The sequence below is a fragment of the Eublepharis macularius genome, chromosome 16, assembly GCF_028583425.1.
Source record: "Eublepharis macularius isolate TG4126 chromosome 16, MPM_Emac_v1.0, whole genome shotgun sequence".
Taxonomy (NCBI): Eukaryota; Metazoa; Chordata; class Lepidosauria; order Squamata; family Eublepharidae; genus Eublepharis; species Eublepharis macularius.
This window is the reverse complement of record NC_072805.1, coordinates 17547045-17691223: the sequence shown is the minus strand read 5'-3', so window position 1 is coordinate 17691223 and position 144179 is coordinate 17547045. Positions and strand designations below refer to the sequence as shown.

Genomic DNA, 144179 nt, shown 5'->3' with positions numbered 1-144179 from the left:
GTGAAAACATTCTGCCAGAGATCAGTGAAGGTGTACATATCATAAGCTATCAGGGCTTTTTTTCAGCTGGAACGTGGTGGAACGGAGTTCCGGAACCTCTTGAAAATGGTCAAGAGCGGAGGGCAATCTGAACTCCCCTCTGTCTGGAGATCGGGGGCAGGGCCACCAGCCATGTGACCATTTTCTCCGAGGGCAACCCACTGAGTTCCACCACCTCTTTTCCCAGAAAAAGAGCCCTGTAAGCTATCAGTTGTGCACCCAGAAATAATGAATAATACATGCCAGATTTCATTGTTTTAGTGAATCAACTAAAGCTTGAATGGAACAGCTGGAGAGAGCAAACTTTAAACGGCAGTATGAGAGTTAATTTCTGTTTCCTTAAATGATTTTTCCCCCTTTGAAGCTCTTTTGTACCTGTTGTGTTACTGTCAGGGAGAATAAAAGAGAGGCTTTGATGAGGGGTTTTCTTTTGATACATGGATTTTAATTTGATTAAACTGTGAGATCGTGTGCTTCTTTCGATATCTTAACAGGGCTCGTATCTTGCATTATTTTTTGTAGTATGCACATTTATTTAGATTGTATCCATCGATTAATTCATTGATTGGTTTAACAGTGGGCACGTATTACTCATCTCAAATTCTGTAAGCATTAGACAGAGCTAATGACCTTTAATTATGTTTTGTGACGTGTTGTTCATGTTTGTTTTTCTCTAAATATATTTTGTGCCCCCTCCCTTAAACTTACTCCATCCAAGGGCATAAAGCAAGATACATATTTGCAATTTAATGAATTCTAGAAGGCTGTGCTCTTTTTTAAAAAAATGAACACCACCGCCTACTTGTAATCCTCAAGATAGGTTATTAACTTGCCCTTTTTGTGTTTACGTTTTCAAAAGGTCAGGATAGGGAAAAGCGCTTTTCTTCTCTCTGCTGTACCTGCTATTAGGTTAACTGCGGCTCCACATTTTCCTTCCAATATTGAGTTGCTTTCATTACTCAGACCTTAATTACATTGATCTCGTTTTCACATACTTGTCATTCAAAGTGCTTAGCAATTAGACGAAGGGTGACTAAGGCGGGTAATCATTGCTGTACAGCCGTTAGGAGGGAACGAAGGTAGAAACTGTCTGTCTCCGAGAAGGAATGTAGAATTTTATGGATGGGATGCCAATAAGAATATTAGAAGAGCTTTACTGGGTCAGACCAGAGTCTGTCCAATTCTGTGGCCTTCAGCCCATGGTTAAGGACTCCCACATGTGTTGCAGAATCCCACCTGCTGGACTCACAACCCCCCACATTTTTGGTTGCCTTTTGGAAAGACCTGTTGCTAGTGCACCACGCGTGCCATTCCTCCTGTTTCAATTGTATGCATGGGATGTTATGGCAAGGTCACTCAATGGTGGAGAGGATTCCTTTGGAATACAGGCAGCTTTGGAGGCTTGGGCTCCTCCTCTTTCTGTCATGTGACTGAGGTCATGTGACTGTGTGATGTGCTGAGTGGCACATGTGCTGCAGCCTGAAGATTAAAGTTAGGTGGAAAGGTTGAAGATAGGGCTGCAAGACCCTCCTGTTGTCCATTGCTGCTCTAAACTGCAGCTGGAGAAATTTTTTTGAAAGCTAGCAGCATCGCAAGCATGATAATGTCATTTCCGGGGGAAACCTGGAACTGTAGGAATCACTGGTTTTACCATAGAGTTTCCAGCAATTCCTAGAACTACCCACCATTATTTCTAGGTTCCCCCAGAAGTGACATCTTCATGCTCACAATTACGCCCCCTCACCATGTCCCTGCTCCCCTTCCTCCATTTGCTAGGCTTGGTCTCACAATGCTAGTTGAACTCTGTCCTGTCCAATATCCTGTTTTCATCTATGGCCAAAATGAAGTGTTTAACATGTCCACACACACTCGGTTTAAGCTGGTCAATTTTGGAGGGTTTTATGCTCTGGCTTGGTTTTCCATGCTGACTTTTAATCAATATCTTATCATGTTTCACATTTTTATCATGGCTTATTTTGTAAGGCACCTCAGGCAAGTTCCCTGGAGAGGCGGCACAGAAATTTCCTAAATGAATAAAAGCAACAGGCATCCTGCACTGTTTGCCTGCAGACAACTGGAATCTATCAACCCACTGCTTCTCTGATTGTCAGCTGTAGCATGACCCGACTAGCTGGTATTTGACAAGCTGCTCTCTCTCAGTCGCAGACCGGACCCCCCAGCATAGGGTTTCCAGTCCCGCTGGGGTGGCGAATCCCTCATCCCCAGCGGCCATCCCCGCCACTGCTCACTTGGTCTGCCTGGGAGGGTGAAGAATCAGCCCCGCTCTGCTGTTTCTGGTTTGAACTGGAAGTGATGTCATTGGAAGTCCCATGGAGTGTATGTGCGCCATTTTGCCATGTGTTCTAGCCAGCCTCCCCTGACCTCTCTCCTCTGCCAGAATTGTACCAAAACATAAAATTTGGTCCAGTTCCTAAAGAAGGCAATAAAGTTCTCCTAAACAAGGAAAACCAGTGCCCCCCCCCACCTGCCTGGCACCCACTACCCACCCAGTACCCCGCCCAACTCCCCTATTAAAAAGTAAGGGGACCTGGAAAGTCTGCTCCAGCAATACACAGATATACTATCATATCTAACGGTATTGTGTAACTCTACAGCAGCCACACTTTTAACAACCTCTGAAACCACAATGACAACTTGTGTAGTTTAGATTACTCAGTCCAGTTGCCTGACAGTGCATGCATGAGCTGTCTGCAGCGCATGGCTGTCTGGTTTTCAGATTGCCCCATGGAGCAATCATATTTGAGCTTAAACAGCAGATTTTTTATTATCTCATCTGCACTAGGGATTATAGGAATTTTGCAGCGAACACATTTGACTGTCGAACACACAAAGATGGCACAAGTAGATGCAAAATGATCACTTGGTCTGTTGGGATCACGCGCCGCAGCCACAAAGTCTGCTAAACAGATTTGCATCTGGTCTTCTCAAAACTGTGCAAAGACACTGCTGATTCAAAGTGATCAGTGGCCATTCACGTCTCTAAGGACTACTTAGGCGAACACAGACGGGGAGGATTTTATTGAAATACATCATTTATGGATGATGGATTTATATGATTTGTGAATGATATGATTTGTGAATGATTTGTTTATTTAAACAATTGCCTGTTGAGCAGAGTAGTTATGTGGCAAGGATGGGAAGCAGAAGAACACAAATGTGCAATGTTTATGTGCAAAAAGACAATTGCACTGTCAGTCTGTACTGCATGGTTACTAAAGAATACAGTGAAACAACCTGCTGAACGTCCACAAATGGATTAATAAACTATCAAACCAATAATTGAAAAATCAGATCTGTGTTCACAACTAGTGGATAGGACATGAGCTGCAACCACAGGTGTTCGAGCATTTCTAGTCTGCTCAACCACAGGAAAAACACACTTCTGACTAGTAACTAAAGATAGGCACAAACTGAAATATGAACCAAAATTTGTGATGAACCATGCCGGTTTGTGGTTCATAAACCAGTGGTTCGTCAGATCCCATTTCTGATGAACCGCCACGAACTTTAGGCTGGTTCGTTTGGTTTGTTTTTCAGTTCATCACTGCAGACAGCCTGGCACTGATCAATCAGATTCCTAGGCAACAGAGGATGGACTTCCTGCAGACCTTCTGCTGACCTGGAAGTGACCTTCATGCTCACAATTACGCCCCCTCACCATGTCCCTGCTCCCCTCCCTCACAATGTTAGTTGAACTCTGTCTCGTCCAATATCCTGGAAGTGGTGATTTGCTGGCCCAGAAGTAACATTTTCACGAACCAAAATGAACCAATTTGTGAACTGGGGCAGGTTCGTGAAAGTTCATGGTTTGTGGTTCGTGAAACATGACGAACCATGAACCTCGTGTATTGTCGAAGGCTTTCACGGCCGGAGAACGATGGTTATTGTGGGTTTTCCGGGCTGTATTGCCGTGGTCTTGGCATTGTAGTTCCTGACGTTTCGCCAGCAGCTGTGGCTGGACACTGAGAGATCTCTGTCTTTTGGTGCTACACCTCTGAAGATGCCAGCCACAGCTGCTGGCGAAACGTCAGGAACTACAATGCCAAGACCACGGCAATACAGCCCGGAAAACCCACAACAACCATCATGAACCTCGTGGTTCGTTTTTTCCTGGTTTGTGCCCATCTCTATTAGTAACTCTACTTTAGTTTTGTTTGAATTGTTGTCCAGTCTCCTGCTTATGGTGTGCCTGGAAGAACCTCTTGTATAGCTCTCCTTACCTATCCTCCAAATGCTCCCAATCCTCCCCAAGCATTCGACTGCAAACGAACACTGTGCAATTAAATGTACCTGATCCTGGAGCACACGGTAGAGAATCAGATGACTTGCTTTAAAAAAAAAAAAGGAAAGCCAGCCATTCACAGAGCCAGCTGTTACCATGCCAACGCTGTTCCCTGGGGTACCGTCAGGGAGAGACAAATGCCCTGAAATTAAAACTAAGCAAGCTTAAGATGGAAAGGCTTTTCAGAAAGGGGGTGTGTACTCTATGCACCGCCCCATGTTATTTATTTATTTTTATTTATTACTTTCTATTTTTATTCCGCCATCCCCGCACAAGCAGGCCCAGGATGGATTACATAAAAAAAAACATTTATAATAATTTACATCTTAAAAACAGTTAAAATCAACGAGCAGCACAAAAAAACAATATGTCATTAAAATATACAGCAGCATTCAGCTAATTTGAGGGAGTCAATCTGCTACTTTAAAACTGGATGGTGGACGGCTCTAATAGGGAGGGATTGATTTTTTTAACCCTGGGATTTGCATACGAGCATTCAAAAGTAACTGAGCTCTTGGCATTTCCACCTTCACCACCCCATAATCCTTCAGATATCTTTTTTGGTAGGATATGTTAGTGTGCAATGACTATCAAGCAGCAGGGAAAATAATCCTTTTTTCATGCCAAGATATTAAAGGGCAGCTGCCCAAAATGGCCTAGCTCTCACTGTCTGGACTGTATCATTTCTGATTGCTGACTCCAGCTTGGAAAATTCCTGGAGATTTGGGGGTGGTGTCTGGGAAGGCAGGAATCTGAGAACGGGAAAGAACTTAGAGCCAAGTTACAAGTGACGAATGACACTTGCCTGTTAAGTGAACAGACTCACGTGTATTCCTCCCTGTTCATTTGCCATTCACTTGCGCTCCACTTGATCAAGTGGAGCGCAAGTGAATGGCAAGTGAACAGGGAGGAATACACGTGAGTCTGTTCGCTTGCCAGGCAAGTGTCATTCGTCACTTGTAGCTTGGCTCTTAGTGAAGCTGTGATGCTATTGCCTCTGCCCTCCAAAGCTGCCATTTCCGAAAGATCTTTGAGGATCAGTTGTAATTTGGGCACAACTGCACTCAGAGGTTGATAACCCTAATTGCATTTGAGAGTTCACATATGTGACACTGAGTGATTCCGCACACGTTGGATAATGCACTTCCAATTCTCTTTATAGATCATTTGGAATGGATTTTTTTGTGTGCGGAACAAAAAATCCACCTCAAATGATTGATAAAGTGCATTGAAAGTGTATTATCCAACATGTGCGGAATCAGCCTAAATGCCATCCTATTAGGGTTGCTGGTCCCCCAGCGGATGTAGGTGATCCTCCACTCTCAGCCTTCACCTCCCCCACCATTCACCTGGCCACTGGGGGAAAAGACACAGGAATGGACCTCCCAGGATGCACTCCCAGCATGGCACAATATCACTCCTGGGACTAACATCATCACACAAGCCCTGGGAGTGCTCCTGTACTTTGTGCTGGGCCGATTCTTAAAGAATGAGCCCAGTGCGAAGCCCGAGAGCACTCCCAGGGCCTGCATGATGACATCACTCTCGCAAGTGACACCACTGCACTGCGCCGGGAGTGCGTGTACAAGGAGCTCTGAGAGGTAAGTGTGAGGTCCCCAACCCCTGCTAGGAGGGTAAGGGGCAACCCTAACTCCCATGCAAAAACAATTCTTTTTACTTAAAAAACGATGTGATATCAGGGACAAGCCATAATAGATCCTTCCTAGCTTTCTGAGTGCAGGGATTGTTGGAGGGGGATTTTTTTGGAGAAACATCATATGAGATTATCCACAGTCTGCAGAAGTACTGCCTGGTCACAAGTTTAGCGCCTGAGTGAGAATTAGGCCAAAAGGAGAGAGTAAATCTGTTCTTCTTACAAGTACACAGATGAACCGAAAGGGAGAGGAGGAGGGAAGTTTATGTGTTACTTATCAGAACATGCAAATTTCTTCAAAGAAGGAAATAACTCCACAGGGCCATTTCTGGTTGGGTCATGATCTGAACAGGTTCCTAAGTCTGATCTCTGTTTGATAGATCCAAGGAATTAGGGTCGCCAGCACTGCCTTGGCAAATGCAGTGAGTTTCGGAGGGCAGTGCCTGGGGAGGATGGAGTGGAGGTTGGGAAACATGAGATGTCACTTCCATGTGACGCTTTAGGAATTTCCCCTAATCTCTATGGTAAAGAATATAGAGACATGAGGAAATTCCTAGAATGACAGTATAGAGGCCATTTCCCAGTCATTTTTTCCCCTGCTCCTCAGATTCTCAAGGGAAGGGGATTGAGGCCATGGGTTACCTGCCATGGGTGTGCATAGGACAAGACTACAGGAAACACGATGTGTAGTGTTGTTAGTGGGCACACGATGTGTAGTGTTCTAGTGTGCATGTCAGAAACATAAAAAATAAATAAGAATAGTGATTTTTTAAAAAGTTAATTACCTTTATATTGACTTAACAATGAATTTTTCTATACAAACAATATACCCCACTTTCTAGCTGACTCTATTTACTTGATATTATAGAAATGTTCCTGTTAAAATATTATCTCTAGGTAGTCTCCATGTTGCCTTCTAGAAAGATGTTGGGTTCTTAATAGGAACTGATGTTCTGAGTTCCAAACTACTTTGCTTTTTGGGTGAGTTGGGTTGGGGTACCTTGGAACCAACTTGCTTTCTCCATAATCACACCGAAGGTGCATGGATGCCATTTCCAAAGATCCAAAAGTATACAAATAACTCCCCACAGCGGCCATTTGGGTTGAGGAAAACAGCTTGGAGGAGATGACAGAAGCCCCTCATCTCACTACTCTGAAGTTCCGAACAGAATCATACTTCTGGGGACTTTAAAAACACCTTTACTTGCTGTTGCTGTGTGACTGTGGGAAAGTGAGTTGGGTCTGAGGAACGTGTAGTTTGGCCTTGAGTGGAGTGGTGGGGAGATGCGGGTTGATTCTAGTGCACACCACCGTACAGTGGTTCAACGATGCTTGTGTTCTGTCTCCAGCCAACTGCTAATCCCGTTAAATACGTCATTGAGTATGAAGTTCCCAAGACCCAACATCACATCCCCTGTGAGATTTCATTTGCTTTGTGCTGGAGTGCGGTCCTCTATCATGAAGATAACATTACATCTTAGTTTTCACCTTTTAGATGTTAAAATGTTCCATTTCCAGAGCCAGTTCCACTTTTCAAGAGCCAGCTTGGTGTAGTGGTTAAGAGCTTGGGATTCTAATCTGGAGAGCCGGGTTTGATTCCCCACTCCTCCGCTTGAAGCCAGTTGGATGACCTTGGATCAGTCACAGCTTCTAGAAGCTCTCTTAGCCCCACCCACCTCACAGGATGTTTGTTGTGGGGATAATAATAACATACTTTGTAAACAGCTCTGAGTGGATGTTAAGTTGTCCTGAAGGGCAGTATATAAATCAAATGTTGTTGTTGTTGTTAGAGTGTTTTGCATTATATGCATTTCAAATTTTAGTTCTCTAGCTAGCATGGGAGTAACTTAACTATTTGGAGAACCCTTTCTAATGTACAAATTTCCCCCTTTCAGAGTTTTCTCATAATCAAGAAATCTTGGGTGGATTACAAATTTCAGTTTTCTGGGTTATGTGGAGATGTCCTAACAATGGCCGTTTTCACACGTGCCCCGGGAGATTGCGCAAACTCACGGCATGAAGTGTCTTCCTAGCACGATCTCCCAGCATGATCCCCTTTAATAACCTGATGATGTTAGGAAAAGCTCCATTAAACGGTATCGTGCCGGGAAATCACACTAGGAAGACGCTTTTATGCCGTGAGTTTCACGCGATCTTCTGGGTGTGTGGCCGTGTGAAAATGGCCAAAGTTTGGGAATGGATATCCATTGAGCTCCCTCCCTTGAGGGAAAGATTAACAAAATGTCCAATTGCTAAGATTTCCCCCCCTAGTAATTAACGTGTTTTACACAATGCATGTACTAAATTTCATCTGTATAGGTAAAGTGGAAATATCTACAGTGAGGCTTAAATTTCCTTCCCTCAACTCCTTTTCTTTTATATGAATAAAATACATAAAAATAAATTATACAGATATTCACTAACAATAGAGGAATCATTCCAATTGTGATATAGAAGAAAAAAAGATTAGCAAATTATCTCATTTTGAAACTGAAGTCCAGTTTCTGTAAAGTTACATTGCATTTGCATTTATTTCACTGACATCTAAATGAAAATGTAACTGTCAAGTGAGCTTTCATTAGATGCCCAAGGTTTTGGCCACATGGACATTAATAAAATACCTCCTCAGCCAATCTAACATAGTTATCAAGTTTACACTGTGTAATCTTTCTTTTAGATATTCGCTATGGAAATAGCACAATTGACACAGCTGGTTTATCTGAACTTGGAGATTGTAACAGAGATTCCTGTGACATCAGGGCAAACTTTCTAAGAGCCAAGCTGCAAGTGACTCCTTACACAGGTTGGACACTTGTCAGTTTACCTCAGGTTTTGATGGGAAATGTAGACGTTCTCGTCTTGCAGCTTGGCTCTCCATTACAGCTGCAAGACCAGGATGCCTACATTTCCCATCAAAACTTGAGGGAAGCTGACAAGTGTCCAACCTGTGTCAGGTGTCACTTGTAGCTTGGCTCTAAGATTCCTAATGCTTCCCCCCCCCCCACACACACACAGCATAAAAATGAATTTGAGGTGTCCACCAAGTCTGAAAGCTTCATAAAGCCTGTGAAGATAGAAAACTTAACAGTCATTTTCTATTTAATTTAATTTATTTAATTATATTTATAGTCCGCTCTCCCCGCAAACAGGCTCAGAGCGGATCACATCAATAAACACAATATAAAAGGTAAAAACAAGTAACATAACAATAAAACAATGTTGGCCATTGAACTAAATTAAAATGGGGTTCCCTTGTGAACACCTAGGGTCGCCAACTCTGAACTGGGAAATTCCTGGAAATCTGGGGGTGGAGTTTGGGGAATGTGGGGTTTGAGGAGGGGAGGAGAGTCTACCCTCCAAAACAGCTATTTTCTTCAGGGGAACTGATCTAGACATCCATTGCAATTCCAGATCTCCAGGTCCCACCTGGAGGTTGACAAACATACTTAACAGCTTGTGTACAGTTTCTGCATCACAGCGTAACTCAATTTAGACATCCCTTGAAACAATTTTTAGCTATGGTTAGTTTGTGAAAGATAAGAACAAAAGGACATAAGAGTCCCACTAGACCAACGTTCCATTTCATTCAGTAGCCAACAACAGGACAGAGGCTAGGACCTTCCACTGATGTTCCTTCCTAGCTGTGGTATTGAGAGGTTTGCTGCCTCTGTATATGGAAGTTCTCTTTAGTCACCGTCAGGGGTCATTTCGTAGAAAAGGAGCTGGAGGAATTCATTAGCACAACTCATTAGCATATGCCACGCCCCTTGATGGCACCAGAAGTGTGTCATTAGCATAACTGATTTGCATATGCCACACCCCCTGACATCACCTATCCTGGCTGTTTTGGACCCAATCCTGGCCATTTAGGGCCAAAATTGGGCCGAAAATAGCAAAAAAGGGGCCCAAAATGGTAAGGATCAGGCCGCTGCTGAGTGGGAGAGTGATCCAGCAACCGTCAGAGGCCTGATCTGGGCTGTTTTGGCCCCAATCCAGGCTGAAACACGGACCCAAAATGGCCGAGAGTCAGGTGGGTGGGGCCACCTGACATGTGACCTCTTTGGGGAACCGCCGGAACTGAGTTCCTGCACGTTCCCCCTCAAAATGAGCCCTGGTCACCATTGTAAATAGCCACTGATAGGCCTCTCTTCCATGAATCTAATTCCCTTTAAAAACCATTCCTGCTTTGTGGCCACCACTGTAGTGAACTTCACCATTTTATTATTTCTTCAGAAAATATTTTCTTTTGTCTCTCTTGAACCTATTGTCCATCATCTTCCTCATGTACCCTGAAGTTTTAGTATTATGGGAAAGGGAGAAGTTCCCACTCCCCATTTTCTCCATCCCATGGACATAGTCTTAATATCTTCTATCGCGTCCCTCCCTTAGTTGCCAGCATTCACCTCACAGTCACTGGAATCCAGTTTACCTCAACAAGGATTTTGCCATATGCTTTGCGAATAAAACCTCTGAAGTCTGCTCCGGCAGCCAAGCTGCAGTGAGGAATTGGGTGTAGGGCCTGATGTGCTGACATTGCTTCTCGTTTTTGCCCTATGGTAAAATCTAGCATAGAGGATTTGCAGAATGATAGAGCTGCCACTATGTCACTTCTGTTTCTTTCCAGAAGTGATGTAAGCGTGTTGGCACAATGCCGGCAAGCCTTCATTTCCCCCTGTCAAAGAAGACCCTTTCTCAGTTTCTCTGACCACTCAGTAATTTATCAAGCCCAGTGCTGAGAAAAGCATACAGTCAGTTCTGTAGAGGCCTCTCTAACATACATTAGCACGCAGGACTATTTAAGCTGTAAGACCACAATAATTCATTCACCCAAAGAATGCTCTTATCTCTGTTTCCTGGAGCATATAGACCGAAGATTGAGCGTCTTTTTCTTCATATCCCCTTACTGTATCCTCCTCAAAATTTCTACTACTATAGTTCCTCATTTGTTAGTAACAAAGCAAAACTGACAGAAGCAGCGTCTTAGCTAGGTCAAAAGATGGCTTTGATTTAGTTCACTCTCCCACTTGCTTTGTTTTGCTGCTAGTTCAGTAGTTTCCATTAGAACATATCCTCTGAGCACACTCTATTTAATGATTAACCTATTGGCAAGACTAACAGCATCCCCTTTTTATCTTCTACAAGAGATTGCAAGATGGTAGTACATTAGCTAAAGCAGACTTGGTCACACACACACACACCCATTTCCTCCCACTAGTGCCCAGGACACTGGTGGGCAATGAGAGAGAATGCCAGGAGGCCTCTTGCTATATCCAGCTGCAGTGCCAGTTTGGAATTATGTCAAGAAATAGTAGGGATCCCATTCTCCCAGTGGGAGTGGGGGATCCCCCGCTTTCACTGCCCGCCCCCTGCCTCCACTTACTTGGCCACTGGGGGAGGAAGGCATGGGAACAAACCTTCCGGGCATGCTCCCGGGGTGGCACAATGACATCAATGACATCATCGCACTGCTCTGGAAGCACTTCCATGCTTCTCTATGGGCCGGTTTGGGTCCCAAAGAGGCCAAATTGGGCCTGTTTGAAGCTTGAATTGGCCTGTTGTGAAGCAGGCACACCCGCTATGCCTGCGCAATGATGTCACCAGAAGTACACACGAGTAAAGAAAAAAGAGGAGAAGAAAGAAGGTAAGAGCCACCAAGAGAGGAAGGGGACCTGGCAACCCTAGGAAACAGAGATCTCTGAGGCACCTTCTGGTCCTTTTTCTATGTTTCAGCACGGTGTCCATGATCAATGTTAGCCAGATCTTAGGAGTTTGTGAAGGCTACCATCTGTAGTTTTGATCTGTGCCTTTCTTGGTTTTCAAAATCATGCACGATCTACCCCATTTCATGTTGCAATCTTTGAGTAATGAATATGTGAACGTATATGGATGTTTCCAAACAGAACGAAGGCTATTCTGTGGGCCTCTCATATCCTAAGTACATCTGGGTTTGCAAAGAATGTAAATGGAATATATTGGCATGTGTTCACTTTTTTTAGTTGATGAGGGGCACATTCAGTGGTTAAATTCTCAGCCTTAAAATACAAAATCTTCCTTCTCCAACTAGTAATAAGCAAGCTCGCAGATCATAGAAAGCTTTTAATCCTGATCTGAATCAAACCACCCCAACAGTAAAACTTTAATCTCCCACCACCCATTGTGAAGGCAGGCTGATGGACAAAGGGAAACAGGAGCAGAAAAGCCTTTCGCAGGACTGCTTCTTGCTAAATAGAAAATGAACTTTATATCACCGGTGCGCAAGGAGGACTGTGCTACTGAATTAACACCATCAAATTCCCTGAAAGCGGAAATTAACCACCTGATTGAAAATGAACCTTATAAATATTAAATCGGACTGCTTTCTAAATATAGAAAGCACATTAAAACATCGAGCTAATAAGCAGATGGCCTCTCCTTTTCCCTACTTGCCATCCATCTCCACTCCAGTTCTCTACTGAGACTTTAGGAGAGGAACTGAACACTTGACCTTCCTCCTCCACATCTCAAAATGGATTATACATAGCAGGAGAAGGCACAACGTTTCACATTTACAGTTGGCACCGACAGCCAGGCGTGTTGGTGGCTTAATCCAACTGCAGCGAACTATTTTGAAGTCTGTGAAGTTTCAAAGATGTGCTCAGATGGAGACTGAAGATTACTTTAAAATGTTGGATCTGTAGAAAGGGGTAGGGAGGTCAAATGGGCTTGCTGAAATCCCAAGGGAGCTTGTGTGTCTGAGTTGGAAGCACTGCAAACTGTGTAGAGACAAGTCACTGGAACAGACAAAATGAGAATGCCAGAAAATAAGGTTATCATCATCAGAGGCCTTATCAATTATTCAGCATGAATCATAGATAAAAGATTTAGCCATGAATATATATTCTGCCGGAATGCTCCAGAACGGTGTTCTGGCACCTCTCCGTGGGTGGTAGCCCCGCCCCCTGATCTCCAGGCGGAGATCAGTTCCCCTGGAGCAAATGGCCATTAAGGTAAGCCTGATCCTGAGAAGGAGGGGAGCATATATGGTGGGAGGGTGAGGGAATGGCCTGGAACCAGCTGCTGCTGAGCGGGGGAGCACTCCCCTGCTTGGTAGTGGCCTGATTCAGGCCAAATCAGGCCTGAAATGGCCCAGATTGGGCCCACATGGCCCAGATCGGGCCCAAAATGGCCTGGTACAGGCTGCTGCTGGGCGAGGGAGTGCTCTCCCACACAGCAGTGGCCATTCCAGGCTGAATTGGGTCCGATCTGGGCCATTTTGGACCCGATTCAGCCCACTTTGGGCCCAAAATGGCCTGGATCAAGCCGCTGCCGGGTGAGGGAGCGCTCCTCCGCACTGCAGCAGCCTGTTCCAGGCTGATTCAGGCCCAGTCCAGGCCAAATTTGGCCTGATCTGGTCCAAATCAGGCCCTCCCGTGGAGCACAGGAGCACTCCTGGGGTGGCCATGGCCTGTGTGATGACATCACTTCTTGGAAGTGTTGGCAGCGTGCAGTCCCGGGAGTACATGCTCACTGTGCATGTGCACATGTAGTGATGGGGTGCCACCTCCTTCTGGGAGTTGCCCTGGGTGAGAGTTCATATATACATGTGTCAAAAAGGCATTCCCAACCGCTGGAAAATATGGTATATTTATAAACCTTGCTTCATACATCATTTCAATTCAGAATCCTCAGAATATTTATTTTGTTTAAGACATGTACGTATCACCACCCAGCTCCAAAATGCTCTCAAGGCAGCTTACATGCAAGAGTTAAAATCTGTTTCCACACAGTCCTTCGTTCTCGCTCTTTTTCTACTTTAGGTGTGTGTTTTGCTGAGTCGCTCCAAAAACTCATCCTCCATACACATTCCTCACAAGGGCTTATCTTGCACTGTGAGATTGTAGAACAGCCTCCAAACAGTCCCTAACAAAAATGGTTTGGAAGGGAAGGTCGGGCACTTTCATCACCAAAGCCTGAAATCGCCCGCCTCCTTTTCAGTTTTTTTTTTAACTTGGCACTTGCACCATTGCATTCAGCTCATTTTGCAAGGAAGCTTCTGCAGCTGAACTGAAAGGGAAAGAGCTTTGCGGGGAGGGGGGACTGGGGAGAGACAGGAGGATTCTTCAGAGCACTTTAACTGTTCGGATGCCAAAGAATGCAAAAGAACCACACCATCAACCCACAGCAAAAGAAAACGGCAGTGAAAGTGCAGTCCCAGAAAAAACGCCCCCCAAAATGATAACAGAACAATATGCAAACATTTTGCAAATGTAGATGTGAGGAAGCCTGGGGAAAGCTGCCAGAGTTCTGAGGGTGGACCATACCTATAAGGACATGTGGAAACGTAATATCAACTATATAACAGACCCACACTAAAACCAGCAAACCCAGAGGTTTATAAAGGTTGCTAAAAGCAATTATTTAAAACCCCATCATGGATCAATTAAAAAAAAAATCACAGAAGCCAATTAATTACAGCAGGGAATAACATGGATGGACCAAACAGTATAAACAGAGAGGGAGAAAGAAGAGACCAATGCTAAGTGAACCACAAGCTGTAGAGAAAGGCAGTCTTTTTGTCCAAGCACCTTTACCTCTGAAGGCTATACCTGATGTGCAGAAGGAACTCCATAATCTATCCCAATGGTCTTCAACCCTTCTAGATCAAGGAGGTGACAATAAGCAGGGCTTTTTTTCAGCGGGAACGGAGTTCCGGAACCTCTTGAAAATGGTCACATGGCCGGTGGCCCCGCCCCCTGATCTCCAGACAGAGGGGAGTTGAGATTGCTCTCCGCGCCGAGGGCAATCTCAACTCCCCTCTGTCTGGAGATCAGGGGGCGGGGCCACCGGCCATGTGACCATTTTCTCCGAGGGCCACCCACTGAGTTCCACCACCTCTTTTCCCAGAAAAAAGCCCTGACAATAAGTAACATAACATCACAGTCACATGACAGCAAGAACAGGCCTAAATATGCTAAAAAGAACTCCTTTCCCTCACTGAATAACCTGACTTCACTCTTCTCCAGACGGAGCCTGGGGTTCTCCTGGAATTACAACTGACCTGCAAACTAAAGTGTTTACATCGTGGTAATTTCGGATGACATATAAGCCTTCTTGGCGTTTTGTTTTTGTATTGTTGTTCGTTGCAATTTACTAGCTTGCGTTGTGAATGTTACATAAGTGAACTGTTTTCAGTATAGTAACATCAGTCATGCATAGCAGAAGTTGTGTTATTTATTCAATTACAACAGATTCTTTATAAATATTTGAGGAAACCCTTAAAGGTTATTTGGGGACTAGTATTAAAGTCTAAACATGGTGTTTTTGGTTTATTTGGACTAAAGTGAAAATGGCAACTATGAAAGGTAGAAATTGAAGTCCTTCCCCAGGCACCACCCCTAAATCTCCAGGAATTTTCCAAGCTGGAGTTGACAACCCTATTCTCTACGCAGGCATACTTGCAGCAGGGCTTTTGAAAAACAGCCCCAAATCATGGTTGACTTGAAAAATTGATGGCTGCCAGGCACATGACAACTGCTTGTTTTATTATTGTCCTAGGCAGCAGAAATAGGAAGTGAGTCACAAGTTGTGCAGGTGTATGATTTAAGGAGAATTAAGAACTGTTCTTCTACACTATAAATGATGATAGTTCTTCCCCTCTGCTGCCTCTTTCCCAAAGCGAGCTTGCTTTCCAATCATGAGCTGATTGTGTTGTACTTGACTCTCTCTCCCATCTCTCTGTTGGATGCTGAAAGCTTTTGATCAATATAGCAGAAAGATCTTCCAACTGACTCTCTGCCAAAAACGACTCACGGTGGGCACCGGTGACTGAAATATTCAACAGCTGAATCTTATCTATAAATCACTTAGAAAAGGTGGTGAAGAGATATATAAATGTTTAACGATTGCTGGTGAGCTGAGGAGCTGGAATTCAAGCTAGAGTCACAGAACATTTGCTACGGCCAAAGCTTCATCAGAACATGTGACAATGACGTGCTTTCCTTTGCATTAGTTGGCAGCTAGAAAGCTGAATGGCAGCTGGTAACAAAACAACAACAACTGTGCATATATACCGCTCTTTTAGACAGTTAAGTGCCCTACTCAGAGCAGTGAACAAGATCAGTGTTGTTATTATACTAGGAAAGATTTTCCTCTGCCTGTGATCCTCAAGAGCTGTTGCTAGCCATAGGAGTCATATAACAGTTGCCAGTTCCAGGTTGGGAAATTCCTGGAGTTTTGAGGGGTGGAGCCTGGTGGAGAAAGGGTTTGGGGAGGGACCTCAGTGGGGTATAATGCCATACAGTCCACCATCCAAAGCAGCCATTTTCTCCAGGGGAACTGATCCCTGTAGCCTGGAGATCAGTGGTAATTCCAGGAAATCTCCAGGCCTCACCTATAGGTTGTCAACCCTAGATGGTGAGTAACTCTAGGATTTGCCAGAAACTCTATGATAAAACCATCAAACTGTCATTGTCACATTGGCCCTCACCTCAGACTCTCTTACTGGCTGCCAGGCTTGGCTTTTTTATATATATATAATTTTTTATTGGATGGGTTCACATACATTTCACAAACATTTTACAACAAATATACCCCTTTTCTTAATATATGTTATCCCTCCCACCCCCTCCCCTTTTCCCTTATTGACTCCCAACAGCACTCTGACCCCTTATCCCCTAATAACTATCTCTAGTCTAAGCTGCCAGGCTTGGCTTGACAACCCTACTTACCATACTGGATGTGTATTTATAAAAATAAAAAATGATCAGCAGTGGGGGCTTATAGAAATTTCTCACCTTGGGGTGATATTTCCCAGTAAAATGTTATTGCTCAAATGCACTGGCTTTCTCTTATTTACACAGTGAGTGTTTAAAGCACAACAGTTGCAAAGGACACATCTAGCAATAACTTGGCCCTTTTTTTTGGTTAGAAACTCTGGCCGTCGTCACACGGGCTTTTATTTAGCGCTAAAATGGCGCTATTTCCCGGCAAACACCCACCTTATTCCAACACTGTAGCGATTTTCTCTCTTCTGCTTTGTGCTTGATAGTCGCGCTATTTTGTGCCTCAGTGTGAATGCCTCACATCGATGTATTTCACCTCGCAACGTCCTATGCCCTCCCTTCAATCCCAGAATCCATTTCTTCCTGCGACTCCCCCTTTTTTTATTTTATTATGTCCTTATAACGCCATAACGACATAACACAATGCAAACTTTCTGCTGAAGTAAAAATGACTCAATCGCTATGGCAGAGTCTTCAGCGATGGGGATCACGTCAGACAGGGAGTTTTCTGCGGGCAAAGGGCTATTTATATAATTTCAAAGCTGGTAAAACAAAAGGGTCGTAATGTTTTGCTCTAACGGAATGTTTATATGCTGTTATTCCGTTATAGCGGAATTAAACGCCAGAATAATAAAAAAAGGGGGGGGGGAGCTGCTTCTGCGCGGTTAGAGAGAACAGAACAGAGCGCTTCGGTGTGGACAGCTGGTGGCGCGAAGAGCTGTTAGGTGACCCAAAGAAACGTTACTGTGCCGATAACAGGTAGGACGCTATATGCTGTAAATTTAACGGAAGAGATGCCCGTGTGACGACGGCCTCTGTATAATTAAGCTTTCGTCAACAGCTTGCTCGTGTAAAGGAGCCAAAGAACTCGAAGTTGCTCCGGCTTGAGGTTCGCTTTGCTGAGACAGAATGTTGTTTGTTAGTTTAAAGGGATGTGTATGTACTGAGAAGCAGTGTTCCCATAGCCCTAAAGAACCAAAGAGGGAGGATTCTATTTTGAATCCTATACATACCTCAGCGCCACAAATGCCTTAACACCTGTGGCTCCAAATACCAGCAGGGTTGTTTTTTTTTTAAATAGAACTTCCAAACTGCTTGCCAATGCGGCCTAAGTATTATTAATTGGTGTGTAGGGCTTGGCACGCTTAATCTTTGCAATAATAAAGACATTTAAGAAGAAGAAGAAGAAGAAATATGCATGTGTGGCTAATATTAAATAGGCAGGGGAATGTTGATCTTAAATTTATCTCAGTAAGTAAATATGGCTACATGGGACAGGGACATTTGCAAGAAACAAACAAACAAAAACCACCAATAAAAAGTGAGGACAGACTTCTCTTTTTTAAAAAACCGACAAGGCAAAAGTAGGTGAAATTTACCTTGATGCGTTTAGGCCTCCCATTTACATGCCTGCCCTCGGCCCTGTTTTCCTGTCCCCAAGGACTTGAGGAGCAGGAGAAGAAATGGATGCCACATTTGTGATGCCCTATGAATTTCTCCTAGTATCTGTGGTAAACGCCATAGAGGAGGCAGCCTAGAGCATCACCCTGAAAGTAGCATCTCATCTAACCCGAACTCTGCCCTCCCCAGGCTCTGCCCTGCCCCCAAATCTCCCAGAATTTGCCAAGGCACAGTTGGGAACTCTAGTAGCATAATCAGGCATGGAGGCAGAAGCTATCCCCTAATGATGCCTCCTAGCACTGGTCCTCAAAGGATAACTGCCTTTGAATATGGAGGCTCTCTTTAGTCACTATGGCTAGTAGCCACGGATGGACTGGCCTTTCCTCCATTAATAGGGTAATACTGGGTCAGACTGTTGGTTTGTCCGTGTCAGCCTCTCTTCAGGATCCTAGGAGGAAGTCTTTCTCACCATCTTCTACCTGATCCATTAAATTAGAGATATTGGAGATTGACTAGGACCTTCTACATGCCAAGCAGCTGCTCTGCCATTGAGCCCTGGCCTTACCCCCAAAGCATTTGAACTCAGAAAGCTTCTCAGTAGACAGCCAATTGACCCTTCAGGGGCAGCTCTATCTAATCTGATGGGCAGTGACTCTCTAGGGTCTCAGGTGGAGGTCTTCCACGTCACACACTACCTGGTCTTTTTTATCTGGGGATGTTGTGGTCTGAACCTGGGATAGGGATCCCAGACCCCCGGTGGGGGCGGGGAATCTCCCACTCCCCACACCCCGCCCCACTTACCTGAGCAGCAGGGGGGGCGCACCTTCCTTGCACACTCCCCTGCCACGCGGCGCGCTCCCGTGCGCTGCAGCCTCCAGGATTGGGCCCGCTTTGGCCCGGATTAGGGCTGCTGTGGCGCGCAGGAGCATTCCTGCACTCCGCAGTGCTCAAAACAGGCCCAATCCACAGCAAACCGGGCCCATTTTCAGCAGCTGTGGAGCGCAGGAGCGCTCCTGTGCTCCACAGTGCCCCAAAACGGGCCCATTTTGGTGCAGATCGGGCCCATTTTTAAGGCGCTGTGGAGCACAGGAACACTCCTGCGCTCCGCAGTGCCCAACACTGGGCCCGATCCGTGGCAGAACAGCCCCTTTCGGGCACATTCTGCAGGGCCCTCCACATGATGACATCACCCCCGAAGTGACGTCATCACGCCTGCGGGGGTTGCGCGCGCTCTGCACACGTGCACCCCCCTCTCCACAAAGGTAAGTGCCAGGCGCCCTTCCCCCACCAGGAGATTGAGGGGGCTTGGCAACCCTAACCTGGGACCTTCTGCATGCAAAACAGACCCTAAACCCTAAAAGAAGGATCCTTATACAGAGTCAAGTGGTTAGTACTTTCAAGATAGAAGGATTGTATATCCTGATCTGCAATGACTCTCTCCAGGGTCTCAGGGGGAAGTCTTTCAGATTACCCACACCCCAATCCTTTTAGCTGGGGGTTGAAGCTGGGACCCTCTGCATGTAAAACATATGCTCTGCCACTGAGCTGTGCCCCCTCTTCTGTGTGCATACGGCCAAGCCTCGGCTCACGAGCTTCTCATTTCAAAGCGTAGGGCCCCCGACACATGTTCTAAGCTAACACTCTGGGCACTGGGGAGAAGCAGATAATTTCTACAAGTAGTTATGCTTGGGCAGCCACGGTCTCAGACCTGTTGTGTTAGCACACTGGACTGGAACATCTATTAGACAGATGGCAGATGTATCTTGGACAGCGTCCAAGAGCATTTTTTTCCAGGCACATCCAGTTCTGCTCTCCCTTCCACAGGGGATAGGAATCCGTGCTACAAGAGGACGTAACAGCAAGAGGCATTGATGCTCTCGAACGGCCCCACTGTAAACTTTGCCTCCAGTGACCCTGCTGGAGCCTAACAAAGCCAAACCAAATGCTTCCTTGGTAATCGAAGAGAATTTTTACAGGGTTCCTTTTCAGGCTGGGTAAAGATAATTGTCAGGGGTGATCAGCAGCCACTGATGAAGTCCAAGACACGCTTCTCCCTGCCCATACCTCCATGCACACACTCACACATAAGAGTTGTATTAAGGCCTGCCCGGGTCAATTTCATTTTAAAGAATTAGACAAATTCACAGGCAGTGGGTCAATCAGCTGCTATTAGCCATAGTAGCTGAATAATTCGATTTATATACCTCCCTTCCGGACAACTTAACACCCACTCAGAGCGGTTTACAAAGTATGTCATTATTATCCCCACAACAATCACCCTGTGAGGTGGGTGGGGCTGAGAGAGCTCTAAAAGAGCTGTGACTGACCCATCGTCACCCAGCTGGCTCCAAGCAGAGGAGTGGGGAATCAAACCCAGTTCTTCAGATTAGAGTCCCGCCGCTCTTAACCACTACCGCTACACCAAACTGGAATAGGTGGACCAGTAGTCTGATTCAGGAAGGCAGTCCTTCTGTTCATAAACCAAAGCTCGGGAATACTTTAAGTCCCCTTCGACGGCATCGTCAGCATGCCGTATGTATAAGTTCCCACCGTAGACCAATCAAGGGAACGGAGGAACATGAGAAAGAATGGGGACGACATGCCAGGAGTCTTGACCCCTGATTGATTTTGCTGTAACAAATGAACGTAGCTGCCCCTCTGGGATGACTGGCAGACGCTGTCTCGGGTCTCAGGTGGAGGGAGGTCTGTCCCTGTGTTTGCTGCCTGAGACCTTTGGCATGCCAATCTTATGTTTTACCATCCAGCTTCATTCCCTCCCCTTCCCTACCTATGTTCTCCCCCCTCCCCTCATGGTAATCAGTTTCTTAAACCATCATCAATACACCCTTAGAGCAGCCCGACCCTGTTTCTTTGCCCAGCTAAAATCCACAGCTTGGTTCTTTCAGCCTAGTGAGTGGAAAAGTCTTGATTGCACAACCTCAAACGACCCTGTGTGAGTCCTGAGAAGAATCCTGCTAGCAGCAGGCCAGCGTTCAGGTCAAACAGTCTAGGCTTGCCAAGGTGCAAACAAGAGGGCCTGTCCACGGCCGATCTTTGCCCCTCCGATGGGCTGTTGACAGAAGGCAGGCCTCTGGGTTGCTTCCTCGCTTGTGAATTGGTTCAGCAGTGTCAGCTTGTGGGCGATAATTGTCCGTGTGCTTTCTATATCTGACTGTGGTATATTCTGAGGGAGTTTGCTCAAAACCAGTTCTCTGTTCGGAGCAGGAGTTTACGGTTGAAGAGGTAAAGTCAAAGAAAAATCTGGTTCTTGTTTGTGTTTTAAATGTGTGATTTGCAAACTTCCTAAACTGAGAGGCAGCTCATGCATATTCTCCTATATTTTTCTGCTTTTAACCAAGTCTGGATTGAATTTTTGCCTACGATAACATTGCTGCCTGGACACAGCGATTTCTTTCCTTGATCAGCTGCTCTGCCACCATTCTTTCAAACAGGGCCTCTTCCTGAGGCAATCTTAACCAATCAGGGATCATATAAGCAATGTGTTGCCATCACGTTATCAGGCAGTCACTCAGATCTGGTTGCTTAAGGACATCCTGAATCGCAATCAGGGCAGAAAATATTGCTCACAGTTAGGGTTGCCAGCTCTGCCATGAGAAATTCCTGGAGATTTGGGGGTGGAGCTTGGGGGGGTAGTCTGGGGAGGAGAGGGTTGTTGCTAACCATTATGTGCTCAAGAATACATCACACACGTACCCAAACTGACTTTGCTGTGCTTATTTAGATAACAAATAATCCGATGTGGATCCAGAGTGGCTTACAACATTTTCCCCTTCTCCATTTTATCTTCACGACAACTGTGGCTGATTCCGCTCACGTTGGATAATGCAGTTTCAATGCACTTTATCAATAGTTTGAGGTGGATTTTTTGTTCCGCACACAAAAAAAATCCGTTCTAAATGATCTATAAAGAGGATTGGAAGTGCATTATCCAACGTGTGCGGAATCGCTGCCTGTGAACAGGTGAGCTAAGCTGAGAGGGTGTGACTGGCCCACCCACTTAGCATCCATGGCAGAATGGGGATTTTAGCCTGGATCTCCCAGATTCTAGTTTTAGATGACTCCATGTGAAACAATCTTTCTTTTCATTAAAGCTTTAAAATATATTCTCCAAAAGTTCACAAAGTAGGGTCATTCTTAAAATGCCCTTGTATTCATATAACCTTCAGGCCAAAGCCTCTCCACTGTTCCACATTGCAGAATTTCCATTCCTGCCCAATATCTATTGTATTCTCGTCTTCTTCGATTGTCTGTCCTCCATTAATTTAAAAGCCAAGGGTATTTTTTCTTTGAATTTGGGAGAAAAACTCACAAATGTCCTACACTCAACAGTCTAAAACACACTTCAGCAAGCTCAATGTGTGAAATGACAGGCTGTGCACTACATGGCACCTTAGTTGTCATAGTTGTCATATGCATGACTTGTCATGCATGTGTGTGTTAGAGACAAGATGTGTCCATGCAATCAAGGATTCACGGATGTCCAGGGCCGGATTAAGGGGGGGCAGGGGGTAGTCCGCCCCCGGCGCCACCAGGGAGGGGGCGCCGGGAGCAGCTGCCAGCAGCCAGAGGGCGCAGGCAGCAGCGCGGGCAGCCTTGCAGCCCCCCGCAATGCCTTTCGCCTGCCCCACAGGACAGGGGGCGGCCGGCTTGCTGCACACCCCCTGCCCTGCAGGGCAGGCAAAAGGCAGCGCAGGAGGCTGCAGGGACACCCGCGCCATTCACCTGCCCCGCAGGACAGGGGGCGGGCAGCTGCCCCCTGTCCTGCGGGGCAAGCAAATGGCGCAGGTGGCCACGCTGCCTTTTGCCTGCCCTGCAGGGCAGGGGGTGCGCAGCAAGCTTTGCCTGCAGGGCAGGCAAAAGCAGCGCAGGGGGCTGTGAGGCCACCCGCGCCATTCGCCTCCGAGGAGGCGAACAGCGCGGGCGGCTTCCCAGCCCCGCATGCTGCCTCCGGCGTTCCGCCCTGCGCGATGATGTCACTGAAGTGACGTCATCATGCAGCGCGAGGAGCTCGCGTGCTGCACGCGCACATGAGGTGGTCAGCCTAGGGTTGCCCTGGGCGCAGGCAACCCTAGATCCAGCGCTGCAGATGTCATATCTGGTGCAAAATTGCAAGTGACATCATAGCATCAGGATGATGCACTAGGGTTCACCCAAACCATAGAGTTTTGTGTGGATTCCAGAGCATCATTCAAATGGCAATGACATGTATGCATTGTGTGTTGGAGCAATGCCAAAGAGACCCTTCCCCTTTTCCCCCATCAGCCTATCCGATAGCAGTGGGGAAAAGGGACCCTGGGCCGCAAGGTCTCTTGCTATAGCAGAAGACCTGGCCTCCCTCTCATACATAACCAGGTTTTGTTCAATTATTTATGTCAATAAAATATTGAGATCCTGCCTCTCCACAAACAACCCTGCACACATGAGTCCAAACAGAAGGAGAGATATATGGATGAATATTTGCCCCAAAGAGGTCCATCTTTACCTGCCTCTGAAAAGAGGGCAGAGAAAGGGGGTCTTGTAGAATTCCAACAGGAAAACATTACAGAGATGGGGGGACAGTGGTAGAGAATGCTCTCTCTGATGTGGGTCACCCTCCTCAGAGGGTGGGACACGGAAGAGAGCCGACGGTGATGATCTCAGTATCCAGGCAAGATGACATTTCCCCGTGCTACAAAGAAGCCAATGAACTCTATAGATGGGAAGGCAGCAGTCTGATTGGCTGTGTTTGGAATTATTCTGTAACGTCAGTAGGCTGGTAACTGAACAAGAAGAGCTGATGCCCAATAATATAAGAATTATAAATAATAATACTAACATTTGATTTATATACCGCCCTTCAGGGCAACTTAACATCCACTCAGAGCAGTTTACAAAGTATGCCATTATTATCCCCACAACAATAAACACCCTGTGGGGTGGGTGAGGCTGAGAGAGCTCCGAGAAGCTGTGACTGACCCAAGGGCACCCAGCTGGCTTCAAGTGGAGGAGTCAGGAATCAAACCTGGCTCTCCAGATTAGCGTCCTGCTGCTCTTAGCCACTACACCAAACTGGCTGTCAAGCATGGGTTGCTTAATCCCTAAGATATTGTGGGGAGTGGGGGAAGGATCATGACGGCAGGTTACACCTTCAGAACCAGAGCATAGCCTCCAGTGTTTCACAAATGAAAACAGAGACACAATTGTAATACCCTCTTCTCATATAGGGCTGCCAGCCAGCAAATCACTGCTGTTGGCTTATTGCTGAAATCTGTATGCTAAAATGAGGACAGTTTGCCTTTCAAACCTAGGAGAACAGGGACAATTGTTTGTATTCAAGGCAAAAACCTGGATATGAAGATGAATTGGGAGTTCGTGTGGATCCCAGAGTTAAGCAAATGAGAGCCCAGCATGCTATGAGACTCCGAGAGAGGGGATGATTTATGTTGATAAGTGTTCCTTGCCTACACACACATACCCCAAAGAAAAACCGAGCGAGAGCGTCTTGCTTTTACCCGATGCATCTCAAAAAAGCAGATAAAATGTACTGTTTTTCCATTGGCTTTTCTGTGCACTGCCCCCCATGTGCAGAAGTTCTTCATATTTAAAAGGAAAAGGCTGCAGCAGCTTAATAATGGACTTGTGGAATTCACTGCCACAGCGTGTGGCGGCGGCTGGTCTCTTACAAGGCTTTTGAAAAATACTAGACAAACTGTGTAATCCTAAGAAGAGTTACTCTAGTCTAAGCCCATTAATTTCAATGCGTTTAGACTGCAATAACTCTTTTTAGGATTGCACTGAAAGTCATAGAGGATCTGTCTAGCCACAGCTAGACTAGGCAAATGGGACCTCCGTTGCAGAGGCCTTGGGATCTCCAATGCTGGGACAGACATCAGAGCGAGGCCTCCGTGTCTTGCATGTGAACGTCCCAGGACCCAGGCTGTTGCTTGGAAGCAGATCAGTGGACCTGGATGAGCTTCTGATGTGACTTAGCGAGGCAGTTCTTACTACAGATCCTCCTGCAGATCTGTGTGTCCTGCTGTTCGGCGTGGTGTGCAAGAGCGTAAAGCTTCCGAATGAACGGCCAGCGGCATCAGCTTCGACAGCATCAAGAGGGATGGTGGCCTGGATTCGGTCCCGTCATAAAAACAATTGATCAAGGCTTCAAGACTGACTTCGCTGGCCATCTGTTAGGGAACACACACAGCAAGGATTTCACATCATTTCACAAGGATTATGATGCACATCGCTCCAATTAGTCAAAGTGAGTGTTTTAAAAATGTTTGCACATAGATGACAGCCAGCAAGGTGACCTATGCCCAGAAACTGTATGTGGGTTGCCTGGTTGCATCAGGCGGACCCATGCCTATGCAGTAAAATATGCAGTCAAATACACATACACGTCTTTAAAATAGCTCGAGACTCATGGAAGGCTGCCGGCTTCCTCCTGTGATTTTTGACACCTTCTGTTTACAAAACGGAGGCAGGCAGTGTTGATGGCGCTTTCGTGACTGCCTGCCTCCGTTTTGTAAACAGATGGTGTCAAAAATCACGCGAGGCAGGGGGCAGCCTTCCGTGAGTATCACGCTATTTTAAAGACATGTGGAATCGGCCATAGACTGTAATAATCATAAGAACACTTTCTTGTAAAATGGGACTTACTTCTGACTAGACCTGTTTAGGTTCACCGGCTTTACTAATAGTTTTAGGTGGGTTCAAACCCCACTTGCCCATAGCTCATAGAATAACCTCGAACCAGGTGCGCTCTCTTTCTCTTCTTGAGAGATGAGGTCTCTTGCTGTGTGTGTTCTCTCTTTCTCTCGCAGTCTTCCCTACTGCATAAGGTTGTGGTCAGGGCTTTTTTTCTGGGAAAAGACGTGGTAGAACTCTTGGTAGGAGGTAGTGCCCTCGGTACCACATGCGCGTGCGCAAAGTACGTGCACACTCCCAGGACCGCACAATGATGTCACTTTGGGTCAGCTGGAACAAGGGGGGAGTTTTTAAAAGTTTAAATAGCCATTTGGTGAAAATGGTCACATGGCCTGTGGCCCCGCCCCCTTATCTCCAGACAGAGGAGAGTTTAGATTGCCCTCTGCACTGCTCCAACACGGAGGGCAATCTAAACTCCCCCCTGTCTGGAGATCAGGGGGCGGGGCCACCAGCCATGTGACCATTTTCAAGGGGTGCTGGAACTCCGTTCCACCACATTCCAGCTGAAAAAAAGCCCTGGTTGTGGTGAAGATGAAATGAGGGAAAGAAAAGCCAGAAGGCTGCCCTGAACTTCTTGTAGAAAGGATGACATAAAAACATGATAGATACGTTAGAATGGTTCCTATCCTTTAAACCATTGCCGTGGTCAGTCTCTGTATTCTTTCATTCTTCTGGTCATTGTAAGTGGCACGGATGAGGCTTGTGGAATGGATTTCCCCATCTCCTCATTTCAGCCCACTGAGCCCCCCCCCCCCGCCCCCCATTCTGCTGCTGGGATCTTCATGAACAAGGTTGGGGGGGGAGTTGGGCCTGCAGTAAGGGGAATCAGACAAAGTTGTCCCACTCTGCTGATAGACAGACTGCATTTCCATTGCTGGAAAACTTTGGTGAGATACAAGACAGAGCTTGTAGATACACAGAGCGTATCTGAGGGCCAAGCTACAAGTGACGAATGACACTTGAATGGCAAGTGAACAGACTCACATGTATTCCTCCCTGTTCACTACGTGATCGAGTGGAGCGCAAGTGGAGCGCAAGTGAACAGGGAGGAATACACGTGAGTCTGTTCACTTGCCATTCAAGTGTCATTCGTCACTTGTAGCTTGGCCCTAAATCACCTCATTTTCACCCTATTTTAACAGCCATGCTCCCCACCCCCAAATATATTTAGTTTGGGAAGGATGCTAATAAATCTTCCTATATCCTTAGTCCTGCTATGTACTAGACTTCCCTGAGAAAACAGAACAGCTATTAAACTAGTTTGTGGCTGTTAGAGGTTGGGGGTACCCCTGCCTTGATTCCCATTAGTTTGTAACCAGAGACTATCTTTGTTGCAAATTACTATTCCCAGTTATCCCTTGCATGTTTTCCTGCCAGAGCCGATGCGCTGTGTGTTTTTTTGTGGCCTTCCAGACTGAATAGAAAGCTCAAGAAAATAGCAATGCCCCCACAATCTCCACCAACCCAGTAAGTTCTGAACATACGTCAACAGTGGCTAGCTACAGGCAAATCATCAATGCGCCAAATGGATGTACTCGACTGGAGAGAAAACAAGATGGGTAGCCATGTTAGAGCCAAGCTACAAGTGACTTTTTTCACGTGGAGAACACTTGATTGTTTTCAAAAGTTTTCCTGGGAACTAAAGTACGAGTGTCCTTCCCCTCTCTGTTAGAATCACCGCCAGAAGAGCCAGAGAAAGCCAGTGGCAGCAGCAGCTTTTGCAAATCGTTCCTCCAGTCACAAGCCTGCTGGACAAGAGGGCTCTCAACAATCGTTTGGGGGTGGGCAGCTGCTACTTTCTCCCTGGGCGTCCTTCTCCCGCAGAGCTGCTCTGGAGATTCTTCTGCTGTCGCTGCGGCTGGAGCTTCACCGACATGGCGGCTTTCTCCCGGACTTCAGTTCCCAGAAAAACTTGCAAAAACAATCAAGTGTTCTCCACGTAGGGTATGAGCTTTCGCAAGTCCCAGTTCACTTCTTCAGATACAGCTAGAATGTGACTCATGAAAGCTTATACCCTATCACAAATTTTGTTAGTCTTATAGGTGCAACTGAACTCTTGCTCTTTTCTACTGGGGAGAAAACAGGCATTGTAAACTGAGAAGGTTTGGTTGTCAAGCTCCTTGTTTGCGAGGATTGTCACATCTCTAGTTTTATTGCATACTCTTCATCAAACTCTTAGCTGGGGTTTTGTACCTAAACGTCCCTTTTCAAACACTTGGTTTTCTCTTAGCCTTTGTTTACAATGATCAGGGGTTTAGATCGCAGCCGTAAATCTATTTTATAAAAGCTCTGTCCATCCAGCAGTCAGCAGACAAAGTACAAAGTTATGTTCTGATTGTCTTAGCCTTTTGTTCTTCTGTTGCGCATGGATTTAAAGCCACTTAATACAGAGCTTTTACATCAAGCAGACAGAGTAACATGACCCGTTTCCCAAATAACAGAAGCTCTTAAAATGTTTTAGTGATTGATTGGGGTTGTTTTCCCTACAAGCATAGATAAATCCAGGTACCCAGATTGTCCCTCTGATTCTACTATATAATTTATATAAAGTCAATAAAATAAGACTGTCATTTATTCAGAGTAAATATGTGAGCTGTGGGTAGCTCATTTGTTAGCTCAGTACATTTTATATAATTAAACCCCTTGATTTACCAGTGGTGTGTCTACAGAGTGTGTATTTCAAGAGGGTGAAGATCTTAAACTCAGAACAAATACGAGGAACGATCTTATAATGAGTCATAACTCTAGTTGGCCAGTTTTGTATTGTCTACTCTGAATGGCAGGTGGAGGTCTTTCACATCATTGGAGATGATGGGGATTGAACCTGGGAACTTCTGCATGCAAAGCAGATGTTCTGGCCCGGAGACCCAGCCTCTTTCCTTTGCCGTTGCCCCAAATTCATGACCCCAAACAGATGAGCCCTTTCTTCTCTTTGCAATAATAGCAATCAAATAGCAGGCTAAAGATGGCTCTTCCCACAGTACAGAGTACACAACTTGAGTCTTGGGTCCCACTACTGTGTCTGATGTAACACAATTATATGTGAGTTGCGGGTTTTTCTCCATTCCCATATGTGCAGTGCCCAGTTAGAACACTGTTAATACATCACTAAGGCCGTTTCCACACTACTCACCTTCATCTGGAACGCTGCGGAAAGTCGTGAAAAAAACACGGAAGATAGCGTCTTCTCGTGCGAGTTTTGCACGACATCACGCAAAACTCGCATGAGAAGATGCAATCTTCCACGGTTTTTTCGCGATGTTCCACAGCGTTCCGGATGAAGGTGAGTAGTGTGGAAACAGCCTAAGTTTTGTTGGGAAAGTATTTGTTCTCTCTCCAACTGAACGAAATTTGAACAGATGTTTCCAATCCCTGGAAAGAAGATGCAACAGAGCATCGATGCTGTCTGAAGGCTAGACTAGATGTGCTGGTTTTTAAAGAGTCAGGAGTCAGGACTCATTTTTGATGCTCTGCGTGGAGTATTTTGTGCATGTGGAACAGCAATAACAGGGAAATACCTCCCCCCATCACCATTTCGATACAGGCTCAAATGGGCTCTCCTTTATTTTTTTTAACAAACATTCCTGGAAGCTCCTATGTGGCTGTGGGGGAAAAAAGAGTTGTGACCAGAGACTCAACTCTTTAAGAAACAGCATGTCTAGTTTGACCCACATTACTTATTTATTTAAAAGATTTCTACCCCACTACTTACCACACTCGAAATGGCTTAGGGAATTAACTGGCATCTAGTAGCTGTGGCTGGGCTTGATAGCCATCTTGTATGTTCTACTAACCAGCTACAAAGTCCAATCTCACCACGATGTTAGCTGTAGCAGTAATTCCTATACTAATTGGATGCTATATTGACTATGTTAATAAAAGGAAAACAATTCCTTAAATTAGAATTAAATTAGAATTAACCTCTCTAATCTGCTGTGCTTGCTATCTTCAATCTTATCTAAATTGATGGATATATAAAATGGTTTTTGCTTGTAGGCTGTGATTGGCTTTGTAATTGGGTTGGCCTTTCAAAAAAAAATTATCAGCCAATACTTAATTTTAGCCAAGCTCGTTTACTACACATCATGCTCACTTGGCTGGTGACAGAAATTTCTTGCACAAAATGTGGTTTGTGCCACTCCATAATTACAGTTGCCAACCTCCAAGTGGCAATGGATCTCCAGACTACAGAGATCAGTTCCCTTGAAGGAAACAGCAGTTTTGAAGGGCAAACTCTGTGGTATACTATAGAGTCCGGGCAAAAGTCCTAGAGTGCTCATTCCTCCTTCCCTCTGCTGTATCTCACCTGTTTAAGAAGGGGACTGCATGAGGTCAGGAAGACAGGCCCCCACCACAACAGGATGAGGAGGGTGGGCAGCAGTGTCTTGCTGCAGCCCAGTGGAGGGGGGAAGGTGGGTTCCATCTTCCTACATCCCACAGTGTCATGGGAGAGCAACATAGATGCCCCAGCCTAGTGCTTCCCGAACCCTTGGGCTGACCCGGATCTCAGCGGCATGTCCTTGACAAATTAAAGTGATAAGAGCTCTGTTCTTGCATGTTTAGAAAAATCAAAAGACCAGAGAGCGAACAGAGCTGAGGAGAAGGAAAAAGCAGATTATTTTCCACCCCTCACTCCATTCCTTTATTATTCCATTGTTCCTTTTTGCATTGCATTTTTCTAAGACTCTTTAAAAAAATGAATTCTGGAATTCGAACATGTGCCCATTGGCCAAAGCTTCGCTTTCCTTCTGCCCTTGCACATCTGTTTCCCCCGTTCCCGATGTACACATGCGCATTGGTCCAAAAAAGCAGTGATGATGAAACTGTACAAATAGATGCTTCCCATGCCCAACCTCCTTTACCTTGCTCACAAGGAGGCTCTCAGTCTCCTGAAGCCCTGGTCTTACAAGCTGGCTATTGCTCACTATCACCACCTCTGCAGCATGGCTGCCGCTTTTCACTTGGCTTCCCTTCCACCTGTTCCTTCTGTCCTCCTCTTCCCCTCTGGGAACCTGGCAAAAGGAGAATACCCCTCGAAGTGTACGAAATGTATGGTTTAGTAATATGTATGGGCAGGGGTCATTTCGTAGAAAAAGAGCTGGAGGAACTCATTAGCATAACTCATTAGCATATGTCACACCCCTTGGCATCATCGGAAGTGTGTTATTAGCATACCTGATTTGCATATGCCCCACCCCCTGACATCACCTATTCTGGCTGTTTTGGACCCAATCTTGGCCATTCAGGGCCAAAATTGGGCCCAAAATGGCAAAAAGGGGCTGAAAATGGCTGAAAAGTTGTCCAAAATGGTCAGGATCGGGCCACTGCTGAGCAGGAGAGTGATCCACCACCCATCAGAGGCCTGATCTGGGCTGTTTCAGCTCCAATCCAGGCCACAACAGGCCCCAAATGGCTGAGAGTGAGGTGGGCGGGGCCACCTGACATGTGACCTCTTTGGGGAACTGCTGGAACTGCCTCAGAATGAGCCCTGTGTATGGGTAACGTGGGTTGTTACGAAGTTAGTTGCAAAAGGGATAAGCTATGCTGGCAGGGGCACTGCACTTGACCATGTCTTACTCATGTGCCAGTACATCACCCTGAAAAACTGGAGGCAGAGCTGGCCGAGAGTGCCAACTGAAGCAACGGTTGTGATTGAAAGCAGGCATTTTTTTTCTAGTAACTCCAGAGAGCCCGGGTTGTCATTATTTTTTAAAAAGGAAAAGAAAACTTCTAGGTTTGTCTGGCTGCTTAAAAGTATGACGGTAAATTATACCGCAAAGGCTTAACCACAGATGAGTAAACAAGGAAGGGGAAAAATACAATGGAAATATTTATTTCTAAAGAAAACACAGTTGGTATTTTTGGAAGCCCATCAGTTGCCATTGGAGGCTTGACTCAGAGAGCAAAGCCTTACTTTTACCTTCTTGGAAATACTTCCACGTCGAAGAATGTAAGCCGCACACTCACATTGTTGGCTATTGTGCTATTGTTGCCACGAAGCAATTCTTCACAACTGGGTTCTCCTATGTGGGCAAGACAATCCAGTGGCAAAGGCTGGCTTTGGTGCAACAATAGCCAAATATGTACAGATGCAGCTGTACCTTGGGGGGGGGGGGAGATACAGGGAGATGCACAGCCCGGATGCCACAGAAACAGATATCCACTTTGTCTTGGAGAGGCTGTCCTCTTCCAAGCAATGATCTCCTGGTCTGGACTGAACACCCCCGTGGCTTGGGTACCAACTTCCTCAAATCTCTTGCATGTCAAAACCACTTCTCCGTTATTTACTGGGGCCATTGCTGCTACTGCTGCTGTTGACATTGCAACCGGTATGAGACTTACGAGTCTCTCTACACAAGACATTTTACTTGAGGATGCTCAAGTGTAGGGAGACACAATGTTAGCCAGGAAGGGTAGTTTAAAAAGAAGAGCTGGAGGAGATTGCTCCTCAGATAGTCTGTTAATTTTACCTTTGCCTTCCCAAAGGCTCTGTCAATTTCACAGTTTTCGACTGGAGAGGTGAAATTGACAGAGCCTTGGAGGAGGCAAAGGTAAAATTAACTGACTGTCTGAGGAGCGATCTCCGCCGGCTCTTTCTTTTTAAACTTTGCATCTCCCTATAATAGAGCGTCCCCATGTAAGATATCTTGTGTAGAGAGACAGTTAGGAGGAGAACTATAAAGACAGGAGAAAAATCCTGCAGGATTCAACCATCTCTAGCCCAACATTCTGTTTCTCATAGCAGCCAAAAAAAATGTCCCTGAAAGGCCTATAACACAGGGCATGGAGGCTCAAGTGATCTCTGTAGTTGCACTCCCCAGCAGCCAACCAGTATTCAAAGATGTGCTGCCTCTGAACATGGAAGTTCCATTGATCCACCATAACTAATAGCAGCGTCTAATCCTCCATTAACGCCATTTAAGCCAGCGGCCATCGCTAAAGTCATCTGGCAATGAATTCCCTGAATTAGTTTTGCATTGTGTGAAGGACTACTTTTGTCGGTCAGACCCTCAGCTCTGGTATTATGGGAGAAAGTTGTCGCATCCACACTTTCTTGAATATTGTGTTAAGTTTTTGTACTTTTTTGCAAACTTGAGTGGGGGGGGGGGGGGTCCTCAGAAATCTTTCACTCTTCAGGGCCCTGAACCAGGGATTCAAGTATCCACAGATGGGGCCATTTTGAGAATTAGATATATTGATAGCAATAATTCGAACTGGAATTCTCTGTGCAAACAAGACAATCCTACTGTGAGTGATTGCTATAGCACAACGATAGTGTAATATCCCACAATGTGTGGATGCCGAGAGAGAAAGACAGAGACAGTTTTCTCCTCCTCATGAATGATTTTATAAACCAGATGGTTGCTTGCAATCACACGTATGTTCCCCTTGCAAAATGAGGCCTACAGCTCATACGTGGGTGTAACCCTAGCAACCATGTCCCATGATGCCCCTCTTTTCCGTCTTTCATGAACAGTAGTGCAATCCAAAGAGTTTTTCCAGCCTCCTAACATATAATGTGGAACACAGGGGTTTTTTTTAATTAGTAAAGTTGATGGCGAGGAAGGGACTCTCTTTCCTCTTCCAGTCCCAGAAGTCACCAGAAGGAATTCTGTGAAAATATCTCCCCAACTTTCACTTCAGGAACCTTCAAGGGATGGGACATGACACGGGGGGAGAACATGTGCTTTGCACGCAGAGGTCACCAGGTTTGATTTCTGGCGTCTCCAGTTTAAAAGCTCAGGTAGCAGATGATGTGAAAGACACTTGGGATTCCAGGGAGCCCCTGTCAGTCAGAATAGTCAATATCTGCATTAATAAACCAGTGCTTTAACTCCCAGAATTACAACTGATCTGCAGGTTACATAGATCAGTTCCCCTGGAGAAAATGGTCGCTTTGGAGGATGGACTCTATGACATTATACCATGCTGAGGTCTCTCCCCTCCCCACACCACACTCTGCCCTCTCCAGGCTCTACCCCCCAAATCTCCAGGAATTTCCCAACCTGGAGCTGGCAACCCTAAGAAGATAAGGAGAGCCCTGTTAGATCAGACCTAGGGTTGCCAGTCCCACCCCCTGCCCCTACTTATCTTGCTGGCGGGGGGGGGGGAAGGGGGGAACACACCTCCTGGGGTGCATTCCTTAGAAGTGCAGGGTGCTCCCACGCACCGCAGTGGGCCTATTTGGGCCTCAAACGGGCCGAATCGAGCGCTCCTGCGCTCCTCAACAGGCTGATTTTGGCCCTTGGGGCCTAAATTGGCCCACTGTGAAGCACAGGAGCCCTCCAAGGCCCTCCCGGCCGTGCTGTCACACTCCACAGCTGGCTGAATTGGGCCTGTTTAGGTCCAAAATAGGCCCGCTGTGAAGCACAGGAGCTAGGGTCTGTGTACCACCCCAGCGGCGCTCCTGCGGTTCGAAACTGGCCAATTTTGGCCCCAAATGGGCCCGATTTGGCTGGGAGGGCCCGGGAGGGCTCCTGTGCTTCACAGAGGGCCAATTTAGGCCCCAAGGGCCAAAATCACCCTGTTGAGGAGCGCAGGAGCGCTTCCAGGGGCATCACAAGGCCCTGTGCGATGATGTCACTTCCTGGAAGTGACATCATCGCACAGTCCTGGAGTGTGAGAAAGGTGAGTTCCAGGTCTCCTGCCTCCCACCTGGAGGGTGAGAGGACCTGGCAACCTTAATCAGACTACTGGTCCATCTAATACAGCATCCTGTCTCACACAGTGGCCAACCAGTTACTCTGAAGGGCCAACAACAGAGCTCAGAGGCTGTATTCTTCCCTGACAACGTCCCCTGGCACTGGTATGCAGAAGTTTTCTGCTTCCACATCTGCCAGTTCCCTTCATTCACCATGGCAAGTAGTCACTGACAGACCTATCAATCGGTCTATCCATAGAAGGCAGCTTCATGAAAGTTTCCTCTGAATCTCTGCATAAAATTCTCTCTCTTGTATTTTTACCCCATCCTTCCTCCAAAGAGCCCTGAGCAGCACATGATTCCCCCCTTCCTTATTTTATCCTCACAATGGCCCTGTTGATAAGAAAAAGTGACTACCGCAAGGTCTCATCCAGTGAGTGTCATGGCTGAGCAGGGACATGAACCCAGCTCTTCCAGATTCCAGCGCAGCACTCTACCTGCTACACCACGCTGCCTTTCATGGTGATATCTGTGGGGAAACAAGCCAACTGTTGAACTGAAGGCAGTTGCAGTGAGATAATTTGCAGCCATGTCACATCTTTGTGGCCTGACATCACAAAGCATCATCTGCAGTGGTTCTAGGTCCAGCGATATCTGTGGAAGGAACTTTCTCTATTGCTAACCTTCAGTAAATGCAGTTCAGGCTTCCCAGGCTGAGCGGATCAAGCTTGGATTGGAATCTGCTGTGGAGGTCAGACTTGTAATGAGATTCTCTCCAGATCAGCAGGCGTGAGATCAAACTGTCCAAATTCTGAGGCATTTGCTGCGACATCATCTGCATATTATTCAAATATCCGTTTTGCACTGATCTAGCAATGGGGGCAAGTCCATGCTGGGAGACCATTGAGGGATACAAATTTAAGTACATTTAAGGACATGTTCTCACCTTCACTTCGTCCTGGCCTTGGTCTCTTCCTCAAACATTATAGATTTGTCTCAGGCAGCAGATGAAACTGCCTTTTACTGACTCGGGCCACTGCTCTATCTAACTCAACACCACCTCCTCTGAGGATCGATTCACACATTGTAAAATCCTTGTGTCCTCCACGGGTTCACGACAGGTCCTGTTGCCCAGACATAATTTGGGGAGTTCTGAATTCAGAAGGCCCAAGTGGGCATGGGGTCCATTCAGATTGGGACTGCGGGGGGTGGGGGAGGTGGCTTAAACTCCCGCACCCCAAGCCATTTTCCCGATGTAAAGCAACTTGAGGAAGCTGCTCTTTGACCTGATCAGGAAACTTGCATGTAGCCTTATAAATACTCATATATCCTATCAGTAGACATATGTTTTCTCAACAGGGTAAATGGAGGCCCCTACACAGCAAATAACTTGAGAGTAGGTGACATCTCTGAGAAAAATACCAGCACAACATCAGGCAGCGTCAGAGGAAGACTTTGGCCTGTGTGCCCTGTTTATTATTCCTTCGGGCAATTGGTTGGTCCTGTGTTAAGCGGGATAACAACAACAACAACATTCGATTTATATACTGCCCACAATTTAACACCCACTCAGAGCGGCTTTCAAAGTGTGTTATTATCATCCTCATGACAATCACCCTGTGAGGCGGGTGGGGCTGAGAGAGCTCTAAAGGAGCTGTGATTGACCAAAGGTCACCCAGCTGGCTTCAAGCGGAGGAGTGGGGAATCAAACCCAGTTCTCCAGATTAGAGTCTCGCCACTCTTAACCACTACACCGACCTTGCCGTGATGGACCCTTGACTTGTTTCCAGCAAGGCTCTTTTTATGTTCTTATATTTATGTTCTTAAAAACAGCCATGTTAATCTGTTGCAGCAAGGGGTACGGGTAGGGATAGAGGAGTGTTTTAACACCTTAAGGACTTGGAAACTTATTGTGGCTACAAAATCTGTTGCTCTTAAAGGGGCCACAAGATTCTTTGTTATTTGGGACTTCTGAACTTCCTTTGGAAATAGTCAAGGTGTGACTTTGCATGCAAAAGAGGACAGTCTGTTAAATCTCTGTGTTGGATCTTTTTTGGTGCCTTAGGGCCAAGCTACACATGACAAATGACACTTGAATGGCAAGTGTATTTCTCCCTGTTCACTTGCCCTCCACTCAATCCACTTGCCGTTCAAGTGTCATTCGTCATGTGTAGCTTGGCCCATAGTTGCGGTGATTCTGAAAGGGCAGCAAATGTTTCTACTGAAGCGCCTGTAATCTTTAACTTAAAATTCAAGGTGAAGGTCATGTGGTTTTTAACCAGTTTCTTGGAAGCAATCATAGATAAAATGCATGTAGACCTCTCCTCCCTCACCCCACCCTCAATCATTTTCAGGCTTCTGAGTGCCACTTTTTGAGAATATTTTAACATGCAATTCAAGGTGGCGACTCTGCTGCAAAGTTACCTCATAAATCACAAATCATTGATAAAATCTCTCTCATTGCTCAAACAGGAATCCAGTTCTTGAGTTCTCATAATCGTCCTCTTGTCTGTTTTTGTATGGATAGATCTAGATTGATCTGATCAATAGATACTGACGGAATCCTTGGTGTCGTGAGAGCCACCTGCTGCTCCTTAGATCTCTGCTCTTCCTAGCTTGTAAACTCATTTCAGGGAAATGTGGTCGGACCCTGATGAGAGTAGCTAATTCCCTGCTGGAACAGAGGGTCCTTCCGAAACCTCTGAAAAAACCAATGATCAGGCTTAAAAATTGTCATTGGCAAGTTATAGGCTAGTTCTCAATTTGTTTTTATTCTGGAGGGTAATAGACAAGGGCCATTTCCACACTGTTTACCTTCATCCGGAACACCGCAGAACGTCATGAAAAAAACGCAGAAGATAATGTTTTCTCACGTGAGTTTTGTGCGACATCGTGCAAAACTCACACAAGAAGATGCTATCTTCTGCGTTTTTTTCGTGGTGTTCCGCAGCATTCCAGATGAAGGTAAGCAATGTAGAAAAGGCCAAGGTTACTCTGACCTGGATGGCCCAGGCTAGACTAATCTTGTCAGATCTCAGAAGCTCAGCAGGGTTAGCTCTGGGCCGATTCCAGACAGCCCTCCCCGTCCCGAAACATTGCGCATCGTCGCGCGGAAAACGTGAAATACCGCGTTTTCTCGCGCGAGTTTTGCGCGACGTCGCGTTTTCGCGTTTTCCGCGCGACGACGCGCAACGTTTCAGGATGGGGAGGGCCATCCGGAATCGGCCCTGGTTAGTACCTGGATGAGAGGCCACTAAGGAAGTCCAGGGTCACTATGCAGGAGAACTACCTCTGAATGTTTCTTGTCTTGAAAACTTAATGGGATTGTTGTAAGTTGGCTGCAACTTGACAGCAATTTCCACACGCAGTTGACTGGGTTTCCAGGCCTGTATCTGGCAGCAGTAGGAGCTTGTTGGGGTGGGACACAAGGAGGGGAAGCATTGTGCAATGTGGTAATATCACTTTCAGCTGAAGACCTGAAAATGACATCACTGTGTCAAACAGTGTTCTGGGAATATCCCCAATCTTTATGGTAAAAACCATAGAGATTGGGAGTACTCCTAGAGAGTTGCTCAACACAGTGATGTCACTTCATCCAGAAGTGACATCTGCGGATTGCACAACATCATTTACTCCACCATTTTTTCCTGCCATTGAGTGTCAGCAGGGGACACTGAGGGGTTTGTCCACTTATAGCAGGCAAACGGTGACCCTAGTAATTCAGCATGTGATGTCAGTGCAGGGTTCTCTGACCGACACACCCATTTTTGTCCCCCTTGCAATCTGGTTTCCAGCCTGTTTTAGGGAACAAGGCAGCCACAGGACAATCTCCATTTACAGCTTGAAAAGGGAAGTTTATCCATGTTGGTTTTGTTAAACCTGTCAGTGGTCATTGACGTAGTATGTACACATCGATATTAATATGTATGAAGTTGCAGCCTTGGAGGGTGCTTTTCCTCTAAAAAAAACAATCAAAGGGAAAGAGCCAGTTTGGTGTAGTGGTTAAGAGCGCGGGACTCTAATCTGGAGGACAGGGTTTGATTCCCCACTCCTCCAGCTGGGTGACCTGGGGTCAGTCACAGCTCTCTCGGAGCGCTCTCAGCCCCACCCACCTCTCAGGGTGTTTGTTGTTGTGGGGATAATAATGACATACTTTGTAAACCGCTTTGGGTGGTTGTTAAGTCATCCTGAAGGGCGGTATATAAATCAAATGTTATTATTGCTATTATTATTGAAATGATTCCAATGGAGTATCACTATCAAGTCTAATTTGTCCTTTAAAAATAAAGCCCCCGACAGAGGAGGGAAGCATTGAGGAATGGCAGAAGTAGATGAGTTTGAGGGCCAGTCTTCACATTACAAAGTCCTCATATTTGTCAATGGGCAACACGAGGACTTTGTATTGATTGCACCAGGGCTTTTTTTCAGCTGGAACGCGGTGGAACGGAGTTCCGGAACCGCTTGAAAATGGTCACATGGCTGGTGGCTCCGCCCCCTGATCTCCAGACAGAGGGGAGTTTAGATTGCCCTCCACGCCGCTCCAGCCGAGGGCAATTTAAACTTTTAAAAACTTCCCCCTTGTTCCAGCTGACCCCAAGTGACATCATTGACCCTGGGAGCATGCGTGCACTTTATGCTCACACACGTGGTACCAGGGGCACCACTTCCTGCCAAGAGTTGCCCCCTGTGCTGGCAACCCACCACCTCTTTTCCCAGAAAAAAAGCCCTGGATTGCACAATAGGAATTCTGTGCTTCCCAGTTGCGTATGATGGTGACACACGGGGATAAGTGGCTTCAGCATCCTCCCCCTTCCCTGCCCTGTGTTGTTTTTGTGGCCTCAAAGTGCCCAGCTGAAGCCTTGTTAGCTCCCTTGTTAGCTCCCTTGTTAGCTCCCTTGTTAGCTCAGAGTCAATGGTGGCTCCCTGGAGCAACTTCAGGAATCAAAGGTATCATGGGGTTGGAGAGGTTAAATCTGCTTCACCCCACCCATTGCAATCACAAGCGTGAATGGGCCAGCATGCATCTTGGGGGCATAAAAACCCTTTCATTGCACATGAGACGAAGTCGTCATGTTATCTCCCAATCAACACGAGGATTTTTTAACGTGAAGTTTGGCCTTGAGGGTGCCAGAACAACAAGGTGATTTTTAAACAACCGTTTAAATCTATTTAGGGCCAAACTGTTCTGTTGCTAGAGGCCATCCCCATATCCAGTGGCAATGAATTTCATTCCCCCCAAATATGACCTATGGGGGGACCTTCATTCCCCCCAAATATACTGTATGGTAGTTCCATCCCAGAGAGAGATTCTTAGAGCCAAGTGTATTGAAAAAATAATTTATCCCTGGAGGGTTGTGTCTTGGATGAATAATGCTTGTCCCGAGATTCATGGTGAGATACAGACTAAGTACTGGTTTAATCACACACATTAATCTCACACCTAGCACACAGCCTCAGTGGCTCAGACAAATGTCTGCATGACTCATTGTAGATTATTCAAACTTGCAAATAAGCAAAAAGAGGAGAATGGATTCCCAAGGCTGTTCCCTGCCCCAAACCATCTCATACCCGTTTTTTAAAAAAATTCCCCTAAGCTTTTAGTGGGACCTAAAACTGTGGGAATTTAGCAAGTGTTTTCCTTTCAGTCATGAAAGAGTTAAACCGTTTGTGTTACCTACTTAATTAGTAAACATACTTTGAATGTAACCATTCGAGCTTCGAATAAGATTCCCACCGTAGAAAGGGGAGTCACTACGCATAATGAAGTAAGATTAGGATTTTCTATTGGGCAGTTAGTTTATTGGGGGCAATTAATTGATGCTATGTACTGAAGTTTTATTGCTCTTTGTTCACTTCCACTTCTTCTTCCTCCCACTTCTTCACTTCTTCTTGTCTCTACTCTAAGTCACTTATCTAGCAAGATGTAGTCAGCTTAGCAATTTGTTATTTTCTCCAAATGTAACCCTAATTTTTATCCTTTAGTAAAGTATTCTTACAGAGCTACACTGGAGTATGTGTGTAAATCTATTCTCATTACTTCCAATGTGCAATCTTTGCACAATCTCTGCTATATTTTCCTACAAAAACTTTCCTTCCTTCCTTCCTTCCTTCCTCTCTCTCTGCCTTTCTGCCATTCTTTCGTTATTTCTTTCTACCGTTTTCTTTTTCTTTCTTTCTTTCTTTCTTTCTTTCTTTCTTTCTTTCTTTCTTTCTTTCTTTCTTTCTTTCTTTCTTTCTTTCTTTCTTTCTTTCTTTCTTTCTTTCTTTGTATGACTGACTGTTTGTATAGACAGTCCAGTTTACACTGAAGGGCAGGGTCTTTTCCATCCATGGAGTGAATATCATTCCTTTGTGGGGGGTGGGGATGGGTTCAGTAGCAGAGTTTCTGCTTTGCATGCAGAAGGTCACAGGTTCAATCTCCAGCATCTCCAGTGAAAAGAATCAAATATAGGAGTGATATGATAGACACCTGAGACCTTGTAGAACGGCTGCCGGTCAGAGTAGACAATACATGCCTCAATAGACCAAAGATCAGGCTCAGCAGAAGGCAATTTCATACATTCACCCAGGGCTTTTTTCTGGGAAAAGAGGTGGTGGAACTCAGTAGGTTGCCCTTGGAGAAAATGGTCACATGGCCAGTGGCCCCGCCCCCTGATCTCCAGTCAGAGGGGAGTGTAGATTGCCCTCCGCACTGCTCAGCGGCGTGGAGGGCAATCTAAACTCCCCTCTGTCTGGAGATCAGGGGGCGGGGCCACCGGCCCATGTGACCATTTTCAAGAGGTTCCGGAACTCCATTCCACCACATTCCTGCTGAAAAAAATCCCTGCATTCACTCCACAGAAAGCCTGATGGATGCTTATGTAGGTGTCTTGGTCTAATGCAACTTTTGGGTTTACGTCTACGAGAACCAAACCAAAGATAAATTATAAGGTACATGATAAATAAATCGTTATGTAGTCTCCAGAAACCTAATTAAAAGATTCCATGTTTGAGCCGTTAGCAGAGTCTATCATATGGTATAGGAAGCGTGATTATAGGTGGTTGTTGTGAGCTGGTTCTGCTAGCTGGTATGTGTGCAGGAATGAAAATAATAAAAGCATACACTTGGTTTCTATTTGGAAAAGAAATAAGAGTTCTTTGTTGCAGGAACTCCATACTCTGATAGGAAAGGAGGAGAGACAGATCCTAACTACCTATCTAGTCTAAGGATGGACATGGATGGCAGGGCAAGGCCTGCATCCATGCTGCCAAGATGGAGGCAGGAGAAGGAGAAAGGTGTTGCCTGGAACAAAGCCAGGAAGAGAAGGAGTGAGAGGGAGGAAGTCAGGAGGAGGATATCCTGAGAATAGCAATCTACATATTAAAGGACAATCAGAGCAGTAAACAATAGTAAACAGAGTGCCCTGACCTCTCTATCTTTCTAACTCTTTGGTTTGTCCCCCTCTGAAATCTGAGGAGAGAGACAGTATGTCCCCAGAGAGTTCTTTATAAATAAAAACCAGAAAGGTTCCTGTGAAAGAAATGAGAATAAGAGTCCTGCTTCTTATTTAGTTTTCGCAGAAATGGTTCGCAGGAAGTTCAGGGCATCTCTCAAATCCCTGTGCTACATTCAAGTCCATCCTTTCTTTATGACAAGAGGTGGCTCTTTTGTTATAAAGCACATTCAGTGCTGTAGGTGTTTGGGTGGCCAACAGGGGAAATTGTTTCTGGTGCTCAATAATAAATGGAGGAGTGACTGTTGTGCAGCCGGCCTTATTAAAGCCTTGGAGTTACAACCTACAATAAAAGGCTGTTTGCCTGCATTTCCTTCTGTCTGTCTCTCGTTTTATGAAGTCAGGCTGTGTTATGAGCCCCGAGGGGGTGGTACGTAAGTATGGTGAGTGGGTAAGAAAACAACACACAATTGATTTGCCTTCCCCGCACCCCGTCAGCTTCTCTGTGGCTTCCACATTTAAAATTGGTGACCGAGAACAATTTGTCGAAGCAGGGCTTTATTCGGAATTCCACCGAGTGAACTAATCGGGACACAAAGAGCTCTGAAAGAGAGATATTACAGCTGATGTGTCCTCCTTACCCCATGCAAACATTTGCCTCCGGGTGTTTTAGTACACCCAGCTGATGCCAAACGAGGTTGGGGATAGAGGAGTGGATGGGGTTGCTATAGAGACTAGTCTTAAGTGGCAACTCCTCCATCCCCATCCCGCCCCCAGAATTCTTCAGTGGGCCGTGTGATTTAATTGAAGTTGTCTAACTAGGAAAAGAGTATTTAGGTCCCATTACATTGTTGGTTGCTAATCTTTTCTGGGCAAATGAGTCCCTGACTCCCCACTTCTCCCCAACTGTTGTGGCGTATTCAGACTAGAACTTTTGAATGAGTAGGCATCATTTTCCATAGCCACTTTGCAAGGGGCCAGGCCCGCCTTCTCTGACCCTGACATCACACAGTTTGCATGTCATTCCAGTCATCAGAATAGTTTGCTAGGCAAGTCTTTAAGAAATGACAAGCCTAAGGCCTGGTTCACCTGTCCTGGGGAATAAGGTAGTACAATGCTGAGGTAATCAAATGGACTAGACTCTTTTGAGCTGAAAGAGGTAGATCCCACTGAGTCTCTCTACATGAGACATCTGACACGTGAACCACACATGTCGGGATGGGAGATGCAATGTTAGCCGGGAAGAATAGTTTAAAAAGATAGAGCCGGTGGCAGAGCTACACACTGCTATACACTGCAGGTGTGTGAAGGGGCTGTGAAATGCTGGAAGGGAAACTTTAGCCCATTATAACATCTCTAGCTCTAAGCCCGGCTCTGGAAGGCAGCTCCAGCCCATTTCCATTCCCGCTGCCCTCTGGTTGTGATCCCACACAGCTTTAGCCTGGAGAGGTGAAACTGATAGAGCCTTTGGGGAGGTGAAGATGAAATTAACAAACCCTCTGAGGAGCAATCTGTGCGGGCTCTGTCTTTTTAAACTACACTTCCTGGCTAATATTACATCTTCCTACACCTGAACGAACATGCGCCAAGGTGTCTCATGTAAAGTGACTCACTATGTGGAGGCCTTTTTTCCCCTCCTTCTCAGTTCCTTGGGGGGCAGGAAGTAGGGGCTGGGGGTGGGCAAATCACTATTTCAGGTGGGTAAATGGGAGGCTTGTGAGGGAAGGAGACCTATACGTTTGTAGTCAGGGTTTTTTTCAGCGGGAACGTGGTGGAACGGAGTTCCAGCACCTCTTAAAAATGGTCACATGGCTGGTGGACCCGCCCCCCCTGATCTCCAGACAGAGGGGAGTTTAGATTGCCCTCCGCACCAGTGGCAATCTAAACTCCCCTCTGTCTGGAGATCAGGGGACGGGGCCACTGGCCATGTGACCATTTTTGCCAAGGGCAATTTAAACATTAAAAAACTCCCCCCTCGTTTCAGCTGACCAAAAGTAATGTCATTGTGTGGTCCTGAGTTCCACCACCTCTTTTCCCAGAAAAAAAAACCTGTGTGTAGTTAAGAGGGTTCTTTCAACATCTTACTAGCTACTTAGAGGTTGAGATGCTGTGAATTTTGCCAGCCACGTGTTCCACAGTCAAACTTGCTGTGATGATTCTACTTTGACAATCACACATGATCAGATTGCCTGCCTGTTCCGTTCACACCAAGTGTGAACAGAACCAATTTTGCTCAATTTGATGTTTTCCCCCAAAACTGATTTAACTGTTTAAGGAATTTCCTGCCAACTGGTATAACGCTACATTGATGGAGGAGAGTAGAACTCAACTCAGCTGTGTGAGGACACACATGCACAAAAAGCTGATTGTGCTGTACTGCACCGTTAGGAAAAAATAGGGTGAAGCAACGTGCCGAACAGCCACGTATAGGTCAACATATATTCCATCAAAAAACCCATCCCCCTGTTCGCAGCTGGCAAACATGACATAAACTGAACTGACACGTGTTCAAGCATCCCTGCTTAGAGGACCTTATGATTGAAAAGTGGGATATAAATTTAATAAAGAACAGGGACCATCCTTTTGCTTGAAAGTGATGGATGTCCTTAGCTCTAGATGTGGTAGGATATATACATAAGGGCAACTTTCACGAGAAAATTTTACCGTAAAAAGAATGATAGGGGAAAGTCATGTCCTTTGATGTACAGTGATGAATGACAAGATTCAATCTAAGTCTTCAAAATGCTTTGAGCATCACAACAATACATGATGCATGCCTTTGTCAACTGATGGCTGAATCAAATGACTGTCCTCAATTTGGCTCCAGGGTAAAAATCTCTTAGCTATATAGCAATCTTACAGTTTTCTGCTTTTTATTCCTCACAGTCCCATGGGTACGCTGGGTGCATGCAGGTAGAATTCTAGCTCGTTATCCCAGGTAGAAATCTCCGTTAGCTCTGGAACCTATTGATAACAAAGCTCATTAGACTTGCTCATTATCCTGATTACCTCCCCTCCGATAAATGTTTTCAAAGCTGGACATACAGGGATTGCCACATTCCGCTGATCAGGGTGGAATGATGTACGGCACTGCTAATGCCGCATTACTTCTGCTTTTCCTAAAAGTTTCCCCCTACTTGACTTGTATAACAAGCAGTGTTATAAACATGGCAAGGCATTTTGTGTTTCGAAGCTGGTTGCTCAGTGTGTATTAATTCAATTGGCTTTTGAGAACAGCTCCTATATGGTCTGTTGGGGTGGGGGAGACTCAACCGATATCCAGTCAGTTCTTCTTGAGTGGTGCATGAATACCCTTGCAACCCAGTGTAGTATTTAATACAAGCAGAGAGAACCCTCAGTTCCCTACCCACTAAAGATAGAATTTTGAATGTCTCGTCTGAATGTCTGAAAGGGGATGATGCGAACAGATGAAACTACCTTGGATTGAGTTAGGCCATTGGTCTATCTAGGGGAACAATAGGGGTTAAGTAACGACCTAAAAGTATATCTGTATATATTAAATATTAAAAAGTATTTATTATAGATGTGCACCTCTGTATCTGTACTGGAGATTGATGTAACACACCACTATACATTGGAAACCAAACCTCAGTTGGGTTTGTGATTGGATTAACCTAGGGGGTTAATTAAGAGCATGTTAGGGAATAATGTTATAATTTGATACATTTTTTCTTTAGAGTGCAACAATAAATGAAGAGCATTGTGTGAATGCAGTCCTGGGTCTACTGCAACATTGCAGTTTATCACACAATACTACAGGTAAATTTTGATCCAGTATTTTACCTAGAATAATTCTAGCACTTTAGAATGGACTATATTATATTAAAAAAAATTTCTCTCCCCTTCTTCTTTTGTTACAGCTCTAGATAAAACACCAGGAGCATTGCATGATTGGTTTCCATATGTGTGGGTGTGTTTGATCATAAATTGTTTACAATTGACCACTGAGAAAGGCCTTAGGGCCGAAACGCGCCTGGTCAGTTTTGCACTGTACCTTGGTCTATTTGTGTTGGTCATTGCACTGTACCATCATTTGTATCTTGAGATGTTTTAGCAAGTTTTAGTATCTCTCTTTATTCATCTCTCTTTATTCAAGTTTTAGTATATATATGTAGCCTGCCGTTCAGGCCTTATGTTTTAAACTTGTTTTTATTCACATTGGTGCACATCTATAATAAATACTTTTAAATATTTAATATATATAGATATACTTTTAGGCAGGGCTTTTTTTCAGCTGGAATGCGGTGGAACGGAGTTTCGGAACCTCTTGAAAATGGTCACATGGCTGGTGGCCCCGCCCCCTGATCTCCAGACAGAGGGGAGCTTAGATTGTCCTACACGCCGCTGGAGCAGAGCGAAGGGCAATCTAAACTCCTCTGTCTGGAGATCCGAGGGCAACCCACTGAGTTCCACCACCTCTTTTCCCAGAAAAAAAGCCCTGCTTTTAGGTCATTACTTAACCCCTTTTGTTCCCCTGCTTGTTTGGGTTGAGTTTGTGGGGTTTTCCACACACCCCTTTTTTCCTTCCTTGCCATTGGTCTATCTAACCTAGCTCTGTCGATTCCACTCTGATAGGCAGCCTGCTACCGTAGACCCTTTTGGTCGAGATTGCACCAAGCTCTTTCTGCATGCAGAGCTTGTGTTCCTCTTCTGAGCTATATGACCCCTCCCCTAAGCCCCCAGTGGTGGCACAGTGTTTCAGGGGCTTTAGGCTAAAGATTTAGGGAAACTAAATTGTGATGATTTTAATTGTGTGTGAGTCTTCAAATGCTTGGTGTGGTACAGATGAAGAGGGGGTGGAAGAGAGGGGCGAGTGAGTGAAATGATTGGTTGATGACTGAGAGTGGGGACAGAGCGAACGGCAGTTTAGTTACTGAGCAGAGAGAGAAATATTGAGTCTGGGCAAAGCAGGCAACCTGTGTGGAAGCCTGAGGGGGTTTGCATTCTAGTTCATTTAGGCAACCTGTGTGGAAGCCTGAGGGGGTTTGCATTCTAGTTCATTTAGGCAACCTGTGTGGAAGCCTGAACTGTGTGTGTCTGTGAGAGAATATTCTGTCTTAAGCAGGCAAACTGTGTGTGAGCCTGAGAGGGAAATCTTTGTGTATACCTGTGTGACTGAGTCTATGAAGAAAAACTTTAAGAACTGATAATTATCTTCGAAATTATCAAGCTTAATTAACAGTATGAAACTGATACACTTCTTGTAAAAAAGTTTATTTTGTTTGTTTGTTTTTCATCCCAAATATCTGTTATTCCCATATCCCATTCCTATCCTCAGGGCACATAGTCCCACAAAGAAGCACGTTATTAAAAGGGAAATGCAAATTACTTATTTTGGAATATAATTCCTGGTGGTAGAAATCTACCCAGTGGATGTAAGAAGAGGGTTAAAGGGAATATCTAAGAGAAAAAGAAAGGGGTTGTAACTTGTAACATAACTCTTTAAGTTAAGGTCTATGGGAAGGGTCAGTGGAATAACAGAACAGCCAGGGTGCGAAGGAAATGGTGGGCAAAGATTTGCATGGGACTCAAACAATTCTTAGAGATGATTTACAATGATAGAGGTGAACAATTGCCAGTAATCCAAGTAGGAAGCGTGAACAGATTTATGCCAGCGCACTAAACAGTCATATAGGGTGTCCCTGTGGATCTTTACTACTTATTGTGAGACCTCTCGTGTACCCCTTCCTAATAAAAGACTCTCAACCACAACCAGTTTGGGCTGTAGAAACTTGATGGATTATTCATCAACCTGTCAATGTTCAGTAAAGATAGACTGTATGTTTTGCGTTGTGCAAATGAGCTTATATTGACTCTTTTTTTGTGGATCTCTTGTTCTGAATTTTGAAGTTGTTTGGCTCTTTAATGATAAAAGGTTGCTTTAGCATTTCTTTCATTAACTTCATACATCAATTCATTGTAAGCATAAAGGACAGTTGCACTCCTATATATATATATATAGTTTTTATTTTATTACAGCAGATGACAAGCAAAAATTCACATAAAGAAACAAGAACATAAACATGAAAAACAAAACATGCTGAGGGATAAAACGACAGCCAACTTTGGGAAGACCTGGGCCATTTCCACACGGCTTACCTTGTTTCGAAAAACAGCGAAATCTCGCACGAAATTGCGCAAGAAGACGCTGTTATCGCGCGAGAAGACGCGATAACAGCATCTTCTTGTGTGATTTGGCACGTGATTTCGCTGTTTTCCGGAAAAAGGTAAGCCGTGTGGAAACGGCCCTGGAAACCTTTCATGGACTTTCTGTATGCAAATTCAGAGCTAATGATTTGCGGATTCGAAAATTAGATTTGTGAGGCAGGCAATAAATAATAGGCTGAAATATGGGAAAATGCGGATATCTTCACAGTACAGTCAAAGTTATATACTTAGTAAAGATATGGGTATTACAGGTTATTGATTATGCAATGAGTTTAAAGAAATTTTGTAAAATGTTTAAAATGGTATGCCTCCTTCGATGCATTCCTGTGCCCCAATATCAGTCAACTCTATGAATCATTGCTGTTCAAAATAATTGCCTAGGTTGGAGATGACTGTCATTTGACCTGCTGGCCACCCCTGACCTAAACCCCATGGCAAGAGGACAGCACAGAAACAAATTCCACTCGTCAATTTAACTCTCAATGTTTTCCTTTTATTGGTTCCTCTTGAATGCTCTTCGGTGATTACGTGCAGTCAAGTCACAATGCAAAAGACCAGGTGGGGCCACTTGGAATGATAACTGATCTCCAGATTGGGTTGCCAGGTCCCTTTACCCTCCCGGCTGAAGGGAGGGACCAGGCACTCACTTTCTCAATCTCGTCACGCCCATATAAAGCATCCTCATGCTCCTGGCGCAGCATGATGATGTCACTTTCAGGTCTGATGTCATCATGCAGGCCCCGGGAGTGCTCCCACGCTTCGCACCAGCCTGATTCTTTAAGAATCCACTCCCAAATCTCTAGGACTTTCCCAACCCAGACTTGGCAACTCCAGTTACAACTGACTTATGGCAGCCCCAGCTGGGGGCCTTCAAGGCAACTGAGAAGCTGAGAAGTGAGAAGTTTGCAATTGCCTGCCTCTGCAAAAACCCTGTTCCATGGTGGTCTCCCATCCAAATTCTGACCAGGACGAACCCTGCTTAGCTTCCAAGTTCTGACAAGATCAAGCTATACTATGCTGCTGTCCTTCCTGACTCAGTGATTAGCCACCTTATAAATAAGATTATGGCAATAAGCTCTAATTGTGGAAGTCTTAAGCTTCCTTTTAGAACAGGCTTTCGATGTTTAGAACATGCAGGTTTTTGTCAAGACCAGGAACCCGCTCAGCATTCATAGATTTAAGGGTGGCTTTAAGTCCGGTCAACAGGCGGCCTTTTTTCCTCACCCCCCATCCCCGCTTTTCTTTTCTTGCTGCCATTTGCAAAGGCAACCAAGATAAACATTACTCCACCTTAACAGAGCTCTGTTAAACAAGCTGCCTACAAAGACAAGATTTATTTAGATATAAACTGAGTTACGGCAGTTCCTATGAGACAGCAGGCTTAAGCTGTACCCAAAGGTGTTCTGCAGACACAGCCCTTTCCTTTTCTCCTGTGTAAACACAGCTTAGTGTTGAAGATTCACGGACTAGTGCTACTATTGCTTCGTACCAAATAAGGATTTGGAGCCAAGGCATCTTTCCTTTTAAAATTAATGAGGTCAGCTTAATGGGTGGGTGAAGATTATTTCTTCAGGGCTGGCCAATAGCCAGCCAGTATACGGTTATATAAACTTTGAGTTCTTGGTCATATGCAGTTGAACAGAACATACGTGTGAGCAAAAAGCAGCAGCCCACCCAAGACTTGCCACTGAATGGCCACGTTGCAAGGAGCTGTGAGCAGTGCTGAAGTCCCGATGAGAGTATGCTCTGAGAGCCAAGCTACAAGTGACACCTGACACAGGTTGGACACTTGTCCGCTTCCCTCAAGTTTTGATGGGAAATGTAGGCAGCTTGGAGGAATGTTGGACAAGTGACAGTTGAAAAGTCCGTTGGACAGCAGTCGGAGAGCCAAGCTGCAAGACTAGGATGCCTACATTTCCCATCAAAACTTGAGGGAAGCTGACAAGTGTCCAACCTGTGCCTTTTGTCACTTGTGGTTCTGCTCTGAGAGCGGGACCACACGTGACGCCTGACACAGGTTGGACACTTGTCAGCTTCCCTCAAGTTTTGATGGGAAATGTAGGCAGCTTGGCGGAATGTTGGACAAGTGACAGTTGAAAAGTCCATTGGACAGCAGTCGGAGAGCCAAGCTGCAAGACCAGGACGCCTACATTTCCCATCAAAACTTGAGGGAAGCTGACAAGTGTCCAACCTGTGCCTTTTGTCACTTGTGGTTCTGCTCTGAGAGCGGGACCACACGTGACGCCTGACACAGGTTGGACACTTGTCAGCTTCCCTCAAGTTTTGATGGGAAATGTAGGCAGCTTGGCGGAATGTTGGACAAGTGACAGTTGAAAAGTCCATTGGACAGCAGTCGGAGAGCCAAGCTGCAAGACCAGGACGCCTACATTTCCCATCAAAACTTGAGGGAAGCTGACAAGTGTCCAACCTGTGCCTTTTGTCACTTGTGGTTCTGCTCTGAGAGCGGGACCACACGTGACGCCTGACACAGGTTGGACACTTGTCAGCTTCCCTCAAGTTTTGATGGGAAATGTAGGCAGCTTGGCGGAATGTTGGACAAGTGACAGTTGAAAAGTCCATTGGACAGCAGTCGGAGAGCCAAGCTGCAAGACCAGGACACCTACATTTCCCATCAAAACTTGAGGGAAGCGGACAAGTGTCCCAACCTGTGTCAGGCATCACTTGTAGCTTGGCTCTGATTCTCACAGGCAGGAATTTGTCGCTCGTTGTCTACATCTGTATAAGGGGCCATCACAGATATAGTACCACCGGTAGAATTGTCCTGCCCTCACAGCCTCAATGCTGTAAAACTGTCATTTCACACATTCAGCTGCCAGCCCTTGGTGTGCAAATGGAGAAATACGGAGAGCATGAGTGAACTAGGCTCATCTGTACAATGTGCAGTTAGCAAAATCCCAAGTCTGCCTTAACTCGTTGGTGGTTTAATTTTGAAGTCCACACAGGGACCGGAAAGGCTGGATCTTTGTTAGCATCAGGGTCGCCAGCTCCAGGTTTGGAAATTCTTGGAGATTTGGGGGGGGGGTGGAGCCTGGAGAAGTTGGATTTTGGTGAGAGGAGATGCCTCAACAGAGTATAATGTCATTGAGTCCACCCTCCATAGCAGCTATTTTCTCCAGAGGAACTGTGGCCTGGACATCAGTTGTAATTGCAGGAGATCTCCAGCCACCACCTGTTAGGGTTGCCAGCTCCAGCTTGGAAATTTCCTGGAAATTTGGAGGAAGAACCTGGGGAGCTATGGAGTTTGGGGACAGCAGAGAGCTCAGTAGGGTTGTAATACATTGGAGTCCACCCTTTGAAGCTGCCATTTCCTCCAGGGGAACCAGCCTCTGTAGTCTGGAGATTAGAAGCAATTCTAGTTGATCTCCAGCCACCATCTGGAGGTTGGTTACCCTATTCACAATCTAACAAAGACCAAGCAAATACAGATGATTCAGTCAACCATTCATTACTACATCAACAGCCAGCAGCAGTGTCATAGTGTGGGGGGGCAAGAGGGGCAGTCGCCCCAGGCGCAAAATTTGTGGGGGGGTGCAAGAGACTGTGCTGCGCCCTTGGGGAGGGTGCCTGTGCTGCTCATGTGCTGATGGGGTGTCGAGTCAGCCTTCCTAAAGTGGGCCGTGCAGGACGTGGCTGCCCCCCTCCGCAGCAGTTGCCAGTGCCGCCGCAGTGAACTTGGCCCACTGCAGGAAGGCCGGCTCAGCACCCAGTGAGCTGGCCACCTCATCAGTGCATGGGCAGCGCGGGTGGCCTCCCCAAGGGCATTGCCACAGTCTCCATTCCGCCACAGATGCCCGTGCCGCCACGTCCTTTGGGAGGCCGCTTTCGCTTCTTGTGGCTGATGGGGCAGCCAGCTCGGTGCCCAGCGAGTGCCTAGCAAGCCAGCAGCCCTGTCAGCCACAAGCAGCGAAAGCGGCCTCCCAAAGGGTGCAGGCAGCTGCGGTGGACGGGGGCGGCATGTCCTGTGAGATGGGCCCGGGAGCATGCACACGCTTCCCTCGCCCCTGGCCCTCTAGAGGCACTCTATGCTTCTGGACAGCAGTAAATGTGCCCCACCCTCTACCAAAGCCTATCCGAAGAGTTTCATCTTTGGGCTGATTCACACATTACAGAGTACACAAGTAGTATCGGAGGTCCACACCCTGTGTAACAGGCAGTCATGAGCCGGGGGTCTTCCTCCTTTCCCGTGCACGTTGTGCCCCACGGAACACATGGATTTGTCCAGTGAGTCAAATTTCTCCTTTCAGGACTGTTTCAGGTTGGGAAACCAGCACCGGCAGAAGGCTGAATCCCTTCCTCCTCACTCACCACAGGGAACCACCTTGATTCTCATAATGATAGAAAGAGAGTTCCAGAACCTCTTGAAAATGGTCACATGGCTGGTGGCCCCGCCCCCTGATCTCCAGACAGAGGGGAGTTGAGATTGCCCTCCGCACCGACTGGCGTGGAGAGCAATCTCAACTCCCCTCTGTCTGGAGATCAGGGGGCGGGGCCACCAGCCACGTGACCATTTTCTCCGAGGGCCACCCACTGAGTTCCCCCACCTCTTTTCCTAGAAAAAAAGCCATGCTTAGCAGTACAACTAAAAAAAAAAAGTGTGTACATTAACCATATGTCTAACTGGCATCTGGATAAATATGTTGATTCCAACCACTGGCTTAATTTAACTCAAACCTTTCGTCACTCACTCGTGGCCACCTTCCTGCCTTCTCTTTTTGGATGGACCCACCAGAGACCAACCAGAGAACGATCCCCTTGCTACCTGAGATACTCTCCTGAGGAATTCCCTTCTAACCACATAGACAACTAGTCTTACACTTAATGCAAGCAACTCCTTGCAACCTGTGGCAGAGGGCTGTTCGTGGAAGCACTGAAGCATTTTGCAGAACGGAAGGGACTTTATTTTGCGGTGGTTTTAGAAGGAAATATGGAGTCCCTGGGAATGAGACTTCTGAAAAGGCCTTGCCACTGTTTCCCCGCTGCTTCCAAACTTCTTGCACATCATTGGCACTGGCAGTTTGTTTTATTTAAAAGTGGATGGGTTTCTTTCCATTGGGATAGTTTAATACACAAGAAAGGAGGAATGTAAATAGATAACACCAAATAAACCTTCTGTTTTTAATATATTACAAACAGTCCAAACCTGATGATGAAGCATAAAGCTTTACAAGCTCCCCATTATCATCACAGGCAAAGAAGGTCCAGAAGTTACAGGCTGCAATTTTGGCACCCTCTTTTCCCTTTCATGATTCCCAGAAGAACAGTTGATTCTGCAAGTAAGTGATCCTGTTCTGGTTTGACTAATTCCTGGAGCACTGTGCAATGCTGTGATGTCCTTTCTCATCTAAAAGTGACATCATGGCCTTGCATGGTGTCATTTTCCTCCCCTGTTTTGTTCTCAGAGTTACATTGGGTAGGGGTAGGGGCTGAAGCAGGAGGGGCAGAAGGTTGCCACGATGGGCAACCTGGTGAATCAGGTTTGTGGACCTTGAAAGATGATGTTCCGTAAGCCTTTTTCCTGCTCTTTACATTAGAGATGCTATGAACTTTTCATTGAATAGGTTCCCTGGGCAAATGTACCTTGTTCAACAGCCATGATCACTTGTGAGTAGACATGGACACGAACCAAAAAAAATTAATAAATCCGTGGTTCGTGGTTCGGTGCTAATAATAATAACAACAACAACAACAACAACAACATTCGATTTATATACCGCCCTTCAGGACAACTTAATGCCCACTCAGAGCGGTTTACAAAGTGTTATTATTACCCCACAACAATCACCCTGTGAGGTGGGTGGGGCTGAGAGAGCTCCAGAGAACTGTGACTCGCCCAAGGTCACCCAGCTGGCTTCAAGTGGAGGAGTGGGGAATCAAACCCAGCTCTCCAGATTAGAGTCCCGTGCTCTTAACCACTACACCAAACTGGCTCTCAGTTTGATGACGATCCCGAAGTTGCGAACCTCAACAGACATTTCCCATTGCCGAACCGGTTTGCGGTTCGCGGTGCTCAGAATGGCCCCCGTTGCACTCAGAGAGCCCATATTCACAGGGAGTGTGTAGCAGGCTCTCCTCCAGCCAGCACCCAAGTTTGGTCAAGATTGCAATAGGGATCTTGGAGTTATACCCTCTCCAATTTGAGCCCCCCAGGAAACTCCCACAAAAAATCCAAGCTCAATTATACTCTCTCTGTCTCTCCCCAAAGGCTAGCAAGTAGCAAGCAAGAGCTCCGTCCCACTCCCCTGCTCACTGAAAGTGAAAGCCAGCCTAGCAGTGCAGTGCTTTTTATAAGCTGAGGTCCCATAGAGCAACTCAGGAGGTCTGTGTTTGGCCGTCAGAGCTGCCTATCAGGGTTTGCAGGGATGAGATTGGAGTGCCCGTGGCTACAGAACACCCCCTCCCCCCTCCCTCCTTGTAACCACTTTGCAGCTCCATGGTTGGAAGGAAGACCGGCCGATCAAGGTAAGCTGGGCTTCGATTTGGGTTTCCAGGGTGACAGAAGGAGCGCAGACAGAGTTCAGGCATTCCCCTGGCTCCGTTTCCAGGGGAATTGATTGATGGCGCCTGACTGTCTGGCTTCCCAAACCGCGGCCAAACACACTGAACCAGGCTTCTTCCGAACACTGGTTTGTTTGCCGCGGACAATCACGAACTGCCGGATTGCAATCGCGCGATCGCCAATTTTGTGGGTTTTTAAAGTTTGTAATGCGGTTCGTGCCCATGTCTACTTGTGAGCCAAGTGTTAAATGTTCTCTAACCCTTGTACTATGCTTGTCAAACAGTGGTAACAACCTTTTGCACCTCCGCAGTAGGCAAAATCAATTCTCCTCCACGGTCATGGATGGTTGTGCTAGGACGCAGGGAGAGTGCTACAACTCCCATAGGCTGTGCAAAGATATGCATGTGCTAAATAATCTTAGCAATAATGTGGCTTATGAGATGTCTTTAAAAGGTAACTTTTTCTCTACGGTGGTCAAATCTTAAGGAATGGCCTGACTGAACAGATCAGGAAAGCTCTTGCTCTCCTGACTTTCTGCAAATTGTGCAAAACTGAATTAGTTAGGAGGGCTTTTTTACACTGATAATAGGACTGTGTTGTAAGAAAATGGTTCAGATAATTCCACTGGGAAAGAATAGGGACTGTAGACTATACTACTGTGTACTGTCTGTTGCTTTAAGTATGCTCCTACAGAATAGTTTCTGTATCTAGTAATAAGTCAATTTATATGTTTGTTTCAGCACAATTTCCAGCTCTGTATCCGATTTCTCCTTGTTTTTCCTGAAATCTTTACCCTACTGTACTGTCTATTGACTGTTCCAGCCATTGACTGTATTGACCTTCATGGCATAATCTGCCTTGAGTCTCAGAAAGAAAGGCAAACTATAAATAACAAATACATTTTTAAAAAATAAATTAAATATAACTTAAATGGCTTTTTAAAAAACGGATTAATTTGTTCACTGTTTGTTTATTCAACAACGAATGGTGAGGATAGGTTTCTTAGGGGACGGGGAAAACAGGACTGCCACACTTGTGTGGAAGACTGCCGATGGCAGCGCACCACTTGAATACATGAAAAAATAGTCCGATGAACAGTTCTGAACAGTGCACAAACAGCAGAACTGCCTGTCGAAAAATCGTCTCCCTGCTCGCCACCAGCGACCAGAACTAGCAGGTGTTTGAGCATCTGGTAGAGTGCAGTTGTCAATTGTATCTTCTATCAATCAGAGGAGGTGGGAAGGTAGAGGTAAAGGGAAACAACAGCCAGAACACAGGTTCTCTCAAGGGGAACACAGCAGCCATATGCCCTTGCTGTTTGGAACAGAAAGAGATGCTGGCTTGGAAGGTTTTGTATAGGGGCCAGGAAGTATCCTCTCCAAAGTCTGCTGACTCATGACCAGGGCTTTTTTCAGCTGGAACGCGGGGGAACGGAGTTCCGGAACCTCTTGAAAATGGTCACATGGCTGGTGGCCCCGCCCCCCTGATCTCCAGACAGAGGAGAGTCTAGATTGCCCTCCGCGCCAATCTAAACTCCCCTCTGTCTGGAGATCAGGGGGCGGGGCCACCAGCCTTGAGACCATTTTCTCCGAGGGCAACCCACTGAGTTCCACCACCTCTTTGCCCAGAAAAAAAGCTCTGCTCATGACTGAGTCAAAGAGGCACAGAATGAGCATCATAAAGTGGGTGTCAGTGAGTTGGCACTATACTGGCCACATGTGGAATGGGTGGTACCATACTGCAGGGTATGTGTTCCCCACATCTACTGATGTCAGTCAGTACATCCTCTGCAGTGCACCACTAACCAGTCTGGAGCTGTGTGCCTGTACCCTCTGCTGCTGTCTGGTGGCAGTGCTTGTCAAGACTGACACACACAGAGCCCATTGCTGTGAAGCTTACATGCAGTTCAGACTGGTTTCCTTTCCTGGTACCACTGCTATAGTCTTCAACATGCCACCAGTGGCTCTTCTCAGCACCACCGTTACCCAAAGTGTTTCAGGAAAGTGAACAGGGCTGTTGCCTGATGGGATTTCCGGTTGTTCCTTGAAACAGCTGCTGCTGGAGGAACAGGTAAGCTGTAAACTTCTACAGGCCTCACACCAAAGATTGTAAGAAAATGTGGCTCTTTTGCTTGATGATCATGGCAGACAGGGCTTTTTTTCAGTGGGAACGCAGTGGAATGGAGTTCCGGCACCTCTTGAAAATGGTCACATGGCCGGTGACCCCGCCCCCTGATCTCCAGACAGAGTGGAGTTTAGATTGCCCTCCATTCCAAGCAGTGTGGAGGGCAATCTGAACTCCCCTCTGTCTGGAGATCAGGGGACGGGGCCACCAGCCATGTGACCATTTTTGCCGACGGTGATTTAAACTTAAAAAATCTCCCCCCTTGTTCCAGCTGACCCAAAGTGACGTAATTGTGTGGTCCTGAGTTCCACCACTTCTTTTCCCAGTAAAAAAGCCCTGTTGGTGTTGGCAGATGTGGCTCTCTTTGAGCCACAGAGTGAGTGCCACTGGGTCTAAATTTGGTCTAAATTCCTCTCTGCAGATGTCTTCCAACTTCAGGGTTTGAGCTTTGACAGGAAATCTGCTGCATTTGAAGTCACCCTGAAAGAGATCTTCTTGCTCGAGGCTATCCAATGCTTTAAGCAGCCAAAATGGGATTAGACTATGAAGTCAAAATCAAATGCTCACACACCACCAGCCCAGAGAGCCGTCCGAGTCATTCTTTTGACATCCCTGTTGCTTGAGTAACAAACATTTGCTTTAAAATCCTCCTGGTGCGCATAGGAGAGGTCCAGGGCAAAGTGCTCTGAATTCATTGAATGCTTTACATGCCATGGTGTCTTTCTGGCTGTGTTTTGAGAAACAAAGAATGATCGGGCTACTTGAGGATTTTCTTGCAGAGATGAACCTGATGGCAGCTGCTGTCCCTGGCTAAGTGTCTTGCGTAACTTATGAATACATAGTGGCAATATATTTTTATAGCATAGGCCAGTTAAGTTGACAGCTGGTTTATAGCAGATGCTTACTTGCTAGCGGCTTGTGGGCAACTGGGTGGTATATTTGGAGAAAATGAAAAACCGCTGTTCAGGGATGAAAGTAAGGCAGCACGAATGAATTCAACATGTGAGGAAATGGTGTTTGGGAGTGGACAACATCAAACTTCTAGGGGCACTTCACTGTTTCAGAAAACGTCACAGCTATTTCAACATGGTGTGGATCCAGAAACCAAGGGCTGTTATTAGGGATGCCAGTCCCCCGCCGGGAGATCCCCCGCTTTCACCTTCCACCCCCCTGCCCCCGCTTTCCTGGCCAGTGGGGGGTGCACTTCCTGGGGCATGCTCCTGAGTGGTGCAGTGCACTCCCAGGTAGTGCAACATGCTCCCTTGCACCTCAGCGGCCTGACTAAGGTCAGATTCAGCCAGAATCGAGCTCCTACACTCTGCAGCAGCTAGATTTGGGCTGACTCAGGCCAAATTGGCCTGGATTTAGGCTGAATCGGATTGCTGCCGAGTGCAGCAGTGCTCCTGCACTCCGCAGCGGCCCGAATCAGGCCAAATCGGGCCCAAATCAGGACTGATTCGGCCCCCTGGGGAACGCGGGAGCACACCCACAGCAGCACATGCCCCACACAATGATGTCACTTCCCGGAAGTGAAATCATCACTAGAGATGGGCACGAACCTAAATGCTAACCAAAAAAACCCACGAACCAGCCCGGTTCGGGGTTCGCAAACCAGGGTTCGTGGAAGTTTATTTCCACGAACTTCCACGAACTGGACTACTGGTTCATTTGGTTCGTATTAAAGGACTAGTTTAAATGGCCATTTCCCTGGGGGTCCCTTTAAACTATCAGCTGGCAGGCGGTGGAGGGATCCCTCCTCGCCGACTGCCAGCTGATAGTTTAAAGGGATTTTTCAACTGTCACTTGTCCAACATTCCACCAAGCTGCCTACATTTCCCGTCAAAACTTGAGGGAAGCTGGCAAGTGTCCAGCCTGTGTCATTCCTCACTTGTAGTTTGGCCCTGAGGGTTCCTAGATTGCTGCTGTTACAACAACCATTACAATATTCTGGTTGGACAAGAAAGACTTGACAGGACAACTCAGTGGCAGTTGGTCAGCCAGGCAGAGGCATTTGTGGCCAGCCTTTCTGATTCCTAAGCCTGGAAGGGAATTCCCTGCCCTTAGTCCCAATCTACTTCAAGAAATAGAGGAGCAGGATTAAAAATGGCCTCCACAATGACTTTAGGAATTTCCCCACAGGGATTAAGGGAAACTTCTAGAGTGTCTCCTGGAAGTGACATCACATCCTCCCCAAACTCTACCCTCCCCAGGCACCCACCCCCCAAATCTCCCAGCATCTGCCTAGGCTAGGGTTGCCAGCCTCCAGGTAGTGGCTGGAGATCTCCCGGAATTACAACTGGTCTCCAGGCCACAAAGATCAGTTCACCTGGAGAAAATGGCTACTTTGGGTTGTGGACTCTGTGCCAGGATCCATTCCCTCCCCAAACCCCACTTTCTCCAGGTTTCACCCCCCAGATCTCCAGGAATTTCCCAACTTGGAGCTGGCAACCCTAGCCTAGGCAGTGTTGAATATCCTATTTGGATCTCATTGTTTTGATGCTGACTGAGTATAATGAGGTCATAATTTTGAACATGGCTCAAAAGAAAAAGAATTTTCTTGAGGGGGGGGGAATGATTTATTAGCCATGTTGATTCCTACTGAATTCGCTACCCCTAACCCTACTGAATTGTTTAAAAGACATCCGTGTTTGAGAGGAGCAGTTAAAAATTAGATTCTATTGTGTAACCCAGGATTGCACCAAGCCACCAGGATAAAAATGAAAACTGCTACCACAAAGCCCTGTGCAGTCAAAGTTTTCTGCTCTATAAGGTTTACCAAAGGTATATTTAAGGATCTTTTTAGGGAAGAAATTACTTGGGGATTTGATTACTTGGTTGATCTGATGTGGGTACCTCTAAAGAGATAAAAAGAGAGGAAAGAACTGTTAAATGCAAACTGACCCTCTTCATTCCCGCCAAAAATGCATGCTGTCTTTCCTCTAGCAGAACATATTGAGTTCCTTAGATACTTAGAGTTTCCACACCCTAAAGAATTGTATGTTATTTACCCCAGAGACAAGGTTAGATTAGAGCTTTCTGGTCTACTGGGTAATTACACAATTAGGCAGAGACTTTTTTATGAAGCATTCGAAGTACCCTGTGGCTTGCCCAGGCCCTTCATGGTTGTTCTATAGCCCTGGGTAATTACAGCAAAGGACAGAACTTCAGCTGGTATGTGCTTGCTGAACCAAGAAGGCTGTCTTTAGTGACATATAATTACTGTGTCATCTTAGACATTAAAGAAGAAAATGAAAGAGAACCAACTTTCCCAGATCCACTGGCAGTATCTTGTTAGCAGGATTTATGCATCTGTTTGTTATATTTTTTTTCCTGTAGAGTACGTGCATCTCTCATCCAATCTTCCCCTTTTCTCTCCACAACAATCTTGTGAAGTAGCTTAGGAATGGTTGCCACAGGATCCCCCTGGAAACCAGCGGAAGACTTACTCTGCTGGCAATATGATGACATCACTCCCTGTGCGTCCAGTAGGGATGTCAGTGAATTACCAGGGATAGTCTGCTATTTCTCATAAACTCTATGGTTTTACCATAGAGCCTTTGAGAAATTCCAGAGCATCCCTTGTCACTTCCAGTTTAAACCAGAAGCGACACTGATTTAAACCAGAAGTGAAAGAAGTGTGCCAGTGCAACTCTGGTACATCAGACATTCCCCCACTTTCCCTCTTCCCATTTTCTCCCGCCAGTGCCCAAGTCACCAGCAGGTATCAAAGTAAATTTCTGAAAGATTGCCGACTATAAAAGGATACCCGACAAACTAAGCTTAGGATAAGAGTGTGGTTTCTGATGTAGTATCAGTGGGCACCATAGTGCCTGCAGAAGCATTTCCTGGCACCTTGCTTCTTTCCTCTGGCATTGCTGGGTGATCTTGGGCCAGTCATGTGCCCCAGCCTAACCTACTTCACAAACTTGCTTTGTGAATAAAATGGAGAAGGAAGAATGATGTACGCTAGTTTGGGTCCTCATTAGAGAGAAAAGTGGGGTAAAAAGGAAGCCCACAAATAAATAAATACTTCTCTTTCCCGTAGCTTCTGTTCCCCAAAGCAAAGAGGCAATTGGGCTTGGCTTGCCTTCCTTGGAGAAGGAGGTGCTTCAGGAGATCCCAGGAGGTGTTTCCAGGGAGCAACCAGTTGGAAAAAGCTGCCCTTCGCTACAGGAGGATGCTCCTCTTAGTATTTTGTTGAGCTTCTCAAAATTTGTGATCGGACCCTCTCCCCTGAGACAGCCATTTTGTGATTGGCCTTACCCATCCTCCATGGCAGCCATTTTTGTTATGGAGCCTATTCCTTCTACTAAAAATCCCCAACATACTCACAGACTCAAGCAGGTTGGGGACCCCTTGGCTAAGAGGCAGTGACTGGTAGAATGTTACCCAGAGAGATTCATAACCAGACAGAGATCGGAAGGAAGGTCTTCCCTAGACTGAAGCTCATCATATACACTGACTTGCACTATGCCGGAGATAGGATGTGGCTTGGTAGCTAGAGTTCATGGCTTGCGTTTTGAAGGTCATACATGTTCAATACTTAAGCAACTTTGCTTAAGTATTGGGATACTTTTTGCTAGGGATGCTATGAGTAGACATGAGCACGAACAGCATTACGAACAGAAAAAACCCACAAACAGCCCAATCTGCTGTTCGTGAGCAAGCTGTTCGGGAGGCCCCATCCTAAACGAACAGGTAGTCATTAAAAGCCTTGTTCGGCAGCCGTTCAGCAAGCCAGACAGTCTGGCGCCTGCTGCAATCAATCCCTTTGGCAACCGGCGGGAGGGAGGGACTGAACTCTGTCTGAACTCCTTCTGGCTTTAACCCTTTAAAGTACTTCCAGCAGAGAGTCCCGTTTTTGCCACTGTGAAGAGAAAATGACAGCCAATGGGGAGACCCGTGGATCATGCCTTTCCCGGGGTGCAATCTCTCTGAAACTTGAGGGGGGGGTCTTCAGAGGACAGTGAGGACTATGTCCCCTGCAAATTTGGTGGGTATTGGACATTGGGAAGGTCAGTTTGTGGGATGTTTAAAGGGCCCTGCTCCTTGCATGTGGCAGGAAAGGGCCCTTTAAACTATCAGCTGGCAGGCGGCAGGGGGGATTCCCCCCTGCCGCCTGCCGGCTGATAGTTTAAAGGGATCTTTAAAGGGGCAGGTAAGTGGGTTTGAGTGGAGGAGGGCTAAGTGGGAAGGTTTGGGGGAGGGTTTCTGGCCCCCATGAACAACGAACAACAAACATGTCCGGGAACAGTCCATGTTCGTTGTTCATGGATGGCACTGAATGACGAAAAGGGTGTTTGGGTTTTTTTTCCCATTCGTGCCCATGTCTAGCTATGAGACGTCCCTACCGGAGACCCTGGAAAGCTGTGATCAAGCAGAATAGACTGTCCAATGCACTGACTTGGTATAAAGCAACTTCATGTACCTTTTTGGAACGTAGCATGGAAATGCCCTTGATATGTGTTCCTGGTGTACTATTTTTCTGTTTGCAGGAAAACACTTTGTTGTCATTATTTTCTACATTTTTTAACAGGTTAGCTTTTTCTCCCTCCACCAAACTGCTCTGGTTTATAAAAATCTGATGTTTGTTTAATTTTATGAGAATGGTGATAAATATTGTCTTACGCGTTCAAATTCTGTTGTGCCCAGCGTTGCTCTCAAATATCTTAAGGACTTAGTAGCTTTCAAAGGATAAACCGTGGGCCAGTGGTTCTCAGCCTCTGGGTCAAAACCCAAAAGGGGTCTTCCACAGGTGGGTCATGAGGTGAGGAGGAAGAGGAATGGGGTGAGCTGGGATGGGAAGCCCTAGAGAAGGCTTGGTGGCAAATTTGTTTTTACTGCCAAATTACATGTGAAATGGCCCAGAAATATAGCCCATGGCTCATAGTGTTATTAAAAAATATATATAAACTTGCTCAGTGTTAACTAATAGGAGATTTCTGCATTTTTGTTTTGCAGAGGAGAGTAGTGTGGATTTACTTTGCAAGTGGGTGCCAAGGGCAAATGGCATGCCTACCATCCAAGTGCTCGAGGTGGTTTCAACAATAAGCTTCAATAAGCAGGTCATATAAACATTAGAAAATATGATCTGCAAAACCTATTAACAATGTCAACAGTGTTAAACCCGTCTAAAACACTAGCAGCACCACCACAATCGTGCAGCCAGGGATGCAAATCCACAGACATTAAGCTATTGAGTAGATCTATCCCGTTTTTTCTGCTGGTGAAAAAGGAAATGGGGGGGGGGTTCCCCTCTTATCACCCAAAAATACTATGCTGAGGATTATGGTACCTGCATGTACAAAAACCATGTGGGAGGAGGAGGAGGAGGGAGGATGCAGTAGAAAGGAGAACTGGGCAAGATTGCGTAAAAAACCTGGCTGGATCCATCCATCCATAGAATAAGTATAAAAGAAGTCATGCACTTTTAAAGCATATATCAATAATTTAAATTGTCTAGCCAGTCTGAATCTTTAGTTGATTGATTGGAAGTGGGCAATTTTCATCCTCTCGATGATCCAACGCAATTTTCAATCTACAAGGCTTATTTATGCAGCTGATTTGGCCTTAAGCAGCTCTCCATATCCTACTCCGGGGCCTCTCAAGTGCGTGTTCCTAGCAGGAGATAGGTGCCTCACAGTCTGCAACAACTTGATGAGGGTAGGAAATGTTGCCCTTTGCTGCAACTTCCCAACTACAGAAGGTGCCAGATTAAGCTCTCAGTCCTGCTCCTTTCTTGGTGGGTAAAAGATGGATTGAATCACAGCTTCCAATCCCACATTAGCAGCTGGCAATTCTACGAGACAACTCGGCGCGTGTTCGTCAAGTGTAGGGAGACGCAATGTTACCCGGCAAGGGTAGTTTAAAAAGACAGAGCCGGTGGAGATCACTCCTCAGAGGGCTTGTTAATTTCATCTTGACCTCCCCGCAGGCTCTGTCAAATTCACCTCTCCAGTCTAAAACTGTATGGGATTGCAACCAGAGGGCAGCGAGGAATGGAAATGAGCTGGAGCTGCCTTTCAGAGCCGGGTTTGGACCTGGAGTGGTTATAATGGGCTGAAGTTCCCCTTCTGGCATTTCACAGCTTCTTCTCTCAGATCCAGTGTATAGCAAAGCCTTTGCCCTGCCACCAGGGCTGTTTTCACACTGCTTACCGACCACGGAACATCGCGCCAAGCTCCCGGAACGACAGCATCTTCCTGGCACGATTTCATCAGGAAGTTCTCGTGCGAAATCGCACCAGGAAGACGCTGTCGTTTCGGGAACTCTGTGCAATGTTCCATGTCTGGTAAGCAGTGTGAAGACGGCCCAGCTCTGTCTTTTTAACTATTCCTTCCCTGCTAACATTGCATCTCCTGACATGTGTTCTTCCCATGTCAGATGTCTCATGTAGAGAGACTCTCAGAAAGGGCCATCGTTCTTCTGCATCCATAGGTCGTTGATTTTGTGCATGTACAAAGCGTTCCGTGCCACTGCAGCTCAGTGCCGATCAATTTTATATTGCCATTCTTCTTTTACGTGTTCTAATGATCAGTTGTTTTAAAAGACATCATGCTTCTTTTTGGCGTCTGTTAGCAGAAATCACTTCTTTTTTTCTCCTAGGCCACAGCATACGTCTGCCTCTAATGGATATCTTTCAATTTTTTTTTTAATTTGTAGATTTCAGTATTATTTCAGGGCAAATTCATTTCAATGATAAGATGCCATGTGGAATACTGTCTAGGAATTACCTCCGGATAACTGGCAAGCAGCATTTACTAAGAGGTAGACAGCGCTGAGATCAGCGAGAGCGGAGTCTCAAGCAGCGAAAGATGATAAAATCCCTTCTGGAGTGTCACTGCAGTACTGCTGTCAAGCTTTTAAAATTGAAGTCAGGGTGTGCTTTTTAAGAACTCTCATTCCAATTCAGCACACAGCGAGGGCTCTAAGGCACACATTAATCCCTGGCTGCTTCCATGTAGAGGTGGGAAAAGGCTCCCGTCTGCTGAAGCAGCACCAAGCAGCCAGAAAGCTGGTGGGAATAGCAGCCACACACTCTGTCCCCATGCCAATCACTGCTGAGGCTGCCCCACTCTTCTCCCTTCCTCTTTCTGTCCACCAACAGTCACACTGTCCCCGCTCCGGTGCAGCAATCTACCCTTCCCTTCCCCTTCTCTCTTTCCTGCTCAGCTGGGGTATAATGTAATTAGCAGAGAGTATCACGACAAAGAACTAACAAAGGAAACCAAAATCGTGAAGACCAACTGCATGAACACAGATGTGCGGTTTCAGATGTATGTATTGTATATATGATATTGTGTCCATGTATTTAATAAGAAATAAACCGTATACAATACATTTCATAATTTAATTTATTTGGGAACCACAGGCTATTACATATATCTTTTTACTGGAGGTTCTTATTTGGGCTTCACGATTTTGCTTTCCTTTGTGGGCTGTGGAATAAAGCTACCCCTCGGCTTAGCTTTGAACAAAAAAAAAGGAGCCCATTAAAGACGGAAGGAAACGTGGAGCGGAGCTCTGCCATTTTGAAGGTGAAGCCTAGCCCGGGCCCATTCCCCATATTGGCTTCAGGTATAACATCCTCATGGATGCTCTGTCCACAACTACTACACAGCTCCTCCTTTCAGATCAAATGAAATTTTCATTTCATTCCCCTTCAGGGGAAAAGTCACAAGTGTCTTATGCGTTGGACTCACACAATGACCACGATATCATGTGGATCTCTGCTGAAATGTGAGGCCATCCCATTGTTCCCCCAGGAATGCCAATCACTTGAGAGCAGGGGTCATTTCGTAGAAAAAGAGCTGGTGGAACTCATTAGCATAACTCATTAGCATAACTCATTAGCATATGCCACACCCCTTGACAGCACCAGAAGTGTGTCATTGGCATAACTGATTTGCATATGCCACACACCCCTGACATCACCTGTCCTGGCTGTTTTGGACCCAGACCTGGCCATTCAGGGCTGAAATTGGGCCCAAAATGGCAAAAAGGGGCTGAAAATGGCCGAAAAGGGGCCCCAAATGCTCAGGATCAGGCCGCTGCTGAGCGGGAGAGTGATCCACCACCCATCAGAGGCCCAATCCGGGCCATTTCGGCCCCAATCCAGGCTGAAACGGACCCAAAATGGCCAGGAGTCAGGTGGGCGGGGCCACCTGACGTGACCTCTTTGGGGAACTGTCTTCCTGCGTGTTCCCCCTTGAAATGAGCCCTGCTTGAGAGGCACCGAACCCAGCAATATGACCTGCAGAATCATGAGGTGCACCCCCTCGCTGGGATTATTACTTGCACCTTCTCCCCCTTTTACTGCGGTCCCAATCCAAATTGGACCCCTGCAACCCTTGGGCAATTAGTTCCTCATGGGTGCTGTCTTGCTGTGGGGAAGTGAGTCGGGTCAGAGGAATCCAGTCTTGATTCATTAAATAATGTAACTGTTGCCCTCGAGCAGCAGGCTAAGCTGGAACCCTTCCCAGTGGCATGCGATCCTATTCTGAATGCTCATCTAGGCAAAATCTCTGATTGTATCTCATGTCTGTCTAAAATTCTAATAAATATCAGCCCCAGGAGGCCAAAATCAGATCAAGACCACAGTGCTGGGTTCTCCTTTGTCATTTTCCCATTGTATACCACCCACTTAAGTTGTTATTTGCCCAGATTTTTAAAAAAACACATATGAGTAATATATGGTTAATTATTGACCTGTGTCCAATCTCCCCTTTCTGGGCAAGGTCCATTTCAGTTTAACTTCAGGCTAGGTTTCAGGACCGAGACAGCCCTTTTGGTCTTGGGGGGGCTACCCTTGGTTAAGGGCAATGCTGCTTATATGGCTAGACCTAGCGTCAGCATATGATACAACCAACAAGTGTGTTTTTGTTGCAAAGTCCAGTTGATACTGCACATTCCAACAAAACAAAAAGGGGGGGTCTGTAGAATGTGGATTTAGTGAAAGAGATTTTATATACTTTTCTGTGCCTTTAAGTATTATCAGGGCTTTTTTCTGGGAAAAGAGGTGGTAGAACTCAGTGGGTTGCCCTTGGAGAAAATGGTCACATGGCTCGTGGCCCCGCCCCCTGATCTCCAGACAGAGGGGAGCTGAGATTGCCCTCCACGTTGCTTGGCGGCGTGGAGAGAAATCTAAACTCCCCTCTGGAGATCAGGGGGTGGGGCCACCAGCCATGTGACCATTTTCAAGAGGTTCCGGAACTCCGTTCCACTGCGTTCCTGCTGAAAAAAAGCCCTGAGTATTATGCACTCTTACTATTCTCAGCAGCTATTGTAGTATTTGTAACACAACTTGCAAGAGAATGAAACTTGAAACGAAAGGACCAAAGAAGAATGTATGGTAAACATGTTAATCACTGTGAGAACTGAGAAATATCAGTACAATGCTTGCTGTATGGTACAGATGCACCTATCACACGCACCTGCTGTAGGATTCTAATACAGAAAGCTCTTCGTAAGAACTGTCTATGCAAAACGTAGCGATAAAAGCAAGCTAGGATTAGAAACATCTCTCTCAAGGCTGAGACAGAGAAACTGCAAAACGGGGGCCAGGGGCTGTAACCACAAGTGCATTCCAATAGCTTTCCACCCACGGAACTCAGCTCCTTGAAAGACCCCAATGTTGCAAGAAGCGACTTTAGGGTGCCGCCGTTAAAAGTTACATTGGCCAAAGGAGTGGGCAGGAATAAGTCCTTAAGAAGAGACGGTTGAGAGAGGAAGGAAGATGTCCCTCTCAGAGATAACACCAAGGACAGATAAGAAATTGCTATCTTGCAATTTCTGCTGCTGACCTATGTTGCTTCTTCCAATCAGAATACCCCTGGACATTTGTGTCGTGATAGGTGGTCCCCTCTCCCCTGCCAATGCAGGACCCCTGTATCCTGCGAGCCAATAAGATAACAAATATCATAATTAACCAAAAGGTATGAATTGCTTTGCATTGCTATTGTAGCTCTGATGAGTGCTGAGCACGAGGAGACCTTTTCCTCTTCATGTAATCGTTCATCCATTGTTTAATAAACAATCATATATTGCGTCAATCTACAGGACTCCGTGGTGTCTCTTAATTGTGATTGGCTAGAGGGACACCCAGAGCACAAGTTTGTGCTCAACATTTTGGTGGATCAAAAGCAATCAATATTTAAGATAAAAGGAGCAGCTCTCAAATTGATTTCATTCACTTCTTGCTGGCAGGGGGAAAGATTTTCCATAGGAGAGGCAGAATCAGCTAGTTGGGATCTGGTACCTCATCTTCCGGTATACTCCCATGTGCCATTTATGCTCCTCAGACCGTGGTACCCTCACCTAGGGTTGTCTAGTTAGGTCATAGACTTTCTTCTGTGAGGTAGGCCCGTTCCTCTGGAATGACCTACCCAAGGGTGTGTAGAGGCCACTTCAACATGCTGCACTCAGGAAACTGTGTAAGAGAGATGGTTGTTGTGGGTTTTCCGGGCTGTATTGCCGTGGTCTTGGCATTGTAGTTCCTGACGTTTCGCCAGCAGCAATGACCTGCCAACATCTTTTCCACACTGTGACACTGAGAGATCTCTGTCTTTTGGTGCTACACCTCTGAAGATGCCAGCCACAGCTGCTGGCGAAACGTCAGGAACTACAATGCCAAGACCACGGCAATACAGCCCGGAAAACCCACAACAACCATCGTTCTCCGGCCGTGAAAGCCTTCGACAATACATGTGTAAGAGAGTTTTATTCCAGAGATCAGATGGAGAGTAAACTGTTCGGGTTGCATTTTAATGATGTGTATTGATTTTTAACTTGATGCTGGATCTTTATATTTTTTATGTTCTTGCAGCTTTATCTGCTTCATTAGCCTCCTAAAGTCTGAGGAGATAAGGCAGATTATAAATATTTTAAATGAAAAATAAACAACTTTGGGTTAGATCCATCCTCATCTGGACGAACATCCAGATGCGCGTCTGTTAAAAGCAAAAATAGAAAAGAGTCCAGTAGCACCTTTAAGACTAACCAACTTTATTTGTAGCATAACCTTTCGAGAACAACAGCTCTCTTCGTCAGATGCATCTGAAGAAGAGAACTGTGATTCTCGAAAGCTTATGCTACCGTAAAGTTGGTTAGTCTTAAAGGTGCTACTGGACTCTTTTCTATTTTTGCTACTACAGACTAACACGGCTAACTCCTCTGGATCTGTTAAAAGCAAAGCTCTCTGAAATGTTCCATTACATCTTCATGGATTTCTGAAAACATGGGCTAGGAGAATACACGATCCTGCAGAAATGAACAGATAGGTTTATGCACATTTCTATCTGCATTTGTGTGTGTGTGTATGTGTAGCAAACTAGTTCTCTGTCTGGGACACACTGCGTAAGGTTGGTTTTTAGCATGGTGGGAGAAGCTGGTGTCAGTCGTATGTTTGAGGAGAGAAGCATTGAACTAAGCAAATGGTGTTAACTTAGGGCTGTTGGATTCTGCTATCACCTTCCTGACTGAATATGGCAATTGTTGTTCTTTTGTCTTTGCAGGTGATCTTTCTCACTGGTCTAGAACGGCTTGTTGGGGTGAGCAATGAAACATTCTGAAGCACACAAATGCCAAGAGTCCAAAGGACCAGTTGCCTCCCTTCCTTCTTACTGTAACAAAATGAAATGGTGCGCCTAAGGTGATTATAGCTGGCCGCAACCTTATCAGGACTCCTCCCCACTTTTGTCCACAAACGAATGTCTTGATGGATGGCTGACAGAGGTGACACCATGTAGAAAGTCCTGAAAGGGAGTCCTAACGGAGTTGCAATGGTTTTATACACTTCCCCATTTCCCAACGGCTTTCTGTCAGCACTGCATTCTTTCTCCTGGGGTTTAATCTTCCCATGTTATTGGCTCGGAGACCGGCTCGTGGCTTCTTTTGTGCCTACCACGTACGAGAAGCGCCAAAGGGCGGACGACCCATGCTACTTCCACGCTCTCTGCGTCTTCATCACCACTCCCATCTACCTAGCACTGCTTGTGGTCTCCCTTCCATTTGCCCTGATTGGTTTCCTGTTATGGTCCCCACTCCAGTCTGCCCGACGGCCATATATCTATTCCAGGCTGCAGGACAAAGGCCACGTCAATGGGGGCACGTTGCTCACCGAGTGGAAAGCCGCCAGCAATGGGAAAAGCTTTTGCTTTGGCAGCGCCAATGTTTGCCTTCTCCCAGACTCTTTGGCGAGATTGAACAATGTGTTCAACACCCAGGCACGGGCTAAGGAAGTTGGCCGACGGATCCGGAATGGAGCAAGCAGACCTCAGATCAAGATCTACATAGATTCACCCACCAACACGTCCATCAGTGCAGCCAGCTTCAGCAGCCTAGTCTCTCCTCAAAGTGGCGATAGCAATAACCGCGTAGTCAGTGCGGGCATCAAAAGAACAACGTCCATGGAGTACAAAGGGGATAACTCGGGTTCCAACAACAGTGAAGAGAGCAAAGATGCCAAAGCTGGAGGGGAACCCAATGAGGGGGAGGATAATAACACATGCATCGTGCGGATAGGTGGAGAGGATAACGGCCACATTTCAGACCCAGAAGCTGATGGCACAGGAGGGCAGATGAACAGCAGGGGGCCAGCAGACCGTTCACCAGAATCCGAAGCCGAGAGCCTGAAAGGACAGACCCCCAATCATAAGCAGAAAGAAGGAGATTCTGGAAGTCTGGATAGTTACACTGCCTCGCGAGAGTCCCTGGTGAAGGCACGGGCTGGAGATGGCCCAGTGGACCAAAGCACTGTCAATAGCAAGCTCCTTTACAAGGCCTCGATCATGAAGAAGACCTCTGTGCGAAAAAAGAAGAACACGGACGAGGCCTTCGACCATGAGATCTCTGCTTTCTTCCCTGCCAACTTGGACTTCCTGTGCTTGCAGGAAGTGTTTGACAAAAGGGCAGCGGAAAAGTTGAAAGAACAGCTCCACCATTATTTTGAATATGTTCTATACGACGTTGGGGTCTACAGTTGCCACGGCTGCTGTACCTTTAAGTTTGTGAACAGTGGCCTGCTTTTTGCCAGTCGCTATCCAGTCATGGATGCTGCCTATCACTGTTATCCCAACGGAAAAGGAACAGACTCCTTAGCTTCAAAGGGGGCCCTGTTTCTCAAGGTAGGACTCTTCCCGTATGCTACTCTCCTTTAGGGAGCAACTGTGGCAGGTTCAACGTCCAGCATCTCTAGTTAAGTGGATCGGGTAGTAGGTGATGTGAAAGACCTCTGCCTTAGACCCTACAGATAGACCTTGATAGACCAATGGTCTGACTTAGAATAAGGTAGTTTCATGTGTTTGTGTGTTCTAATTAGCATCTGATAAGAAGGAATCTGGCTGTTTCCACACTACTTAACTTCATCCGGAACGCTGCGGAACGTCGCGAAAAAAACCACGGAAGATAGAGTCTTCTTGTGCAAGTTTTACGCAATGTCACGCAAAACTCGCACGAGAAGACACTATCTTCCGTGTTTTTTTCACGATGTTCTGCAGCATTCTGGATGAAGTTAAGTAGTGGGGAAACAGCCTCTGTGTCATCTATAGGTCTAAGGAGCTGGCACGGGAATGGAATGTATCATAGCTCAGCCAAAACTATCTTTCTTGTGTGTGTTGTCTATTTGCTTCTGTCGAAGTCCACTTGCAATTCTGGATGGGATTTTGAGTCCTCCAAAATCTCTGGGGCTTTCTTGTGCTCCACACAATAGCGCAGGGAGTTCACGGCTCCCTTGAGATTTGAAAACCTGGCTTCTCCACCACAGTGCTTATGCAGCTGTGCTTATTGTATAGAATTTGGATGGAAAAAAGATAAAGCACATAATTAGCAAAGCTGTTGTTTGACAATAACGTTCTTCATTGCTGACAATGCAAGTTGGTTCACAATTCAGAAGAACCTGTCTCAATGCTAAAACAAACCATCTAGAAATTCTGAGCTTTCATTTTCTTTACAAGGAAGTTTCTAGTCCTCATGGGATCAAACATGACCCTTGTGCCTTTTCTCTTTTCCTGTCCTGTTCTGTGATCCAAATCATTTGAAAACCTGAATCATAAAAATAAAATATGAACAATGATGAATGCTTATGTAACTCAGGCCCTACCTGATATAAAACCTGCAGGCTTGTATACCTGGACAAGAAGGGGTCACTCTACACAAGAAGCATTAATATACCACTATCTTCAAAGTAAACTAGCTCAGTGGAGTTTTAAGTCAAAAGTCTTAAAATAGGCAGTTGAAAAAAATTCCTGACAAGGTAGCTGAGAGTCTCTATACACAAAACGCCTCAGCACATGTTCGTCAAGTGTAAGGAGATTCAATGTTAGCTGGGAAGAGTAGTTTGAAAAGACAGAACCGATGGAGATCACTCCTCAGAGGGTCTGTTAATTTCATCTTTGCCTCCTCAAAGGCTCTGTCAATTTCACCTCTGCTGTCTAAAACTGTGGGGGATCCCAACCAGAAGACAGCAAGGAATGGAAATGGGCTAGAGCTGCCTTCCAGAGCCAGGCTTTGTAGAGGTTATAATGGGCTGAAGTTTTCCTTCCAGCATTTCACAACCCTTTCACACAGCTCCAGTGTATAGCAAAGATTTTGCCCTGCAGCTGGCTCTGTCTTTTAAAACTGCCCTTCCTGGCTACCACTGCATCTCCCAACATGTGTTCTTCACGTGTCAGATGTCTCGTGTAGAAATACTCTGAGTGGTATGGCTTTGTGAAATCTCTAGTGTCTATAGCTTGGCCAGCTGCAGAGAATACCTGCAGGTTCTTGGTCAGTACAAGATAATGGAAGTTGTGCTTTCCCTCACAGAGCTGACTTTGAGAACCCCTGCTTCTAGACTCCAGCTCCAAGCAAGCTGGTTTATCCTAGTTAACAATAATCACTTTCACACAGCTGTGATCCCCTATAGTGCATTTGTTGCTGCTGCAAACACTGCGGTATTCACAAGCAAAACAGAACATCTACATGTGGCTGTTCTGTTCTTTCCTTCCATTTCGCCTTGGGCTCATCATTTCACCCACCCCGGCACCACTGGTGGGCTTTTTGTCAGCGTTAAAAATATATCAGGAGTAGCTATAGTCAGGGCTTTTTTTCTGGGAAAAGAGGTGGTGGAATTCAGTGGGTGGCCCTCGGAGAAAATGGTCACATGGCTGGTGGCCCCGCCCCCTGATCGCCAGACAGAGGGGAGTTTAGATCGCCCTTTGCGCCACTCCGGTGTGGAGGGCGATCTAAACTCCCCTCTGTTTGGAGATCAGGGGGCGGGGCCACCAGCCATGTGACCATTTTCAAGAGGTTCCAGAACTCCGATCCACCACGTTCCAGCTGAAAAAAAGCCCTGGCTATATTCCTATAGTGTAATGACACCATAACAATGTAGCTTCTACTAAATGTATTAAATACATTCTACATTCTAAGGCAGAATGTCATTAGAATATTTTTTTAAGCAGTCTTTTTAGTGAATGGTGGCAGGGATTGAGGGGGTAACAAACGTTGTGCTGAGATGGTTGTTATTCCTCCAACAGTTTGTAGCTTTTAATTTTAAAGATTTATTTCAATATTTATGCCCTTTTCTCTTCAATGAGGACACAATTCTCCTTCCATCCATTTTATCTTCAAAAAAACCATGAAGTAATTTAAGCTAAGAAGGTGTCACTGAGCCAGTGTCACCCAGGAAATTTCCACGGCGGAGTGGGGATTCAAACCCACATCTTCTAATAATAATAATAATAATAATAACATTCAATTTATATACCGCCCTTCAGGACAACTTAATGCCCACTCAGAGCGGTTTACAAAGTGTTATTATTACCCCACAACAATCACCCTGTGAGGTGGGTGGGGCTAAGAGAGCTCCAGAGAACTGTGACTCGCCCAAGGTCACCCAGCTGGCTTTGTGGAGGAGTGGGGAATCAAACCCGGCTCTCCAGATTAGAGTCCCCTGCTCTTAACCACTACACCAAACTGGCTCTCTAGATCTTCTAGATCCTAGTCTGGCATTCTAAACCAATACACCACACTGGCTTTCCATCACTATGATACCGTCTCCAGCTGCCCCCATGAGCAGATGTTGCAAGAATACCCTTTAAATATGTTTTGAGATATATTGGGAGAGTGTGGTGGTGGGAAGCGCCCTCAAGTTATAGCTGACTTACGGCACCCCCTGGTGGGGTTTTCATAACAAGAGACTAACAGAGATGGTTTGCTATTGCCTGCCTCCGCAACGCTGGTCTTCCTTGGAGGTCTCCCATCCAATTACTAACCAAGGCTGACCCTGCTTAGCTTCTGCGATCTGGCGAGATCAGGATCATCTAGGCTATCCAGGTCAGGGCATGTTGGGAGAGTACATATACAAATCCACAAAGGAAGTGTTGGAGGGGAAAGCATCCCAGGCAGAAAACAAGAAAGCATCAAGAAATAAACAATCATCATATTTCTTAATGCGCCCATGTTTAGAAATAGACAGGAATTTGTGGCCTTAAAAAACCAACAACATTTTATTCCAGCAGCATCCTTCTTGCAGTGGAGCCCTCTTCTTTAAATGCAATGAGGGGATCCTCACATATTTTATACAGGGATATGAAAAAAAATATGCAGCCGGGTTACGGGGCTGTGAAATGCAGGAAGCCTAAGGTGAAATGTGATCCTATAAAATCCAAAACTAATCAAGAAAAACGCAAAGAACATTCGCCAGCTCTGCTAACAATTCAATCCAAAGAAGAGTCACTCCAGTCTAAGCCCACTGAAATCAATGGAGTTAGATTGGACTGACTCTGCTCCAGATTGCACTGTAAATTTCAGGTGATTAGCCCTGTTGGTCTGCTGTGGGGGAGTGGAATTCTAGTTCAGCAGCACCTTAAATAACAAGATTTCAAATGCTGAATATATAAGTGTATCCAATATAAGTATCATTGTATTTTATAGAGAGCGCCTTAAAAAATTTAATGGAGATGTTGGGGAGAAACAATTACTGTTTCTGTATTCCCTCTATTCTATAATTTTGTTTCTTAAAATCAGGGCTGGCACATCCATAGAGGCAGGTCCGGCAGCCACCTCAAGCGGAGCTGGTGGTGGCAGAGCTGGAGGGCGGGGAAGCCACCCACGTGCTGCCCTGGCCACCTGCCGCACCTGGCCCACAGTTGCTGCAGCCTCCCAGCCCTCCCATTCAGCTGCCCCATACTGCCGCCGCCACCGCTGCCACCAGCACGCGCTCCCGGCTGGGTGCAGCAGCTGCGGGCCAGTCGCAGCAGGAGGCTGGGGCGGCACACGGAGCAACTGAGCGGGACAGCTGGGAGGACGCACGCACGTCGTCCCAGCTGCCTGCCGTGTGACATCATCATGCAGCCCAGGTGTGCGCTTGCGCTTTGCGCGCGTGTGCACATGTGGGCAACAACAGCACTGAAGCTGCCCCCAGCCTCAGGTGACAGAAAACCTGGCACCGGGCCTGCTTAAAATAAATATATATATTTTAAAAAAGATTTCCAGGGTCTAACTTTCAATAATCAAGATGTCAACCAATTAAGGGAGCTATACCCTCAAAAACATATACCCTGGAAGTCTTGTTGGTCTTTAAGTGCTAATGTAGGCCCTTTCCATGTGTCCTTAAAGGGACAGTCCACTCACTGAACGATGGTGGCTTTCCCCCTTGGTTCCAGATGTCTCCTTTTTCAAAATGGTTGCAGGCTGTTTGGCTTCCGTTTTTTCAGCACCTGTTCTGGGAGTGCACTTTCCCACAGTCCCAGAAAAGGTGCTGAAAAACAGAAGCCAAATAGCTTGCAACCGTTTTGAAAACGGAGACGTCTGGCGTCAAGGGGGAAATCCACCAGTGCTCGGTGAGTGGGCTGTCACTTTAAGGACATTTGGAAAGGGCTGGACTCAAATCTAGCTCTGCTAAGCTAGTTAGCACATGTAAGGGATGGGGGGGCAGTTTTCTTTTTCTAAGGTTTGCATCCCAAATCTACCATAGAAGCTCGCTGAGTGACCTTGTGTCAGTCACAAACGATCAGCCTAACCTACCTCAGAGGGTTGTTATAAGGAAAAAGTAAAGGATAGGAGAAGGATGTAAGCGGCTTTGTGTCCCCATTGGGGAAAAAGGTGGGGTACGATTATGACGACAACAACAACAACAACAATACACTTACACTGGCAATAAAAATCCCAGCTCCCGGTTCAAGCCCAGGAAAAACCTCGTACACTATTTTCCTCCTAAGCCAACTGGAATAAAAACTTGCTTAGGGCCAATTAGATAAGACAGGCACTGCTATTTTCTAGAGTAAGTTCCAGTTGCAGAATTCCTTTAATAGCGCTGCGGGGCTCCAAAACTGGTCGGGCCATGGCAGTACGGAGGACGAAGGGATCCTGTCTTTTCCCTTTGCTACTTTTCTAACCTGAAAAGCACCCGGGGGGGGCGTATCAACAAATAATGCCCCCCGGCACCATTACAGGTTGGAAAGACGATGTGTGTGGGGGGGAGCAGCAGCCCCTCCTCCCCCTGGTGATGCTCCTGACCAGAACTGAGCCTCTACCATGCTGTTGAAAGGAGTTCCCCCTGGGGAGCTCAAGAAAATTGTGGAACATCCTTGGGGCTAACTGGGGAGTGCCATCTCATCAATTTTGGTGCTTAATCAATACAGGTGTTAACTCTCTTATAGAAACTTAGGATCCCCCACCCATTCCAGACATAACTAGGGGCCAAGCTACAAGTGACGAATGACACTTGAACGGCAAGTGGATTGAGTGGAGGGCAAGTGAACAGGGAGGAATACACTTGCCGTTCAAGTGTCATTCGTCACTTGTAGCTTGGCCCTAGATCAGCTTCACCTAATTAGTAAATGGTCTCTGTATTTTTCTTAGTTCTATTTGAATTTTACATCATCTTGGGAAAGGTAGCCCTCCCTCACCCCTGTCTTACCTCTCAGAAGGAAGGAATGTCTCTCTAAACATGACATTTACCAGCTGCCGTTTTAACAAGAGCTTGAATTTTTTTTAAAAAAAAAAATTTAATCTGTCGCCAGCATAATTAGGATCAGCTTATTAATTAATAAGAATGAGGCCTGGTATAGCACTAAGAGAACAAACAAGCTCTGATTTAGGAACAAGGGCAGATTGGCCGTTAAGGCCCCAGGGAAAGTCTAGGTGGGCCGCTGGCCTGGGGGTATGGTTGGCAAACTCCAGGTGGTGGCTGGAGGTCTCCTGGAATTACAATGGATCTCCAGGTGACACAGATCAGTTCCCCTGGAGAAAGCGGCTGCCTTGGAAGGTAGGCTGTATAGCATTATACCCCACAGAGGTCTCTCCCCTCCTTAAACCCTTCCCTCTCCAGGCTCCACCCCCCAAATCTCCAGGGTTTTCTCAACCCAAAGCTGGCAACCGTACCTTGGGGCCAGCAGTTCCAGAGGCTGCCCTGACCTGGGCAGCCTTGTGCTGAGTGGGCTGTAGCCACCATCACCACAAGTTGGTGGCCCCCACAAGAGGGGGGAGTAGTTTCTGCCACAACAAGACTCCAGCCCCGTCCTGCGCAAGGTGGACACTATAGCGCTGAGCTTCTGGCCCCACCCCACACAATGGGGGCAGGAGTGAGTTGGTTAGAAGCCATGGCAAGCCCGCTCCTTCGCTCCCCCTCTGTTAGGAAGGGGCAGAGGCTGGGCATTCAGCAGACAGGGCGATTTCTAGGGCTGTCTTTGCCTCCCAATCTGTGGCTATTTCCACTCATCCTTATAGGCACGGTTCACCCACAGAACTCTGGCAGCTTTTCCTCAGGCTTCCTCATGTCTACGTTTGCAAAGTGTATGCATACTTTAGTTGTATGCATACTATTTCATTACCGCCTTTTCTGCATGTTTACTGGGAACGTAAAATAGTGAAGAGTCCAGTAGCACCTTTAAGACTAACCAACTTTCCTGTAGCATAAGCTTTCGAGAACCACAGTTCTCTTTGTCAAGTGCATGGAGGGTATGAAGAAACTGGCCAGAGATATATAGGTGGTGAGGGGAGGGGGGAGTAGATGCAATCAGTTGCAAAAGTCATGAAAGAGGTGGAGTGCGCAATCCAGGCTGGGTGTGACCCCTCCCCTCCATAGCTGAATCTGAATAGAATGCCTGAAAGGCAAGTACTTCTGATAATGGGATAACCATCCAGTCTCACTCTCTATTCAATCCAAGTCTGACTGAGTCAAATTTACATATGAATTCCAATTCAGCACGCAGCTTCCCATTGGATTTTGTTTCTGAAAGGTTTCTGTTGAACTATGGTAACCTTTAAGTCCTTGATGGAATGTTCCTGGTAGATTCTACTGGGAACGCAGTTTCTCTAGTGTTTTCTTCTGCTGCGGGTTGACAGAGCAGCTTTTTTTGGGTTTTTGGCATTTGAACACGTAAAGCACTCTGAAGAATCCTCCTATCTCTACCCGGTTCCTCCCTTGAAACTCCCCCTTTCCATTCAGCTGTGGAAGCCTCCTTGCAAAACGAGCTGAATGCAATCGCACATATGCCAAGTTAAAAAAAAAATGAAAGGGAGGTGGGTGATTTCTGGCTGTGATGACTAAAGTGCCCGACCTCCCTTCCAAAACCACTTTTGTTAGGGACTGTTTGGAGGCTGTCCTGTGACCTCACAGCACAAGGTAAGCATTTGTGCGAAGTGTGTGTGGAGGATGAGTTGTCGGAGCGACTCAGCAAAACACACACCTAAGGCAGGAAAAGGGTAGGAACAGCGGGCTGTGTGGAAACGGACTGTGTTTAGGAAGTTTCCTATTGAAATCTCAGTTACAACCTCACTTGTCAGGTTTCTCTCTGGCTTGGGTCCCCGCTTCCTTTGGTGGCAGGGGGAGAATAAAGCTGGCTTGTAAGAGTGAACCTAAGCAAAGTGCGTTGAACACCAGAAGTACCACATATATGTTAGGCATTACTAACTGAACCAATTCAACATCGAGGCCCAACTTTTAATGGGTTCCGCATTGTTGCAATTTCTCTGCTTTCAAAAATAGTGATTTGGAGAATTAGAGGTCGCAGCTTAATTTACAAATGGGACCCGGTTGCTTGGAATCCACCAAGATTTATAGCGTTCCATTTCCAAAGACTTCTCTATATGTATGTGAACTGCTCACTGCAGTGATGATTAAGAACAAGGGACTGGAAGTACGGCCAAATGTTCAAGGGAAAATGTGGGATGGTGGGAATGCTGGCATTTCCCTCTTTTCTAGCTGATCTTTCCCCTACATCTGCAACCCTCATACTAAGAGCCAAAGGACAAGTGTCCTTTGGCCCTCTCAGACATCAGATTATCTGGGAACAAAGAGAAAGTATTGAATATATTATGACCAATGAAAGAAATCAGTTGTCTGTACCTCTCAGCTTTCATTTAAAAAGCCAAGTGTCTAGTCCTTATGGCTGGGAAGAGATGCTTGAAAGGTTCCAGGCCCTGCCTGATGAAATATCAGAAGCGAGAGAGAGGTGGACTCAGTAAGAGTTCCCAGGGCCAGCAGGCACAGCTCCTTGAGCCTCCTTCGGTAGGATCCCCATTGCAGTGCTTCCAAAAGTGCCATGTTACTTCTGTGTGTGTAAAGTGCCATCAAGTCATAGTAAACTTATAGTGACCCCTTCAAGGGTTTTCAAGGAAAGAGATGAAGAGAAGCGGTTTGTCATTGCCTTCTTCTGCGTAGCAACCCTAGACTTCCTTAGGGGTCTCCCATCCAAGTACTAACCATAGTTGACCCTGCTTAGCTTCCAAGATCTGACAAGATCAGACTAGCATGGGCCATCCATGTTCCTTCTGGAGGTGGTTGAAAGGGCCCTCAAGTCATAGCTGACTTATGGCGACCCTTGCTTGGGGTTTTGAAGGCAAGAAACTGAGGCGGTTTGCCATTGCTTGCCTCTGCAACCCTGGTCTTCTTTGGAGGTCTCCCATCCAATTACTATTCAAGGCTGACCCTGCTTAGCTTCTGAGATCTGACCAGATTGGGCTAGCCTGAGCCATCCAGGTAGGACCATGTTCCACTAGGGTTGCTGAAATGCCCATGGGTTCAGTTCACATCCTGTTCACCAGACACAAACATGGAGCTGATTTTTCAATGGCTTATTTGGCTTGTCAACGACCCATTCGGCAGGTTGCTTCACTGTGTTGCCCCCTAACAGTATGCTGAAATTGGCTTTTGGTGCATGCACATTCTCACACAGCCCAATTGAATTCTACTGCCCCTCCCCATTCCTGAGGCTCCACTCAGCAGGCAGTTGTTTAAATAGGCATTTACATTGGTCATATAAATCAGATAAATCAGTCTTAAATAAACACTACGGGCTTTTAAAAAAAACACCTACAATTTGGTGTTCATCTCAGTAGCCCTTAGCAATGTTAATTTCGGTTGATTGGTTTGGATTGGCAGTGTTTTCATACATGCCAAAACATTGTTTTGAAAAAAAAAACTTGTTCATCAGGCATTCGAGTCATTTGGCGCCAAACTGCACAGCTCAGCGATTGACTCACATCTGCCCATCATATTTGAACGAGGTAAGTTGGACTGCTGGACACATTTGCAAAACTCACAGCATCTCTGGTGGCTTCCATGCCGAGCATCTGACCAGGCGGATCAGTTTGGAAAACCTGCAAATGGCCTGCCGCAGAGTGTGTATTTCGACAGTACCCGGTAACATAATTGTCCTGTGCCTGCACTGCTCTGTGTTACCCGCTGATCCTCCTTCCGTCCTCATTCAGCCAATAAGAACAAGCACCTGGCCAGCCTCAGTCACCGGTTGCCATGTGTCAGGTCTTGCCAGGTACTTCCCAAAACACTTTACTGCATCATGGGAGTGAATGAGTTAAAGTTGGTTTTATTAAAGAAGAATACCAGTATCAAGATGCTATAACAGGAGCATTGGCTGAAGTGACTCAAGGTAGCAAAGCAAGGTTAATTATAGGTCAGAGTCCCCACCCCCCACCCCCAGTGGGAAAGAAAGTCCATTAGGATTTTGGTGTGCTGAGCCTGGGAAAAGAGGAGGAGGGAAAGGATAAGCTCTGCTCAGTCACTTAGGAGTTTGGTTCAGTCTCTGCTGAAACTTCAAGGCCACGTTCTCAGGCCTGCCGGGAAATTGTAACCAAAACACCTGCAAGATAAGCAACTAGCAACCATTCAGCAAAACAGGTTTCCCTCTGCATGTTCTCAGAGGTACACTACACACTGCAGCAAGAGATCCATAACACATAACAGATATGCTGGAGGTGTATCTGACACCATGGAGTGGTGGTTCTACCACCATCTTGGACAAGAATAATCACCTTGTTCCCCACTGGCCAAATAGAGGGTAGCCATGGTGGTACAAATGACTGTCTGCAGTGGCGCAGCTCATATCACTGACTATAGACCTCTAGCTTTTCAGTGTCCAGAACTTTCCTATAACATGGCAAATACCTCCAAAATTTAGGAATTGTTTGTGTCACACACACCTCATTCTGCAAGAGCATATATTAAGGATTAAGGGATTAGAAACCAGCCTATTTCCAGCAGCTCAGAGGGGAGTCATTGATTTATTACCCACCTAGCCAGCTGGCAGAAGTTTTTTCCATCACCACCACCCCTTGCAGGGAAACAAACCTCTTTCCCATGTACTAGGAGGATTGATAGACTTAATTACTGATTTGGTGTCTTCACTAAAATCTCCACCAAGATGGGAATGGGGAACCAATTTGCTGTTATGACTTTGGAGGAAGTACAAGCAGTCAATCTTGTCAGACTCCCAGCCCGCATGGGAAAACCTTGGAATAACATCGGTACAATTTATAAATTAAGCAGGACGAGTGCAAACTTGCACATGCTGAAAGCTTATTGATATCAGTAATGTACCTTGCTAGCCACATCGCGGATTGTGCCCGTTGCATATCCCAACCTATCTGTTTAATAGGCTCCTGTTGCTAGCTGACGTCTAAACAAGCATTGAATTAGTTTATAAGCCACAAAGGTTTTTGGCTTGTTTTATCTTGAACAATAGGGACCTGCACAGAAAGATTTTGTTGTTGTTCTTATTATATCTGCCATAGGTGACTGCAGAAGGGATAGCATTGCACCTGGCGAGTGCGAACGCCTGCGCATTTGTGGGGTATAAGAGGCAGATAGGTAAGGAGCCAGTCGGCCAATAATTAAAGGGATTTCAAAATTCATAGGGGAACAGGATTTTTTGGCAGAACTGACAAGCTTTTGCAATTCAGTGTCCAAAATCCTGCGCTTAATTGATTGATATGCATTTGAAAGAGGGAGCATAGATAATGAATCTAAAGATAAGCCCATTGTAGTTATTTTTCTCTCTATACAGGCAGTCCAGTTGGAGATGGTAAATTCTGACAGCATTTGATGTAAAAAGCTCCTGGTGTGTCAGCATTATAGCGTGCTTGTAACCGATATTTAACTGACATAAGCCACGCTCTTGTTTCTACCATGTTAAGGCCGGTTTCTAAACAAAGGACTGCATATGGATGGAACACAGCATGGGAGACCCATGATTTTCCACACGAATTTGGGTTGGACTCTTCCAATACCAGCCTCGAAGGCACTTATCCATGCTGGAATACCATACAGTAACTGCGGAATCACTTTGGCCTTCAAAACTTTTAGCACAGCTGGAACAAACTGATTACCTCTATTTTTGTTGTTGTTCATTCAATTTCATATTCAGTTTGTTTTAGTTTTTTAAAAAATGATTCAGAATCTTCTGATCAGGATTAAAAGTATGAATTTAGTGGCTCCAATCAAAAGCACAATTTCATGGGAGTAAGGTCCATTGAATAACATGGGACTTACTTCTGAGTAGGCAGGATTAGGCTTGCTCCCTATATTCTGTTTTAATTTTCAGTGGTTTCACTAAGAAACACTTCTCTATCAGCAACATGGTTTTTCACCCAAAAGAGATTTGGTTGACAAGATTTATACCCCTTACCCATGGATCTCGCCTACCACATTTTAGATAGACAGAAGAATTTCTAGCTTCTGGAAGGGGCACTTGGAGGTGTGATAACGTTGATATGCCTCTAGTTATTTCTTCTTTCTTGATATCAAGAAGAATAGCTGGGTGGGGGTTCTATTTTTAAATCTGAAAAGCTGGCCATGCAGAAGTTACAGTAGACATTTTCTAAGAGTTCTGGGCCGATTCCAGACGGCCCTCCCCATCCTGAAACGTCGCGCGTCAAACACAAAATATTGCGTTTTCTCATGCGAGTTTTGCGCGACGTCGCACAAAACTCACGCGAGAAAACGCAATATTTCGTGTTTTCCGCGCGACGACGCACGACGTTTCGGGATGGAGAGGGCCGTCTGGAATCGGCCCTGGTGATTACTGATGAAGTGATCAGATGCAGGATATATATTTTTTAAAAGAACATTCCGCCCGGATATTCTGCAGTTAATTCCCAAGCCTTCATGACAAGGAGCAAAATGCGTTTTAAATGAAGAGAGTCTCAAAAGCAGTTTGTGATATTCCACAAGGAAAGTATCTGTTCAAAGGAAAGAATTCCCAAATTACCCTGGACTTTTTCACGCCTCTGGCGCAGTACCAGACAGTTCGCTGGATACATCCAGCTATTAAACTGATTATTCACAAATTGCAGTGGGCCAAATCCTCTAAGGCTTTATAGCCCTTCTTGGATTTCCACTCCTTACCCCCGATCTCAGTCTGTGAATTTATCTTGGGAACACCCGTGCCAGTTTTTAAAAGCAACCACTTTAGAGGTAATCTAAATATTTCCTGCCCATACTGTTTCTTGTCTCTTATCGTTCTGATGTGAGACTTGGGTAGAAGCTGCATTGTGGAGATATCCCAGAATCTTAAGAGTGAAGAATCAGTCTGCATCTTTGCTCTCTTAAAAGAACATAAATATTCTTTTTTCTTAGCTTTCCACTTTTTTCCCTCCCTTAGTGTCAAAACAAAGAATAAAGTTGATGGCGACTTTAATATTGACCCTGCTACAGCAGCTGCAGCAAAAGCTGCACATGTAGAAAATAGACAGTCGGGTAAAGTTGTTCTGACATGGCTTAGTGATGGAAAATGCATTCCTGCTTAACTTTGTGTGTCTGGCTGCTGTGCAAGAGACCCAAATCAAGGTGAGATGATAGCCGTTGTTGGTTAGTAGTTAGGATGTTGGACTTGGAAGACCCAAGTTCAAATTCCCACCCAGTCATGAAGCCACTTTGGACAAGGTGTTCACATTCAGCCTAACCTACCTCCTAAGGCTGCAAGGAGGAGAAAACTGTGTGTGCTATTACAAGCACTTTAGATTAAAGGTATCTTAAAAATATGACAGCCCACGAAGATGTACTGGCTAATTCCACCCCACCCCCCACCCCACCCCGATCCCCTTATGCACTTTTTTTTAATCCCCAGATGCCTTGTTTTGGGGCAAAGGAAGGTGCCTTGTTAAAATTATGTTTCTGGGAATTACTCGAGTTATTGTACTTCAGTGCTCGAGCTGTTACTTCTTAGAATGGAAATGGGACATTCCATCTTGGAGCGGAACTACAAGTGACAAAAGGCACAGGTTGGACACTCGTCAGCTTCCCTCAAGTTTTGGCGGGAAATGTAGGCAGCTTGGCGGAATGTTGGACAAGTGACAGTTGAAAAGTCCATTGGACAGCAGTCGGAGAGCCAAGCTGCAAGACCAGGATGCCTACATTTCCCATCAAAACTTGAGGGAAGCTGACAAGTTTCCAACCTGTGCCTTTTGTCACTTGTAGTTCCACTCTTGACCCTGGTTGCGTGTACACATAAATGCATTGTGCACAGACACTAAGGAATTGAATTGCATTCCCCCACCACCCACTTTTTGTGGCCTGTAATATTTCCAGAGGTAGGGGTTCTTCAGGATTTGAAAAATTAATTTAGGAGTTCTTCCGTAGAAAAAAGTTGGGAAACACTGGGTCAGAGTATCAGAGCAACATCTGGCAGACGAAAGTTCATATTCTTACTCCACAATGGAACTGGCCGGGTAGCTTTGGTCCATTGCTCTCTTTCAGCCTAGCCTACCTCATAGGGTTTTTGTTGTGAGGATAAAATGGATGAATCACGGAAGGGCAAACTTTGGCAGACGAAGCAGACCATTCAGCCCATTCAGCTGGCTGGCTTGTACAAAGATCTATAGTCTGAAAATAGATGCGTTTCAGACGAGTATCTGTTTTCATTGTGAAATGTTGCCATGCACGCAAGGCTGTTTGACTGTGACGTTTGGTTGTTGATGAGTGAAGGCATTTGGCATTTGGCCCAGTGGTGCTGAGATATCATTGAGCCATCATGGCTTACACATTTTGTCAGAAAGCAATCTAAGCCAATAGCTAATACCCAGTGGGGCTAAACAGATCCCCCCCCCATGTTTGGAGGCAGGGGTCATTTCGTAGAAAAAGAGCTGGAAGAACTTATTAGCATAACTCATTAGCATATGCCACACCCCTTGACATCACCGGAAGTGTGTCATTGGCATAACTGATTTGCATATGCCACACCTCCGGACACCACCTATTCTGACTGTTTTGGACCCAATCCTGGCCATTCAGGGCCGAAATTGGGCCCAAAATGGCAAAAGGGGGCTGAAAATGGCCGAAAAGGGGCCCAAAATGGTCCAAATTGGGCCACTGTTGAGTGGGAGAGTGATCCACCACCTGTCAGAGGCCCGATCTGGGCCATTTCAGCCCCAATCCAGGCTGAAATGGGCCCAAAATGTCCGAGAGTCAGGTGGGTGGGGCCACCTGACATGTGACCTCTTTGAGGAACTGCCAGAACTGCGTTCCTGCGCGTTCCCCCTCAAAATGAGCCGTGTTTGGAGGTAATATACCTTTTAACACCAGTTGCTAGGGGACAGGTCTCCATTCTATACTCTCTCTGGTGGTAGAGATTGGCCTGATGAGCTATAGATATGATCCACTGGAGCTAGGGTTGCCAGCCAAGTACTAGCAACCCATAGGAGTTGTAGGAAGAGGGGTCATGCAATATAGGCATTGTGGCAATGCAATGGCACTCTCAGTGCAAATCTGGAAGTGACATCATTGGCATGACACTGTTAATACCACGGACATGCTGATGTCACTTCTGAGTTCACACCAGAAGTGATGGCATAACGATGTCATAGCAAAAAAAACCCATTTCCCCCCTGCTGCTTTACCATGTGGCAGCAAGCACCTGGGCACCCGCTATAGCTATGTAGTTATAGCAGATCTGGTCACTTTAAGCAAGACTCTTCCTCTGTTCTCATGCCACATCAAGTCATAGAGAATTCTACAAGATATGGTGTTGTACCACTGAACAATCCCAATGGAAAAAACCTGGGAGTCTAGAATTAGTTCCTGTTAACATTTTATACTTAATTTTGTATTAAGGTGTTTAAATAATATATTAAGTTTGCATAGCTAATAGAGCTGCTTTATGAAGTACAAGAAACCTCTGAAGGCAAGAATGCTAAGCTCATAAAAAACGGATTTATACAAATCTTGTACAGCCCCAGTCAGAAGCCAAATCTGTGGCATGCTTTCAGCACACTAGACCATAACACTCAAAAAACTTTCCAAAGCATCAGGGAGGATGTACTTTTCCTAGGGTTGTTAAGAGAAATTCTCTTAATTTCTCTTTACCCAGTTTCTCTCCCAAATCCCTTTCTTTTCTTCTTTTTAGGAGTTTGGAGTCAATTTCTAATCAATTCCTTTTTAATCAAAGAAAATTGGAAACAGAGAGGGGCAGGAAGGGAAGTTCTATAAAATTTTAGAATTTCACTTTGTAGATGCTCAGGAGGTAGGCAGCATCTTCCCAGGTTTTCCTGTCTTCCTGCTAGAGCACCACCCTGGATGGCAAGGACTGACGTTGCAAAAGGGCACCGTGATTTCTCTTCCAAGAGAAATGTAAGAGAAATCTTGCTCTTAAAAGAGAAAAAAGAGAATAAGAGGAACCGATGGCTATGTCTAAAAAAGTGGATTTTGGAAAAAGAAATTCCTTGCTCCATAACAATTCTAGGTTTTTCTTACGTCCTCAAGGCAATCACACACACTGGCTAGATTCCGCTCAAGAAAGGCTGTTATGCTCAGGATCACCTGTCATATTCAGTACCCCTTGCAGCTGAAGCTGATGCTATTGGGGTGATTCTGTTATTTGAACCCGGGGTGGGAAACTGAGAACGGGAGATGTTTGTTCCTGTTGTAATCTCTCCCAAGTCTGGGAGCTGGCCTGGCCTTGAGCAGTCCATGAGTCACACAGCCTGTTTTCCTGCTTGCAGAGTTAGAGGACTGTTAGGAGAAAAGGGGTGGGGAATTAGGAGTAGCCTTGGGGAACCTATATCTGCTTGATACTTGTCTGTAGCCACCAGTCCTAGCAAGGATGGCATAAGTGTATGATACTGGCATCTTATCAATAAGGAACTTTTAGTCAGCTAGGATGGCACACAGGTGGCCTCCCAGCTCTCCAGCTCGGATGCCCTGCACCGCCACAGACGCCTGCCTGCAGCTGCTGCGCCCGTCCGGGGCCATTTGTTGGCAGCGGCAGTGGCAGCACGGGGTGGGAGGGCTAGGAGGCTGCAGCTCCGTTGCGCACGCTCCTGCCCCCGCGCCCCTTCCGGCACCCCGCGCCCTGAGGCCACCGCCTACCTGGCCTCAATGGGTGTGCCAGCCCTGAATACACCCATGAAGTCATCCCACTGCCGAGTGGAGAGCAAGCAAGTAGAAGCCTCAGGGGTTGGGCACATGTCAGGCCACAGAAGTTCAAGGGATTCCTCCAACTAGGTTCTCTGGAAGGTTGAAGTCTCTTGTGTGCTTCTTCACTTTCCCAGGACCCAGCTCCAAAAATTAAAGAGCTTTAGACAAATTCAGGGAGGATGAGCTATTAAATAAAGCCTCCATGCTCAGAGGCAGTCTACCCTTGAAAGCCAATTGCTGTTGCCTTTATGTGGGCTTCCCTGGCCATGATGGGCAACAAGATGCTGGACTAGATTGACTTAGGATCTAGTAGGCTCCTTTTGACATTGGGCCACTGACTGTGCCCACCTTGTTTGTCCCTCACCCCCTCTTTTGATCGCTGCCCTCTTCAAAATGACCTCTTTTCTCTGAAGAACAACTGCCAACCTGATTCATCTCTCATCTGAACAAGTGAGCTGTGACTCACGAAAGTGCATACCCTACCACAAATTTTGTTAGCCTTTTTAGGTGCTTCTGAACTCTTGCTCTTTTCTGCATCTCTCCTCTAGGCAGGTAGCTCCCATTGTCCACTGCAGAATACTTGCCCATTAGCCAGCATTCCTTGTAAATGGCCAAACTGTGCCAGGCAGGAGAAGGGGAGAAGGGGCTCCCCTTCTATGCCCACGTTTTAGACCAGCCTTTCAGTCCTTTAGCCTTAACCTGCCTTCCGAGAGCCATTTCCCCATTTTGTCCATCTTCTCCCTGAGAATTAAGGTAACCAGATGCCAAGGAGTTCAGTATTCCTAACAGGCAGAAAATTGATCCATTTGAAATGTGGTGCTGGAGGAGGGTTTTGCAGGTACCACGGACAGCCAAAAAGATAAATAAGTGGGTTCTAGATCAAATCAAGCCTGAATTCTCCCTAGAAGCTAAAATGACAAAATTGAGGCTGTCGTACTTTGGTCACATCGTGAGAAGACAAGATTCTCTGGAAAAGTCAAGAATGCTAGGAAAAGTGGAAGGCAGTAGGAAAAGAGGCTTGATTCTATAAAAGAAGCCACGTCCTCCAATTTGCAGGATCTGAGCAAACCTGTTAATAGTAGGATATTTTGGAGGTCTTTCATTCAGAGGGTCGCCATGGGTCAGAGGCAGCTTGATGGCATATAACACAACTATTAGACCAAAGTGGGTATTTGGGGTGGTGCCATTTTTCATGCCAAGAGAGAAGAAAAAATGCAGCTGCTGAAATGGGCACACCTCTCTCAAAGGTGGAGGAGCATTTCCATTTTCACATTGTGGTGCTAAGACTAGCAAGGGTTTCCTAACGTTGGAATTTGACCTATTTGGGGCCTTGATTCACTTTGAAGGCCAACATTTTAGACAGTGTCTCAGTTCTGACATTGCATAAACATGTGGTTGTTTATTTCTTTATTTACTTCATTTGTACCTCATCTTTCTCCCCAAAGGGGACTCAACACGGCTTATATCATTCTCCTCTCATCCATTTTAGCTCACTACATTACTGTGAGGCAGGTGAGGCCGAGAAAGAGTGACTGGCCCAAGGTCACCCAGAAAGCTTCCATGACAGAGTAGAGATTTGAACCTGGGTCTCCCCAGTTTTGTTTAATATGCTAACCAGTACACCACAAAAAGCTCTCAGCGGGGCTTTTTTTCTGGGAAAGGAGGTGGTGGAACTCAGTGGTGGAACTCAAGACCGCACAATGTCATCACTTTGGGTCAGCTGGAACAAGGAGGGAGTTTTTTAAAGTTTAAATTGCCCTCGGTGAAAATGGTCACATGGCCCCACCCCCTGATTTCCAGACAGAGGGGAGTTTAGGTTGCCCTCCGTGCCACTCCAGCAGTGTGGAGGGCAATCTAAACTCCCCTCTGTCTGGAGATCAGGGGGCGGGGCCACTGGCCATGTGACCATTTTTAAGAGGTGCCAGAACTCCATTCCACCATGTTCCTGCTGAAAAAAAGCCCTGGCTCTCAGTGATTTTTGGGGGGAGGGGTAATTCTTGAATATAACTAAAACCCACCTGTCAAACCTTGTTGTAAATCTTTATCCCTACCTCCACCCTGGATACACATAAATTCTCTCTTACACATATACAAGTAGTGAAACCTGAAGTGGCCAACATAACATCAAGTACATTCTTTTTCCTAAACCTCCTTAGAGAAAAACTGTAATATTTTGCTTCCTTTCTGAGTTCATTGGCCCCCTAAGCAAATCTGTTCATGCATTCTATCTGTGACCTTGCTTTTTGGCAGTGGGATTCGAGAATGGAGAAACTCTCGCACTATCTAATCCGAGTGACACAGGGAAATCTTGAGCACAAAATTGCCTCAGCGGAACGGCATTATCAGACCGTGCCTATCGGCCAGTGTTAGTTTCAAGCAATTGCTCCTCTTGATGCCTTGCCAGAGTGCTGAGGGAAAAAAACAATCTAAGTGTATGTAAGGAAGAGAAGATAATATTTCTGAGCAGTCAGGTACGTAAGAAAACAGGCTCCTGTGGGAAATATCTGAGATGCTGCTGCTGAAAAGTACTCTCAAGATGTAGGCGTATGGAAAGAATTTGTGGTCTTTGTATAAACCAATAGAGGACAACTAGGTTTGCTAGAGGACTGCTGGAGAAGTAAGGAGGATTCTGAAATTCTCTTCCAATCTTTGCATGGAAATTTGGAATTCTGAGGCAGAACTAATGGTCTGCTGGAATACTGCTTTGTTCCCTTTTTGATTTCTGAATTTTCTTTGCGTGCTGTTTGCCACCATTAAATCTCTCCCCTTTCACATGACCAATGAGCAAATGCACATTGATAAAACACTGCAAAAAAGCAACCTTGATGTGATTCTACTTATGATTGCATCAAGATTTTTTTTTGTATGGAGTTTCTGTTGTGTGCATGTCAGCCTCTGCCATGAGCGCCACTATGCTGGGTGCCGGCACCCCTGACCTTGATTCTGGGAAGCCGTCAGGGGCAGTGCAGGCTCTTGCTCTGTGGAAGGAGGGGGGGTATACATCACCCTCGCTCCCTCTCAGTCCACTCACAGGCCTGCTCAACCTGACAGAGTCCTGGCTGCCTCCCCTTTCTCCTCACCTGTCAAAGCCCCTGCCCTCCTCGCCTCATATGGGCTTGCTCTTCCTCCTATTCTTCATTTCTCTCACTTCTACTTCTTCCAGCTGCTCTCTGCAAACTCCACCATGCCCTGTGGGTGGACTTCCCTTTTATCCCTTCATCTCTTCCCTGCACCACCTGTCAGCCACACCCCCATCCTGCACTCTATCCACCGCCCTGGCCGATTCAGGCAGTTGCACCTGGGCTTGCTCTGCTGTCTGATTGGGGCAGGTACACCTGTGCCTCCTTGGCTGGCTGCCCATCTTTTCTTGCAGATTGCCTCAGGTGGTTTCACCTGGGATTGTTCTGCTCCTGGCTTCTGCTGCCTTCTAGCTGGCCTGCAGGCTGGGGCGTGGCTCTGTGTTGCCTTGGCTGCATCTTCTCCCTACCTGGTAAGGATGCTGGCTGACTGCCTTTGCTTCCTGCGTTTCTTCCCTCGAGTCTACTCCCCTCTTGGGGGTCCTCACTCTCCCTGCTTGGCCCCCTGCCTTCCCACCAGAGGGTGGGGTTAGCTGGCTTCCACCTGCCTTGCCTGACTGTCTGAGGCTTGGGCACTTCTTTGCCCTCCTGTGGTGTGGATGCTTCCTTCCCCCCTTCTGCTGTTGGTCTGCTCTGATCCTGGGTGCCAGTTGGGATGGCTGTCGCCCAACTGCCTGCCCTCCCTTTCTCCCGGTAGGTCCAGGAGCTCAGCCTCAGACCCCGGACAGTGCAACAGAAAAACTCCTGCGCGCACACAAAAAAAGAATCTTAATGCAATCAAAGTATCTTTGCATTGATTGCATTTTTACAATGTTTTTTCAATGTGTCCTGTTCACATTGGGTTGGATTTTGTGTATCCATTCCACTTTCCTCCAGGACAAAGAACCTGATGCAAAAGGCCTCTTCCCTCTGGGGAAAGTTCCTTACACTGGAGGAAAGAGTTGTTATCATGTGCAGGATGGATCCATGGGACACAACCCATTGGTAACATGTGGGAGAAGATGCAAGAGAAGGAAAAGAATGGTGAAACCATCTCCTGTGCTCAAATTCCTGAATTAATTTAAAAATTCTCCCTATTGAACTGGAATTAGCAGAATTCCGAAGCAATGAAGGAACCGACATTTTGCCACCCCCATCCCCAAGAACCAAGTTCCCCGCCAAATTACACTTTAGGTAAAATTCAGCAACAATTCTATGCTACAGATTTGCCGGATATGGAGAAGAAAAGTAAAGTTTCTGCTTAGGCTGTTGCTGGTTAGAGGCTCTGCCAGCCTCGCTCTCTCTCCCAGTAGTCCCAAGAGAAAGAGCTGCCTAAAGCAGAACGCAAGCTGTGCCTTCTGACAGCCTTTGCCCAGAGATCCTTTTGAAAGCTCAATGGGATTGAGTTGCTCAAGAATGAGCCAGGAGGATGCTAAGAAGTCCGAAGCATTTCTCCCCGGCCCTTCAGTGACTCATCTGCAAGTGTGTCTGGAGCATCCTTTGCAGATGGAACTGGAAAGAGTCACAGGATAATCAAGAAAGATGTTGCAGGGCTATGGACTGTATTCTTCTCCTGCACAGCGGGTCAGGGGAGCAAGAGCTTCCCTCCCCATCTAACTCCATGCCTTTGGAGTTAGGCATGCTTGTCCTAACTCCAAAGCCACTCAGACATCCACCTGTAGGAGTAACCTTTTGATCCGTGCAGGCCCAAATTACGTAATTGATTCTTGGATTTTATTTGGAATAATGGCTGCACTGTTCAAGCCAATGTTTGTTGGATGTGACGCAGGGCTTTTTTTTCTGGGAAAAGAGGGGGTGGAACTCAGTGGGTTGCCTGCACAGGGCGGGAGGTGGTGCGCAAAGTGCACGCGTGCTCCCAGGGCCAATGACATCTCTTTGGGTCAGCTGGAACAAAGGGGGAGTTTTTAAAAGTTTAAATCACCCTCGGCGAAAATGGTCACGTGGCTGGTGGCCCTGCCCCCGATCTCCAGACAGAGGGGAGTTTAGATTGCCCTTTGCACCAAGTGGCGCAGAGGGCAATCTAAACTCCCCTCTGTCTGGAGATCAGGGGGCGGGGCCACCAGCCATGTGACCATTTACAAGAGGTTCCGGAACTCCATTCCACTGCGCTCCAGCTGAAAAAAAGCCCTGGTTTGATGTATATATAACCTATTGAAACATTATGCTCACACAAAATGGATGTGGGGCAGGTGCACCCGGTAGATGGAGAGAGATGGTACACTATTATCCCCATGCACACGAGGCTAGAGTAGCATCCAAACCAGGCCATAACACAGATGATGATAAATGAATTATTGAGCTGTGAGAACAGCTGACATCATTTTTCAATATTCTCAAAGATTCAGACTTGTACAAGCAAACTACATCGCATTTATTTTATTTTATTTAGTTTTTGAGCTTATCTCCTCCCCTCTGCATTGGGGGGGGGGGGCAGCAACAGCCACTGCCAAAAAGCAGTGGGGCTATAACTGAATTACATGCTGCAAATCTGCTGCAAAGCTACCATAAAGCACATTATTGAAAAATGCAGGAAGGCACAGAAGAATGTATATACAAGTCACCTTATTTTTTCTTTCTTCCTCCAACGTTATCATCCACAAATAGCCATAAAACCTCTGCTTCTACTACCTTTGCTGGCTTTTATTTCTGGAACTCCTTCCAAAACACCCATGTGTAGCCAAGCAAGCCTAAGTACATTGATCTAAATAGTACCAGTATCCCCAACATGGCACGCATGGGTTCCAAGGCATCCACTGATGGTTTTCCTGGTGCTTATTTGCTTTTTCAACAGAACATCTCTCCCCTAAAGCACATAGCCAACTCTAGCTTTTGGACAGTTCATTGGAGCAAGAGGGGCTTCAGAAAACCCTAGAAGCACCACCCATTCACAACCAGTTGCCTCCATTGCAGAAGGATACTCGACTTGCAACCTCACAACCTCTTGTTACTGGTTTCAGCATCCCATAGCAGCCATTTTATTATTGCATTCCAAGGCAGCCATTTTGTGGTGGTGCCTAGGCATACAGGGTTTTCTCTTTCTCCATTTTATCCTCACAACAACCCTGTAAAGTGGATTAGGCTGAGAGAGAGTGACTGGCCCAAGGTTACCCAGTGAGCTTCCATGGCAGAGCGGGGATTTGAACCTGGGTCTCTCATCCTGGCCTGGCACTTAACCACTACTCCACACACTGGCTTTCCTCTTGCTCATGTGACTGCTTTAACTCATATCCATCCCTCTTTTTCTTACCCCCACCCGAGTTTGTCTTCCTGGGCTTTAAATTTAGTATGCTTCTCAGAAGAAGGAACTTGTCCTTTTGGAAGAAATGGGTACATTACTGGGTAGGGAAGGCAAAATGGTATAGCCAGATCTCATCAGATCTTGGAAGCTGAGCAGGGCTGGTACTTCGCAGGGGAACCCCCAAGGATGACTCTGCAGAGAAAAGCAATGGTAAACAGCCTCTCCTTCTCACTTGCCTTGAAAGCCCCTTGCTGGTGGTTGGCATAAGTTGGATGTGACTTGACAGCACATTGCTGTTTACAAGCATCCAATATTAATAACTATAGAGAGCCAGTATGGTGTAGTAGTTAAGAGCAGCAGGACTCTAATCTGGAGAACCGGGTTTGATTCCCCACTCCTCCGCTTGAAACCAGCTGGGTGACTTTGGGTCAGTCACAGCTCTTCTAGAGCTCTCTCAGCCCCACCCACCTCACAGGGTGTTTGTTGTTGCGGGGATAATAATGACATACTTTGTAAACCCCTCTGAGTGGGCGTTAAGTCATCCTGAAGGGCGGTATATAAATCAAATGTTGTTATTGTTGTTATATTAATAATCAGGATGGGCATATGCCCATATTCCTCTTCTATTCATTGGAGTGGGGGGGGACAGTGCTGATTCCCTCCCTACCCACTAGGTCCTGTTGTCCTACCTCCAAGACCATTCAGACATGCATACCCAAACACAATACTTCAACCCAACACTTCAACCCAAGCAGGCCAGGGTGGACATATGTCACCTCATAACCCCCTGGGCTGGCCTGACATAAATTTTGCTTCTGGTAACTGAGGTCAGGCTAAGGGCATTTTGCAGTATGTTTGCAAAGAAAACATCGACAGGGTGATCTTGAGGGGGGGGGGAAGAGGTCTTAGTTCTGCAATGCCCACAACTAATTTTTCTTTTAAATGATATAATTTGGCTGGCGCCTCTGGCACGCATGAGGTAAATGTCAAAAGGAATGAATGTGTTTTCTCTGTGGGGTATAAAGCCTATTTGCAGCCGAGTTCATCAACGATCTGGAATGACGGATTGCCCGTTTGGCTCCTGCACGTAGATGGGCCTGCTCCTTTTAGATATAGATGTTCCTATCACTGCAAATGAAAGACCTTTTTTAAAATTGTATGTATATAACTCAGTGGGAGGTGGAGGGAACATATACCGTAGCAGTAACTCCAGGGCCATAGACGTATGTCTTCGTGATGAAGTCCATATTGCTTTTGGATAGTGTAAAAGGAATTGGTTTTATGCAACGTTTTCCAGGCATCCAGCCACGCTTTCCTGGAGCTGCGTGTGCCCCCAAAGACGTTGTGGAGAGTTTCTATGAAATGCTAACAAATATGCTGCATAAGGGTTTGAGAGGGAACAGCTAAATTGGAGAGCAAAGCGTTACTGTGATTTCAGCAGCTGCTCTGGAGACAGCCCTGCTGCAGTTGTGTGGCTGTGAGCAGACAGAAGTTGCTTCCATATGGAGGTTTTGTTCTGGTCTGGGATCTGAACAGGCAACCACACGACAGCGTCGCCTACTTGTCCACTGTCTCTGTTTCTGTTTGCTTGGTTGCAAACTGTCCCAAACCTGATTTGGTACAATCTTTCTGGAAAGATCCCAATCAAAGTGTGCTTGCTCACCATGTGGATGGGAAAATGCGTGTTTCTACAGGTCCTTGAAAAATCCTCAGAATAGGCTTGCCAACTCCAGTTTGTGAAATTCCTGGAGATTCGAGGGTGGATCCTGGAGAGGGCAGGAGAAGAAGGGAGGGACTCAGAGCCAAGCTACAAGGGACGCCTTACACAGGTTGGACACTTGTCAGCTTACCTCAAGTTTTGGTGGGAAATGTAGACGTCCTGGTTTTACAGCTTGCAAGACCAGGATGCCTACATTTCCCATCAAAACTTGAGGGAAGCTGACAAGTGCCCAACCTGTGTCAGGCGTCACTTGTAGCTTGGCTCTCAGTGGAGTATAATGCCATAGAGTTCACCCTTCAAAGCAGCTATTTTCTCCAGGGAACTGCTCTCTGTGGTTTGGATGTCAGTTATGACTCCAGGAGGTCTCCACGTCCCACCAAGAGATTGGCAGCCCTACCTCAGTACTATCGTAGGTATTCTGGGGGGCCTTTTTTAAAAAATGGGTCATGGGCATATCTCTACCATGGGGCAATACATAAATGACAGATCTTAAGGTATAGTGGCATGTCAACTACCAAGCGTAATTGACATAGTGCTGTGACTTAAAATCCGTAAATGTCACATCACTGTAGCTTAGTGCAGACATGTTGGTTGTGGGATGGCTAGGGCAAGGAGAATGTAAGGAAAACTGCAGTATGGAAGCTCCATTGCCAGCACAAATGGTTGTATATGCACAGCAGTAACAGAAGGAGCACAGGGAATCACCACTATGTAGATCCAACCAGATAATTTTCAACCTCCATCAATTTGCTAGAAAGATTTGAAAGGACGATGGGGTCAGTTGGCCCCCAAAAAGGGCATAGGAAAGTGTTTGTTTTCTGTATCCAATCTTTGGCCTAGAAGATCTTGTGGACTCAGGCATGTTTTGGTTCAATGCGGGTTTTATAGTTTAAGCACGTAACTGTCTAGTGTTCTGCTGGACCTACAATACAGCAATAAGTTTCTGGCAGTATTGTAGGTCAGTCTTCTATTCTCTCCCTGAATCCCAAGCTGTTGCTCCCAATGTTAGAAGGCCAAACAGTCACACACCTATAGCATGTCACTTATGAGTCACTTCTGACTCTCAGATCTTATGGCTGCACCCCAGTGGGACCAGTGAACTGCAAACTCCAGACACAGTTTGAAAGTCCGCAGGCTTGGCCGAGAGCTGGCTGCTTTTATTTCCAAGTCAAAGCATTCACAAGCCATGGCCTCTACATATGGGTCTTTGAACAAGTGCTGCAGAAATGGGTACTGGAGCTCACATCTGACCTTTTCATGCACGGAAAGCTTGCTTGATGGACAAGGTTTGATTTGGGCATGAATATGACGCAGAGTTCAGGGACAATGTTCAGCATTCGAGGCCATTAAGCCAAAATCTCTCTGCAAAACTCAACAGAAGTCCGTTCTGTTGTTGGTTCTCAGCTCCCTCCATTGTGTCCAGCAACCACCTATCGCTGCCGTCCTTCTGAACTTGTGATGAATTTTCTTAAATCCCTAGCTGAGTTTTCAGGCTGCTCCCAAATCTGGCACAAACCCCTTGCCCTCATTGTGAAACCCTTCCATGGCTTGCTGCCCCGCCCCACCTCATCTCTCTGCTCTCCTAGCCCAATGCATCTCCACTCCCCACTTTTGCAATTCTAGATCCACCATCTGATTGGCTTTCTCATGCTTTTTAATCCCACCCTTTCTCCAAGGATCTCAGGGTGGCATACATCCCCATTTTGTGCTCACACAACAGTCCTGTGAGGTGGGCGAGGCTGGGAGAGTATGACTGGACCAAGGTCATCCAGGGAGCTTTGTCAGAGTGGGGATTTTAGCCTCACTCTATCATCCTACACCACACCCAGTTTGTGGGTCAGCTGCTCCCTTGAATGATTCCAACCCTTCCTCTTTCGAGATCCCAAGTGCCTGGAACTGCCTCCTCAGGCACCTGCGTGCCACCTCTTTCACCTTTTGAAACTCACCTCTCAAACATGCCTTTGCTACGAAGCATTCAGCATTCCCTCCCACTTCTTTACTGATCAGGTGTCTCTGCACACATTACAACGTCCTTGTGTTTATTGGGGGACAACATGAAGATTGTGCACCAGACATGCAATGAATAAACTGTGCTTATATACTGTTCTTCTAGACATATTAGCGCTCCTGCTCAGAGCAGTGAACAAGTCAGGGCCAAACCACAAGAGACGAATTACACGCGTCTATGCGAGTGAATATAATCAAATCTGTTCCTATCCGCCTTTGTCCATCTTCCCCAAGGTAAGCACGTGTCCTGTAGCCCTAGTCTGTGCTCTTATGCCAGTTTGGTGTAGAGAGCCAGTTTGGTGTAGTGGTTAGGAGCACAGGACTCTAATCTGGAGAGCTGGGTTTGATTCCCCACTCCTCTGCTTGAAGCCAGCTGGGTGACCTTGGGTCAGTCACAGCTCTCTCAGAGCTCTCTCAGCCCCACCCACGTCACAGGGTGATTATTGTTGTAGGGCTAATAACGACATACTTTGTAAACCGCTCTGAGTGGGCATTAAGTTGTCCTGAAGGGTGGTATATAAATTGAATATTATTATTATGGGCTATACGTGTAATCACAGTGGCAAGTGTCTGTGGGAAGCATCAGCGATTCGCTGCTGTAGAGTGGCCACTTTTTTCTGCTTTTGCTTCCTGACCAGGAGAAAGGGTGGGGGCGGATGGGGATGAAGAGGGGGGGGAGAGAAAGAGGGAAAAGGGATACTTGGCAGGAGGTCTGAAGAGCAATGCAAAGGCAGAGGGCGGGGGGGAGAGGGTGTGCCTGGTGGAAGCGTCTCTCTTAAAATCATCAGTATACCCAGGGCTTTTTCCCTGGGAAAAGAAGTGGTGGAACTCAGTGGGTTGCCCTCAGAGAAAATGGTCACATGGCTGGTAGCCCCACCCCCTGATCTCCAGACAGAGGGGAGTTTAGATTGCCCTCCACTCAGCGGTGCAGAGAGCAATCTAAACTCCCCTCTGTCTGGAGGTCAGGGGGCGGGGCCACCAGCCATGTGACCATTTTCAAGAGGTTCCGGAACTCCGTCCCACCATGTTCCCGCTGAAAAAAAGCCCTGAGTATAGCCCATCTCCCAACTGGGAGAAAGGAGGGGGGAGAAAGAGGGGAAAGAGATGCTTGGCCAAGTGGAGGTGCATGATGGGATAGCATCCCACGTCATGGAGGAACGCTGAAGAAACCCATGCCAGCCTGAGCCAGAACGAACATGGGGATGCATGCAGTGTGGCTGTGCTGTGCGAGTGGACAGGAGAGCAACAGGGAAACATGTGCAAATGCATTCCCATGCCATTCCTGTGCCATTCATCTCGTGTAGTTCTGCTCTTAGTGTTATTATCCCTACAATACAACTGGGGAACTGGGGCTGAGAAGAGTGGCTTACTCAAGGCCACTTACCGAGCTCATGGCAGTAGTGGGATTTGAACCAGCAGCCCAACCACTTAAGTACTGTAGGAGTAGCAGCTTCAGCCTCCTCGCCCCACCCCTTGCTGCACCATTCTCTTTCACATCCTCAAACCAGTCCATGGAGCCCTCCTTGACTCCATTGCAAAAATTCCACATAGCCATGTCAGTAGCAAGATTTTGTAACATAGCCAATTGCAGCCCTGCAGGAAAGTTTGAGGGTGCAAAAACAGGGTTGGGGTGTGCCAAAGCTGCTTCTCCCCACATGATGTGGTAGAGAGACCTCCCTTATTTTTGTTTTAAAAAATTTAATGTCACCACACCAATGCATGACTTCCCTTCCAGTGAATACCTGAAAGTTATGGCACATCACTGGCATGATGTGAGAGTTTTGCACGAATCCTAGAGTACTGCCTTGACTTCACACTGGCAATGTGACATCACTTCTGGTATTTGCCGGAAGTAACATACCGCCGGTGCAGACAACCCTTCTGCTGGTTGTCATCCATCAGCTACCAACCCTGTGATATGGTCCTAAGCAGAAAAGGGCCAGTATGCATCTAGGGGCACAAATCACCCTTTGCATGCCCAGGTGTTAGCCACCAATAAACTCCAGGACTTCCTGATCTGTAGCAAAGCCCTCAGTTGACCCTAGAGTCATGCTATTAGGATGAACGCATGCCCTTCCCCTGTTTATCGCCACCTCCACCTGCCTCCCATCCTTTGTTCTCTCCCGGGGTATGTTTTAGGTCCTCTAGGCAGAGGGGCTCTCAAGCACCATCTTCTTGCTATCTCTGTAAAGTGCCATGTCTCTATAATACACCCACATGCTACTGTAACTCTTCATGGTATAAAACCTTTCTATCAGTTTTAAATCTCAATGCCAAACACATTTTTGTTTGCAGATCTGAACCTGGATACTGCTATAGTAATTTAAGCTCTGGTAGAACTGTCACTAGAGCCCCGTGGCACAGAGTGGTAAGCTGCAGTACTGCAGCCCAAGCTCTGCTCGCGACCTGAGTTCGATTCCGGTGGAAGCCAGGTTCAGGTAGCCGGCTCAAGGTTGACTCAGCCTTCCATCCTTCCAAGGTCAGTAAAATGAGTACCCAGTTTCCTGGGGGTAAAGTATAGATGGCTGGGGAAGGCAATGGCAAACCACCCCGTAACAAAAAGACTGCCAAGCAAACGTTGTGATGCGACGTCCCCGCCATGGGTCAGTAATGACTCGGTGCTTGCACAGGGGACTACCTTTACCTTTACCTAGAACTGTCACTAAAGATGCCTCCTCTGAGCTGCATTTGGGTAAGGGACGTCAGTGAGTAAGCCGCTGGAATTTGAGATCCATATTGCCTTTCTATGTAGAAATCACTTAGATTCAGTAAGAACGGCTGCATTAAAAAGCATTCGATGGGCTCTTTACTAGAGCTCTGTCTTTCGCGGGTGATTGCAACGCCACAGTAGCACATCTTCATAACATGAAGGAGGAGCGATAACTCTGCTGGCAAGATGAATAAGCGAACGGGGGAGGGAGCGAGCTTGCTTGGTAACTGAAAAATAATGAGAATGATCAAAGTGTCACCCAGCACAAACGATTCAAACCACACTTCCTGCAAAATCCAGTTTTCAGTCCCAAATTAAATGCAGGGAGAGGGAAGTATTGATTGAGGAATTTGACAATCAATATACAAAGTCTCGAGGAAGTTTGATTATCTCAGACAGGCACCAGCAAAGACAGATGACATGTTGTTTAGCAGGAAAACTGCTTTGTTCTGTGGCACCAACAGGCATCCCATGTACCTAAAACGGTATTACATTCAATGGTATTACTGAGCAGCACGAATACAGTGCCAAGAACAGCCTCTACTTAGATAGCAAGATAGTTGGAAGGATGGATTAAGACCGAGCAAAGCTCTTTGGAATCCTCACTCTGTCATGCAGATCCACAAAGATGCCTTATATTGAATGAGACCTTTGTTCCAACAAGGTCCATATTGTCTACTGCCCTCCCGGGGCTCAGGCAGAAGTCTTTCATATCACCTACTTCTTGATCCTTTTCACTGGAGATGCTGGGGATTGAACCTGGAACCTCCTGCATGCCAAGCAGATGCTTTAGCATTGAGCCACTGCCCCTCACTCCCACTTCCATTCACTTTCAGTTTAAATTGCCGCACAGGGCTGTTGCGATAATAAAATAAAAGAGAATCACATACGCTGCCCTGGAGGTTAAAAAAAGATCTCAGATATCACATGCTGAATTCATGCTGGTACCTCCTATGTTCTGAATGTTTCGGTGTATCCCAATTTCTGTTCTCTTTTCCTGCTTTTTTGCCCCCTTATTTCTGCCCTTTGGGGATGCCTTATTACAATGTTTAGCTTCCTGGAAGCATCTTTCTGGCCATTGTTGGAAACAGTTCGGGACTGGACTGATGTCATATTTGAACAAACACAGCAGCAACAGACCTGAGTAGATGGAGTAGTTAAAATAATGTCGGGGCAAATGTACCTGTTGAGGGGGAAGGCGGCATGGTAAAGCTAGGGTTGCCAGATGGCCTCCCCACCAGAACCAGAAAGGGGCCCCGTCACCTTTTTTCTTTGCTCATGCACAAAGTGTGCACACTCCCGACTTATACATGATGATGTCACTCAGTGATATCATCACTTGATGTCATCACTGCCTTGGTGGCTGGGCATGCCTGCCAATTGCTTCCCTGGCCAGGTGCTTCTCCGACACTTGGGGGCAAGCAGGCTTACCACTTCCCTGGCACAGAGGAGCCTGGGCAGCTGAGTGCTTCCCCCATGGGCAAAAATACCAGACTTTTTTTAACCGTGTTTCTCTGAACAGCTGATAAAAATTCAGACTGTCCAGGAGAAAACCGGACACCCGACAATCCTAGGTAAAGCCTAATCTCGTCAGATCTCTGAAGCTAAGCAGGGTTGGTACTTAGATGGGGGATCACCAAGGAAGACACTGTAGAGGAAGGCAATGGCAAACTACCTCTGCTTATCACTTGCCTTCAAAGCCACTTGCTGAAGTCACCATAAGTGGGTTGCAACTTGGTTGTACATACGTACGTAATGTACATATGACAGAGTCCTTGTGGTTACCATGAGAACTCTGTATCCCATATGCACTGAGAGTTCCATGCTTCTCAGGTGCACGCAGGCCTGCTTCAGATCAGGACCACCATGTATAAGGAGAAGGAGGCCCTCCGTACCCCATTTTTCCAACCTGAAAAGGCCCCAAGGAGCCACTGTTTGCTCCATTGGAAAACTTGTGTAACTACAGCCACCCAGTTCATACAATCTTTCTCCTTCCGCCTGAACTAAGCAGGGGGGAGAGGAAGGGTTAGTCTGATATTAGGTAGCATCTTGTACATCAGGAATCCTGTCCACTGGTGAGCAAGATTTGAGCCCAGGGACACCTTAAAGACCAACAATATTTCCACGGTATAAGCTTTCGAGAGTCAGAGCTCCCTTTGTCAGATACCACTGGATCACTGGTGACCATCCATATAATGAATGAATGAATTTATTTGCAGTCAGAGACCATAACAACGACAATACATCCTTATCCTTATCAATCAATCAATAATTAAATCCAGCATAAAAATGTAAAGGACATAAAAAAATACATATGACATTTAACATCTTATCTTAAAATGTATATAGTTCTCTGGGAACTGCAGGAATCATCCATATAATGGATACACACAGAATCTCCTTTTATTTGAACCCACTGTCTGCTTCAGGTGGAACCAAGGTAACCACAGTAGATCAAGGACGGAAAAAGCAATTAAGATTAATATTAAAACGAGATGCTTCTCTTTTCCAGTGGAGACAATGCAGGGACCAGCTAGGTCTCTTTGGCACTCATCCCCTGTCGCACTCAGCTTTCTGTCAGTATCATGAGAATAATGTTGGGAAATAGAAATAATAGAAGGTATTGATCTGAAAGGGTCTGGTCTGAAAGCACCAAATATTTCAGTAAGCGTCTGGGTCTGGTGCATGGATGCCACCCCACCATGTAAGCAGCCCTCGTGATGCAAGAAATCGCTCAAGAAATAGTCAAGCGAGCAGCTTCTCTATTTCACATGAACACATGTAGCTACCTTATACTAAATCAGTCTGTTGGTCCATCAAAGTTAGTATTATCTACTCGGACTGGCAGGGCCGGATCGAGGGGGGGCAGGGGGGGTAGTGTGCCCCTGGCGCCAGGAGCAGCTGCCAGCTGCCGGGAGTGTGTGAGCGGCAGCGTGGGCAGCCTCTCAGCCCCCTGCGCTGCCATTCGCCTGCCCTGCAGGACAGGGGGCAGCGGGCTTGCTGCGTGCCCCCTGTCCTGCAGGGTGGGCAAAAGGCAGGGGGGTCACCTGCCCCCTGTCCTGCGGGGAGGCGAACAGCGCGGGCGGCTTCCCAGCCCTGCACGCTGCCTCTGCCAGCACACCGCGTGGGCAACACACTCCGCCCTGCGTGATGATGTCACAGAAGTGATGTCATCACGCAGCGCCGGGAGCACACGCGTGCACAAGGGGTCAGACTAGGGGTTCCCTGGGCGCCAGCAGCCCTAGATCCGGCCCTGCGGACTGGTGATGGCTGTCCAGGGTCTTCCACGCCACCTACTACCTGATCCGGTTCACTGGAGATGCTGCGGATTGAACTTGGGACCTGCTGCATGCGAAGCAGATTCTCTATCCTTGAGCCATGGCCTCTCCCCATGGGGCAGGCAGAGGGTCAGTGTGTTAGCATTGACAAAATTAGTAATGCTCCGTAGATGGGTCCCATTGGCTTCAATTTGGCTTGTGCAGGAGAACTTCCCGATGGGCTGCACCTGCAGTGTTTTTACTGCGAAACGTTCTCTCTTCGTCCGAGAACCTTAAAAGCAACACAGTCGCTTGTCTTCTGCGTGAATGGTACTTTGAGAAATGAGATCATTGCTGCATAATAGATCTGATGTTTTAAATTGGATGGTGGGCCTTTGATCCTAGAAACGGTTCAGATGGCCTATTAAAAATTCTGTTTCTTTCTCTCCCCCTCACTCCAGGTGCAAGTGGGAAGTACACCTCAGGACCAAAGAATTGTGGGATACATTTCCTGCACTCACTTGCAAGCTCTGGCAGGTAACGGAACTGTATGGAATTGCTCGTTTTGGCTTGCAGGGGCGGTGTTACCTGTGGGATAGTCCAGGCAATTGCCCAGGGCCCCACATGAAGGGGACAGCGGCTGGTGGGAATGATAGAAAGTGGTGGTGGGAAATGAAGTCAGAATACAAACTGCAATGCATTTTTGAAGGGACCTGCATTGGGAAAACTGGGCATTTTTGTTCAGTAGGGGTTGGGCGGGAATAAAAAGAATTGGGGGGTCATCCTTGACTTTTGCCTTGGGCCCCCAAAATGACTAACACCGCCCCGTCAGTTTGTCTTTCTAATTTCAGCTGCCTGTGGGAGAACAGGGATAAAGGCAGAGCCAGGTCTTTCAGAACTGAGATGCCTCCCTGGGAATACCGTACAATTCTCAAATAGAAAAGATAAAGGCAGGGCTGGATTAACAACTAAACTGAGTATGCTATAGACAGAGCAAGGACCCAGAAAAATGGCCCTTCTCAGGCCCATTAACCTCTAGATCGCTTGGGCTGGGAAATATGCAATACATCCTGGATCCATCAGGAGATGTACGATGAAATCCTCTGTTGAAGACATGCCCCATCATTTGAGGCTCCGTACACAGCAGATGCTGCATTCCCTAGCATGCGTCTCAATTGCAGTCCCCAATTTAATCCCACTCCCTATCCAAGGTATTGGTTTTGACCTTTGAACCCCACCTTCACACTAGGTGCTCTAAAGGACGACCTCTGCCCATAGAAGCCTGGCTGTGATAATCAGATAGCTTCTGGGTGGGTATGTGGGACAGGCAGGGCTCATTTCGAGAGGGAATGCCCCAGAACGCAGTTCCGGCAGTTCTCCAAAGAGGTCACATGTCAGGTGGCCCCGCCCACCTGACTCTCGGCCATTTTGGGCCCATTTCGGCCTGGATCAGGGCTGAAACAGCCTGGATCAGGCCTCTGACGGGTGGTGGATCACTCTCCCACTCATCAGCGTCCTTAACCTGACCATTTTGGGCCCCGTTTTGGCCATTTTCAGCCCCTTTCAGCCCTGAATGGCCAGGATTGGGTCCAAAACAGCCAGAATAGGTGATGTCAGGGGGTGTGGCATATGCAAATCAGTTATACTAATGACACACTTCCAGCGATGGCAAGAGGCGTGGAATATGCTAATGAGTTATGCTAATAAGTTCCTCTAGCTCTTTTTCTACGAAATGACCCCTGGGGACAGGGCTTTGACTGCTGTGGCTTCTAGGATCACCAGGTCCCCTTACCCTTACAGCAATGGTGGACCTGGCACTTACTTGCTGCATGTTCCTGGCATGGTGCTCCTGCACAGGCATGATAACATCACTTCCAGGAAGTAACATCATCGTGCAAGACTTTGCAGCAAGCTGATTTGGGCCCCAAATAGGCCTGATTTGGGCCCATTTGGGGCCCATTTGGGGCCCAAATCAGCCCACTGCAAAGCGTGGGAGGGCTCTTGGGACAGCCCCATCATTGCGCCAGCTTCAGGAGCATGCCCCGGAAACCCCTTCCCCGCCTTTCAAGTCTGCCAGCCAGGTAAGCAGTGGCAGGGGCGAAAGGTGGGAATGGGGGATCTCCCGCTCCCACCAAGCAAATGGGAACCCTCGTGGCTTCTCAGCTGTGACGCTCCCTGCTCCAAGAGATGCATCAATTTTTTTGGCCCTCTGGACATTCATGACAACAGTTCTGATTCTGGAGGCCATTTACTTCTTTATAAGCTGTAGCATCGTTGCTTTAACTTTAGGTTAAATTCGCTGGCTGGTTCCCCCAGTAAAAGACCTAGGAAGATTCCATCTCACATTTGGCCTCTGGTCCCGGAGTGTACAGTCATCACCTAAACCCTTTTCAGTTGTTGCAATTTTGGCACGCAAACTGTAAAGGGAGATTGTACAGGGGAGAGGCCGTGGCTTAGCGTGCAGAAGGTCCCAGCTTTAGTCCTCAGCATCTCCAGTTAAAAGGACCAGGAAGTAGGTGACGTGAGGACAGGAAAGTAGGTGACAAGAACAACTTCTGCCCGAGACCCTGGAGTGCCACTGTCAGTCTGAGTAGTCAGTAGTACTGGCTGTGATGGACTAAAGCTCTGGTTCTGTATAAGGCAAATTCGTGAGTGCTCGTGTGTACCTGCAATCCCTTCTATATGTGCAGTCGCCATGTTGCGTGGGTAGGGCAATGTGCATATTTTCCAGCTTTGGCATGCACAGTTGGAAATCCAGGTTTTTTATGGGTTCAGGCATACCGAGACTGAAAAATACATTTGTTGCCCTGTTCACACAGAAGAGCAGCCCTGTGGATTGGGAGGATCAAAGATAGCACCAGGGCTTTTTTTTCAGCTGGAATGTGGTGGAACGGAGTTCCGGCACCTCTTGAAAATGGTCACATGGCCGGTGGCCCTGCCCTCTGATCTCCAGACAGAGGGGAGTTTAGATTGCCCTCCGTGCCGCACGGCACGGAGGGCAATCTCAACTCCCCTCTGTCTGGAGATCAGTGGGCGGGGCCACTGGCCATGTGATCATTTTCGCCAAGGGCAATTTAAACTTTAAAAAACTCCCCCCTTGTTCCAGCTGACCCAAAGTAATGTCATTGTGCGGTCCTGAGTTCCACCATTGAGTTCCACCACCTCTTTTCCCAGAAAAAAAAAGCCCTAGATAGCACAATCTCGTCTTACGAGCAGTGTGAGCAAAAAAATAGTAACAGTTGGAAAGGATGTTCATTATACATGCGTCTCTACCAAAAGAATTGTGCAATAATTTACCTGACAGTGGAGCTCCCACTGTGTTCAGTCAACATGAGAATATCCAGAAAGAGTCCGGAGAGATGTAGTTTCTCTATCAAACCTTCTTCGACAAAGAGAGCTGTCTTTTCTCACCCTATCTGGGTAACAGGGGATAATCCAAATATTAGTTACATCTTATCTCAAAATAAACATTATGTCATCTGGTAAAGCTTTGGGATTGGATTATAAATTTAAAAGGTGTTTTTTTTTTAAACATCCACAAGGAATGATGGAAAAATCACTACGCAGAGCAGCTCTTGGGATTGGATAAATTCATAACCTTGGCCTTTCTAGTTTCAACATAAACTGTTAGTAAAAGTTGAATTCTCTGTGTAAAAATATTATTTTTTTCAAATAACACTTCTACTCATGCATCAACTACTTTATACAGAACTGCAGTCAAAAACCAACCTGCCCTAGTCAAAATATATGCTTCTGGTGCCCATGTTGGATGAACACTAACGGTAAACGCGATCTCTGTCCAAGATCATGCAACTTGTTCTGTCTGTAAAATTTAAAACTCCGGGTTGGGCAGCTTTAATTTGCCTTGGGATCCGTATAGTTAAGGGAGAGGCAGTTTAACTTTTCAACTTCCACTCAGTTTCACTCATCGAACCCAGGTTCCCTGCTTTGTGGTTAGTCTGGAGAGCTGGGTTGCGAGGTTCCTATACCCTGTCGGCAGGAGGGAGGGAAGTGGCACTTACTTTGTGACTTCCATGCGTGTGTCTTTGCTCATGTGTGCTCCCAGAGCTTGCAGTGATGATGCCACTTCCAGAAATGACGTCATCATGATGGAAGCAGGAGCACCCCCACGCTCCAAGCAGGGCCGATTCTTTGAGAACTGGCCTCGAACAAAGCGCTGGAGGCAGTCCTGCGGTTGGTGCAATGATCTCACTTCCAGAAGTGATGTCATTGCATCCACTGGGCGCACACATGCCATGCGCGTTCCCAGGGTGTGTGCCGGTAGTGCGCTATCTCTGTGGGGCTTGCCACCCATTGGTGGGCAATGGGGCAACCCCCTGGGAGATTGCCCGCTACCAGCAGGCAACTGGGAACTCTAATGGTGGGGCATTTTTAAAGCGTACATCTTTTCTTCTTTTAAAATACTTGCAGCTGATTGGGGAAGATGGTTCAGTTAGTGAAACCAGAGGCCCAAAGGGTTAAACCACCTCACCCTTCCCTGCACAGCTCAAAGGCAAATAGAGGCTGTACAGGCCTACAATTTGCAGTTGATAGATGGTCAGAGATGTGTGTTTATTTGTTGTCGTCTCATCTCCATTCAAAGTGGGAATCTTTTTAATAGGAAAGTGAGCATGGAAAAAAGGGGCAGCTAAACCTTGCCTGTACCCCTGCCTTTAGTTATTCATGCAAAATATTTTTAATCCACTCATTATAGGGACTTGGGCCACACTGCTGGGGATGAAGACTCAGAGCGGGACCACAAGTGACGCCTGACACAGTTGGACACTAGTCAGCTTCCCTCAAGTTCTGATGGGAAATGTAGGCAGCTTGGCGGAATGTTGGACAAGTGACAGTTGAAAAGTCCATTGGACAGCAGTCAGAGAGCCAAGCTGCAAGACCAGGACGCCTACATTTTCCATCAAAACTTGAGGGGAGCTGACAAGTGTCCAACCTGTGCCCTTTGTCACTTGTAGTTCCGCTCTAACTCTTCCCCCCCGCACCATTTCTCCAGCTACTTCCCAATTACATTTTACCTTGCTGGTGGGGAGGAACCACTTTTATTTTTCTTGCTGATGCTAAAAGCAAGGGGGAGCAGTGGCAATAGGGAAATGGTACAGGGTGGAAAGAGTTTTGAAATGAGCCCTATTTATTTATTTATTTATTTATTTATTTATTTATTTATTTATTTATTTATTTATTTATTTATAGTCTGCCTTTCTCACTTAGACTCAAGGCGGATTACACCATGTGAGATTAGTACCATCAGTATCAAGAACATTTCCGTAAACAATGCCATAGGGTAAATAGATACAAGTTTACCAAGACATAGCATTAGCAGGAATCCAATACAACATAGTGGTGAAGTCTATGGTCCCTAACTCATTAGCGAAGCATCTGAGACCTCCCACCCTACAATACAGCCCTCCTATCTCAGAAAAAAAATCTTTTTTGAATAAATCGATTTTGCATCATTCGCGAAAAGCCAGGAGAGTAGGGCCCTCCTGACCTCCTCAGGCAGGCCATTCCACAAGGTAGGGGCCACCACAGAGGAAGCCTGTGTACGGGCTGCTGTAGATTTCACCCATGTGCGGGGTGGCATTCCCCATTAGGTTAAATTATACCTCTGATTACGGATCCCCACTGTTGGGGCATGGATGAACTCGTTCAAGATAGTCCCCCACACCCCTCAGTGTCCTTCAGTCCAAATCTGCTCTTTGCTTTATGGAGTTTTATCCATGACATAGATTCTTCTGTGTATTACGGAGATGCGTTACAAGCATATCTCTGTGAGAGCTACAACTCATACATTCATGACTTTGCACTTCTCTGGGTGTTTGTGCAGGGGTTTTTTTCATTTCATTTATTGGATTTATTATCTGCTCTCCCCATAAACGGGCTCAGATCAGATTACAACATAAATTACAATAAAAACAGCATTAAAATAATAAAATACAATAACAATAAATTTGTATGGCAACCCAAATTGCTCAACCCTCAACCAAAAACATTCTATGAGGTGGGAATGGGCGGAATATATTAATATTTCCATGGAAACTGTGGTGTGGGTTTTTCCAATCCCCCTTACCATAGGAGACCAGAAAGGAAGCCCGCCTATACCTTGACCTCAGTGATATGCCTGGCGGAACATCTCTGTCTTGCCAGCCCGGCGGAAAGATAGTAAATCCTGCCAGGCCCCCGTTTCAGCAGACAGAGAATTCCACCAGATTCCTTTATACCATCCTCTTTATTTAGCAAGATTTTGCTGAATCCACGTTGAAATCTGAACCAGTCGTTAGGCAAAAATTAATCTCCTCTCACCCACCGGAATGTCTCCCTTTAAGGCTACAAAGTTCCTTTCCCGTTTGCCTGTCATGGGTTGCTTCATATTTCCAGTCTTATCTGTCACGCTCTGCTCGAATGTGAGAGCTTACATTTAAGAGCTTAGATGTCCTGCAATAAATCTGTGCTCGTTTATGGAACAAAATAGAAAAACCTGAAGGTTCCTAACCGATGTGTTTCCTTGGCTCCCTTAAATGATTGGATCCAAAACATTTATCCTATTTAAAAACAGAGATGGATGGAGAGCGACGGGAGGGAAAAAAAGAAAGCTCCGCCACATAAAAGGTATGAGAGGGTCTGGCATCTGCTTTCTGAACAAAGCATATCTGAAATTGTTTTGGAAAGATCAAATTGTTTATTGCTGGAGGGAAGTCTGGCTCTGATTCAAGAACAAAAACATGTTAGTGTAAAAGGTTCTGGGACACATTGCTGACAACCGGGGGGCGGGGTTGGGGTTCCCTACTTTGTGGCTGCTAGTGATGTCACTTCCAGTGTAACCCTGAAACGATAACATTGCACCGGGATTGATTCCTAAAAAATCAGCACCAATGGGATTCCCTCACTTCTATGTCACATCAGAAGTGATGTCATCAACTGGGGACGCAGGTGCATATACACCCATTACTCTGGCCTGCTTCTCAGCTTCTGCTGGTGGCAGGCAATCCCTGGGTGGTCTGCCACTTCCTGCCAATCACCAGTGATTGGTGGGCAGAGGCTACAGTCCCTGGAGATTGCCTGCCATCGAAAGGAACCTGGACTACCACCACCCCAGCCATTTGAAGACCTTCTTCTCCCTGCTCTGCGATGAGACAAGGTGAGACAATGCACTCTGGGGGAAGACTGGGGGGGGCAGCAACCTCTGCCTTCTCTGCCACTGTTTCACCCTTACATCTGTCAGTCTCACTTGCCCCAACCCTTATCAACCCCCTCCCACCACCACCACTTTCTTGGAGCCAGAGAAATGAATGTGCCTTCCCCTCTTCAGTCCCCACAACATCTTGAAACAAAGCATGGTGCTATTCACATGTACAAGAAAACTTCTGAACCTATCATGAAGCTACAATTCCCAGGAGACTTTGGGGGGGGGGGCTTACGTTGATTAAACGGGCATGAAAACGATGTGGTTAGATCTAGCCTTTATGAGCCAAACTACAAGTGACAAATTACTCTTGCCCAGCAAGTGAACAGACTTACGTGTATTCCTCCTTGTTCTCTTGCCATTCACTTGCGCTCCACTTGATCAAGTGGACAGCAAGTGAATGGCAAGTGAACAGGGAGGAATACATGTGAGTCTGTTCACTTGCCAGAAGTGTAATCCATCCCTTGTAGCTTGGCTCTGAGTTTTAGGGAGAAAGGAGTGTCCTGTCCTGCCCCAATGACTGCCCAATGAGTGTCCTGTCCTGCCCCATGGAAGTACCTGCAACTCACCTCAGAAAGGGTACTAAAGGGTGTGTCAATCCCAGGCTCTGATTCCCAGAAATCAGAGTATGACACGAGAACTAAGCACCACAGACATCAAGGAGACATTTCAGGGCAAACACACATAGGAGTAATGCTGTTTCAAAACTCCTTGCCTTAAAGTGTGCATTTTTCAACCCGTGTCCATTTCATGCCTCCTTTGATTTCCCTCCACAAAAAGGCATTGTTGGTCTATTGTTGGTCTATGTGACAGCGTCCACATTCACATGTGTTTTTAAAATCCCACCACCATCCTCAGGCACAGCCACTCAGAGTCTCTCTACATAAGACACCTCGGCACGTGTTCATCAAGTATAGGGAGACGCAATGTTCGCTGGGAAGCGTAGTTTAAATAGACAGAGCTGGCGAAGGTCACTCCTCAGAAGGTTTGTTAATTTCATCTTTGCCTCCCCGAAGGCTCTGTCAATTTCACCTCCCCAGTTTAAAACTCTGTGGGATTGCAACCGAAGGGACAGAGAGGAATGGAAATGGGTTGGAGCTGCCTTCCAGAGCCAGGCTTGGACCTGGAGAGGTTATAATGGGCTGAAGTTTCCCTTCTGGCCTTTCACAACCCCTTCACACACCTCCAGTGTATAGCAAAGCCTTTGCCCTACCACCAGCTCCATCTTTTAAAACTACCCTTCCCGGCTAACATTGTATCTCCTGACACGTATTCTTCACGTGTCAGATGTCTCATGTAGAGAGACGCCAAGTATGACCCACTTGTCTACCAAGGTCAGTACCATCTACTTTGACTGACAGCAACTCTTCTGGTCTCTCAGCACCGGCTCCCTGATTCATTCAACTGGAGACACCTTCAGCATGCCAAGCAGATAATCTACCACTGAGCCACGGCTCTGTCTTTTTTAAACTGCCTGTCCCAGCTGACATTGCATCTCCCGACACGAGTTCTTCACGTGTCAGATATCTCATGTAGAGAGACTCTCATTTAATTCTGTGGAGGTGGGGGAATTAATTTCAAAGGACAGAAGGACAAGCTCTGTCCCTAGGCCTTAAGACTGGCTAGAAAGCTACAACATGAGCAGAATGACACAAGGTGAAAATTAGGGACAGAAAGTCTGGGCTGGAAATCAGAAGCCAGGCACAGTGCAACACCCAACCTGGGGGGTGGGGGGGCCTTACTATTAGGGTTGCCAATTCCAGGTTGGGAAAAACCTGGAAATTTGGGGGTGGAGCCTGAGGGCACCGTTTGGGGAAGGGATGGCGCTCAGCAGGGATGTGATGCCATAGAATATCCTCCAAAGAAGCCATTTTCTCCAAGGGAAGTGATCTCTGTATCACAAAAATCAGCTGTAGTTCTGAGAGGACGCCAGGCTCCACCTGGAGGTTGGCAACCCTGATTATACACTTAATTACATATCTTTCATGGTTGAACTGCTACAGTCTTCGCACTAATTGCTTTTAATTTGCTATCTGAGTTGTCTGCATGAATTTAAAAAAACCCTCTATTATGAGAAGCAATCCCCCACCCACCCTGCTTCGCTAAAGCAGATAAAGTTGCAGAAAGCAACATCCTTTGAAATGCACTTTTTCGATGACAGCTGCATTTGCAAAAGCAAACTAGTCATTCAAAATAAACACTGAGGAAATTGTAAAGTGTAGCTGCTACCCTCAGGACCGAAGAGAACATTCTGTGCTCCTCGTTTTTATAACTTTGCTCTTCCTCCACTGCATATGGTTCTCTCCCCAGTTTATCCTCATAACAGCCCTGTGAGGTAGGTTAAACTGAAAGACTGCCCCTGACCCAAGAACACCTGTAGTTAAACCCATACCCAAGTCTGGCTGTGTAGATGCTGCATCACACTCGTGTTATGTCAACATTCAGAATAAGTGGCACATTCAAGAAGGAGAACAGTCTGCTCGAGAGCTTTTCTACTTAGTTTTCAAGATGCAGGGTCTCCGAAAACCAAAGCAGAAGCCTAATTTTAAAGTCAGGCGACTGAAGCGACAAGCCAGGCCACGGAAAGCCAAGGAAGAAAAACTTGAGTGCAATTCCCTTGAAATGCAGTTTGCAAAGGAAGCCAAGTTCTTTTTGAAAACAAAGAGCTCTTGGAGGACTTCTCAGTGGGGGAAACTTTCACAGGCTCCCTGGAGAGGTAAAGACTGCATGAGTCACGACTGCCCTGGCACTCAGAGAGAAGGGGAGTCTGTTTCAGGAAAGAGCTGAGCACTCCAGAAGTTTCTCCCCAGCAGACTTTCCCAAGATCTGGGGGCTCCCATTTCAGGGCTGATGGTCTAGAGGCGACACAGTTCTAGCTGGGCAAGCAGAAGGACGACGCCTGACACAGGTTGGACACTTGTCCGCTTCCCTCAAGTTTTGATGGGAAATGTAGGCGTCCTGGTCTTACAGCTTGGTTCTCCATTTAATTGAATTTTACAGAAACACCCCCCCCCCACACACACACACACAGAGTGGAGGGGAAGGGGGCGCCCGGTGAGAATCCAATGCCTGCACTCCCCTCCTGACCGCATGTTCTCCCTCCCATAGACTGCCGCTCTGTAAACTTCAATGAAATGGAAAGCCAAGTTGCAAGACTGCAAGACTGTTGCTTTGGGTCCTATCCTCTGCTGCCAACTGGAACAGCTCCTTGCCGTCCTCCAAATGACAGCCTTTCAAATATTTAAAGAGAGCGATCATGTCCCCCCTCAACCTCCTCTTTTCCAAACTAAACGTTCCCAAGGCCCTCAGCCTTAACTCGTAGGGCTCAGTCTCCAGACCCCTGATCATTCTCGTTGCTCTCTTCTGCACCCTCTCAATTTTGTCCACATCCTTTTTGTAGTGAGGCCTCCAGAACTGCACACAATACTCCAGGGCCATTTCCAGACGGCTTGCCTTCTGCCGCTCCATGCCGCAATGCCGCGGCTCGTGCTGTGGTGAACGCGAAATATCGCGTTTTCTCGCGCGAGTTTTGCGCGATGTTGTGCAAAACTCGCGTGAGAAAATGCGCTATTTCAAGTTTTTTCTGGCACGAGCCGTGACATTGCGGCATGGAGCAACAGAAGGTAAGCCGTCTGGAAACGGCCCAGGTGTGGCCTGACCAAGGCAGTACAGAGAGGGACTATGACCTCTTGTGATTTCGATGCAATGGCCCTTTTGATACAACCCAAGACTGAGTTTGCCTTTTTTCCCCGCATCACACTGACTGCTCATTTTTAGTTTACAGTCCACTCTTACTCCAAGATCTCTTTCGCATACACTACTACCCAGAAGCGTATCCCCCATCCAGTATTTGTGCTTCCCATTTTTGTGGCCCAGATGTAATACTGTGCACTTACCTATGTTGAATTGCATCATGTTCACAACCGCCCACTTCTCCAGAGTATTCAGGTCTTGTTGATTTTAATTCTATCTTCTTGGGTGTTTGCTACTCCTCCCAATTTGGTATCATCAGCAAATTTAATGAGTAGCCCATTTACCCCTTCATCCAGATCATTGATAAAAATATTGAAAAGTACCGGGCCCAAAACCAAGCCCTGTGGCATCCCACTGGACACCTCCCTCCAATCTGATGAAATGCCATTGACCGCCACTCTTTGGGTGCAGTCCTCTAACCAGTTCCCTATCCACTGAACTGTCCTATAGTCCAGTCTGCAGTCTTCCAGTTTACCCATTAGAATGTCATGGGAAACCTTATCAAAAGCTTTACTGAAATCCGGGTAAATCATGTCGACAGAGTTCCCACGATCCAGTAAGCTCGTCACTCGATCAAAGAAGGACACCAGGTTGGTCTGACAACATCTGTTGGGGACAAAACTATGTTGCCTTCCCCAGATCATCATAAACTCTATCATCATAAACTCTATGGTAAAACCAGAGAGTTTCCGGTGATTCCTAGAGCTACCCTATGTCACTTCCAGGTTTCCCTAGAAGTGACATAACATTGTCAGTGATGCCACTGCCAGAGGGAGACCTCCCACCAGAAGGACTGACATCCCTATTCTGGCTTCACTTACGTTTCCCCAGTGGGGCAAATAGAGGGCCACTTCAGGTCAGGAAAAATGGTGCTGTGGGCAAGGCAGAGGCCCTTCTCCTTGTGTGCCATGGGGCCAGTTCAAACCTGGCCCCCACCTGCCTGGAAATTGACAATTACAAACTGCTGAATGACTCAACACTAGACTGAAGGCAGCTCAGGAGGAGTTAATGAAAATATACATGCATACTGTGATTGCCGATTCCCAAGCAGCCCCCAAATTATCCTTGAAGCTAGACAGCTAGGTGGCATGAATGATGATCGGAGAAAGTAAGGCACAGATATTTACAGCCCTTGCTGCAGACAGATAGGCCGGGCAATTAATCAGCCTCTGCAAGTGAGGGACAGCCACCCAGATGATGCAAGCCGAGCTGAGCGCACAGGCTTTGGTGGGTCACTGTTGAGTCTGATTTGACAGGCCAATATGCCAAGCGGATTGGTCATTTTCTTCTTCTGGAAAGCCATCAGCACCCTCAAGAGCAAAAGCTTTACTTTGCATTCAGAGTGGAATAAGCAGAAGATCTTGCTCCCTTTCCCTCCTTCCTTCTTTTCTTTTTTACTTTCTTTGAAATATGTGTCCCCAGGGGTCATTTCGTAGAAAAAGCGCTGGAGGAACTCATTAGCATAACCTATTAGCATAACCTATTAGCATATGTCATGCCCCTGTGTCATTAACGTAACTGATTTGTGTATGCCACACCCACTGACATCACCTATCCTGGCTGTTTTGGACCCAATCCTGGCCATTCAGGGCCAAAATTGGGCCCAAAATGGCAAAAAGTGGCTGAAAATGGCCGAAAAGGGGCCCAAAATGGTCAGGATTGGACCACTGCTGAGTGGGAGAGTGATCCACCACCCATCAGAGGCCCAATCTGGGCCGTTTTGGCCCCAATCCAGGCTTAAACGGGCCCCAAATGGCCGAGAGTCAGGTGGGTGGGGCCACCTGACATGTGACCTCTTTGGGGAACACATTCCCCCTCGAAATGAGCCCTGTTTGTACCACACTTTTGTCTCATAAACAGGGCTCAAAGTGCCTCACATACATTTTTAAAAAGTACAATATCCTATTGACAAAAAAACCCAGAAGATAAAAGGAAGCAAGCCACAATCTTGACTTGTGAGCTACTGAAAGAACAACGAAAAAGCTCTGCATTACGGAACCTCTGAAACCCAGGCAGCGTCAGGGCCTTCCTCACACACTTGTAAAGTAGCTTTGCCATACTCCCGTGGTGGTGGGCAAACTCTTACCAAAGGGTTGCAGGCCCAGCTTAGCCTCTTCATTCCCTCAGGAGCAAGGGGGGAGGAGTGATGCCATGAGTCCCCTTCGGTTGTACATGGAGAAACAGCCATAGAGACAAGTGAATTCCTAGAACATTGTGACATCATTTCCTGCCCCCGGACTCAAATCAGCCCGATGCAAAGCGAGGGAGCGCTCCGGGGCCCTGTGCAATGATGTCACTCCTGGGAGGATAAGGGGACCTAGCAACCCTAAGATCAACTGATCTCTATCATCTGGAGACCAGTTGTAATTCTGGGAGATGTCCAGGCTCCACCTACAGCAGAAGTCTAAGCAGTGCTTGTTCTTATCGACTAACTGGGTGAACTACCAACAATAGCTGGTCTGATGATCAGAGCTGCTTTCTGGGCACATATGAGTGGAGGCATTCTTGAAGATACGAAGGTCTGAGGTTGTGACAGACTCTAAAAGTTAACAGGAAGCCGGAACTCGCACAGGCATGCCATCCAGGTCTTCAAAGGCGCCACAGGTCTGGCCAAGGATAGGCTTGCCAGAAGCCCACTGGTGACGGGCAAGTTTGCCTTTCTACCAGCTGATCGCTGGCAATCGGCAGGAGATAGCCAGCCCCCTGGAGATCACCCACCAGCAGCAGGCAACTCACGCAAATAGGCAATGTGTGCTCCCAGCCAGCATGATTACATCACTTAAAAAAAAAATAGCCCTGTGCATTTCGCAGGAGCACTCCCATGGCCAGCACAATGTCACTTCCAGAAGCAGGACTTTTTTTCAGCTGGAACGTGGTGGAACGGAGTTCCGGCACCTCTTGAAAATGGTCACATGGCCGGTGGCCCCGCCCCCTGATCTCCAGGCAGAGGGGGAGTTTAGAATGTCATTGTGCACCAGCCAAGGGGACCATCACTGACAGCTTTCCCCTACCATGTCCCCTCCTGGTCTCCCACACTTGCCTGGCAACACTAAACTTCCCCCATTGTCTGAAGGAAGTGCAGGCAAGCAAGAACTTCACAGGAACTATCTGAAACATGTCCACAATGCTTAACCCTTGTCAACAGCCCAACTACTGTGTTTGGCACCAACTGCAGCTTCCACCCTACCTTCAAAGGCAGCCAAATATAAACTGAGTCGCAGTAGTCCAGTTTGGAAGTTACCATAGCACAGATCAATGTGGCTGAGCGGTGTGGTTTCTGACATCAGCCTTTCCAAAATGGGGGCAGGCAGTTATATGATTCCATTTTTGGCCACGAAAACGGAATCATTTCGGAAAGGGTGACATCAGAAATTGTGCCACAGAGCCACCGGCATTCGGTGAGTGTTTAAGACGTGGGGAAATGGCTATAATCTGTGAACTGCTTTAAACAGTAAGAGTGCTAAAACGACTAAGGTGATAAATTTAAATCTTTACCTCTCCACATGTGTCGTTTAAGTACTGAAAACTGTTTTAAGATTGAAATATGCTTCCATACAGAAGAGAAGACCTTAGGTTCAGGCTTGAATGCCTGCACTGTTGTATATAATCTTTGGCTGTGTTTTAAGAATAACTCTTCATTTCACCCTGACAGTCAGTCATCTGTTTTGTAAAGAGAGAGACAAGCGAGTTTTTTTTAGAGCCTCGTTTATGCAAATTAGCATTTGTGTCTGCTAAGGAACAAACCTGTTGTTCTGGAACGATCTTGTGTATTGGTGTGAAAGAGGTACAATTTCTTGAAATGTTTTAGACAAAGGAAGGGAAGCGAGAGGTGGCTTTCCCACATTTTATTTTATTTTTTAGAAAAACAAAATGTTGGGAAGAAAACACTGACTTGCTTATCAAACCTAGACTCATGTTTATGAAGGATACCAGATACTGTGGCTCTGTTCCAGCTGGTATGTAAGTGGAGGGCCAGCGTGAGCGCACAGCCAAGTGGGGCAGCTGCCAGGGCCCATGACGTCCAGTGGGTCCCACAGCTGCTGATCCCCTACTTACACCTCTCCTCTGATTCCTGCACTCACACCCTTCTACTCACTGCTTGTGCGTGCTTTGTCACCTCTGCTCCCAGCTGTGTATGCTGCCTAAAAGGTGCTGGAGAAGAGCATGCGGGTGGTGCACAAAGCATCAGCATTCCTGGGGTCTACAGCTGTGGCACTCCTAGCTTAGGCTTCCCAGTTGCCATTCAGTGGCAGACAATCTCCCAGGGTATATTGTCGAAGGCTTTCACGGCCAGAGAACGATGGTTGTTGTGGATTTTCCAGGCTCTATAGCCGTGGTCTTGGCATTGTAGTTCCTGACGTTTCGCCAGCAGCTGTGACTGGCATCTTCAGAGGTGTAGCACCAAAAGACAGAGATCTCTCAGTGTCACCCATGGGTTTGCTCCCAGGGGTTTGCTCCATTGCCCGCCAATTGCTGGTGATTAGTGTGAGGTGGTAAGCCCCCCAGAAATTGCCTGCCACTGGCAGGAAACCTGAGAAAGCACTCACGTCCCAAAATGATGTCATCAGCTGGCCATGGGCGTGCTCCCACATTTCACTGGAGCACGCCTGTGGCTGGCGCAATGATGTCAGTTCCTGGAAGGGATGTCATTGTGCCCCACCGGGATCACGTGCAAAAGCGCACAAATGAGGAAGCAACAACAGGTAAGTCCCAGGCCTCCCTTCCATTGGGGATGGGCATGAAGGCTGTGTGGGTAGCTGTGACTGCAGGTGGTAGAGAACTTGCAAGTGGGCTATGGAAGGTTGCATCTACAGGTGGATGGGTGGGACTTACTGCCGCTGTAACTGAACCCTATGATAGCCTTGGACCTGTAATCCTCGTTGGTCAAGCATTAACAGCCCTGATTTACAACTTTCCATAACTCATCCTCAGACCCTTTATTTTGCTTTCTGTGGTTTTGGTTATAAACAATGGTGTGAACTTTCCATTTCGTATGCATCTGAAGAAGTGAGGTCTGACTCCCAAAAGCTGGTGCTGGAACAAACTTCATTTGTCTTTAAAGCGCGACTTGATTTCTGTTTTACTTTACATTCATTTTTGAGCTGCATTTTACGATTTGGCACTCCATCCAGGTATGACCATTCCAAATATATGAAACTTGAAGCATTCCAGCGTGGTTTTTTTTTCCTTCTCTGTTCTGTTTGACTGGCTCCAGGAGACACTACTGTTCGGTGTGAACAACTGGATCTGCTTCAGGATTGGCTGTCTGATTTCAGAAAATCTACCTCCTCCTCCAGTACAGCCAATCCAGAGGAGCTGGTGGCATTTGATGTTCTCTGCGGGGATCTTAACTTTGACAATTGCTCGTCAGGTGAGTTGAGGTCCTTTCTTCTCAATTTCTCTTCCTGTTCAAGAAATCCTTTTTTGCCCTTCATGCATCTGACAAAGAGAGATGTGGTTCTCAAAAGCTTATGGTACAAAAAAATTGGTTAGTCTTTGAGGTCCTACTGGACCCTTTTTAAATTGACATCACCAGATCGCAGTGCTTTCTGTCTAGGGTTGCCCACTCTGGTTTGGGAAATATCTGGAGGTCTGTGAGCAGAGCCTGGGGAGGGCAGAGTTTGGGAAGGAAGGAACCTCAGCACAGTGTAATGCCACAGAGTCAACCCTCTGAAGCCACCGTTTTCTCCAGGGGAACTGATTCTGTCACGTGGAGATCCGTTGTAATTCCAAGGGATCTCCAGCCACCACCTGGAAGCTGGAAGACAGAATGGAAAGGCCACCCGGGGTTAACAGCACAATAAGAAAGTGTATTCACTGAAGATACTAAATGGTGTTTAAAGTGACAGTGCTCTATGTAAACATATTCAGTAATGCTCACAATAAATACAGTAAATACAATTTACAAAAACGTAATTCATACAATAATGTCTCTCAAAACTGTGCCAGAGGACTAACAGCCCTGTTCCAACAACTCTAGGAACAGGGAAAATAGCTCCAAGTTCAAATGAGGTAAGTCTATAATGTCAATGTTCCAAATATATTTCTCTTCCTTGTTGTTGTAGGAATCTTCCTATTTTTCAAATTGGAGATCCTTCAAGGTGGTAGCCCTAGCTGAGGCCAGCTGAACGGCAGATTTCGTCACTTGGACTCCATTAGGGGCTGTAAAGGACCACCATGTCTAGTCTCATTATTTCACTGAACCCGGAGGGTGACGCAGATCGAATAAACCTTGGGCAAGGTTTATTCAATCCTCTGGCACAGTTTTGAGAGACATTATTGTATGAATTACGTTTTTGTAAATGGTATTTACTGTATTTATTGTGAGCATTACTGAATATGTTTACATAGAGCACTGTCACTTTAAACACCATTTAGTGTCTTCAGTTAATACACTTTCTTATTGTTCTGTTAACCCCGGGTGGTCTTTCCATTCGGGGACCACCTGGAGGCTGGCAACCCTACTTCCCTTTTGTTTTCCTAACCTCTCAAATGACCAATAATAAATATGTGTGAGCATCAACACTCTTCTTGATAGCAGAACGGGTTACAAAGTTCTGTTTTCTTGCCGTGCCCTTTGACAACTGATTTTTTTTTATTGTTCTGTTAATATATCCTTTTTATTATTGCTCTGCTGGTTTTACACAATGGTATTATCTATCGTTAGATTGGATTAGATCTTTACTGTATGGGTTATTGCATTTTCATTTTGTGACTGTTAGGCAGCATGGAGCTTTGTTTGGGAAAGGCAGGGACATAGGTTTCTTAAATCAATATATTAAATAAATACCTGAATGCAAATATGGACACTGCCCTGTGCAGAAGTGAGTCCTGCAGGGTTGATTGAATCCAAGTCACCTTCCCAACACTATTTTATTTTTAACAGTAGAACAGTTGGGTTTGTTCTCCTTTTTTTAAAAAAAGAGACACATAAATGTATTCTGTTGCCTTGACAGTAGACAGTGACAAATGATTTCATTAGCACCCTTCATGGCCACTCATGGGATTTCCCCAGGGAGAACCAAAAAGAAATTCTGAAGTTTTGTCTGGCTAGAAGCACGGCAGTGACGGAAAGATGCTCTTGGTTTTAGGTGTTTAGACATTATTACATTCACAGCAGAGTGTAGTAGAAAGCTTGGCTGTACAGTGGGTTGGATCCATCTGATTTTCAGCTAATGAAAGGAGAAGAAGAGATGCCCTTTGGCCACCTGTGCTGGGGATCATGAGATTTTCATGGACTTTCGGCACGTGTGGGACAGGGGGCTATAATAAGGAGGCAAATTGGGTGACACTGAGAGAAAAAGCTGCCTTGATCCAACCCATGAATCATCCCAAACTTGGAGCCAAACTACATGAGATGCCCCCCACTCCACTCTTCTACTCGATGGAGAATTGCATTGCGCATTCTCTTCCTTGCAAAAATCCATCATGGATTTCCTGCCTCCTGTTATGTCCACGCACACACCCGCCCCCAAGAGACAGAGAGAAAATCCCTCCCATTGCTCTTCACCCAGCAGAAAATAGCATCAAGCGGCTGTTCTTTGTAAGACTACATTACCCAGGGAACCTTGCAAGACCTGACACACAGATGGCTCCAAGACATTTCCACCTTGCTATGGAAATATCCAAGATATTTTTATAGTTGGGTGGAAAATCCACAACCCATGATTCACACACAGCATGAAGAGCGTAACAACAGTGAAACAGATCACTAAACCTTTTGGGGCTGCCTAGAGCATTTGCTTGGTCCTACCTATTTTGAGCGGACATCCACATTGGAGCAAATAAGAGGAACAGAAGAATTTTCTGAAAAGAAATATGTGGTCTTTTTAAGCCTTTAGGTATAATCAGCAACCTCAAGGCAACTGGAGCTGGGCCCTTTCCATGGCCCCCCTCGTGCCTTTTGTCCTCCCAAATTCAGCCCGGTGGGATGCTCCTCTTCCTTCTTCACCTCCAGTTTGTTGGTCTCTCTTTTGACTTCTGTCTTCTCCCTGCAGATGACAAACTGGAGCAGCAGCATTCCTTGTTTACACGCTACAAGGACCCATGCCGCCTTGGTCCTGGGGAGGACAAATCGTGGGCAATCGGTAAGGTGTCAGGCAGCGGCCTCAGGGTTGGGAATAGCGTTACCAGCACTGCCTCAGCACATGCTGGGAGATTTTGAGGGTGGTGCCTGAAGAGGGTGGAGTTTGGGGAGGATGTGATATCACTTCTGTGTGGAAAAAAACATAGAGACACAAGGAGATTCCCAGAGCCAGGGCTTTATTTCTGGGAAAAGAGGTGGTGGAACTCAGTTGGTTGCCCTCGGAGAAAATGGTCACATGGCTTGTGGCCCCGCCCCCTGATCTCCAGACAGAGGAGTTTAGATTGCCCTCCGCGCTGCTTAGCAGCATGGAGAGAAATCTAAACTCCCCTCTGTCTGGAGATCAGGGGGCGGGGCCACCAGCCATGTGACCATTTTCAAGAGGTTCCGGAACTCCGTTCCACCGCGTTCCCGCTGAAAAAAAGCCCTGCCCAGAGCATTGCTACGGAGGCCATTTCCCAGCCATCTTTTTCTCATTTTCTCAAGGGCAGGGGATTGGGGCCAAGGGTGAGGTTTACTTGCCATGGGCAGGCAAATGGTATACCTGGTTGTAAACGAAGCCAGAGGGCCTGAAGGACCTGTTCAACAAGCCCAGATTACCTGCTTGCAGATTCTTGTGGTGTGAAACTCTAATGTTTTGTGTTAGCTGCAGGGCACCTACTCTGAGCATGGTTGTTCTCAGGGCAGAACAGATGGAGAAAGAAGCACAAACGCTTGTTGTTCTTTTTTTTATATCATGGTCTGAAATCATATTATGACATACTTTTTCGAATATGTTTCCGGTTTTGCTCCAAGACATTGAGCCTGAAGCATAGGAGATGTTTTTCCTCTCTGTATGTTTCCCCTCCTCCATTTAAGGTCTGTGACACATTATCAGAGTATTCCCAGCATTTTCAGTCTAAAAGGACCAGGCAGTAGGTGATGTGAAACAGCTCGCTGAAATTCTGGATAGCTGCTGCCAGTCAGAGTAAATAGTGACTTTGGTAGACTAACGGTTTGACGGTGTATAAGGGAGCTTCATGAATTTATATCTATCTCAGGGATTGTTGACTATGTGTGGCGTTGGATACTATGACTAGACATGGGCACAAACAGAAAAAAAATGAACATGGTGCTCGTTGTTCGTTGCCATCCATGAACAACAAACATTGACGAACATGATCCTGTTCACGAACATGTTCATTGTTCATGGGGGCCAGCAGGCTCTCCTCCAGCCATCAAGATCTCTACTGCACCACTCCCAGAAACCCTACCTGAGCAGGCAACAGGAAATGTACCAATAATAAATAATAGCTTGGCCCCAGAGCCTGGCAGCAGCCCTGGAACTTGAAGGGGTAGATCCCTACCGCACCACTCCCAGAAACCCTACCTGAGCAGGCAGCAGGAAGGGTACCAATAATAAATAATAGCTTGTCCCAGGGCCTGGCAGCAGCCCTGGAACCTGAAGGGGTAGATCCCTATCCCACCACACACAGAGAAAATTCAAGCTCCAGTGCACTCACCCTGTCTCTCTAACATCAGCTGTCTCTCCCTGAAAGCCAGAGCTGGGAGCCCCCCTTCCTCCCCTGGTCTTTTCCTCTTGTAACAAATTGGGAGCTCCACACTTGGAAGGAAGACCTGCCTATCAAGCTAAATTGGGCTTAGATTGGGGTTTCCAGGGCAACAGCAGGAGTTCAGACAGAGTTCAGACAATCCCTGCCTGAGTTGCCAACAGAATTGATTGCAGGTGCCAGACTGTCTGGCTTGACGAACAGCAACGAACGAGGCTTGCAACGACCACCTGTTCATTTAGAATGGGGCCTCACAAACAGCTTGTTCGCAAACAGCAGGTTGGGCTGTTCGTGGGTTTTTTTAGTTTGTATTTCTGTTCGTGCCCATCTCTAACTACGACGTCCTATCGCTAAGTTGGACCCTATGAGGCTCTTCCACTGAGTTTTCCTTCAACCAAGAAAGACTTCCTCCAATAAAGATGGGCTGTTCCTGCTGGAGAAAGGTCACCTTAGCAGTGCTGGAACATCTTCCATGATAGGAGTTGCCCCCTGCTGTGTAGCTTTTGGGGCTTGGGCCTTTGAGTTTGAAAGGGAACAAACTAGTTTGGAGGGAAGAAAGATCTCATCCCACTGAGCTAACTTGGGGGGAAAGGATGATTCCCTTCCCACAGCTTGCTTGCCTTCTAATTTTCTCTCAGAACAGAGCAGCCCACCGCAGTCTCAGCACATAGCACCAAACAGCTCTCTGCAGGAAGTGCTTGCTGGAACAGGAAGGGCTGTTTCAGCAGCCCATAATGGAAATTAAATATTCTCAAGCTGTGATTTTCAAGGACCATTATCAGCATGTTTCATATTTCTGAAGAAGTCAGTAGCGCTCAACGAAAGCTGTGCGCAGCCATCACATCTCCTGTAGGCATTAGTACACAGACACCCCTCTCTAACAGTGCCGCTTGAAGAAGAAGCTCTTTACAAACTCCCTTTGAGTTGTACCGTCACAGATTCCACCCCCTCCACTCACTCACACATATGCCTGGGAGAACTGTTCTGTTCTCAGTTTTTTTGCTCCAAGTTCTAACAACCAGGCCTATACCTCTGTGTGTGAGATCCAGTTTTAAAGACAGAAAAATCAGACAGGTTTCATAAACCCAACTGGGTGGCAATCCAGCAAGCTGAAAGATACACATAGAAATTAAACACACACCTCATGAATGAAATGCTGGGAACAAGAAATCTGAGGTTTAACTGAGAGACTCAGGGTAGATCTACACTATAAACTTTAGCAGATTTAGCAGTCATTTCTTTCCAGGATTCTCTGGGGAAGGCACCTGAATCAAGCCCTGTAACACTGTAGCCTGGAATACACTCCAAGCAGTGGCTGTTGGGTCCAACAACATTTCTTCAGAAAGTGTCCCACAGCCCAGTTCCAGGGGAAAGGAGAGAAAGAGTCTGCAGGTGGAAAACCCATACCATCAATATCCACAAATTGTCCCAATAAGTAAAGTAAAAAAAAGAAACACCAGTTTTGTAGCTGGATGCTGAAATAATCTGTGTTATGCACAAAAAAACTATGCAATGCACATAATACAGGTTGGAATAGACTGACTTCATATATCCCTTTCTGTTCACAGGAACGTTGTTAGATCCAGAAGGACTGTATGATGAAGAAGTCTGCACGCCAGATAACCTACAGAAGTGTGTATAGCCTTTTTTCCTTGTTTATCAATATGGCTGCTTTGAATTTTACTGTGATTAACACCATCAAAGAAACCTGTTTCCTCCCCAACAGGACTCACAATTTAACAGCACAATTCTATGCAGAGTTACTCCAGTCTAAACCCATTCAAGCGAACTGACTTAGACTGGAGTAATTCTGCATTGTTAGGCAGATGCCGAGAGGACAGAAAAACGTGAACATTATCTTGCTGGCTGTCCGCCCTGGATTCTCATCATGGCCAGCTTGTAGAAATCTCATGGATGCTCTGATGCCTGTATAGTTCAGGCACACCCTGCTTTTGTGATGGAGGAATTATGGGAATAAGGCATATGAAAGTGCATGCATAAAGGCCAGGATAGATACATTTCATGAATAGAGCAGGACCACGTAAGAAGAGCCCTGCTGTATCAGCCCAGTGGATGAGATGGACCACTGGTCCATCCTGCTTCACACACAGTGACCAACCAGTTGCTCTAGAGGGCCAACAAACAGGACATAGAAGCCAAGGCCTTCCCCTGGTTGCCTCCTAGCACTGGGATCCAGAGATTTATTGAGAGCTAAACTACACGAGATGAATTACACGAGGATGCTCAAGTGAAGGGAGATGCAATGTTAGCCGGGAAGCGTAGTTTGAATTTCACTTCTTTCTACAGAGCCGGCAAAGATCATTCCTCAGAGGGTTTGTTAATTTCACCTCTCCGCAGGGTTGCAAAAATCACTCTTCAGAGGATATATTGTCGAAGGCTTTCACGGCCGGAGAACGATGGTTGTTGTGGATTTTATGGGCTGTATAGCCGTGGCTATACCACGACTATACAGCCCGGAAAATCCACAACAACCACTCTTCAGAGGCTTTGTTAATTTCCTCTTTGCCTCCCACAAGGCTCTGTCAATTATTAACAAACCCTCTTGAGGAAGAATATTTGCCTGTTCTGTAGAGAGGTGAAATTAACAAACCCTCTGAGGAGCGATCTATCCAGTTCTGTACAGAGAGGTGAAATTCAAACTACGCTTCCCAGCTACCATTGCGTCTTCCTTCACTTGAGCATCCTTGTGTAATTCATCTCGTGTAGTTTAGCTCTTAGTATGAAAAATATAAAGAATCCAGTAGCACCTTTAAGACTAACCAACTTTATTGTAGCATAAGCTTTCGAGAACCACAGTTCTCTTCGTCAGATGCATCTTGTCTTGGTATAAAGGCTTTGGTATGAAGGTTCTCTTGCATGCAAATCCAAGACTCTCTTCTGCATACCACTATATCTAGGAGCTCAAACAGGCAAGGTGAAGTTCTGTCCATAAAAGGCATGCAAGGAAGGAAGAGGGGATTTCACTCACTATATCTGATTCAAAACTTGGTTCTCCATACTTTCTTATGAGCATTTTAAGGCAGCTGGAATGGGTTTGCAATCTGCATTTTACAAACTGTAAAACAAATTTTACAAACTGTAAAAGATAAGACATTATCTTTGCTTCATCGGTTTGAGTTTAGAATGTAAATGTTAGGCACTGTGCAAAAATGCTGTTAGGAAGTAAACCTAAGTAAGTCTACTCAGAAGTAAGTCCCATTTTATTCAATGGGGCTTACTCCCAGGAAAGTATCCTTTGAACTGTATCTTTCATTTCTCAAAAGCTGGCATGCCAGTGAACTATTCCAAAGACATGACACTAATAGCCCGTACCTTGGTTATCTATAGAATATTAAGAACATTTCTTGTCTGAGGATTCAAAACATAGTATCCACTAGCAATTCCAGACACTAAATTCAATTTGTCTTCAAAGACCATTTGCAGATAATAAATGTCGAACAGCTTTGAGAAGTTCACAAATACCTATTTGAAATTCCTCATGTCACGGTCCAACAAGATTAGGCTTAAAATAGACTCTTAGAGGAATCCTTCAATAATAAAATTTGGCTAAAATCTGAAAACTAATTTATCACTTTGTTTATAACGGCATCGATGGTTCTGAAAGGAGCCCAGTAAATTAGACTAACATGAAACTTCCTCCTCCAATCTCTAGAAACCTATTAATAAAGTTAAAGAGATCACAATGTTAAATACGTCAATGAGAGTGGCTACGTGGGCATGTTTTCCTGGTAACCCAATCAATAAACGCTATTGCTGCTTAGTTACTCCTCCACCTCCAATTTGATTAATAGGGTACTGTTGGAACAAAGATTAGAAGAGGCTATTTAATTAAGATATTCACAAACTTGAATCAGTTGTTGGTCTCCAACCCTTGTACAAAAAGGGGAGTCTACGCAGATTTGTCCATTAAGCCTCTGCCCATATTCCATTCCATTGATGCAGATCAAGAATCTACTAGTCATATCTCTCAGAAGATTAACTTGTTCGGTCTTCATCTCGTGTGAACTGGGGAACATGTAGATCATTTTCACATGAACCTGAATGGATGCTGTACCAGCACGGAAAAATCCACATCGTACCGAATTCACACAAGACAGTGACCATACTTATTAAGGCTGGCAAGCTCCCAGTTTGTGCGGACGAAGTGGGATAGAATGTCTGCAGAATTTATCAGTCAAATTTTATTGTGTGACCAAAAGAAGCCACAACCATCAGGTTATAGTTGGTCAATCCAGATAATCTTTGTCACCAAAGGGCAATCCATTTGCTTCTCTATGTTGCCCCCCAAAGTGGATTTAAATATGACAGGAATGGATTTCTGGGATACATAATTTTTCAGTGGAAGGAAAGCTATTTTTGAGAATTATTTAGCATACATGCTGCCAGCATCAATTGCATTCGTAAACTTTCTGAACGTAATTAGACATGGTTATTAGCAAGTGGGTTATAGCTGATTTTTTTTCCTGAGAGTTGTTGATAAAGGATTTGTGTTCAGGCTTTAGAAGCCTCTTTCACACAGAATCTTTATTCTTTTTCTCAGTCAGATTTGGGGATTCTTTGTCCAAGTAGGGACAAGAGAGGATTGTGGGTTTCCCTTCCTCTTCAAGAACTTGCTTTCTACTTCTGGAGATGTGAGAAGGGTAGATTCCTTTCCAGCACCTCAGAGACATGAGATTTGGTTGTGAGATGGAGCACCCCACTGCATGTTCTGAAACACACCTGGGCCGTTTCCAGATTGCTTACCTTCATGCAGGACGTCGCGCCTCGTTGCAGGGAAAATGCGAAATATCGCGTTTCCTCGCACGAGTTTTGTGCGACGTCGCGCAAAACTCATGCGAGGAAACGCGATATTTCTCATTTTCCCCGCAACGAGGCGCGACGTCCCACATGAAGGTAAGTAATCTGGAAACGGCCCTGAGAATCCTTGGTGACACACAGCAGTTTCTTGGCAGCAAACACAAGGCTTGTTCATCCATGAAGTGAGGTGGGGTGGGCACCTCAGTTGGTGGAGTTTGAAGAGGGGCAGCAGTCTCTTTCCTGAGATCCTGAGGGGTCGATGTTTCCTCTCACTGTAGGTAAAGTGTGGCTTGACGTTAGGGTTGCCAGCTTCGGGTAGGGAGGCGCTCTAACTCCTTAAACATCTTGGATCCTAATTCTTCCTGCTTGCATCTTCCTGCTTGCAGTGTTGCCAACTCTGGTTTGGGAAATTCCTGTAGATTGGGGGTGGAGCCTGGGCAGGGCAGGGTTTGGGAAGAAGAGGGACCTCAGCTGGGTATAATGTCACGGAATACACCTTCCAAGACAGATGTTTTCTCCAGGGGAACTGATCACTGTTGCCTATAGAGATCAGTTGTAATTCCAGGAGATCTACAGCCATTACCTGGAGACTGGCAACCCTACTTCAGTCCTGGTTTCTGAGATGCTTAAGGGAGTGAAGGGCCATGAAGCCACCTGCTGCCGGATAGCCATAGCCAGCAAAATGTCTTGAGCTGCCAATGAGAAAAGTCGATTCAGAAAGGATTTCTTAAAGGCTCATTTGGACTGTAGAATGTTACTGTCTTTTTGAGTTAATACAGAGCCAAAAATTCTGCAAAGCACATTGAGCACGCCCCAACACTTTGCTCTGATTTTAAAATTCAATTTGCTGTTACGAAGTGGAGATAATATGCCAGCGTTTCAGGAGGGGTCAATTCCATGCTGAGCAGAAGCTCTGAATTGCATTATGGGTGGTGGTGGAGAATGAAGAATTTTTTGTGGGTTTTTTGAAGCAGGCTGAAGAATGGTCTGCCAATGATGTTATTGAAGACAATTAATTAGAAAAGTGTCCCAATCTGACCCATTCTTTGAACAAAAAGGAAAAACTTCCCAATCCTTCCTCACTTGAGTTAATTAAAAGTGTCCGTCTGGCAGGGGGCATTGATAATTATTGGTTTCTGTGATAGCTAAAATGAATCGGAAAGTGACCCAACAGGCTTCAATTGATTAAGCCTCCAGAGATAAGACTGCCGAACATGTTAAAAACCGGATATTACATTTGAAAGTCTGATAAATACCCTGTCTTGTAGTTAGAGTCAATTGTAGCAATTATTTTCATGTATTGTTGATTGTCTTGAGAATGCTCCATGGGGCTTCAAACATTATGGGCTGGATCCCACGACTCACTCTCACCGAGAGTCTCTCTACACAATACTTTTGACACATGTTCTTCACATGTCAGCGGACGAATGCTGGCCGAGAACTGTAGTTTTAAATGACAGAGCTGGTGAAGATTGCTCCAGAGGGGACAGATTCTCTCATAGCCCTCTGCCACTTCTGCTGTCTCCCCTTCCACAGCCTTTGCCCTGCTGAGACTTGGTAAACACAAAGTTTTAAGCAGAGAGGGGGGCAGGATAAAGGCTCTGGAAGGGGAGGCAGTCTGGCATGCCAGAGGCAGCGGAGGGCTGTGAGAGAATCCGTCCCCTCCAGAGCAATCTCCGCCAGTTCTGTCTTTCAAAACTATACTCCCCAGCCAACATTGTGTCTCCTGACGCTTGGGCCAATTCCACACGGCTTACCTGAAGCCGGGACGTTGCGGAACATTGCGGATCATGCCAGAAAAAACATGGAAGATTGTGTTTTCTCGTGCAAAACTCGCACCACATCACACAAAACTCGCGCGAGAAAACGTGATCTTCCGCGTTTTTTCCAGCATGATCCGCAATGTTCCACAACGTCCCGGCTTCAGGTAAGCCATGTGGAATTGGCCTTGATGGACACGTGCCCCAGAACCTGGTGTAGAGAAACTCCAAGTTTTCCTCCAGTGTAGATAGACTTTATTCAGCAAAATGGTTCCTCCATCAGAAAAAAAAATCATTTTCCATTAGAGGAAGTCTGTCTCCCTTGAAGGAACAGCAGAAGAATATCATAGGATCCAACTTATTATTATTATTATTATTATTATTATTATTATTATTATTATTATTATTATTATTATTATTATTATTTATATCCCACCCTCCCCACAAGTGGGCTCAGGGCGGGTTACAACAGAAGATAAAATATGAAAGATAAAATCACAATAAATTAACACAGCTTTCTAATAAAATACCTGCTCACCGTATACAAACCATATAACATCTGACGGAGGTGGAGGTGTGGCTTAACCATGCGTGGTCGCTCATAAATGGGGGGTAGTGGTCAATATCCCCTACAGACATAGAGGAGACCGGGAGAGAGGCTCATTTGGTGGAAACCCTGATGGCCTCAATCGTATGCCTGGCGGAACATCTCCGTCTTACAGGCCTGCCTGAAGGAGACAAGATTTTGGCGGGCCCGGGTGTCCTCAGACAGAGAGTTCCACCAGGTTGGGGCCAAGACCGAAAAGGCCCTGGCCCTGGTTGAGGCCAATCGAGCCTCCCTGGGGCCAGGGACCACCAGTAGGTGCTTACCGGCTGATCTCAGCACCCTCCGGGGAGTATATGGAAAGAGACAGTCCCTCAGGTATACTGGTCCCAGCCCGTTTAGGGCTTTATAGGGTAATACCAAAACCTTGAACCTGATCCGGAACTCCACGGGAAACCAGTGTAGCTGCTGCAGAACTGGAGTTACGTTACTTCTTAGTGGAAAGAAGTAATAGGATTCAGCCTTATTGGATGGATCCCAACATCTTTTCTACCAGTGAAAAAGAAGGAAGGAGTCCCCTTTGATCACCAAAAAGATAATTGGACCTGCATAGACAAAAGGCTTATAGAATGAAGGCTGTAATCATTCAAGGTTTGGAGGGAGAGGCAGAGTAAAAATGTTGTCAGAATCTAACCCAGTGACTTCCTCTGATATCTAAGAATTATGGGTATCATCCTGCTGATCATGAATATCTTGTACCTGTTTTAGCATGTACCCTTATCTTTCACATCAAATCTGAATAATGATATTGATAGTCAGGCCAAAAAAAAAAAAACCCTTTGAAAAATAAACTCATCATTCAGCCATTCGACTTTTCAAAAAATCTTCAGTGCTATGCCCCTATGTGCTCATTTGAAAAAGAAACAGTACTGAAACCGGCAGCACTGACTTCTGATTAACTTTCCATAAGATTGGGTGTATGGAAGCCAGCCCCTGACCACTACTTGCCACTACTCAGTGGGCCGGCAGGGGACGGAGGTGTGGTGAGGCTGGCTGGAGCATGTGGCAAAAAGCGAGGCATGTACTGGTGTGCTCCCACTTCTGGTTTAAACTGGAAGCCACACAGGGGTTCAGCGGGGCCTATTCCTAAAGAAAATGCTGTTTGGGGCTGATTCCTAAAGAACTGACCCCGCTGAGCCCCCACTACTTGTAGTTTAAACTGGAAGCATTGGGAGCACATGGAGTGTTTGTGTGAAAGAAAAGAAGTAGTGCTCCTGCACCAGAGGGACCTGGCAACCCTGACTGGGCTACTAGTTGACTCTTCACAAACTGATATGATTTCACAAGGATTAAGCATTTCACAAACAAACCCTACAACAGTTCTCCCTAATATGTATGTATGCAGGGGTCATTTTGTAGAAAAAGAGCTGGAGGAACTCATTAGCATAACTCATTAGCATATGCCACACCCCTTGCCATCACCTATTCTGACTGTTTTGGACCCAATCCTGGCCATTCAGGGCCGAAATTGGGCCCAAAATGGCAAAAGGGGCTGAAAATGGCCGAAAAGGTGGCCCAAAATGGTCAGGATCGGGCCATTCATGAGCGGGAGAGTGATCCACCACCCATCACAGGTCCAATCCTGGCCTTTTGAGCCCCAATCCAGGCTGAAACGGGCCCAAAATGGCCGGGAGTCAGGTGGGTGGGGCCACCTGACATGTGACCTCTTTGGGGAACTGCTGGAACTGTGTTCCTGCATGTTCCCCCTCGAAATGAGCCCTGGGTGTATGTATGTATGTATGTATCCCCTGCTTTCTCCTCAATGGAGACCCAAAGCAGCTTACATTGTTCTCTTATCCTCTACTTTATCCTTACAAGAAGAAGATGGGTAGCCATGTTAATCTGTCTGTAGTAGAAAAGAGCAAGAGTCCAGTAGCACCTATGAGACTAACAAAATTTATGGTAGGGCATGGGCTTTCGTGAGTCACAGCTCACTTATCTGAAAAAGTGAGCTGTGACTCACAAAAATTCATATCCTACCACAAATTTTGTTAGTCTTATAGGTGCTACTGGACTCTTACCCTGTGAGGTAGGTTAGGCCGAGAGTAGGGTTCCCAGGTCCCTTAAGTCCCCCAGGGTGGGACGCTGGCACTTACCCTGCACTGGCTTTGGAGTTCTCCATTGTATGCACGTACAATGTGTGCGCTCTCCCAGTGTGCGTGATGATGTCACTTCCTGGAAGTGACATCATCACACGGGTCAAAGGGCAGCCAGGGAGTGCGTGTGTGCTCCCCAAAGGGCTGAATTGTCCCCTCACGGGCCCGATTTGGCCCAAAATGGGCCCATTGTGGGGCACGGGAGCGCATTGTGATGGGGCGCGGGCGCATGCCATGATGCCTGGGGATGCTCCCATGTCACTGGGGAGGGCGCCCCGGGAGCATACCCCCTGCTGGCCCAGGTAAGTGGGGGCAGGGGGAGGAGGTGGGAGCAGGGGATCCCTCCCCTCCGGCACAGGAATGGCAAGCCTATCTGAGAGTGTGACTGACCCAAGGTCACCCAGCAGGCTTCTACAGGAGAGTGGGAATTCAAATCTGAGTCTCCCAAATCCAACACTCTAATAATTTCAGCATTGTGACTCTCATGGTTAGGAGCAGGCATGGTAGAGCATATGCTTTGCACATAGAAGGTTGTCCTTGGCACATCCAGATCAAGGGTCTGAAAGTAGCAGATGCTCTTTGGAGAGCTGCCACAAGCAGCTGATTTGGTATGAGGCACCCAAAATAAGGGGCTCAGTCTTAGCGGCAGAGCATCTGCTTTGCATGCAGAAGATCCTAAAGGATCACAGAACAGCAGAAGCTCTCAAAGAGTTTTGGAGCAGACGGTAGAGAGCAGGGTTTCCCAATGTGGTGCCTGGGGCACCCTGGCAGCTGCTGGCAATTTCCTGCCCTCTGCCAAGTGTTTTTAGAAAGTGGGTGGGGCCCGATGGAGATCTGATTGGCTGTGCAGATTCAAAAAACTTGCTTGGGTAGCAGCAGACATCACAGCGCAAAGATCTACTCGGTGTGATTGAAGGTAAGCTGTGTGTATGCAAGAAAATATTTTAAAGCAATTTGTTTATTTTTAAAGGTATCCTGTTTAAACAGAGCTTCTGCATGAAAGGTTGAAGAGTTACTATTAGAGTTATATATAGGCTTGCCAGATCCAGATTGGGAAATTCCTGGAGATTGGGGGGCAGAGCCTGAAGAGCGTGGGATTTGGGGAGGGGCCTCAGTGGGGTATAATTCCATAGAGTTCACTCTTCAAAGCAGCCATTTTCTCCAGGAGAACTGATCTCTAATTCCAGGAAATCTCCAGCTATCACCTGGAGGCTAACAAGCCTAGTTATGTATAACCTAACTCCCCGACATTTTGTTGTTGGCTCCGCCTCCTTTGGCATCCATTTTGTGGTTGGCTCCGCCTCTTTTGGCATCCATTTTGAGGCTGTGCCCACCATCCTGTGTCAGAATTCCAAAGGTGCCTGCAGGCTCCAAAAAGTTGGAAATCCCTGATATAAAGCTAGAGGATCTGACTGGTTACAAGTCCAATTTATAAGCTAGCTGGGGAAAACAATCTATTTATAAAATGCAAATTTAAAATGAAATTTCTTCACAAAACACATAGTGATGACTTTAGAAGGCGATTAGGTACATTCGTGGAGGAGTTATTAACCTTGAGGACTAAATGGGACCTCCCGGGTCAACAGGCAGCCAGTAAGGATGAGCAAAGAGCAGGGGGTGTGCCTTGTCCATATTGGCTTCCTAATTCTCTGGAGAAAGACTGCTGTAATAGGTGGACCTTTGGTCTGGTCTGGGTTATGCTTCTGTTCTATATCAAGGCCTTTCTTTTGTACTGTACCAAAGAAAACATCACTTAAGGCAACGTATTTTTTATAAAGGGAGCCAGGGACAGAAGTGCGTGCATTGACATTGTGATAAACAACTGTATTTTTGTGAACCAGGACAATGGAAAGTGAAGATGGGCGCAGACGTTACCTCGTCTTCCCCACCAGCAAGACCCATGGCTCGAGTCAGAAGGGGAGGAAAGCAGCGCTGAAAGGCAACGGGAGGCGAATTGACTACATGCTTTACACGGACGAAGGACTGTACCTGGAGTGGAAAGTGGTAAGTTGAAAGCAGAGGGTGGACTGGCCATTAAACTTATAGGAAAATTTCCTGGAGGGCCACTGAACTGGAAGGCTGCCAGAAATAAACAGAGCCAAATGCCAGCGATTTTGCCAGCGCTCCAGGCAGGTTTTACTTGGCTCAGACCCTTCAGTAGCATTTCCCCCCAGCTGCACCACTGGAAGGCTTTTGGGGGGCTTTCTGTAAAAATTGGTAATTGCTATAGCCTTGACCAATGAGGAGAGGCAGCATAGAACTGTTTTAATTAATTATTAATAAATAATAATAATATAATAACATTTGAGTTATATACCGCCCTTCAGGACAACATAATGCCCACTCAGAGCAGTTTACAAAGTGTGTTATTATTATCCCCAAGGTCACCCAGCTGGCTTCAAGCGGAGGAGTGGGGAATCAAACCCGGCTCTCCAGATTAGAGTCCCACACTCTTAACCACTACACCAAACTGGCTGTCAGTTACAATTATAGTGCTGTAGCACCTACCGTAAATCTAAAAAGTCCTCCAAAAGACTTACAAAGGGTTGGGGCATGGGGCATGGCAGCTGTGAGTGGGTGATGGGAGCTCCCATCTTTTTTTAAATTCCCTATCGCCACCAGTAGTGGAAAAGGTGCACAGACTGTACAGTGCAGAGACTTTCAGTGTGATACCACCATATCACAGGGTGTGTTCCTATTAGGGGTGCCATCCCCCCGCCCAAGGCAGAGGATTCCCTGCTCCTGCCCTCCCCCTCCCCACTTAATTGGCCAGCGGGCGGATGTGCTCCTGCGCCCACAGCGGCCTGAATTTCACCTCGCAGCGGGCCCGTTTGGAGCCGAATTGTGCCCCTCAGCGGGCCATTCAGCCCCTCGGGGAGCACCCTTTGACCCACAGGGCCACTGTTTGACCCATGTGATGATGTCACTTTCTGGAAGTGACATCATCACACAAGCTGGGAGCACGCGCATGCACGCTGTGCATACATGTGAGGGGAAAAAATCCAAGGAATACATCAAGGTCCATGCCAGGCTCCCAATCTCCCACTGGGGAGTCAAGGAACCTGACAAACCTAGTTCCTGTGTGTCATGGAGGGCTGAATCTGATTTGGGAGTGCCTTTCTGGTTAGAAGGCTGCCTGTCATTTACAGTCCTGATCTCAAATTTTCATCTTGACTGAAGCAACCCCTAGCTGGCATTCTGATTTCCAGATCAGAAATCTGCCCTCGGCGAAGTTCGAAGCAAATTTTACCTCAGTTTTGCTTCCTACCCTCATGAAGGTCAATCTGAACACGAGAAAGCTGGAAAATGGCCCCACATCCTTCAGCCTCTACTGGGCCTTAAAAGCCTTTCCTCTGTTGTTTCTCTGCAGGAAGTGGAAGAGTTCAGCTTTATTACCCAATTAGCGGGCCTGACAGATCACCTGCCGGTTGCCATGCGCCTGATGATCTCTACGGGAGAGGAGGATCCTTAAAGAAGGACCATTTCCAAGAATTTAGAAGAGGGAACTTCCAAACTTGTGACCAAGATGCAGGTCAAAGAGTGACATTTTCTGGCACCCCCTTCCCCCACAGCACGGACCAGGCCTGACTCAGGCTCCCCTACAGCCATGACTCCACCTGCTTCTGACATTCCTCTCCATTCATGACCAGACAGGAGGACGTTGAAAAGGGAAGGCAAGAACAGATGGGGGTGTTCGGGAAGGCGGGGGCCAAGCCACAAACGAGCCTCGCAAGTTGCCCAGGCCACCGGGCAGGCCTGTATTTCTATACTTTCACTGTGGACTGAAAGGAACCAAGTGGGAAGTCCCGATTCCTTTTGAACCAGTGCCATTCTTACTAAACTCTTGTTTTTTTTATATACTTATATATAGCACAAAATTTAGTTTGTAATCCGTCTCTGTGTTAGTGCAGCTCCAGAAGTGAGCTTTGGCATCATTTCTTTATATATATTCTTAACGAGCTAAATGCTTAATTTCTCTTTTTAATTTTGTAGCCTGTTAATGTTGTAGTAGCATGACTGCATCAGAAGCATGCATCCACGTTGCATGCCGCTCCCTTTGGAGACAGAACGGTCAAGAAAGGACCAGTGGGAAGGAAGGGGAGAAATACAAGGGCCGCCGCAAGAATTCAGAATCAAAGCTGCCCAGATGACAGCATTCTGGAACTTAGACTTCAAATTCATTATTTTTTTTGTAAGAGGTCTGTCCAATTTGGAAAATAGCAAAGTATTTCCTGCAGGCTCTTCATTTAAATCGTAAAGTCGAAACTTAATAATTTTTTTTTAATACAGTCAGGGCTGGTGCCAGTATACCCTGAGATGGGGCAGCTGCTGGGGCCCGGGGCTTCTGGCAGGGCCCACTGTGGTTGGCCCCACTCTCACTCTTGCTAGCACACAACCACCCATTGTCCCAGCTGCATACCCTACTCAGTGCCACCAGAGAAAGGGCTGCAGGCAGTGAGCATTGCCAATGTGCAGGGGAAGGAAATGCAGGCAAGCAGAGGGCATGCAGGTGGACGGGAGGGAAAGAGAGCACAAGCAAGGGGCCTGGGGGTGGTCAGAGGAAGGGAGGGCGCCCGGGGAACTTTCAACCCAGGGTCCCCCTTAGACTGGAAGCAGTCACGTATGCACTGCGAACCCAGCTGCTGCAAAAGAAATCACCAGGGCCCCATTTATGTTTGCAACAGATGCAAGTGGCAAAGGTTTTCCTGCACTGTACCACTTACGCTTGAAAGTGATGGGGGTTTCAAAGGTGTCTTCTTTCTCGGGAAGTTGACCTATTAAGCCTAGCATTGCCCGCCAGAACTGGCAACTGGTTTCCTGGATCCCAGCAGGGGAGTGGGTGTGCCAGTCCTGCTATTTGCAGTCATTGTTGAAGATGCAAAGGAATGGACCTGGGGTCTCACATGTGCATTCAGACATGCAGTAGCATGAATCTATGGACTCTCCCTGAGATTTTAGTGCATCTTCCCCAAGTGGAAATCTCTCTCCCCACATGGAAAATTAGCATGTCTAGAAGAGGACAGGCCTAGTTCATCCTCCCTTACTGCCTAGTTCTCTACAAACAGAACATGAAAAGAGGTGGGGGTATTGAACTGCAGAAACCCCATCAAGACAGTGAGTCTCTTTACACGAAACGCCTTGGCATGTGTTTGTCAAGTAAAGGGAGATGCCATGTTAGCTGGGATGCATAGTTTTGAAAGACAGAGCCAGTGGAGATCGCTGCTCAGAGGATTTGTTAATTTTATCTTTGCCTCCCTAATGGTTCTGTCAATTTCACCTCTCCAGTCTAAAACTGTGTGCGATTGCAACCAGAGAGCAGAAAGGAATGGAAATGGGCTGCATCTGCCTTCCAGAACCGGGCTTGGACCTGGAAAGGTTATAATGGGCTGAAGTTTCCCTTCTGGCATTTCACAGCCCCATCACACAGCTCCAGTGTATAGCAAAGCATTTGTCCTGCGGGCGGTTCTGTCTTTTTAAACTACCCTTCCCTGCTAACATTGCATCTCCTGACATGTGTTCTTCACAAGTCAGATGTCTCGTGTAGAGAGACTCAATGACTTGGCATCTTGAAGTGTACAGTCTAGACAAATCCTGGATAACTATTATGTGGCATAAACTGGCCTTAGACCTACCAAATTAATTGCTGGGGAGGGGACAAAATTACCAATACCCTGGGGCTGAATCCCTCATCGGTCTAGTAACATTTGGTGAAGTAATCTCACCGGAACAGGTGAATGGATGGCCAGCGCTGATAACCATTAGCATGGTTGAGAAGCCTCTGCTATCCAGCACATGAGATTCCATGTTCAGGTATTCTCTGAGCAGTTGTAGGATCCACCCATTGGAAACCAGCAACAACTCCAGCCATTTCTGAATTCTCCATGAGGAGAATCAAGAGAGCTGTGCAAGGAAGGGAAAGGTAGTGGAGACCCTCTCATAAACCAAAAGATGGTGACCTGCTTGGTACCTTCAGATGGCATCAAGTCATAGGACTGGGAAGGGTTCCCCTGTGCGAAGTGGGCAAAGATTAATTCCCTCCCCCATAAAAGCCTGTAAGTGTGCAAAATGGAAGCATTGGGATGTGCTAGTGTCTCAAAACGTAGGCCTTGTTTTGGGCAAATGTGCTTCCACAGGACACCACATGCAGGACCACATCTGCGCCAGCATAAAGCAGACTTCACTAAGGACTGCCCCTCATTGCTAAACTCTCACTAATATAGGCTGATTCATGCCTAACTTCAGAATGGATTGTTCTCACACTACCCTGGTTCAGATGAAGGAACCATGAGGCTGGACATCATTTGCACGGGAAGAAATGTCATTGGTCCTCACCACATGGTTCCTACACTCACCGGAGGAGCATGAGAATCAGCATAGAGGAAGGGGTTCCTATACTGTCCATGTAGCAATGGAATTGGCTCTGCGGGACAGAGCATCAGACACGGAGTTGTGCTCTGGAAGGCGTGCCTGCTGCTTTAAGAATATGGCATATTTGTGCTTACCGTTTGGCATTTATTTGCCGGGGAACTCTTGCCTTGGCCTGTGATTAGGAGATTTACAGGGTCCCAGCTTTGTACCAGAAGCCATGCTCTGCCTCTTCCAGAAATGAAGGAATGCAGTGGGGGAACGGAAATAAAATACCAGCATGTGGATAGAAACTGATTGGAAACTAGAAAAACAAAATTGCAGTTAAACTAAGCCTTTCTACATGAGACATCTGACACATGAAGAACACGTGTCAGGAGATGCAATGGTAGCCAGAAGGGTAGTTTTAAAAGACACTGCTGGTGGCAGGGCAAAGGCTTTGCTATACACTGGCGCTGTGTGAAGGGGCTGTGAAAAGCCAGCAGGGAAACTTCAGCTTATTATAACCTCTCCAGGTCCAAGCCTGGCTCTGGAAGGCAGCTCCAGCCCATTTCCATCCCACGCTGCCTTCTGATTGCCGTCTCACACAGTTTTAGACTGGAGAGGTGAAATTGACAGAGCCTTCAGGGAAATGCATTGGGAGAGGCCCTTTTCACACTACTTACGTGCTTCTGGAACATCGTGAAATGTAGCGCAAAAACCGCAGAAGATAGCGTCTTCTCACGAGAGTTTTGCACGACATCGCGCAAAACTCACGCAACATCGCACAAAACTCTCACGAGAAGACGCTATCTTCCGCATTTTTTGCGCTACATTTCACGATGTTCCAGAAGTACATAAGTAGTGTGAAAAGGGCCAAAGTGACTCAGGAACTAGAATTGCATTAGGGAATCCAGCTGTACCCTGAAATGAAGCCAAGAACAGCTGCTAAGCCTTGCAGTCAGTGTGTGGAAGGGTCCCCCCCTCCATGTGCCATGGTCCCAGACTGGCCCCATGCGGGCCTGTAAAACAACAGAACTTCAGAACATGCGTCTCCACCCAATATTGGAGACATCCCCGGTAGAAAACGTAGCATTTTGTTAAGGTATGCCACCAGGGTGTTTCAAGGTTTGGTATAAGAGTCAGTTATCAAAATCAGCTAAATGAAGGGGGAAAGCTTGCAGCTGGATGCCCGGAGGGGTGTCTGCTAGGGCATAAAAAAGGGCAAACTAGATGTGTAGGACCCAAAACCTGATCCTCCCCAGCAGAGGGCACAATTCAGAAGGGGGGGGCATGGGCGAGATGCTTAATCACTCCGTTCTGCCGTTATCCCCTGCAAACCCCCCCGTCCCCTGGACATTTTTTCTGCCATCCGTGGTGAAAGCATGTCAAGGAACTGGGTTGAGAAACATGGCTCTGGAGGAGCTTTCAGAGATGGGAATTGTGAGTTCTACATCTTTTGCCTCCTTCAGCCTTTCTATTAGGAGTCGCAAGTTCAGAACGAAGGAAATCTAGTTTAGTTTGCTGCCGCTTCACCATGCAGTACCTAATGTGGTAGTGGCTTGTGGCCACTGGGCCGTGGGACATTAGAACCAGCCCTACCTTCACCCAGTACAGGATTCCATTTTCAGAGGCAAAGTTGTGAGTTTAGAACTTAAGACTCTCTTCCACCAAATTTTCCTCCAACAGGGGAAGACTTCCTTCAGTAAAGAAAGACTTCTTTTCATTTTAGAAAGGCTTTCGCTTTCAGAAAGAAACAAAAAATTCTCAATTGGAGGAAGGTTTTTTAAAAAAATTATTTTACTACATTTACACCCCGCCTTTCACCTCCAGTGGGGACCCCAAACGGCTTACAGCATTCTCCTCTACTCCATTTTTTCTCACAACAAACCCTGTGAGGTTGGTCAGGCTGAGAATTTGTGACTGGTCCAGGTCACCCAGTGAGCTTCTATGGGGGAGAGGGAAATCGAACCCGGGTTGTCCAGATCCTAGTCCATCACTGTAGCTGCTACACTAGAGGGGCTCTCTGGCTTCCCACCCTGGGGAGTCTATCTCCCTTAACGACTACTTAGCAGAAGAGTGTCAGAGGATCCAATTTTGCAAAAAGGAGTTACAGGAGCCATCCCACGCGACCTTATTTGCAACTTTCTCTACATACACATGAAGCAAAGCATTTACTTGCTTATAGACCCCGCTAGATCCGAGAGGTTTTTTAAAATATCTGAAGCATTGCTTCTGTTTTCTATCTTTATTGTATTTTATTTCCATTTTTAAAAAAGCAGTATGAATTGCAATGTGTCTGCAGCCCACCATCTCTGCCTAGAATATCTGCCACTCGTAGTAATATTAACCCAAGGGGCAGCATTTTAATAGCTTTCCTAACTGTGTAAATTACAGTTGGCTATCCGCATTCTCAAAGAACCTCAGTAGCTCCAGTAGACATACTGTATGGTATAGAAGTAACCTGTACAAAAGACTGCCAAACAATACTATATTATTTACAGTAAAAACAAGCAACTAATAGCTGTCTATATTAATTTTTTGTTCAACTTTCTGTGGATTCTTGCTATTTAAAACGAGAACCAAGTTTATTACTCTCGAATTTAGATGCATTAATATTTGGGGTGGTGGGGTGGGGGTCAGTTTTGAAGTAAATTTCCTGAGTTTATCATTCTTGGAGATTCTCCATTTTTAACAGTAGAAAAATTGATCATTGTAAAAAAAAAATAGGGTGGACTACTTTTGGATTAGCCATAATGGATGTTGTTGTCCATTACCATTGAACAGTTTTGTGGTCAAATGTTGAAGAAAATATTTGAGAAGGGAATTGTATTCCTTGCCTATGCTGACCTTGTGCCTTCTGATACCTTGATCTGCTTTGCAAAGTTGGAATACCATTAGAGGGCCTACGGGAAGAAATTGGCTTCCTCGCTCCAGAGAGTGGAGCAACAAAAGGAAATTCCTAATTAATTGTATTTCAAATATATATTAATTTTTTTTTTTGTAAATTAAAAAAGGAAAATCCCAGTGCAACTCTGACCAAATTGTTTGCCATTATTGCTTTACTATTGCTTTATGATGCGCTACTCTGATAACCATGTACTCAGCTAACCATGTGATCCTAAAAAACCATCAACCTCAATGGGCTTTTAGTGCATAATTCTGCTTAGGGTTCTGCTATGTATTCAAGCCTAATTTTACTTTTGATGACCTGAATGACAACCAATCTCAAATGGGGGCCCACTCCTGGAGCACATCCCAAGGTTCCACATTCCCCACCCACGCCTTGCATTCACTGTGCTGCACATTTCGTTCATTCTAACTCCAAAGTTAATGCCTAGAAATGTAGTGATCTGAGTGCTTGGCTGGCCATGTATTTCCCAGCTTCCCACCTCTTTGAGAGGTGTGTTGTTGGGGCCCTTGACTTAGAGGAACCTGGAACTCAAGACCCATCTTAAAAGCACCAAATACATGCAAAGAGTATGAAGAGCAATGATAAAAGTGTAGTTTCCCCTTGCAAACACAGAAATGGGACAATCCTTTCCCAGTTACCCCTTTTACAGCAGTTACAGAAGCATGACCAAAATGGAGTTCACATACCTGTATTTTGTATTCAAGAATTAGTTCCCAAGAACATGTATTCTGTGAATCAGGTCCCCAGCAAAAGGCCTGAGTTCTTCCACGAAAAGGCGAGGGTTTCCTAAGTGCTTAGAATGCTAAAGATTTGAACATGTGTCAGGTGTGTGAAGTTACCATGCTAACTCTGGAGATGCAAAAGAACTCCATTTGATGGTTTTGTTGCGTACCCTCCGCATAGGGTTGGATTCAACCAGTTTTGGGTGGTGAAAAAGGAAAAGAGCCCCCACCCCCCACCATAATGGCTATGCTGAGGGTGGTGGAACCTGTGTGCACAAAAGTCCCATAGGACAAGGGCTGTTGTAAGGAAGAGAATTGGGTGAGATTGAGTGAAAAGTCTGGCTGGATCCAACCCATAATCTTGCTATGAAGACTTGGCTCCAGCCCTACAGTTTGCAGTTAAAAATGTTTAATTTAATGAGCAACCAGAAGCTATCGAATGCAAAAGAAAAGAAAACATGCATATCTTTTCAAAGCCGCTCGAAGTCAATAATAGTCTTGTTTCTTCAGGGACCATGGATTGGAACCAACCAGTTTTTCTAGTTGCCAGTAAAGAAGGGAGGAGGCTCTAACCTGGATAGCCCAGGCAAGCCTGATCTTGTCAGATCTCTGAAGCTAAGCAGGGTCAGCCTTGGTTAGTAATTGGATGGGAGACCTCCAGTGAAGACCAGGGTTGCAGAGCCAGGCAATGGCAAACCACTTCTGTTGCCATGAAAACCCTACCAAGGGTAGCCATAAATAAGTCAGCTATGATGTGACGGCCACCAAAGAAGGGAGGAGTGGGTCTCCTTGGACCACCAGAAATATCTATTCCAGGGATTATGGGATGTGCTTGAGAAAAAAGCAGGAGGGATGGGGGGGCTGTAGAAAGGAGGAGAATTAGGTGAGATGGAATGAAAAAGTTGGCTGGCTCAAGCCCCTTGAGGCC

General features: G+C 46.4%; 1 protein-coding gene across 1 annotated transcript; it reads left to right on the top strand.

Annotated features, from left to right (window-relative positions):
* The first annotated feature begins 69547 nt into the window (after positions 1-69547).
* Positions 69548-137746, top strand: SMPD3 (sphingomyelin phosphodiesterase 3). The gene is made up of 7 exons (XM_055000648.1): positions 69548-70891; positions 103870-103945; positions 119575-119730; positions 122357-122446; positions 125561-125624; positions 135112-135274; positions 136641-137746. Exons 1-7 carry the CDS (start codon positions 69548-69550, stop codon positions 136740-136742), a joined length of 1995 nt encoding a protein of 664 aa, XP_054856623.1. The 3' UTR covers positions 136743-137746.
* The last annotated feature ends 6433 nt before the right edge of the window (positions 137747-144179 follow it).

Coding starts and splice junctions, on each gene's coding strand:
- SMPD3 (XM_055000648.1), top strand. CDS start 69,548: ATGGTTTTATACACTTCCCCATTTCCCAACGGCTTTCTGTCAGCACTG. Junction 103,946..119,574: donor TCACTTGCAAGCTCTGGCAG/GTAACGGAACTG, acceptor GACTGGCTCCAG/GAGACACTACTGTTCGGTGT. Junction 135,275..136,640: donor TGTACCTGGAGTGGAAAGTG/GTAAGTTGAAAG, acceptor GTTTCTCTGCAG/GAAGTGGAAGAGTTCAGCTT.